This window comes from Aegilops tauschii, chromosome 4 (genome assembly GCF_002575655.3).
Source record: "Aegilops tauschii subsp. strangulata cultivar AL8/78 chromosome 4, Aet v6.0, whole genome shotgun sequence".
NCBI lineage: Eukaryota > Viridiplantae > Streptophyta > Magnoliopsida > Poales > Poaceae > Aegilops > Aegilops tauschii.
In genome coordinates this window covers 325,652,927-325,797,105 of record NC_053038.3, presented here as the reverse complement: position 1 = coordinate 325,797,105, position 144,179 = coordinate 325,652,927, and the positions used below count along the sequence as shown (strand labels likewise).

At 46.6% G+C, this 144,179-nt stretch overlaps 1 long non-coding RNA gene across 1 annotated transcript; it reads right to left on the bottom strand.

Annotated features, from left to right (window-relative positions):
- Window positions 1-108,686: 108,686 nt before the first annotated feature.
- Window positions 108,687-109,161, bottom strand: LOC141021521 (uncharacterized). Its single transcript, XR_012182838.1, has 3 exons — window positions 109,070-109,161; window positions 108,924-108,988; window positions 108,687-108,851 (listed from the first exon to the last, which is right to left on the bottom strand). It is a non-coding gene; the product is annotated as an uncharacterized lncRNA (long non-coding RNA).
- Window positions 109,162-144,179: the final 35,018 nt, after the last annotated feature.

Here is a 144,179-nt window from a genome sequence, read left to right as displayed (position 1 = left end):
AAGAAGATACGATTCCATTATCACTAAACTCACATTGGTCAGGAAGGTGTCTCTTAGGGTCTTCAGATAACAAGTAAAATCATATAATTCACATAAATTCCAAGCATAGCATTCCATAGTATTAATTTGATGCCATAAAATTTTCCCTTTTTGAGATAAGCGGTGTCGCACATAACAAGCATGCTCATCTAATGATTTGCCCTGAACTAAGCTATTTGGGGTTTCAGCATGAGCACATAGGGATCAAAGATGATCCAAGTAAAAAGCTTCAGTAGTGTGATAGATTTTGGGTGGTTCTTCAACCATTGGTTTAGTAGGTACACCTATTTTTTTGGTATTTTGCATTTCCTACCCATAACTGAAGATAGAAAACAAGAGCACAAAATCAAAACTACTTAGTCATAAAGAAAACAAGCACACACGAGAATATTCACCCCACGCTATTGCTCCCCGGCAACGGCGCAAGAAAAAGGTCTTGATAACCCACAAGTATAGGGGATCGTTTGTAGCCTGCTTCTTCGATAAAGAAAAGTTTCAAACCCAACGAGGAGCTAAAGGTAGAACAAATATTCCCTCAAGTTCTATCAACCACCGATACAACTCTACGCACACTTGACGTTTGCTTTACCTAGAACAAGTATGAAACTAATTTGCAAGAATAAAACTACGAGTACTTTGTGATAATAAAACTACGAATAAATTTCAAGCTAATAAAAGTGGATAGCTTTTGTCAACAAGAAAGTCATTGGTCCCTAGGCAATCAATAACAAGTACCGGTAATCGTTCTTGCAATTTTACATGAGGAGAGGCATGAGCTAAGATACTTTCTCTACTTGGATCATATGCACTTATGATTGGAACTCTAGCAAGCATCCGCAACTACTAAAGATCATTAAGGTGAAACCCAACCATAGAATTAAGTATCAAGTCCTCTTTACTCCCATACGACATAACCCACTTATCCATGTTTAGGCTGCTGTCACCTCCACAACACCGACAATAAGCAAACCATGAACATATTGCAACACCCTATAGCGGGGGCCCTCACGTTTGTGCAAGATGGAGGGCACCGTGGGACAACACCAGAAATAAAATATACATTCATACCAACCAAGATCACAATTAACCCACAAGACAAAATGGATCTACTCAAACATCATAGGATAACCATAGATCATTGGGAAATAATATATGGAGTTGAGCACCATGTTTAAGTAGAGATTACGGCAGGGAGAAGAGGTGTTACACCGCTGCATAGAGGGGGAGAAAGTTGGTGTTGACGGTAGCAAGATTGTTGATGTAGATCGCCGTCATGATCCTTGCCTCAGCAGCACTCCGGCGCCACCGGGAGAGAGGGGGAGAGAGCCCCCCTCCTCCTTCTTCTTCTTCTTCCTTTGCCTCCCCCTAGATGGGAGGTGAGTTCCCCCTTTCGTCCATGGCCTCCATGGTGGCGGAGGGGTGGGAGCCCCTCCAAGATTGGATCTCCCTCTCTGTTCTCTTCTGTTTCGTGTTCCCTTTTTCTGACCGAAAACCTTTTATTATATCCCCGGAGATCCGTAACTCCGATTTCCCTGAGATTTTAACACGATTTTTTCCGGATATAAGCTTCCTTGCACCCAAAGTAGAGATCCAACCGACGTACGAGGTGAGCACAATCCACTTGGGTGCACCCTGGTGTCTTGTGGGCACTGTGGGCCCCCGTTTGCGTTGATTCCAAGTCGCAAAATCACATATATTCCAAAATAATTCTCCATAAAATTTTATTGCATCTGGACTTCGTTTGATATGGATATTCTGCGAAACAAAAAACATGCAAAAACAGGAACTGACACTGGGCACTGGATCAATATGTTAGTCCAAATAATTCATATAAAATGTTGCCAAAAGTGTATGAAAGTTGTATAATATTGGCATGAAACAATAAAAAATAATAGATACGATGGTGACGTATCAGTGTCGCAACCCCAAACTTTAAGAAACGACAACTTAGGTTTCTTGCCAAACCATAGTTCATACGGTGTCGTCTCAACGGATTTAGATGGTGCCCTTTACAACGTGAATGCGGCTGTCTCTAATGCATAACCCCAAAACAATAGTGGTAAATCAGTAAGAGACCTCATAGATCGAATCATATCTAATAAAGTACGGTTATGACGTTTGGACACACCATTATGCTGTGGTGTTCCACGTGGCGTGAGTTGTGAAAAAATTCCACATTATTTTAAATGATGGCCAAATCTCGTAACTCAAATATTCGCCTCCGCGATCAGATCATAGAAAATTTATTTTCTTGTTACGATGATTCTCCACTTCACTCTGAAATTCTTTGAACTTTTCAAATGTTTCAGACTTGTGTTACATCAAGTAGATATACCCATACCTACTCAAATCATCTGTGAAGGTGAGAAAATAACGATACCCGCTGCGTGCCTCAATACTCATTGGACCGCATACATCAGTATGTATTATTTCCAATAATTCATTAGCTCACTCCATTGTTCCGGAGAACGTAGTTTTAGTCATCTTGCCCATGAGGCATGGTTCGCAAGTATCAGATGATTCATAATCAAGTGATTCCAGAAGTCCATCCGCATGGAGTTTCTTCATGCGCTTTACACCAATATGACCTAAACGGCAGTGCCACATATATGTTGCACTATCATTATCAACTTTGCATCTTTTGGCATCAATATTATGAATATGTGTATCACTAAGATCGAGATTCAATAAACAGTTCACCTAGGGTGTATGACCACAGAAGGTTTTATTCATGTAAACAGAACAGCAATTATTCTCTAACTTAAATGAATAACCGTATTGCAATAAACATGATCTAATCATATTCATGCTCAACGCAAACACCAAATAACATTTATTTTAGGTTCAACACTAATCTCGGAGGTAGAGGGAGTGCGCGATGGTGATCGTATCAACCTTGGAATCACTTCCAACACACATCGTCACTTCGCCCTTAGCTAGTCTCTGTTCATTCTGTAACTCCTGTTTCAAGTTACTAATCTCAGCAACTGAACCTGTATCAAATACCCAAAGGCTACTACGAGCACTAGTAAGGTACACATCAGTAACATGTATATCAAATATAACTTTGATCACTTTTCCATCCATCTTATCTGCCAAGTATTTGGGGCAATTCCGCTTCAAGTGACCATTTCCTTTGAAGTAGAAGCACTCAGTTTCAGGCTTGGGTCTAGCTTTGGGCTTCTTCATGGGAGCGGCAACTTGCTTGCCATTCTTCTTGAAGTTCCCTTTCTTTCCCTTGCCTTTTTTTCTTGAAACTAGTGGTCTTATTAACCATCGACACTTGATGCTCTTTCTTGATTTCTACCTTTGCCGATTCCAGTATCGCGAAGAGCTCGGGAATCGTTTTCATCATCCTTTGCATATCATAGTTCATCACGAAGTTCTAGTAGCTTGGTGATAGTGACTAGAGAACCATGTCAATCACTATCTTATCTGGAAGATTAACTCCCACTTGATTGAAGCAATTGTAGTACCCATACATTCTGGGCACATGCTCACTGGCTGAGCTATTCTCCTCCATCTTGTAGGCAAAGTAGAGGTCTCATACCTCTCAACATGGGCATGAGTCTTAAATACCAATTTCAGCTCTTGGAACATCTCATATGCTCCATGGCGTTCAAAACTTTTTTGAAGTCCCGGTTCTAAGCCGTAAAGCATGGCGCACTAAAATATTAAGTAGTCATGATATCGAGCTTGCCAAACGTTCATAACGTTTGCATCTGCTACTACAATAGGCCCGTCACCTAGCGGTGCATCAAGGACATAATTCTTCTGTGTGGCAATGAGGATAATCCTCAACTCACGGACCCAGTCTGCATCATTGCTACTATCATCTTTCAACTTAGTTTTCTCTATGAACATATCAAAAATAGGGGAGCTAAATCAGGAGCTATTGATCTACAACATAGATATGCAAAACTATTAAGACTAAGTTCATGATAAATTTAAGTTCAATTAATCAAATTACTAAAGAACTCCCACTTAAATTAACATCCCTCAAGTTATCTAAGTGATACATGATCCAAATCAACTAACCCGTGTCCGATCATCATGTGAGATGGGGTAGTCATCAATGGTGAACATCTCTATGTTGATCATATCTACCATAGGCTCATGTTCGACCTTTCGGTCTCGAGTGTTCTGAGGCCATGTTTGTACATGCTAGGCTCGTCAAGTTTAACCCAAGTATTCTGCATGTGCAAAACTGTCTTACACCCGTTGTATGTGAACGTAGAGTCTATCACACCCGATCATCACGTGGTGTCTCAAAATGACGAACTGTAGCAATGGTGCATACTCAGGGAGAATGCTACCTCTTGAGCATGCGTTGGTTTTCCCTTGAAGAGGAAAGGGTGATGCAGCAAAGTAGTGTAAGTATTGCCCTCAGTTTTTGAGAACCAAGGTATTAATCCAGTAGGAGATAACACACAAGTCACCTAGTACCTGCACAAACAATCGAGAACCTTGCAACCAACGCGATAAAGGGGTTGTCAATCCCTTCACGGTCACTCACAAAAGTGAGATCTAATAAAGATAATAAGATAAATATTTTTGGTATTTTTGTTGTATAGATTGGAAAGTAAAGATTGCAAAATAGTAAAACAAGATGTGATGTAAATAAAAGAGATGCAATATAATAAGTAAGAGACCCCGGGGCCATAGGTTTCACTAGTGGCTTCTCTCAATATAGCATATATTACGGTGGGTGAACAAATTACTGCCGAGCAATTGATAGAAAAGCGCATAGTTATGATAATATCTAGGCATGATCATGAATATAGGCATCACATCCGTGGCAAGTAGACCGAAACGATTCTGCATCTACTACTATTACTCCACACATCGACCGCTATCCAGCATGCGTCTAGAGTGTTAAGTTCATAAGAACAGAGTAACACATTAAGCAAGATGACATGATGTAGAGGGATAAACTCAAGCAATATGATATAAACCTCATCTTTTTATCCTCGATGGACACAATACAATACGTGCCTTGCTGCCCCTACTGTCACTGGGAAAGGACACCACAAGATTGAACCCAAAGCTAAGCACTTCTCCCATTGCAAGAAAGAACAATGTAGTAGGCCAAACTAAACCGATAATTCGAAGAGACTTGCAAAGATATCAAATCATGCATATAAGAATTCAGAGAAGAACCAAATATTATTCATAGATAAACTTGATCATAAATCCACAATTCATCGGATCTTGGCAAACACACCGCAAAAGAGTATTACATCGAATAGATCTCCAAGAACATCGAGGAGAACTTTGTATTGAGAACCAAAGAGAGAGAAGAAGCCATCTAGCTAATAACTATGGACCCGAAGGTCTGTGGTAAACTACTCACACATCATCGGAGAGGCTATGGTGTTGATGTAGAAGCCCTCCATGATCGATTCCCCCTCCGGCAGATCGCCGGAAAAGGCCCCAAGATGGGATCTCACGGGTACAGAAGGTTGCGGTGGTGGAAAAGTGGTTTCGTGGCTCCCCCGATGTTTTTAGGGTATAAGAGTATATATAGGCGAAAGAAGTACGTCGATGGAGCTCCGTGGGGCCCATGAGGGTGGGGGCGCGCCTACCCCCTGGGTGTGCCCTCCTGCCTCGTGGCCACCTCGCGGAGTTCCAGACTTCAACTCCAAGTCTTCTGAATTGCGTTTGTTCCAAGAAAGATCATCGCGAAGGTTTCATTCCGTTTGGATTCCATTTGGTATTCCTTTTTTGCAAAACACTGAAATAGGCACACAAAAAACGAAACTGGCACTGGGCCTTCGGTTAATAGGTTAGTCCCAAAAATAATATAAAAGAGCATATTAAAGCCCATTAAACATCCGAAACAGATAATATAATAGCATGGAACAATCAAAAATTATAGATACGTTGGAGGCGTATCCAGCATCCCCAAGCTTAATTCTTGCTCGTCCTCGAGTAGGTAAATGATAAAAACATAATTTTAGATGTGGAATGCTACCTAACATAATTTTCAATGTAATTTTCTTTATTGTGGCATGAATGTTCAGATCCGAAAGATTCAAGACAAAAGTTTAATATTGACATAAAAATAATAATACTTCAAGCATACTGACCAAGGAATTATGTCTTCTCAAAATAACATAGCCAAAGAAAGCTCATCCCTAGAAAATCATATAGTTTGGCCATGCTCCATCTTTGTCACACAAAATTCTCCAATCATGCACAACCCTGATGACAAGCCAATCAATTGTTTCATACTTTAGTATTCTCAAACTTTTTCAACTTTCACGCAATACATGAGCGCGAGCCATGGACATAGCACTATAGGTGGAATAGAATGGTGGTTGTGGAGAAGACAAAAAAGAGGAAGATGGCTCACATCAACTAGGCGTATTGATGGGCTGTGGAGATGCCCATTAATAGATATCAATGTGAGTGAGTAGGGATTGCCATGCAACGAATGCACTAGAGCTATACATGTATGAAAGCTCAACAAAAGAAACTAAGTGGGTGTGCTTCCAACTTGCTTGCTCACGAAGACCTAGGGCATTTGAGGAAGCCCATTGTTGGAATATACAAGCCAAGTTCTATAACGAAAATTCCCACTAGTATATGAAAGTGACAAAACAAGAGATTCTCTATCATAAAGATCATGGTGCTACTTTGAAGAACAAGTGTGGAAAAAGATAATAACATTGCCCCTTCTCTCTTTTTCTCTTTTTTTTGGGCCTTCTCTTTTTTATTTGGGCTTTCTTTCTCTCTTTTTTGGGCCTTCTCTTTTTTATTTGGCCTTTATTTCTCCTTTTTTTGGGCCTTCTCTTTTTTATTTGGCCTTTCTTTCTCCTTTTTTGGGCCTTCACTTTTTTATTTGGACTTTCTCCCTTTTTTTATTTCCTCACACGGGACAATGCTCAAATAATGATGATCATCACACTTCTATTTATTTACAACTCAAGGATTACAACTCGATACTAGAACAAAATATGACTCTATATGAGTGCCTCCGGCGGTGTACCGGGATGGGCAATGAATCAAGAGTGACCTGTATGAAAAATTGTGAATAGTGGCCTCGCCACAAATATGATGTCAACTTCATGATCATGCAAGGCAATATGACAATGATGAAGCGTGTCATAATAAACGGAACGGTGGAAAGTTTCATGGCAATATATCTCGGAATGGCTATGGAAATGCCATAATAGGTAGGTATGGTGGCTCTTTTGAGGAAGGTATATGGTGGGTTTATGATACCGGCGAAAGTTGCGCGGTACTAGAGAGGCTAGCAATGGTGGAAGGATGAGAGTGCGTATAATCCATGGACTCAACATTAGTCATAAAGAACTCACATACTTATTGCAAAAATCTACAAGTCATCAAAACCAAGCACTACGCACATGATCCTAGGGGGATAGATTGGTAGGAAAAGACCATCGCTCGTCCCCGACCGCCACTCATAAGGAGGACAATCAAAGAAACACCTCATGCTTCAAATTTCTTACACAACAGTTACCATACGTGCATGCTACGGGACTTGCAAACCTCAACACAAGTATTTATCAAATTCACAATTACTCAACTAGCACGACTCTAATATCACCATCTTCATATCTCAAAACAATCATCAAGTATCAAACTTCTCATAGTATTCAATGCACTCTATATGAAAGTTTTTATTATACCCATCTTGAATGCCCATCATATTAGGACTAATTTTATAACCAAGAGCAAAATTATCTAGCTCAAAAGATATAAATGAAGCACATAGAGTATTCTAATAAATTCCGATTCATGTGTGTCTCTCCCAAAAGGTGTGTACAGCAAGGATGATTGCGGTAAACTAAAAAGCAAAGACTCAAATCATACAAGACGCTCCAAGAAAAACACATATCATGTGGTGAATAAAAATATAGCCTCAAGTAAAGTTACCGATAGACGAAGACGAAAGAGGGGATGCGTTCCGGGGCATCCCCAAGCTTAGGCTTTTGGTTGTCCTTGAATTTTACCTTGGGGTGCCTTGGGCATCCCCAAGCTTAGGCTCTTGCCACTACTTATTTCAAAATCCATCAAATCTTTACCCAAAAACTTGAAAACTTCAGAACACAAAACTTAACAGAAAATCTCATGAGCTCCGTTAGTATAAGAAAACAAACCACCACTTTAAGGTACTGTAATGAACTCATTATTTATTTATATTGGTGTTAAACCTACTGTATTCCAACTTCTCTATGGTTCATACCCCCCGATACTACCCATAGATTCATTAAAATAAGCAAACAACACACGAAAAACAGAATCTGTCAAAACAGAACAGTCTGTAGCAATCTGATTGATACGCATACTTCCGGAACTCCAAAAATTCTGAAATAAATTGGTGGACGTGAGAAATTTGTCTATTATCACCTGCAAAAAGAATCAACCTAAAAGCACTCTCCAGTAAAAAATGGCATCTAATCTCGTGAGCGCAAAAGTTTCTGTTTTTTACAGCAAGATTGCAAAGACTTCACCCATGTCTTCCCAAAGGTTCTACTTGGCACAAACACTAATTAAAACATAAAACCACATCTAAACTGAGGCTAGATGAATTATTTATTACTAAACAGGAACATAAAGCAAAAAACAAAAATAAAATTGGGTTGCCTCCCAACAAGCGCTATCGTTTAACGCCCCTATCTAGGCATAAAGATAGAATAGATCTAGGTATTACCATAATGATAAGGAAAATCGCGAAAACTCATCTCATACTCCCTACGTTCAGCAGCAAGCTTTCTTTGCGGCAGGCAAAAATAATAAAAAGGGCTAAATTTAATGGGACAAAAGTCCCCAAGATCAAGCTCGGGAGGTATTGGTTCCTCCTTTGGCCCCTCATATTGCACAACCAATTCATCATTATAAGCATTCTTTTGGCAAAAAGTCATGAGCCTTTGTTCAAGAGAAAATCCTAACCCATTGTTCTGGATAGCAAAAGTATCATTAAGTTCAGAAATCCTATCAACTAGAACATCGGTAGGAACCTTCTTTCTAAGGTTTTCATTATAAGCAACATTATCTAAAGATCGTAAACGCATTATGTCTTCTTGATTAAAAAGGATAGCTTCTATGGGAGGACGGCCAACATCCACCCTATAATGCGCACAAAATTTCATTGGCCTCTTTCATTATAAATCTAAACTCATGTGCTAAAAAGATAGTAGCTGCTCGCTTAACAGAAGAATGCTCAATATTGGAAAATTCTAGAAAAATCCTTTGTATGCAAGGATGCATATGAATAAATTGTCTTCCAAGTTCAACTACGAGCAAAGATATAGCATCCGCAAGACTACTAGTTCTATGAAGAATAGACCCACCCATAGTGGTCAGAGCACTGGCACAAGTAAAGAAATCTTGAATAACTCCTTTTCCAATAATATTACCACTACCAATCCGAAACTTTTTAGTGTGTAAAATAGTAGGTTCTTCATGAGGATTATCAAAAGCATCAAAGTTTGCCCCGTTGTACTATTATCCTTTTCAATGATAACCTCCCCAGTTTCAGACATGATGGCAACAAACCGCACTAAGAACGAACACACAAAAGGCAAGCAAAAAGAGGCGAACGGAAAAAAGGCAAAGAAAAGGCAAAGGTTTTTGAAAATCGTTTTAGAAGTGGGGGAGAGGAAAACGAGAGGCGAATGGTAAATAATGTAATGCGAGGGAGAAGAATTTGTGATGGGTACTTGGTATGTCTTGACTTGAACGTAGATCTCCTCGGCAACGGCGCCAGAAATCCTTCTTCCTACCTCTTGAGCATGCATTGGTTTTCCCTTGAAGAGGAAAGGGTGATGCAGCAAAGTAGCGTAAGTATTGCCCTCAGTTTTTGAGAACCAAGGTATCAATCCAGTAGGAGATAACATGCAAGTCACCTAGTACCTACACAAACAATCAAGAACCTTGCAACCAATGCGATAAAGGGGTTGTCAATCCCTTCACGGTCACTCGCAAAAGTGAGATCTAATAAAGATAATAAGATAAATATTTTTCGTATTTTTGTTGTATAGATTGGAAAGTAAAGATTGCAAAATAGTAAAACGAGATGTGATGTAAATAAAAGAGATGCAATATAATAAGAAAGAGACCCGGGGGCCATAGGTTTCACTAGTGGCTTCTCTCAAGATAGCATATATTACAGTGGGTGAACAAATTACTGCCGAGCAATTGATAGAAAAGTGCATAGTTATGAGAATATCTAGGCATGATCATGAATATAGGCATCACGTCCGTGTCAAGTAGACCGAAACGATTCTGCATCTACTACTATTACTCCACACATCGACCGCTATCCAACATGCATCTAGAGTATTCAGTTCATAAGAACAAAGTAACGCATTAAGCAAGATGACATGATGTAGAGGGATAAACTCAAGCAATATGATATAAACCCCATCTTTTTATCCTCGATGGCAACAAGACAATACATGCCTTGCTGCCCCTACTGTCACTGGGAAAGTACACCGCAAGATTGAACCCAAAGCTAAGCACTTCTCCCATTGCAAGAAAGATCAATCTAGTAGGCCAAACTAAACCGATAATTCGAAGAGACTTGCAAAGATATCAAATCATGCATATAAGAATTCAGAGAAGAACCAAATATTATTCATAGATAAACTTGATCATAAATCCACAATTCATCGGATCTCAGCAAACACACCGCAAAAGAGTATTACATCGAATAGATCTCCAAGAACATCGAGGAGAACTTTGTATTGAGAACCAAAGAGAGAGAAGAAGCCATCTAGCTAATAACTATGGACCCGAAGGTCTGTGGTAAACTACTCACACATCATCGGAGAGGCTATGGTGTTGATGTAGAAGCCCTCCGTGATCGATTCCCCCTCCGGCAGATCGCCGAAAAAGGCCCCAAGATGGGATCTCACGGGTACAGAAGGTTGCTGCGGTGGAAAAGTGGTTTTGTGGCTCCCCCTAATGTTTTTAGGGTATAAGAGTATACATAGGCGAAAGAAGTACGTCGTTGGAGCTCCGTGGGGCCCACGAGGGTGGGGGCGCGCCTACCCCCCTGGGCGCGCCCTCCTGCCTTGTGGCCGCCTCGCGGAGTTCCAGACTTCAACTCCAAGTCTTCTGGATTGCATTTGTTCCAAGAAAGATCATCGCGAAGGTTTCATTTCGTTTGGTATTCCTTTTCTGCAAAACACTGAAATATGCAAAAAAAAACAGAAATTAGCACTGGGCCTTCAGTTAATAGGTTAGTCCCAAAAATAATATAAAAGAGCATATTAAAGCCCATTAAACATCCAAAACAGTTAATATAATAGCATGGAACAATAAAAAATTAAAGATACGTTGGAAACGTATCATAGAATAACTACCAGAGGGGGCCCACCAGGTGGGCACAACCCACCTGGGCGTGCCAGGGAGCCCAGGCGCACCCTGGTGGGTTGTGCCCTCCTCGGCCCACCTCCGGTGCCCCTCTTCTGGTATATAAGTCAGTTTGACCTAGAAAAAATAGGGGGGTTCTTTCGGAAAGAAGCGCCGCCGTCTCAAGGCGGAACTTGGGCACGAGCACTTTTGCCCTTCGGCGGAGCGATTCCCCCGGGGGAACTTCCCTCCCAGAGGGGGAAATCATCGTCAACAGCATCAGAAACAACTCTCCCATCTTGGGGAGGGCAATCTCCATCAACATCTTCAACAACACCATCTCCTCTCAAACCCTAGTTCATCTCTTGTGTTCAATCTTTGTACCGGAACCTTAGATTGGTGCTTGTGGGTGACTAGTAGTGTTGATTACATCTTTTAGTTGATTACTATATGGTGTATTTGGTGGAAGATTATATGTTCAGATCCATTATGCTTTTTAATACCCCTCTGATCTTGAGCATGATTATCATTTGTGAGTAGTTACTTTTGTTCTTGAGGTCATGGGAGAAATCTTGTTGCAAGTAATCATGTGAACTTGATATGTGTTCAATATTTTGATGGTATGTATGTTGTGACTCCCTTAGTGGTGTCATGTGAACGTCGACTACATGACACTTCACCATATTTGGGCCTAAGGGAATGCATTGTGGAGTAGTTATTAGATGATGGTGAAAGGATCGATATAGTTGACTACGGGGGGGTGAATAGGTAACTAATAATTTTTAGCTTTTCTTTACCAATTTAAAGTTTGCATCAAAGTAGGTTGTCTAGATATGCAACTAGGTGAGCAACCTATATGATGCAACAACAACAAGCACACAAGCAAGCAAGGGATAAAACACAAATAAGCTTGCACAAGTAAAGGTATGAGATAACCAAGAGTGGAGCCGGTGAAGACGAGGATGTGTTACCGAAGTTCGTTCCTTTTGAGGGGAAGTACGTCTCCGTTGGAGCGGTGTGGAGGCACAATGCTCCCCAAGAAGCCACTAGGGCCACCGTATTCTCCTCACGCCCTCACACAATGCGAGATGCCATGATTCCACTATTGGTGCCCTTGGAGGCGGCGACCGGACCTTTACAAACAAGGTTGGGGCTATCTCCACAACTTAATTGGAGGCTCCCAACGACACCACGAAGCTTCACCACAATGGAATATGGCTCCGCGGTGACCTCAACCGTCTAGGGTGCTCAAACACCCAAGAGTAACAAGATCCGCAAGGGATTAGAGGGGGAATCAAATTTCTCTTGGTGGAAGTGTAGATCGGGGCCTTCTCAACCAATCCCTAGAAAATCAACAAGTTTGATTGGCTAGGGAGAGAGATCGGGCGAAAATGGAGGCGGTAGAACCGCTGGCGTGGTACTACCGCTCCCCCTTGCGGTACTACCGCAAGGCAGGGATAGTCCAGATTTGGGAAGGCATGGACATATAAAAATACATCCGTGGCAACTTCCGCTGAGTTGGGATCTATGCAAAAATCCGACACGGTAGTACCGCAAGCCTGAAGCGGTACTACCGTGTAGGGCACGGATGTAAAAAATTACATCCGCCCCTACTTCCGCTTATGTTGCCGCGCCTGCCCAGAGCTCGCGGTACTACCACACCTGAGGCGCGGTACTACCATGTAGGGCGCGGATGTAAAAAATTACATCCGCCCCTACAACCGTTCGAGCCGCTGGGCCTGCCCTGGGGCCACGGTACTACCGCCCACAATGAGCGGTACTACCATGGGCACTTGCGGTACTACTGCAAGGGCCTACGGTACTACCGCAAGGGCCTGCGGTACTACCGCGCCGAAGAGCAGTACTACCGCATGCGCCAGTTCAGCAACACTAGGAGTCCTTCATTTCACAGAGACACGGAAAAATGGAGGATGCTCCAAAGAGCCAAAGGAAAGGTAGGGCAAAAGGAGTAGATGTGTACGTGATGATTCCACCAAAACCTTTCCAAAGCGGACCCCCTCTTAATAGTACGGCTTTCCTACGACTCAAATTCACCAAAAAGAAACGTAGAGAAACGCTGTCTTCAACAGTCTTCGAGGGGCACCAAATCGTCTTGTGCCTAGTCATGATATGTCTGAAATACTCAATGCACACGATTAGTCTGCAAAAGCATTGTCATCAATCACCAAAACAACTAAGGGATAAAAATGCCCTTACAATCTCCCCCTTTTTGGTGGATTGATGACAATACGGGATTTGCACAAAGGGAGATAACATAGAACCTGAGCAAACCCCACATCTCTGAAATATAGACGGGCTCCCCCTAGATGTGTGCTATCTAGAGAAGTGCTTTGGACTGCACGGCACACATACTAGGATCAACACTCCCCCTATATTTTATAGATAAGGCATATCTTGCAACAACAAGGCTAACACTAAGCAAGATAATAACTAAGAGCATAAAGTAAAGATCACAAGATAGCATAGGCTCAACAAGGTACGCTAGAGTGCATATGTCTTACACCATATGATAGAAAGATCTCACAAGCACAAACCAAACCAAAGCAAACGAAGTTCAACGAAACAAAAGCAAAGCGACAAGACGAAACACGACACACAACTCGCAAATCCTACACTCTCTCCCCGTTTGGCATCGAGACACCAAAAAGGCAGAGAGGACACCTACGACGCAAGTGGTGGCTCAAGCTAAAGTGATCACTCATCATGCTCCTCGTTGGTCTCAGCAGCGGGGATGGGCTCCTCCTCAGAATCAGTCCACTTTTAGCTCTGTTTTGCCATCCATGCAGCCTCTGGAGTGATGTGCTTCTCGGATCCGCTGGAAAGGTCCTCTCCGAAAGTCCTCAAGATCCTCTTGTCATGGCGGCGACTCTCCTTGGAGGCAACATGAGTCCGGTACTACCCCTTTGCTTGCATGCAAAGCAAGGCCTTCATCTTGGCCTTCAGCTTCTTAGCCCATGAGGGCTCAGTAGAGGGAGGAGCATACCCAGCAGTGCTGTCCTCATCTGCGTCCTCCTCCTCAATCTCCTCCTCATCAACATCAATCCTAGCAGCCTCAGCCTCAGCACGAGTAGTAGTGTTAGCCCACTGAGGCTTGATGCGGATCTTGATGGGGTCGTGACGTATCCAATCAGGGACAACGAAGTCCTCATCGGGATAGAGCTTCTCCCAAGTCTTCGTGATCAAGAGAAACAGATAAGGTCCATAGATGGGTACCTTACGGTTGAACACCGCAAACTAGAGCTCGCACCACATGATGTGTGAGACATCAAGCGGTTGAGTCTGAGCGTGACGCGCCTCCTCACAAATGAGCATCATATCCACAAGATAGGCATGAGCTTGTCCTTGTCACCAATGTGGGGAAAGAGGGAGTTGCGGAAGATCCGGTGCATGATGTCAAGGAATGGGTTCAGCACCCACGTCTTCTTGTCATTGGGAAGCTTCTTCTCAACATAATACTGCTGGAGCTTGTTCTTGCTAGCGGACTCGGAGTTGGCATGAGGCTGAACACCAACATGCGTGTGGAGCCCCTCATCAGGCACCTGTAGCAAAGCCATGAAATCCTTCCACTTAGCAGTCAGCTGTTGTCCATTGGTCATCCAGGTCATGGACCGTTCCTCATCAGGATGGAAGTGGATCGAGGCAAAGAACTGGGCCACAATCTTAGGATCAAAGTCCAGATGAAAAGAGATCACGTCCTTAATGCCAAACTGCTCTATTAGGTCCAAAGCCTCACTAAAATAGTCACGGTGCTTATCCTGCCTCATGTGATTCATGTCAATCCAGTGCACGTCCACGTAGATGTTCTGCTTGGCCTTGATCACATCCAGATAGATCAGATTCTGCTGCTTGGTCCAGAACATATCATTCCCTCTGAAGTTGGCACGGGGATTCACATAGGGGTTGATCTTCCTTCGAGTGACAAACTCAGCAAGAGGTATCTCATCCATGCCCATGGTGGGCTCCTTGTGCTTGGTGGCAGTGGTCTTGGTTCTGCGTTGGGGGGCATTGGAGCCCTCTGGAGCTTCATCCTGGTTGCGCAGGCACTTGGAGCCTGTTTCACGGCTGGGATTGGAACGGCATACTGGGGCACCGGAGCCACCACCTATGACACAAAACACAAAGACACGCAAGACAAACGAGAAGGATTAATGCAAAGACCACAACAAAACAGGTGAAACAAGTAGAGCTCGCACTTGGTAATTGCCACTTGGGAGATTTGACAACAACGGTAGTACCGCATGGATGCGCGGTACTAAAATTTTAGTGCTGCTCCTAGCCACGGTAGTACCGCGCCAGGATGGCACGGTAGTACCGTGTCTCGAAGCGGAAGTAGAATTTTAGTGCCGGGCCTCGCGCGGTAGTACCGCTCCTGAGGAGCGGTAGTACCATACGAGCAGTAGTACCGCACCGGAGATGCGGTAGTACCGCACGGTGTCAGATCTGAACCTCAAATGGATCTGAGCACAACCGTGACAACGAAGCGGTACTACGGTTGATCAAATCTACCATGGGGCAACATAGCAAGTACCATCTCTACGCATTACTACTCTCCTACATCCTACTCTTGCAAAGATTTGGCCTAAAATCTCAAGAACAACATGCATCTCCCCAAAAACCTAGAAATGAAAGAACGAACCAAAGATAGAGGGATTTGGGGAGAAACCTTGTTCCATGGCAAGAGCAAGTGGTGGGGAACGATCCCACCGAACAGAATCCGAGGAGAGTGGCCGGAGACGGAGATCCGGCGAGGTTCTCCGGCGCCGTTCTTGGGCAGGAGAGAGAGAAACGGGGTGGGAAAAAGAGTTGAATTGGTATGGGGGAGTTGGAACTCCCCCTGCCCGCTCTTAACCCCCACGTGCTCGCGACTGCGCGGTAGTACCGCGTGTCATCGCGGTAGTACCGCCCGGGCGGAAGTACCGCACCGTGGGCGGTAGTACCGCTCCCCCAGGCGGCAGTAAAAAATTACTGCCATGCTGGGTGCGGTAGTTCTGTGCGCAGCTCCTGCGGTAGTACCGTGGCAAGCCGCGGTAGTACCGTAGACCCAAGAAAATGCAAGTTTCAAAAAATAGAGAAGAAAAGGGGCCTTTGCAACGCAACCTTCAAGCGAACGAACACAACAAAGAGCAAACCCACGAGACAACAAGGACTAAACACGCAATGCAACCTCTCCAAAGAGAGGGCGGTGGCCGGAGCCACCTATGTTTGAGTCAATTGGTATGGCACCGCGAAGAATTATCCTTGGGCCCATGACCAAAACTCGTCTTTGAAGCACAAGTGCCATCAACAATGGCTAATGTGAAAGAGTTGATTAATTTATGCATAATGGGGGGAGGAAGAGTTCATTGAGAGAACAACACTCCCCCTATGTCCATGCCTACACCTAAACAAGATAACAAGTTGAGTATGGTGGGGAGTGCAAGGGCTCAAGCAACATTGCTCGAATCAATGATATTTAGCTCATGCCTTAACTCGCGAAATCTTGCTTCATCCAAGGGCTTCGTGAAAATATCTACAAGGTTATCATGAGTGTTGACATAGTTGAGCTCGATCTCCCCTCGCCTAATGTGATCCCGGATGAAGTGATACCGAATCTCAATATGCTTCGTCTTGAAGTGTTGAACCGGTTTGAGAGAAATCTTGACGGCACTTTCATTATCACACCAAAGAGGCACTTTGTCACAAATGACACCATAATCCTTTAAATTTTGGCTCATCCATAGAAGTTGTGCACAACAACTACCGACGGCCACATACTCCGCTTCAGTGGACGAGAGAGACACACAACTTTGCTTCTTGGAAGACCAACTCACCAAAGAGCAACCAAGAAATTGGCACCCTCCAGAAGTGGACTTCCTATCCACTTTGTCTCCCGCCTAATCGGAGTCCGAATAGCCCACAAGGTTGAAGTTAGAGCCTCTTGGGTACCATAAGCCAAAGTTTGGGGTATGAGCCAAATATCGAAAGATTCGCTTGACTGCCACAAAGTGACTTTCCTTAGGTGCGGCTTGAAACCGTGCACAAATTCCCACACTCAACATGATATCCTGTCTAGATGCACACAGGTAAAGCAAGGAGGCAATCATGGAGTGATATACCTTTTGATCCACCGCTTTACCATTGGGATCTATGTCAAGTTGGCATTTGATGGACATTGGAGTGGAAGCCGGCTTGACATCACTTAGCTTGAATCTCTTGAGCATGTCTTGAGTGTATTAGGCTTGGTTGATGAAGGTTCCTTCTCTTTGTTGCTTGACTTCGAACCCGAGAAAGAACTTCAACTCTCCCATCATGGACATCTTGAACTTGGAGGTCATGAGTGCAACAAATTCCTCATTGAAAGCTTTGTTAGGGGAACCAAAGATAATATCATCAACATAGAGTTGGCACACAAACAACTCCCCTTTGACCTTCTTAGTAAAAAGAGTGGGGTCTTTTTTCCCAATTTCAAAACCGCGATCTTGCAACAACTCGGTAAGGTGGTCATACCACGCACGTGGGGCTTGCTTAAGGCCATAGAGTGCCTTATTGAGTTGGTACACATGATCGGGAAAATAGGGATCCTCGAACCGGGGGGGGGGGGTTGCTTGACATATACCAACTCATTAGTAGGACCATTAAGAAAAGCACTCTTCACATCCATTTGTTGCAATTTAAAGTTATGATGAGAAGCATAAGCAATCAACATGCGAATGGATTCAAGGCGAGCAACGGGAGCAAAGGTTTCACCGTAGTCGATACCCTCAACTTGGGAGTAGCCTTGTGCTACCAAACGAGCTTTGTTGCGAATGATAATTCCATGAGCATCTTGCTTGTTCTTGAATATCGACTTGGTTCCAATGACATTATGGTTCCCCATTGGCCTTGGCACCAATCCCCACACCTTGTTGTGCTCAAGGTTGTTGAGTTCTTCATGCATGGCGTTAAGCCAATCCGGATCCTCGAGCGCCTCATAGACCTTTTGGGGTTCAACACAAGAGACAAACGCCTGATGTTCACAATAGTTTGCTAATTGTCTACGAGTTCTTACCCCCTTTCTTAAGCTTCCAAGCACATTTGTCATGAGATGATCTTTGGTGGATAGCTTGGATGCAATCTTAGCAGCACGACGCTCCAATTCCTCCTCAGGAGTGAGTTGAGGAGCGGAAACTTGATCATCTTGAGCGTCGTCTTGAGCTTGTTCTTGATCTTGAACTAGCTCGGAGGAGAGAACTTGATCTTGAGCATCACTTGGTAATTCATCACCATCTTGAGGTTGATCTTGCCCTTGATCTTGTTCATTTGGTTGAGGGCCTTCACTTTGTTCTTCGGATGCGTGTGGGTCTTGAGTTGGTGATGGTTCCACTTGAGTGGAACATTGTCCTTCTCCTTCGGCCACAAGGAGTTCCTCAATTGGTAGGATAAAGCCAACAACCATTCTTCTTATGGCTCGAGGAGGAATTTCATCACCTACATCACAAGTACATCTTTGCTCCACTTGGGAGCCGTTATTCTCATCAAACTCCACGTTACACGTCTCCTCAATAAGTCCCGTGGACTTATTGAGGACACGGTAAGCATGAGAGTTTGCAGCATAACCAACAAATATGCCCTCATAAGCTCTAGCCTCAAATTTAGACAACCAAACACCTTTCTTGAGAACGAAACACTTACACCCGAACACCCAGAAGTACTTGAGGTTGGGCTTGTTACCGGTGAGAATCTCATATGGAGTCTTGTTCAAGCCTTTGCGGAGATAGAGCCGATTGGATGCATGACACGCGGTGTTGATGGCTTCGGCCCAAAAGTTGTATGGAGACTTGAACTCTGCCATCATGGTCCTTGCCGCATCCACCAACATCCGGTTCTTCCTCTCTGCTACACCATTTTGTTGGGGGGTGTATGGTGCGGAATATTGATGCTTGATCCCCTCATCACTAATAAACTCATCCAAGGTGTAGTTCTTGAACTCGGAGCCATTGTCACTTCTTATTGTCAAGGTCTTTGCATTGTGTTGACGTTGGGCTTCATTTGCAAAGTCAATGACGGTTTGTCGGGTCTCACTCTTCCTCTTGAAGAAATATACCCAAGTGTATCTTGAATAATCATCCACAATCACCAAGCAATACTTTCTACCCCCAAGACTATCAAAGGATGGAGGCCCAAAGAGATCCAAGTGAAGGAGCTCCAAAGGCCTCTTCGAGTAAATGATAGTAGTGGGAGGGTGAGCCTTTTCATGTAGCTTTCCTTCGATGCAAGCACTGCAAGCACGGTCTTTAGCAAAATTAACATTTGTTAGTCCACGGACATGGTCCCCCTTGAGAAGACTTTGCAAAGATCTCATATTGACATGGGCTAAACGGTGATGCCAAAGCCATCCCACGTCAACTTTAGCCATTAGGCATGTCGCGGTCTTAGTGGGTCGCTCTGAAAAGTTAATCACATAGAGACCGTTCTCGGTATGCCCAACAAAGGCTACTTTAAGAGTCTTGCTCCACAAGAGGGCCACGGTATCAACATCAAAGAAAGTGGCAAAGCCCATGAGTGCAAGTTGAGGAACGGAAAGTAAATTGTATGCAAGGGACTCAACAAGCATGACCTTCTCGATCGTGAGATCATGAGAAATGACAACCTTGCCAAGTCCCAATACCTTAGAGGATGAGGCATCACCCCACTCAACATTGGTGGGCATAGATAGAATCTTGTGTACGTCCACCACCAAGTCCTTGCTTCCGGTCATATCATTAGTGGCTCCACTATCGAGCAACCATGATCCCCCACCGGAAGCAAACACCTACAAGAGATCAATGCTTGGTTTTAGGTACCCATTTTGTAATGGGTCATTTTATGTTAGTGACAAGGGTCTTAGGAACCCAAATAGACCATTCAATGTACTCATAAGGAGAACCAACAAATTTGGCATTAACATGTCCATCACTAGCACGACATAACATATAAGAAGGGTTAAAGTCGCCGGCTTTGTTGGAAGGGGTAGCATTGCCCTTCTTGGCATTACTACCCTTCACATTGTTCTTCTTCTTCTCCTTAGAAGCACCCTCTCCCTCCTTCACAAAGGTTTGCTTGAGAGGAGGAGGTCGTTTGGCCTTGTCATCCTTCTTCTTGTTCTTGGACTTGGGCGCGTACCCAATCCCTTCCTTGGCCACAACTTCCTTTTGATTGCTCAAAAGGTTGTTGAGGTTCTTCTCACCATGTGAGGAAAAGTGGCTTTATCCTTGGTTAGCTTTACTTGGAGTTGATCATGAGACTCTTTGAGGCTAGCATGAGCACCCTTCAAGACCTTGTGGGCCTTGTCAAGTAATTCAAACTCCTCTTTGAGTCTAGCAAGATCAACCCCAAGCTTGGCCTTCTCAGAGTTTAGCACACGAGAAACAACAAGAGCATGATCAAGATCTTTCTATAATTTAGCGTGGTCATCGTTGTATGACTCCTCAAGAGCCAAACGAAGACCTCGCTCTTCCTCAAGAGCATTGGGAAGATCTGAAATCTCATCGGCATAGTCATGACTATGCCCCTCCATCTTCGAGATGGTATCTTCATGAGCCTTGATCATGTCATTGGCTTCACCAAGTTGTTCCAAGAAAGCAACGAAGTGCTTCTTGGACTTACCCTTGAGTTTACTCATAAAAGACTCAAATTCATTATCCTCCACAATAGACCCCTCATGCTCATCAATGCAATCCGTCAAAGAAGGATTATTAATGATGGTAGTTTTGATGTTGGGGGTTACCTTGTTGGTGGCTTTAGCCATGAGGCACTTGGCGGTGATGTTCTCATTGGGTGAGTCGAAGAGAGACACCCGTGGAGTTGTCGCAATGGCAATGGAGGCCATGGCAACCGACTCACCGTCTTCATCATCATCCTCATCCTCAGTGTACTCTTCTTGTGCCACCAACCCCTTGGGCGGAGTCTTCTTGATGAAGTTGCTCTTTTTGGGGAAGGACTTGGCCTTGTCTTTTCGGATGAGCTTGCCACCATTGTCTTCCCTGTTCTCATAAGGGCATTCCGCTACAAAGTGGCTCACATTGCCACAATTATAGTAAGTCCTCACTCGTTGCTTGACCTTCGTGCCACTTGAGTTGTTGTTGTTCAAGTTGGGCCTTGTGTTCTTCTTGCTCCAAAATTGCCTTGAAGCAAGAGCCATGTGTTCACGATAGGCATACATTGTATCTTCGGGATTGCTCTCCTCTTCTTCCTCTTCGTACTCTTCTTCCACACTAACCTTGGCATTCAAGGCAAGGTGGGGCTTCTTTGCTCTTTGAGAATGTAACACCGCATTGTCGGCGGTCTTGTCCAAGATGCTCATAGCCACAAACTCATCCAACACTTCACTTGAGGATAAGGTGTGGAAGTCCGGCCTTTGACGAATGACGGAGGACATGGCCTTGTGGTAAGGCATCATGACCTTGAGGAATATGCGCTTGATCCAATTGTCATCCGTATCCTTACTCCCATGATCTTGGAGTGAGACCGCGAGAGTAGTTAACCTTTGATAAAGCTCACGAGGTTCTTCATCTTCTTTAATTGAAAACACATCGGCTTCATCTTGCACCACTTCATAGTTGGAGTGTTGAATTCTTGCGCTTCCCCTGTAGAGGGACACAACATGGCGTCATGCATCCTTGGCCACGGTGAAGGGCCGGAGGTGAGCAAGATCTTTGGGTGGAATTGCATCTTGGATGATGAAGAGAGCATTCTCATTGAATTGATTATCCGCGGCTTCTCTAGGAGTGAAGTTGCTTCGGTCATGTGGATAAAAACCTTCTTCAATGATTCTCCAAAGATTAGTATTAACATGGTTTAAATGATGCTTAAAGCGATAAACCCAAGAATCAAAGTCCTCATTTTCACAATCTTAGGGGGAGGACCGGCATGATTCAAATGGGTGGAAGGAATTGGTCAACCATAAGTAAGTGGAGGTTCCACATGGGCAAAGATGCCGTTGCCATTTTTACCACTAGAAGAAGGAGCCTTTTCACTAGTAGCTTCCCCCTTGTCGGAGTTAGCATCCGTCACCTTGTTAGTGGGATCACCCACTTTGATCGGTCCGGTGGATAGTTTAAGCCCTTCTAAGAATTTATTAAACATGCTTTCAACCTCGGTCGTCATGAAGGTTTTCAATGTGTCCAAAGCCACATTGAATTCCTCACGAGAGACCGCGGTTCCCCCATCGACCGTAGACGAGAACGGATTCACACCGGAGTGCTCCTCCCCACCGTCTACGGTGTCAACCATACTCTTCGGACGGTAAAGTCCTTAATAAAGAGAGGAGGCTCTTATACCAATTGAAAGGATCGATATAGTTGACTAGAGGGGGGGGGGTGAATAGGCAACTAACAATTTTTAGCTTTACCAATTTAAACTTCGCATCAAAGTAGGTTGTCTAGATATGCAACTAGGTGAGCAACCTATATGATGCAACAACAACAAGCACACAAGCAAGCAAGGGATAAAACACAAATAAGCTTGCACAAGTAAAGGTACGAGATAACCAAGAGTGGATCCGGTGAAGACGAGGATGTGTTACCGAAGTTCCTTCCTTTTGAGGGGAAGTACGTCTCCGTTGGAGCGGTGTGGAGGCACAATGCTCCCCAAGAAGCCACTAGGGCCACCGTATTCTCCTCACGCCCTCACATAATGCGAGATGCCGTGATTCCACTATTGGTGCCCTTGGAGGCGGCGACGGACCTTTACAAACAAGGTTGGGGCTATCTCCACAACTTAATTGTAGGCTCCCAACGACACCACGAAGCTTCACCACAATGGAATATGGCTCCGCGGTGACCTCAACCATCTAGGGTGCTCAAACACCCAAGAGTAACAAGATCCGCAAGGATTAGAGGGGGAATCAAATTTCTCTTGGTGGAAGTGTAGATCGGGGCCTTCTCAACCAATCCCTAAAGAATCAACAAGTTTGACTAGCTAGGGAGAGAGATCGGGCGAAAATGGGGCTTGGAGCAACAATGGAGCTTAGGGATGGAAGAGATAGTCAACTCGGAGAAGAAGACACCCCTTATATAGTGGAAGAACAAATCCAACCGTTATCCACCAACTCAGCCTGCGAAGGACAGTACTACCGCCCCGGGGACGCGGTACTACCGCTAGGGCACACGGTACTACCGCAAGGCACCGCGGTACTACCGCCCATGCAGCAGAAACCAAAGCAGCCCTGATGCAATGAAGCAGAGGGCGGTAGAACCGCTGGCGCGGTACTGCCGCTCCCCCTTGCGGTACTACCACAAGGCAGGGATAGTCCAGATTTGGGAAGGCACGACATATAAAAATACATCTATGGCAACTTCCGCTGAGTTGGGATCTATGCAAAAATCCGACACGGTAGCACCGCAAGCCTTGAGCAGTACTACCGTGTAGGGCGCGGATGTAAAAAATTACATCCGCCCCTACTTCCACTTATGTTGCCGCGCCTGCCCAGAGCTCGCGGTACTACCACACCTGAGGCGTGGTACTACCGTGTAGGGCGCGGATGTAAAAAATTACATCCGCCCCTACAACCGTTCGAGCTGCTGGGCCTGCCCTGGGGCCACGGTACTACCGCCCACAATGAGCGGTACTGCCGTGGGCACTTGCGGTACTACCGCAAGGGCCTGTGGTACTACCGCGCCGAAGAGCAGTACTACCGCATGCCACAGTTCAGCAACACTAGGAGTCCTTCATTTCGCAGAGACACGGAAAAACGGAGGATGCTCCAAAGAGCCAAAGGAAAGGTGGTGCAAAAGGAGTAGACGTGTACGTGATGATTCCACCCAAGCCTTTCCAAAGCGGACCCCCTCTTAATAGTACGGCTTTCCTATGACTCAAATCCACCGAAAAGAAACGTAGAGAAACGCCGTCTTCAATAGTCTTCGAGGGGCACCAAATCGTCTTGTGCCTAGTAATGATATGTCTGAAATACTCAATGCACACGATTAGTCCGCAATGGCATTGTCATCAATCACCAAAAAAACTAAGGATAAATATGCCCTTACAGATGGGTTGCGAGAGTGACAGAAGCTTAAACCCTAGTTTATGTGCTACTTCATAAGGGACTCATTAGGATCCAAAAGTTTAATGATGTGGTTAGATTTTATCTTAATACTTTTCTCATAGTTGCGGATGCTTATGAGGGGCTTAATCATATGTAGGAGGTTTGTTCAAGTAATAACAACACCTAAGCACCGGTCCACCCACATATCAAATTATCAAAGTAGCGAACACGAATCAAACCAACATGATGAAAGTGACTAGATGAAATTCCCGTGTACCCTCAAGAATGCTTTGCTTATCATAAGAGACCGTTTTGGCCTGTCCTTTGCCTCAAAAGGATTGGGCTACCTTGCTACACTTTTGTTACCATTACTGCTATTTGCTCGTTACAAATTATCTTTCTATAAGACTACTCGTTACTTATAATTTCAGTGCTTGCAGAGAATACCTTGCTGAAAACTACTTGTCATTTGCTTCTGCTCCTCGTTGGGTTCGACACTCTTACTTATCGATAGTACTACGATTGATCCCCTATACTTCTGGGTCATCAAGGCTCTTTTCTGGCGCTGTTGCCGGGTAGTGAGGCGCTCTTGGTAAGTGGAAATAGGTAAGGACAAATTATTACTACATGCTGAAATTTATCGTCACTTGTTACTATGTAGAACAATCCTTTGAGGGTTTTGTTCGGGGTATCTTCACCTCGACCGGTACCACAATTAGTTACCCCTCAACCTACTGCACCTACTGAAAATATTGGTTATTCCCTTCGTGGTCGGGTTTTGTTTTTCGTTTTGCTTTTTGTTTTGTCATGCATCTCATATCATGTCATCATGTGCATCTCATTTGCATACGTGTTCGTCTCATGCATCCGAGCATTTTCCCCGTTGTCCGTTTTGCAATCCGACACTCCCACCTCCTCCGGCGCACCCCTCTTGTTTTCCTTTTCGTGAGCGGGTGTTGAACATTCTCGGAATGGACCGAGGCTTGCCAAGTGGCCTTGGTATACCACCGGTAGACCACCTGTCAAGTTTCGTGCCATTTTGAGGTCGTTTGACGCTCCAATGGTTAACCGGGTAACCGCAAAGTCCTTTTGTGTGTTGCAGAAAAAAACCCCTTCAAACAGCCCAAAACCCATCTAAGTCACTTCCATGCTCTAGGTCGTTCGATCACGATCGTGTGGGCGAAAACCGTGCTCCCTTTGGAGTCTCCTAGCTCCCTCTACCTATAAAAACACCTTCCCCTCCGAAATTCCGGATCCCCAAAACCCTAGCCCGCTCCTCCGCGCCGCCGGACGTGTCCGCCCGGCGCCGGACAAAACCCGCCGCCGCGCCCGGCCACTCCCAGCCTGCCACGTGGCCCCGCGCCGTTCCCCGTGCCGCCGGCCCGTCGGGCCCGTACGCCGCCCGCGCGGCCCGTGCCTCGCCCGCAGCGCCCGCGCGCCCGCCGCTCCTCCCACGGCTCCCGCCGCCGCCACGCGCCTCGTCGCCGGACGCCGCCGCCTCGCCCGCTGACCTCGCCGCCCCCGCGTGCCCCGACCCCGGCGCCCCGGCGAGCTCCCCCCCGCCTCCGGCCGCTCCTCCTCGCCGCCTCCTCTCCATCTTCCCCCGCCGCGCCATCCCTCTTCTCCGGCGAGCTCGAGCTCGAGCCGCGCCAGATCTGATCCAACCCCGAAGGTTGACTTCTTCCCCCGAAAAATCCTCCCAAGTCTTCAGATTTTTACAATATGTGCTCCTATTCATTGCATCATAACTCTCTGCATATAGCTCCGTTTCATCCGTGTAATATATAGAAATGTTCATCTCGAGATGCTCTTCATTTTGTTCCATTGTGCCATGTTCATTTGAGTCCATCTTGATGCCCAAATCTCTGGTGCAAGAGTGCTATATGCTGTTAACTGCTGTTACTTATCAGAACTTGAGGATTTGTTATTTTTGTTGGATTTGATGTGTGCATCTTATGGGCATGAGCTCTACATGTGTTTTGATGTATGCCATGCTATATTTATAGAGATGTATGCCATGTATTTTTGTGATCTCTGTTGTGACTAGCACAAGCATGCAAACTAGGCTTTGTGATGTTTCTGATTTCAGGGACTTAGTAATTTTACTAAGTCTGTGCCTGCTGTTATTTTGTTGCCATGTATCCATGTGACTACAGTGAGATCCATGCTCCTTTTGGAGATGTTCAGTAAAGATGTTTTGTAGATATAGTTGTGCTATATCCATCCATGTCATTGTTTGCAATTATGGATTTCCCTAGCATGACTCAATCTTGCTCTATTTTGCTATAAAATATTCCTGGCAGATTCTTAACATGATATTCAATTTTCCCAAGGTTGTTGTAGTCGATACTTTCATGATATGTATTTGCTCTTGCCATGGATAGCTTCCTAAATATTCCATCTTGCTGTAGGTATGCTTTTTTTATCATGCATTGCTTTGTGGTGAGTGCATCAAGCTCACCAAGATGCCTTCATAATACTGTTTCTGCCATGCTCTGTTTTCTGCAAAGTCTGAAACCTGTTAACGAAACTTGCTATGTTTACATGACTGCCATCATATCTTCTGGCCCTTTTTGGCTTATGGTCATTAAGGGACTTTTTTTCTATGCAGTTAGTAGATTCATTCCATGCCTTGTGTTGCTATGTTAAGTTCCTGTAGCATGTGTTTTTCTTGCTCTGAACATTGCTACCTGATGCTGATTCTGCCATGTCCAGTAATTTCACCAAGACTGTGAACCTGTTATCTTTTGCACTTTTCCATGCTTGTTTGAACCTTCTGTGGTGTGATCTAGCCGTAGCTCAGTGTTCATCTTTTGTCAAGCATCTTCTGTAGATTACTGCCATATGATTTGTTGCTATGTTGGAGTGCTGTAGCATAGTTACTTGGTGTATTTTAAGTGCTATCATGCTGTTAATCACAGATTTGTGTCATTCTTGTTTTCCTTGCCATTTGCAAACCGTGCATCCGTTTCCGGTGATCTTTATATCGATTTCGACCGAACTCATCTCATCTTTCCAGTGGCATACTTGGTTTGCCAAGTTACTGCCTTGTTCATCATTTTTCTTCCGGAGCACGCATATGCATCGCATATCATATCCCGCATATCGTACATGTTTTGCATCATGTTGCTTGTGCATTTCCCGTGATTGATTGTGGGTCCGTTGCTTGTGTTCTTGTTTTGGGTAGAGCCGGGAGATGAGTTCGTGAATGAGGAACTTGTTGAGTATGCTTACGAGGATCAAGCTTTCGACAACTCTGAGAACCTTGCACGCAAGATGACCATACCCTCGAAATCACTTCTATCTTTGCTTTGCTAGTTGTTCGTTCTATTGCCATGCTGCGCTACCTACCACTTGCTATATCATGCCTCCCATATTTCCACGTCAAGCCTCTAACCATCCTTTCCTAGCAAACCGTTGTTTGGCTAAGTTACCGCTTTTGCTCAGCCCTTCTTATAGCGTTGCTAGTTGCAGGTGAAGTTGAAGTTGGTTCCATGTCGGAACATGGATATTTTTGGAATATCACAATATCTCTTATTTAATTAATGCATCTATATATTTGGCAAAGGGTGGAAGGCTCGGCCTTATGCCTGGTGTTTTGTTCCACTCTTGCCACCCTAGTTTCCGTCATACCATACCGGTATTATGTTCCTTGAGTTTGCGTTCCTTACGCGGTTGGGTGATTTATGGGACCCCCTTGACAGTTCGCCTTGAATAAAACTCCTCCAGCAAGGCCCAACCTTGGTTTTACCATTTGCCACCTAAGCCTTTTTCCCTTAGGTTTTCGCGAGCCCGAGGGTCATCTTTATTTAAACCCCCGGACCAGTGCTCCTTCGAGTGCTGGCCCAAACTGGGCGATGTCCGGCGCCCCCTGGGCAACCAGGGTCTATGCCAACCCGACGTCTTGCCCATCCGGTGTGCCCTGAGAACGAGATATGTGCAGCTCCTATCGGGATTTGTCGGCACATTTGGGTGGCTTTGCTGGTCTTGTTTTACCATTGTCGAAATGTCTTGTAAACCGGGATTCCGAGACTGATCGGGTCTTCCTGGGAGAAGGTTTATCCTTCGTTGACCGTGAGAGCTTATAATGGGCTAAGTTGGGACACCCCTGCAGGGTACTATCTTTCGAAAGCCGTGCCCGCGGTTATGAGGCAGATGGGAATTTGTTAATGTCCGGTTGTAGAGAACTTGTCACTTGACTAAATTAAAATACATCAACTGTGTGTGTAGCCGTGATGGTCTCTTCTCGGCGGAGTCCGGGAAGTGAACACGGTTTGAGTTATGCTTGAACGTAAGTAGTTTCAGGATCACTTCTTGGTCATTACTAGTTGACGACCGTTCCGCTGCTTCTCTTCTCGCTCTCAGTTGCGTATGTTAGCCACCATATATGCTTAGTGCCTGCTGCAGCTCCACCTCATTACACCATCTTTTCCTATAAGCTTAAATAGTCTTGATCTCGCGGGTGTGAGATTGCTGAGTCCTCATGACTCACAGATTCTACCGAAATAGTTGCAGGTGCCGACGATGCCAGTCCAGTTGACACAACCGAGCTCAAGTGGGAGTTCGATGAGGAACGTGGTCGTTACTATGTTTCTTTTCCTGATGATCAGTAGTGGAGCCCAGTTGGGACGATCGGGGATCTAGCATTTGGGGTTGTCTTATTTTCATTTGGATTTTGACCGTAGTCGGTCTGTGTGTGGTTTTTGGATGATGTATGAATTATATTTATGTATTGTGTGAAGTGGCGATTGTAAGCCAACTCTCGTTATCCCATTCTTGTTCATTACATGGGATTGTGTGAAGATGACCCTTCTTGCGACAAAACCACAATGCGGTTATGCCTCTAAGTCGTGCCTCGACACGTGGGAGATATAGCCGCATCGTGGGCGTTATACAACTGCTAGCTAATCCTTATGTAGGAGATGGAACCGAACATCCTGATATGCACTTGATATATGTCGATGAAATTTGTGGATTATTTAAGCTTGCAGGTTTACCCGGAGATGAAGCTAAGAAGAAGGTTTTTCCTTTATCTTTGAAAGGAAAAGCATTGGCATTGTATAGGCTATGCGATGATATTGAATCTTGGAATTGGAATCGATTGAAACTGGAATTTCACCAAAAAAATTGTCCTATGCATCTAGTTCATCGTGATCGGAATTACATATATAATTTTTGGCCTCGTGAAGGAGAAAGTATCGCTCTAGCTTGGGGGAGGCTTAAGCAATGTTATATGCATGCCCCAATCATGAGCTCTCAAGAGAAATTATTGTTCAGAATTTTTATGCTCGGCTTTCTCGTGATGATCAATCCATGCTTGATACTTCTTGTACAGGTTCCCTTATGAAGAAGACTATTGAATTCAAGTGGGATCTTTTAGAAAGAATTAAAAGCAACTCTGAAGATTGGGAACTCGAGGAAGGTAAAGAGTCAGGTATTAAGCTTAAATATGATTGTGTTAAATCTTTTATGAATACCGATGCTTTTCAAAAGTTTAGCACCAAATATGGACTTGACTTTGAGATATTAGCCTCCTTTTGAAAATCATTTGCTACTAATGTTGATCTCCCTAAGGAGAAGTGGTTTAAATATCACCCACTTATTAAATAAGAAATTAAAGAACCGTTAATAGCTAAAGATGAAACTATTATTTATGATGTTGATCTAGTTGTTCCTACTGCTTATATTGAGAAACCACCTTTCCCTATTAGGATAAAGGAACATGCTAAATTTTCGACTTTGGTCAATAAAAGCTATACTAGAGCACCTAAACCTGCTGAACAAATCAAGATAGAACCTAGTGTTGCTATGGTTAAAGATCTCTTGGTAGAAAATATTGATGGGCATGTTATTTACTTCTGTGATGAAGCTACTAGAATTTCCAAACCCGATGAAAAAGATAAACATAGACCTGTTGTTGGCATGCCTGTTGTCTCAGTCAAAATTGGAGATCACTGTTACTATGGTTTATGTGATTTAGGTGCTAGCGTGAGTGCTATTCCTTTTACCTTATATCAAGAAATTATGAATGACATAGCACCCGTTGAAATAGAGGACATAGATGTTACTATTAAACTTGCTAATAGAGACACCATCACACCACTTGGGATTGTTAGAGATGTTGAAGTCTTGTGTGGGAAAATAAAATATCCTACTTATTTTCTTGTACTTGGTTCCCCACAAGATGACTTTTCTCCCATTATCTTTGGTAGACCTTTCTTGAACACTATTAATGCTAAAATAGATTGTGAGAAACAAACCATCGGTGTATGTTCTGGTGATGAGTCTCATGAGTTTAATTTTTCTAAGTTTAGTAGAAAGCATCATAAGAAAGAATTGCCTTTATTTAGGATGAAATAATTGGTCTTGCTTCTATTGTCGTGCCTCAAACTGATCCAGTAGAACAATATTTGCTAGACCATGAAAATGATATGCATATGCATGAGAGAAATGAAATAGATAATTTTCTTTGACCAACGACCTCTACATAAACACAATTTGCCTATTGAAACTAGGAGGTCCTCCTCCACCTAAAGGTGATCCTATGTTTGAATTAAAACAATTGCTAGACACTTTGAAATACGCTTATCTTCATGAGAAAAAGATATATCATGTTATTATTAGTGCTAACCTTTCAGAACATGAAGAAGAAAGATTACTGAAGGTTCTGAAGAAGCACTGAGCTGCTATTGGATATACTCTTGATGATCTTAAGGGCATTAGTCCCACTCTTTGTCAGCACAAAATTAATACGGAACCTGATGCTAAACCCGTTGTTGATCACCAACGACCTTTAAATCCCAAAATGAAAGAAGTGGTAAGAACTAAAATACTGAAGCTTCTGGAAGTAGGTATAATCTGTCCTATAGGTGATAGTAGATGGGTAAGTCATGTTCATTGTGTCCCTAAGAAGGGAGGTATTACTGTTGTCCCCAATGATAAAATGAACTTATTCCACAAAGAATTATCACTGGTTATAGAATGGTAATTGATTTTCAAAATTAAATAAAGCAACTAGAAAAGATCATTACCCTCTACCTTTTATTGATCAAATGCTAGAAAGACTGTCTAAGCACACACACTTTTGTTTCCTCGATGCATATTCTGGTTTTTCTCAAATACCTGTTTCACAACCTGATCAAGGGAAAACCACCTTTACTTGTCCTTTTGGAACTTATGCTTATAGATGTATGCCTTTTGGTTTATGTAATTCACCTGCTACTTTTCAAAGGTGTATGACTCCTATATTCTCTGACTTTTGTGAGAAGATTGTTGAGGTTTTCATGGATGATTTTTCCGTTTACGGAACTTCTTTTGATGATTGCTTAAGCAACCTTGATCGAGTTTTGCAGAGATGCGAGCAAACTAATCTTATCTTGAATTGGGAGAAGTGCCACTTTATGGTTAATGAAGGCATTGTATTGGGACATAAATTTATGAATGAGGTATTGAGGTGGATAAAGCTAAAGTTGACGCAATTGAGAAAATGCCATGTCCTAAAGATATCAAAGGTATTCGTAGTTTCCTCGGTCATGCTGGTTGCTATAGGTGGTTGATTAAAGACTTCTCTAAAATTTGTAGGCCTCTTACAAATCTTTTACAAAAGGATGTTCCATTTATTTTTGATGATGATTGTGTAGAAGCCTTTGAAACACTTAAGAAAGATTTAATTTCTGCACCTATTGTTCAACCACCTGATTGGAACTTGCCTTTTGAAATTATGTGTGATGCTAGTGATTATGTTGTTGGTGTTGTTCTAGGACAAAAAGTTGATAAGAAATTAAATGCTATCCATTATGCTAGTAAACCTCTAGACAGTGCCCAACGCAATTATGCTACTACTGAAAAATAATTTTTAGCTGTGGTGTTTGCTTGTGATAAATTTATATCTTTGATTCTAAAGTGATAGTTCACACCGATCATGCTGCTATAAAATATTTTACGGAAAAGAAAGATGCTAAACCTAGACTCATTAGGTGGGTTCTTTTGCTACAAGAATTTGGCTTACATATCACTGATAGAAAGGGAGCTGAGAACCCCGTGGCTGGTAACTTGTCTAGGTTAGAAAATATTCTTAACGACCCACAACCTATTAATGATAGTTTTCCTGATGAACAATTAGCTGCAATAAATGTTTCTCATAACACTCCTTGGTATGCTGACTATGCTAGTTACATTGTTGCTAAATATATACCACCTAGCTTCACATACTAACAAAAGAAAAAAAATTCTTCTATGATTTAAGACATTACTTTTGGGATGACCCACTTCTTTATAAAGAAGGAGTAGATGGTATTATTAGACGTTGTGTACCTGAGCATGAACAGGGAAAAATCCTACGGAAATGTCACTCCGAAGCTTATGGAGGGCATCATGCGGGAGACAGAACTGCTCACAAGGTATTGCAATCTGGTTTTTATTGGCCTACTCTCTTCAAGGATGCCCGTAAGTTTGTTTTATCTTGTGATGAATGCCAATGAATTGGTAATATTGGTAAGCGTCAAGAAATGCCTATGAATTATTCACTTGTTGTTGAAGCATTTGATGTTTGGGGTTTTGATTACATGGGACCTTTTCCTTCCTCTAATGGGTATACACATATTTTGGTTGTTGTTGATTATGTTACTAACTGGGTAGAAGCTATTCCAGCTAGTAGTGCTGATCACAACACCGCTATTAAAATGCTTAAGGAAGTTATTTTCCCAAGGTTTGGAGTCCCTAGATATTTGATGACTGATGGTGGTTCACACTTTATTCATGGTGCTTTCTGTAAAATGCTTGCTAAGTATGATGTTAACCATAGAATTGCATCCCCCTATCATCCTTAGTCTAGTGGTCAAGTTGAACTTAGCAATAGAGAAATAAAGTTAATATTACAAAAAACTGTCAATAGGTCCCAAAGGAATTGGTCTAAGAAATTAGAGGATGCACTTTGGGCTTATAGAACAGCATACACTACAAAAAAAACATTCGTGACATTTTGGGCCGAACGAATTTTTTTCTGTCATGCTTATGACACTTCTATGACGATAATTGTGACAAAACCCGGTATCATCATAGATGTGGTGGGCTCCTACTTCTATGACAAAAAATCATGACAGAAAATGGGCTTTTCATCCTGGGCGGGCCGGAGACGCAGCTGCATGACATTCTTTGGGCCGTTCATGCTTGAAAAACTGTGGTAGAAGCGAGGGCGAAGAAAATATTGGGGAGTTCCCAGTTACGGTGGGTGGTCGGGGCTGAGCGATGCACGGAGGGATTGCACATTTCTCTCATACACATACGAGTGTGGGTGCGAGGCGTTGGGCTCTGACTGAACCCGAGCGAGGCGTTCACCTACTCAACCCGAGTGATTGCACTGGCTACGCGTAACTGAACCCGAGCAATCGATCGATCACTGGCTGTTAATTGAACCCGATCGAGCGATTCCTTCACTACTGCTGCTAACTGAAGCCGATCGAACCTGCTGCCTCTTGTTGAATAGTGAGCGTTGTTGGGGGTTGGATGAACAGGACCCCGTGGTAGTAGCTAGAGGTCATTGCCGCTGGATGAACATGACCCCGATCGAGCCGGTTGGGGGTAGATGAACAGGACCCCGTGGAGGGCTGGATGAACAGCAGCCGGCGGAGGACTGTTTGAACAGTAGCCAGTGGAGGGCTGGATGAATAGTAGCCTGTGGAGGGGTGGTTGAACAGGACCCCGTGGAGAGGGTTGGTTGAACAGTAGCTGATGGAGGAGCGGTGGAGGCTGGATGAACAGGAGCCCCCACTTGAGGCAGGAAGGAGATGCCGTGGATGAACAATCGCCGGTGCAGGTTGGAGGAGGTCGACGGTGGATGAACAGTAGCCCATGGAGGCTGGAGCGAGGCAGTAGACGGTGGATGAATAGTAGCCCGTGGAGTCCCGTTTTGCGGTACGCCACACCCCTCCCGATGAATAGGACCCCTGTTTCGACCGTAGGAGGTCGAAGGGAAGTCCGTTTCCTCTGTTTTGCGGTATGCCACACCCCTCCCGATCAACAGGACCCCGTTTCGACCGTAGGAGGTCGAAGAGAAGTCGGTTTCCTCCATTTTGCGGTACGTCAGACCCCTCCCGGTGAACATGATCCCGTTTCGGCCGTAGGTGGTCGAACACAAGGCCGTTTCCTCCGTTCTGCGGTAGGCAGGTCTCGTTTCAGCTGTTCCGTCCAAGCCGGTTGGCTCCCGATGAACAGGACGCATTCCGTTGCCTCCTGATGAACGCGACATAGTTTCTCCGTTCCGACCCAGCCGTTTGGCTGCCAATGAACAGAACGCCCTCGCTGTCTCCGCCGCCTCTCCATCTACACGAGCCCTGGCCGTACGTATGCGCGAGTAGGCATTCGAGATCCCGCCTGTATGTACGTACGTGGCCGTATTTACTTTCTTGCACCCTGGCTGTATGTACATGTACACGATATTGATGGGACTGCGTGACATGCAACGTCCGTGCCTCTACTATGGCACGTGCCCTTCCTTACTCGGCCATGGTTCATCGCTGCAGCCTGCAAACAGACCGATCGACCAGTATGTACGTACACGTCTGCGACCAGAATAACAATGCTACGTACGCTTCGACCAGGTGGGACCCGACTGTCAGGGAGGATAAGGAGGCACTTCCTTGCGTGCGAAGATATATCTGGTGGGTCCCAGCTATCAAGGGGAGAATCATATTTTTTCCCCGTAATATGGACGCACTTCCTTGCGTGCGAAGATATACCTGGTGGTGTTGGGAAACATAGCATGCAATTTCAAAAAAATTCCTACGATCACGCAAGATCTATCTAGGAGATGCATAGCAACGAGAGGGGGAGAGTGTGTCAACGTACCCTCGTAGACCGAAAGCGGAAGCGTCAGTTTAACGCAGTTGATGTAGTCGAACATCTTTGCGATCCAACCGATCGAGTACCGAACGTACGGCACCTCCGAGTTCAGCACACGTTCAGCTTGTTGACATCCCTCGAACTCTTGATCCAGCAAAGTGTCGAGGGAGAGTTTCGTCAGCACGACGGCATGATGACAGTGATGGTGAAGTGATCCGCGCAGGGCTTCGCCTAAGCACTACGACAATATGACTGGAGGAGTAAACGGTGGAGGGGGGCACCGCACACGGCAAAGAAAACAATTGATGTGCTTAGAGGTGCCCCTGCCCCCGTATATAAAGGAGGGAGAGGGGAGGAGGCTGGCCTAGGGGGCGCGCCAAGTGGGGGGAAACCCACTTGGACTCCTAGTCCTATTCGCCCCCTTCCTTCTATCGGAGGGGGAAATGGGGAAGGAGAGGGAGAGGGAGAAGGAAAGGGGGGCCGCGCCCCCTCCCCTTGCCCAATTCGGACTCCCCATGGGGGGGGCGCCACCCCCTTGTGGGCTGCCTTGCCTCTCCCCTGTAGCCCATGTGGCCCATTACTTCCCCGGGGGGTTCCGGTAACCTCCCGGTACTCCGATAAATACCCGAAACACTCCGGTACAATTCCGGTGTCCGAATACTATCGTCCAATATATCAATCTTTACCTCTCGACCATTTCGAGACTCCTCGTCATGTTTGTGATCTCATCCGGGAGTCCGAACAATCTTCGGTCACCAAAACACATAACTTATAATACAAATCGTCATGGAATGTTAAGCGTGCGGACCCTACGGGTTCGAGAACTATGTAGACATGACCGAGACACATCTTCGATCAATAACCAATAGTAGAACCTAGATGATCGTATTGGTTCCTACATATTCTATGAAGATCTTTATCGGTTAAACCGCAATGACAACATACGTTATTCCCTTTGTCATCGGTATGTTACTTGCCCGAGATTCGATCATCGGTATCTTCATACCTAGTTCAATCTCGTTACCGGCAAGTCTCTTTACTCGTTTCGTAATGCATCATCCCGCAACTAACTCATTAGTCACATTGCTTGCAAGGCTTATCATGATGTGCATTACCGAGAGGGCCCAAAGATACCTCTCCGATACTCGGAGTGACAAATCCTAATCTCGATCTATGCCAACCCAACAAACACCTTCGGAGACACCTGTAGAGCATCTTTATAATCACCCAGTTACGTTGTGACGTTTGATAGCACACAAGGTGTTCCTCCGGTATTCGGGAGTTGCATAATCTCATAGTCAAAGGAATATGTATAAGTCATGAAGAAAGCAATAATAGCAATAAAACTTAACGATCATTATGCTAAGCTAACGGATGGGTCTTGTCCATCACACCATTCTCCTAATGATGTGATCCCGTTCATCAAATGACAAAACATGTGTATGGTTAGGAAACTTAACCATCTTTGATTAACAAGGTAGTCTAGTAGAGGCATACTAGGGACACAATGTTTTGTCTATGTATTCACAAATGTATCAAGTTTCCAGTTAATACAATTCTAGCATGAATAATAAACATTTATCATGATATAAGGAAATATAAATAACAACTTTATTATTGCCTCTAGGGCATATTTCCTTCAGTCTCCTACTTGCACTAGAGTTAATAATCTAGATTACATTGTAATGATTCTAACACGCATGCAGTCTTGGTATTGATCATGTTTTGCTCGTGGAAGAGGCTTAGTCAACGGGTCTGCAACATTCAGGTCCATATGTATTTTGCAAATCTCTATGTCTCCCTCCTTGACTTGATCACGGATGGAGTTGAAGCGTCTCTTGATGTGTTTGGTTCTATTGTGAAATCTGGATTCCTTCGCCAAGGCAATTGCTCCAGTATTGTCACAAAAGATTTCATTGGACCCGATGCACTAGGTATTACACCTAGATCAGATGTGAACTCCTTCATCCAGACTCCTTCATTCGCTGCTTCCAAAGCAGCTATGTACTCCGCTTCACACATAGATCCCGCCATGATGCTTTGCTTGGAACTGCACCAACTGACAGCTCCACCTTTCAATAGAAATACGTATCCGGTCTGCCACTTAGAGTTATCCGGATCAATGTCAAAGCTAGCATCGACATAAGCATTTATGACAAGCTCTTTGTCACCTCCATAAATGAGAAACATATCCTTAGTAATTGTCAGGTACTTCAGGATGTTCTTGACCGCTGTCAAGTGATCCACTCCTGGATTACTTTGGTACCTCCCTACTAAACTTATAGCAAGGCACACATCAGATCTGGTACACATCATTGCATACATGATAGAACCTATGGCTGAGGCATAGGGAATAACTTTCATTTTCTCTCTATCTTCTGCAGTGGTTGGGCATTGAGTTTGATTCAATTTCACACCTTGTAACACAGGCAAGAACCCTTTCTTTGACTGGTCCATTTTAAACTTCTTCAAAACTTTATCAAGGTATGTGCTTTGTGAAAGTCCAATTAAGCGTCTTGATCTATCTCTATAGATCTTGATGCCCAATATATAAGCAGCTTCACCAAGGTCTTTCATTGAAAAATTCTTATTCAAGTATCCTTTTATGCTATCCAGAAATTCTATATCATTTCCAATCAACAATATGTCATCCACATATAATATTAGAAATGCTAGAGAGCTCCCACTCACTTTATTGTAAATACAGGCTTCTCCAAAAGTCTGTATAAAACCATATGCTTTGATCACACTATTAAAGCGTATATTCCAACTACGAGATGCTTGCACCAGTCCATAAATGGATCGCTGGAGCTTACACACATTGTTAGCACCTTTAGGATCGACAAAACCTTCTGGTTGCATCATATACAACTCTTCTTTAAGAAATCCATTAAGGAATGCAGTTTTGACGTCCATTTTCCAGATTTCATAATCAGAAAATGCAACAATTGCTAACATGATTCGGACAGACTCAAGCATCGCTACGGTGAGAAGGTCTCATCGTAGTCAACTCCTTGAACTTGTCGAAAACCTTTCGCAACAAGTTGAGCTTTGTAGACGGTAACATTACCATCAACGTCAGCCTTCTTCTTGAAAATCCATTTATTCTCTATGGCTTGCCGATCATCGGGAAAGTCAACCAAAGTCCATACTTTGTTCTTATACATGGATCCCATCTCAGATTTCATGGCCTCAAGCCATTTCACGGAACCTGGGCTCATCATTGCTTCCTCATTGTTTGTAGGTTCGTCATGGTCTAGTAACATGCCTTCCAGAACAGGATTACCGTACCACTCTGGTGCGGAACGTACTCTGGTTGACCTATGAGGTTTGGTAGTAACTTGATCTGAAGTTTCATGATCATTATCATTAGCTTCCTCATTAAGTCATCAAGTTCTACTTTCCTCCCACTCACTTCTTTCGAGAGAAACTCCTTCTCCAGAAAGGATCCATTCTTAGCAACAAATATCTTGCCTTCGGATCTGTGATAAAAGGTGTACCCAATAGTTTCTTTTGGTTATCCTATGAAGACGCATTTCTCCGATTTGGGTTCGAGCTTATCAGGCTGAAGCTTTTTCACATAAGCATCGCAACCCCAAACTTTAAGAAACGACAACTTAGGTTTCTTGCCAAACCATAGTTCATACGGTGTGTCTCAACGGATTTAGATGGTTCCGTATTTAATGTGAATGCAGCTGTCTCTAATGCATAACCACAAAACGATAGTGGTAAACTGGTAAGAGACACCATAGATCGCACCATATCTAATAAAGTATGGCTACGACGTTCGGACACACCATTACGCTGTGGTGTTCCAGGTGGCGTGAGTTGCGAAACTATTCCACATTGTTTTAAATGAAGCCAAACTCGTAACTCAAATATTCACCTCCGTGATCAGATCATAGAAACTTTATTTTCTTGTTACGATGATTTTCCAGTTCACTCTGAAATTCTTTAAACTTTTCAAATGTTTTAGATTTGTGTTTCATTAAGTAGATATACCCATATCTGCTCAAATCATCTGTGAAGGTCAGAAAATAACGATACCCGCCGCGAGCCTCAACACTCATCGGACCACATACATCGGTATGTATTATTTCCAATAAGTCAGTAGTTCGCTCCATTGTTCCGGAGAACGGAGTCTTAGTCATCTTGCCCGTGAGGCATGGTTCGCAAGCATCAAATGATTCATAATCATGTGATTCCAAAAGTCCATCTGCATGGAGTTTCTTCATGCGCTTTAAACCAATATGACCTAAACGGCAGTGCCACAAATATGTTGAACTATCATTATCAACTTTGCATCTTTTGGCATCAATATTACGAATATGTGTATCACCACGATCGAGATTCAATAAAAATAGACCACTCTTCAAGGGTGCATGACCATAAAAGATATTACTCATATAAATAGAACAACCATTATTCTCTGATTTAAATGAATAACCATCTCGCATCAAACAAGATCCAGATATAATGTTCATGCTCAACGCTAACACCAAATAACAATTATTCAGGTCTAAAACTAATCTCGAAGGCAGATGTAGAGGTAGCATGCCAACGGCGATCACATCGACCTTGGAACCATTACCGACGCGCATCGTCACCTCGTCCTAAGCCAATCTTCGTTTAATCCGTAACCCCTGTTTCGAGTTGCAAATGTGAGCAACAGAACCAGTATCAAATACACATGCACTACTACGAGCATTAGTAAGGTACACATCAATAACATGTATATCGAATATACCTTTGTTCACTTTGCCATCCTTCTTATCCGTCAAATACTTGGGGCAGTTCCGCTTCCAGTGTCCAGTCCCTTTGCAGTAGAAGGACTCAGTTTCAGGCTTAGGTCCAGACATGGGCTTCTTCCTGGGAGTGGCAACTTGCTTGCCATTCTTCTTGAAGTTCCCCTTCTTTCCTTTGCCCTTTTTCTTGAAACTAGCGGTCTTGTTAACCATCAACACTTGATGCTCCTTCTTGATTTCTACCTCCGCAACTTTGAGCATTGCAAAGAGCTCGGCGATAGTCTTGTCCATCCCTTGCATATTATAGTTCATCACGAAATTCTTGTAGCTTGGTGGCAGTGATTGGAGAACTCTGTCAATGACACAATCAACTGGAAGATTAACTCCCAGCTGAGTCAAGTGATTGTAATACCCAGACATTTTGACTATGTGTTCACTGACAGAACTGTTTTCCTCCATCTTGCAGCTATAGAACTTGTTGGAGATTTCATATATCTCAACTCGGGCATTTGCTTGAAATATTAACTTCAATTCCTGGAACATCTCAAATGGTCCATGACGTTCAAAACGTCTTTGAAGTCCCGATTCTAAGCCGTAAAGCATGGCACACTGAACTATCGAGTAGTCATCATATCGAGCTTGCCAGACGTTCATAACACCAGCATCTGCTCTTGCAGCAGGCCTTTCACCTAGCGGTGCATCAAGGTCATAATTCTTCTGTGCAGCAATGAGGATAATCCTCAAGTTATGGACCCAGTCCGTGTAGTTGCTTCCATCATCTTTCAACTTAGCTTTCTCTTGGAACGCATTAAAATTCAATGGAACGGTAGCACGGGCCATTGATCTACAACATAGATATGCAAAAACTATCAGGACTAAGTTCATGATAAATTAAGTTCAATTTAATCATATTACTTAAGAACTCCCATTTAGATAGACATCCCATGAGTCATCTAAATGACCACATGATCCATATCAACTAAACCATGTCCGATCATCATGTGAGATGGAGTAGTTTTCAATGGTGAACATCTCTATGTTGATCAAATTTACTATATGATTCACGTCCGACCTTTCGGTCTTAGTGTTCCGAGGCCATGTCTGTACATGCTAGGCTCGTCAAATTTAACCTGAGTATTCCGCACGTGCAAAACTGTCTTGCACCCGTTGTATGTGAACGTAGAGCTTATCACACCCGATCATCACGTGGTGTCTCGGCACGATGAATTGTCGCAACGGTGCATACTCAGAGAGAACACTTATACCTTAAGTTTTAGTGAGGGATCATCTTATAATGCTACCGTTGTACTAACAAAATAAGATGTATAAAAGATAACATCACATGCAATCAAAATATGTGACATGATATGGCCATCATCATCTTGTGCCTTTGATATCCATTTCCAAAGCACCGTCATGATCTCCATCGTCACCGGCTTGACACCTTGATCTCCATCGTAGCGTCGTTGTCGTCTCGCCAACTATTGCTTCTACAACTACCGCTAATGCATAGTGATAAAATAAAGCAATTACATGGCGATTGCATTTCATACAATAAAGCGACAACCATAAGGCTCCTTCCAGTTGCCGATAACTTCTACAAAACATGATCATCCCATACAATAACGTATATCACATCATGTCTTGACCATATCACATCACAACATGCCCTGCAAAAACAAGTTAGACGTCCTGTACTTTGTTGTTGCAAGTTTTACGTGGCTGCTACGGGCCTCTGGTAAGAACCGTTCTTACCTACGCATCAAAACCACAACGATGTTTTGTCAAGTTTGTTGTTTTAACCTTCAACAAGGACCGACCATAGTCAAATTTGATTCAACTAAAGTTGGAGAAACAAAGACCCGCCATCCACCTTTATGCAAAGCAAGTTGCATGTCTGTCGGTGGAACCGGTCTCATGAACGTGGTCATGTAAGGTTGGTCCGGGCCGCTTCTTCCAACAATACCACTGAATTAAAATAAGACATTGGTGGTAAGCAGTATGACTATCATCGCCTGTCGGTGTCAAAACCGGCGGATCTCGGGTAGGGGGTCCCGAACTGTGCGTCTAAGGTCGATGGTAACAGGAGACAGGGGACACAATGTTTACCCGGGTTCGGGCCCTCTCTATGGAGGTAATACCCTACTTCCTGCTTGATTGATCTTGATGAATATGAGTATTACAAGAGTTGATCTACCACGAGATCGTAATGGCTAAACCCCAGAAGTCTAGCCTGTATGACTATGATAATGAGTCTCTGCCCCGGACTAAGTCCTCCGGTTTATATAGACACCGGGTGGATCTAGGGTTACACAAGGTCGGTTACAAGGAAGGGAATCTACGTATTTGGTCGCCAAGCTTGCCATCCACGCCAAGGAGAATCCCATCTGGACACGGGTGCAGTCTTCGGTCTTCGTGTCTTCATAGCCCATCAGTCCGGCCCATGGCTGACAGGCCGGACGCCCGGGGACCCCTTAGTCCAGGACTCCCTATGTAGCCCCTGGACCTGGCTTCAATGACAAGGTGTTCGGCGCGCAGATTGTCTTCGGCATTGCAAGGCGAGTTCCTCCTTCCGAACTCCAAGATAGTCTTCGGATGTATTGAACGTGTCCGGACCTGTAACACACGCACCACACACAACCGCAGAGGGAATATAATATCCCACGAGTCCCATCTGCGGACAACTTTTTGCAAGATGAAATCACATCTGTTCGGTCACTATATCGAACTGTTTTTGTCCGCTGTTCCGTGTTTCGAGATGCTGTTTCCATTGGCACGTCTTGTCAAAGCAGAGATCGTGTCCCCTTATTGCGGGATTTTCATCAATGCGGGCGTGGGTAACCCAACCGTGCCGTTTACACAGCCCTTGGGAACAGGCGAGTTTTAGGGTGAGTGGGGAGGCGTTCTATATTCACTGCCTTTATAAGGGGATAAGTGTTGGATGTGGGGTTCTGGCAAACCCTTAAGGTTCGAACACTGGGTGCGTGCGAAGTCTTTCCCTCCTACCAATCTACGCCCTAGCTCGCTAAGATCTCGCGGACGAACTCGACGAACTTGCAACACAAAAAGACACGAGGTTTATACTGGTTCGGGCCACCGTTGTGGTGTAATACCCTACTCCAGTGTGGTGGTGGTGGATTGCCTCTAGGGCTGATGATGAACAGTACAAGGGAAGAACAGCCTCCTGAGGTTGAGGTGTTCTTGTGGCTAGGGTAGGCTCTCGATCGGGTTGGATCAAGCTAAGATGAGATGCCCCTACTATGGTGGCTAGCTCTACTTATATAGACCCTGGTCCTCTTCCCAAATATTGAGTGGGAAGGGAGCCAACAACGGCGGGCAAATTTGAAGGGGGACAACTAGTACAAGCTATCCTGATAAAAGTGGTCTTCGCCTGCGAAAAGCTCTAGTGGTGACGCCGTCTTGGGCTCCACGATGACCTGGTCGTGCCGTACTCCTGGTCTTGGTCTCGTTGCACCAATATAGCAACCTTTGCCTGATGCCTCGGTACTCTTCGCCTGCGCTGCCCTCCCTAGCGCCAAAGAGGAAATAAGGACGCTGCGCGCGCCGGCGCCCACCTGGTGTCGTTCGTCATGGCTCACGTCACGAGAGCCTCGTGAGGTTTGCCCCGGCTTGATATCTCCGCTCCTCGTGAGCCTGCCTGGCTAGGCCACTCCCGAGGAGGTCTTGCGTCGTCCTCCTCGCGAGGCTTGGACCCTCGCGAGGGTCTTGGATGCCTTGTTGATGAAGATGGGCCGTACGGCTTGCTGGCTTAGCCACGCTGTGGGCCGCAGGCAGGCAAGTCTGGGGACCCCCGTTCCCAGAACGCCGACAGTAGCCCCCGGGCCCAAGGTGCGCTCGGGCTTGGCTTCGCGGTGAAGCCAAGGGTCAAGTTCGGAGCACCGCGGGCCCCAAAACCCTGCGGCCTTGATTAACGCGTGGCGGTCGATTGGACGTGGCGTCTCCGCTTTCCCATGCTGCCTCGACAACTGCTTGATCTGACAAAAGGCTGGCGTGGGCAGTTCTTGCCTTCATTGCTTCCTCATTGCCTCGCTCCAGATCCCCTTTCTCGCTCCTCGCCACCGCTACCTCCAGATCTACTCCAACTTTTCTCTGCATCTGCATCCCATGGCGCCGCGCAAGGTCAAGACTTCCTCGGCACCGGCTTGGTATGAGCCCGCTCTTGAAGCGCCCACCGTCACGGAGAAGAGCCTCACCTCCGTGCGCCTACTGACGGCGGGGGAGAGCAATGAGTGGGGGAAGACGGAGCTCCGGCTCGCCTCCGACGAGCCGGAGCCTGAGGGGAGCACCTTCTTCCCCTTCTTCTCGAGCAGCTTCGCCGTTGGGTTGGTCCCTCCTTTCTCCGATTTATTTTATGAAGTCCTCGGCCACTACGGTTTGCAGGCATTGCATCTCCATCCCAACTCTGTCCTCCTCCTGTCCATCTTCGCCTACTACTGTGAGGTGTACCTGGGCGTTATGCCATCCGTGGTGCTCCTGCGCCATTTCTTCTTCCTTCGTGTCAGTGAGACGCACATCTCCGGATGCGCTAATTTTGTTGCATGCGGCAAGGCCAACTCGATCTCGAGCACCGGGAAGAGGGCCGACAACATTCGATCCAAATGGGTCATGATGGACGCCAAGCACGCCGACACTCGCCTGGCGTTGCCAACGGCGGCGCCCCCTTCCAACGGGGGGTGGCCCAAGGCGGAGCTTGCCGATGAGCGGGCATCGCCAGTGTTGGGGCAGATGATGACCGATTTGAAACCGGGCAATGCGAGGGCGGCCAAGGTAACGGGGCGATGCTCCTGAGGGAGTTCTTGATGCTGCGGGTTGCCCCACTCCTGGCGCGCACGCGCCCCCTGTGGGAGCTTGAAGAAGAGGGAAACAAGACCCGCATGAGGCCGGGGGACCTGCCTGGCGATGAATTGGACGACGTCCCGCGCCTCATAGTCGGGGACAACCAGGAGTACCCGCCTAGCGCCTTCGTTCCCTTGTTTCAATGCAGGGACCGGGAGGAATTCGTCGCCTCCAGGCCGACTTTTGACGCGCGCGGGCTGGTGCTGCCGGCGCTTCTAGGGGCTCCTGCGGCACAAAAACCGATGGAGGTGTCTTCTGGTGAGTCCCGCGGAGAGGGGAGAGGGGAGGTGGACTCGGAGAAGACTCTGGAAGAGGTGGGGGAGACTTCCCCTCTGAGCAAGGCCGAGATTCTCCGCGCCCTTCCTGACGATGCCGAGGCCGACGCCTACCAAGGGGAGAGGGAGCAGCCCCTCGTCCCGACAAGGGGTAGGTCGTCGCTGGTGGCCCGCGGTGCCGCCTCCGCCCTGGCACCTCCTGGGGCTGGCTCCGGCTCTGCCTCTGCTCCGCTGGCGCCGCCGGAGCCCGAACGCCTGTTCCTCAGGTCCCGAAGCTGTCAGGCTTCAAGCTTCCCAAGCGGACAGTGGAATACATCGTAGTGGATCGGTAAGTGTCTTGAGCTTCGCCTTGTCCTTGTTTGTGCTCGCCATTTCCTGATGCTTGCCGTTGGTTGATCAGGCCGACGTCTTCGGCAAAGAAGAGGAAAGAGGATACGGCGGCCGTGCCTCCTTCCGCGGAGAAAGGAGGCAGCAGCGCCCGCATGTCCCCAGCCCAATCGTCCTCGCGAGGCCAAGACGAGCATCGCCGCGTGGAATCAGCCCCCATGGCCCCGCTGGCTCCGGAGGTGCCGGCACTTGGCGCGGCTGATGAGGTCCCAGCTGCTCTGGAACCCGTGATGTCCCAGGTCCTGGTGACGAAGTCGCCTCCTCCCACTGCTGCGCCTCCACTCCCAGGTTCTTCTGCTCCTGCTGCTGTTCTGGAACGCGCTCTTTCGGAGATGACCCAGCTGTAGGCGGATCTCCTGAGCGCGGACCCATGCCTTGTGGCCGGGCGCCTGGAGCTGGCCTCAGGCTGGCTCCACTCCGACTTGGCTGTTCGCGCGGCGCTGGGCCGGGCCGCTGCGGCTTCTGAGAAGGAGAAGCAGAGTGCCGCCAATGCTGCAGCCGATCGCGAGGCGGCACTGAAAGACACTAAGGCCGCCCGTGATTGCTGCCAGGTGCTGGAGGACGAGCTGCAGAGTCTTCGCGACAAGCATGCCGAAGAAGCACGCTGCCGCCAAGCAAGGGAGGAGGAGATGAAGGCCCGGTAGGACACCGTCAAAAACCGTGATGCTGAGCTGGCGGAGTTGGGGAGGAGGCAGGCCGCCGAGCGCAACCGGTTGGAAGAGCTGGAGCGGAGGGCAACGGCGAGGGAGGCTGATCTTGATGCCAAGGCGCGAGTCCTGGCCGAAGACCACGTGGCCTTCGCCGATCTCGAGAAGAGATCTCGCCAGGCGCCGAAGACGCTGTACGAGCACGGCCTGGAGAAGTCGCTTGCCACTGACGAGGACGGCCCCGCCCAGCTGCTTCCTCTCTTGGTGGAGGCGCTGGAGGAAGTCGTTGATGGCGTTGGTCCCATGGCGGAGGCGGAAGCTCGCGTCCTATATTCAGCTGCGTTGACCCGCGTCTTCAGCCACCTGCACCTTCGCGACCCCAGCGCGTGCCTTGACGAGCTGCTGGAGCCTGTTGCTGAAGATCAATGCGAGGCCACCACCGCAGCCATGCAAGGTCAGGTGGAGGCCTTACTGAAGAAGTTTCGCGGCTTTGTCTCCACTCCTCTGTCCGGCGACGCCGCCGATCCTGCGGCGGGTGGTGAAGGCGAGAACATCGTTGCCCACGGGGAAGCGCCTTCCGCAGGCGATGGCGACGTCCGGGGGTGACCTGCGGCTGTTTCTCCCGTTTCGTTCCTGCAACATGTATCAGCCCTCGTGGAGGCGTTTAGGCTTTTCATTTGGTACTGTGAGGACAATATGCTTGTAATATTTGCTTCGAGATTTTGCGATTTCCTTCCTATTTGCTTTGCGTTCTGCGTCGGCAGAGCCCGGCCCCGCGCATACCTCAACCACCATTGGGCCGACCGGAGACCAGGACGAACCAAGGAGTGAGGGGCTATGTGACCAATTAGGCTCATGAGTCGCGATGCTCAGGAGTCCCCCTCTACGCGCAAACAGCCTATAGGGAGAGTTCGCGAGGATAGATTAATGTTCTACGTCGGCAAAGCCCGGCCCCGCGCATACCTCAACTGCCATTGGGCCAACCAGAGACCAGTACGGACAAAGGAGTGAGGGGCTATGTGACCAGTTAGGCTCCTGAGTCGCGATGCTCAGGAGTCCCCCTTGACGTGCAAACAATTTCCATACCTGCCCTCGCCTCGGCCTCGGGAGGGGTGCACGACGCCCAAGTCTGGGAGACCTGGTTGGGTAGCGTGCGCTGGGGCGCAACCCGAGCGGGTGCGACCCAAGCGCAGCCCCTGTGCCAGCCCCCTCGCGTGGCTCTCCCGAGGGGAGGCATTGCGGTGAGGCTGGACGCTGAGCTCTGGGCTCCCTAAGGTTGGTACGACCGTGGGGCCACCCTCAGTTGTTTATCACCAGCGCGGAGCATAGTGCTTCCGCTTGTGCACGGGCATAGCCGCTCCTCGGCAGTGTCGTCAGCCAGCACGGAGCATGGTGCTTCCACTTGTGCGTGGGATGGGGGCCCCCCTCCGGGAGGAGCCCCCGGGGCATGTACAGCCCCGCCCTAACACGTGGCTTGCACGGCAGGGCTGCGAGGTGTATCTGGGCACTCGTGAGCCAGCGCGGGACTCACGAGGCCCTACCTCAAGGCGGGTTGCGCCTGGTCTTGGGCCTTGGTGACTGTGTGTTCCTGCAAGGCAGTTAGATGCAAGCACTCTACATCCTCAGGTCCCGGCCCTCGAGCGAGCTCAGTCGCCGCTGGTATGACAGGTCGCGATGCCGTGGTCAAGGCCAGGGGGTGAGGGCTGGAGAGCCAGTAAGAGCTCCTGAGTCGCGATGCTTAGGAGCCCCCTTTTAACGTGCAAGCGAATTGCATAGGATGAACAGACTCGTGATGGGAAGCGATCGAGCAGGCGATAGCAGTTGGCTGGTTAAGCATGAAAAGCAGATCAACATGGATAAATGCAGGAAGATACATGCCACCGGGTCCGGCCCGAGCGGCTTGGGGATGATGCAGCCCGAGGGGCGCCCCCAACAAGGTAAGCTAAAGACATAAACAAAAGGGATACATGCCACAGGGACGGACTCACGCGGCCTAGGAATAATGCAGCCCGAGGGGCACTCCCAGCTAAATGAGCTTGGAAAATGTCACCTGGTTCTGTAGATGAAGTAGAGTAGGTGCAGCTGAAGGCGTGCGTTGAAGAAATGACTCCTCATGAGCCGCCGGAGCCCTGAGCCTCGGCAGGTTCTGGGGGCTCGGGAGGTTCCCTGAAGACCGTCTCCATCTCCTCCAGGACGGCGTGGTACCTGGCCTCCTGAGCTGCCAGGACACGCCGCATGTTGCGCTGATAGGCCGACGCCACGGTCGGCAAGCCGAAGGGCATGCGAACGTAGCTGTGTGGCAGGCCCTCGCAGCGGCCCACAGGCGAAGGCCAGAAGCGCTCCTGAGACGCAGCCCTGTTGAGCCCTGGGACGTCGATGCAGACATGCAGAGGGAGTCCTGGATTAGGGGGTCCTCGGACAGCCGGACTATATCCTTTGGCCGGACTATTGGACTATGAAGATACAAGATTGAAGACTTCGTCACGTGTGCAGATGGGACTTTCCTTGGCGTGGAAGGCAAGCTTGGCAATACGGGTATGTAGATCTCCTCCCTTGTAACCGACTCTGTGTAACCCTAGCCCCCTCCGGTGTCTATATAAACCGGAGGGTTTAGTCTGTAGGACAACAACAATCATACCATAGGCTAGCTTCTAGGGTTTAGCCTCTACGATCTCATGGTAGATCAACTCTTGTAATACTCATATCATCAAGATCAATCAAGCAGGAAGTAGGGTATTACCTCCATCGAGAGGGCCCAAACCTGGGTAAACATTGTGTCCCCCGCCTCCTGTTACCATCCGCCTTAGACGCACAGTTCGGGACCCCCTACCCGAGATCCGCCGGTTTTGACACCGACATTGGTGCTCTCATTGAGAGTTCCACTGTGCCATCATCATAAGGCTGGATGGCTCGTCTCGTTGTCAAGGACAACATCACCTCTGGGGGAGCCCTGGCTGTAGGCTAAACTCTCTAACTAGGCGGTTTCGTCATGACCGCCCGTTCGGCCACGGCGCCGACGATGACTTCTCGGGTCATCAAAAACAACCTCCACGTTGGCTCGGGATTCACCGAGCAGATGGATCCAATGGAGCTCCCCTCCTTGAACGAGCTCTTGGATCGCATCGCCGCCTTGGGAGTCACTACGGCTATGAACGGATCGGGCTTAAAACTGACCAGAGGGAGATTAACTCTCCGCCGGTCACCCATCAGATAGCGGTGGTGGAGGAACAACGCAACGATTCCTTCTCTATCTCGAGGACGAACTATGTCCAGATTCCCGAGCTCTCCGAGCCGGATACCCGTCTATGGGAGGACATGGCCCAAGCTCTGAACCTAGAATCAGACAGCGGGCCAGACCTATTGGGTAACATCCCGGAGCCCGAACTTCTAAGATCAGAAACTCCTCCGCCCCTGGGTCTCAGATCGGGTCAAGGTTCGGACTTAAATCCACCCACCCACCCAGATATAAGCGATCTTTACCACATTAGACAAGAGCCCCAGGAGACAGTACATCACTATTGGGCTAGATTCCTCCTTGTAATGAACAAGGTCAAGGACTGTCGCGAGGAAGACGCAATTTCATTCTTTTGCAATAATTGCACAGACAAGGGAATCCTCAACGCCATAAGTCACCGTGACATAGCACACTTCGCTGACTTGGCGGCCATAGTACGGAAGTACTGTGCGATGGAAAGAGCCTGGAAAACCCAAACAAAATTCTGGGATCCTCCGGCCCTCACTAAACCCCCCGTCCAAACTAAAAGGGTGTACTCTCGTAAGTCACCCGATCCAATTACAAAGAAACAAAAACCCACTACAGGGCGCGGAACCATATTGGAGGGATGGCTTAATGGGCCATGCAAAATTCATAGTACAGCGGATACCATGCCAACACACAGCCTTAGAGCATGTTGGGTACTCCGGCAGGTGGCCAAGAGCGGTGAGGATCTCCTCATCAACAATACCGCAGAGCACCATCCCGCAGAAAACAACAATACAGTATTGACAGTCTTTGAGACCATTGCCTCGAATAATAGGCGTACGCGAGCACTCCGCAGCCTTGCCGAAGTCTACCACGTGGCAGCAATAAATCCATGGAGTGATACGACTATCACCTTCAATGCCAGTGACGAACCTAAATTCCGAATAGCCCGAGCACCAGCCGCCTTGGTCCTTAGTCCAATTGTGGACGACTTCCGGCTTACTAAAGTGCTCATGGACGGCGGCAGCGGATTAAACCTCATCTATGAAGGAACTCTTAGCAAAATGGAAATAGACAGGAGCCGCATTGAGCAAAGCAGAACGACCTTCAGAGGAATCATCCCTAGTCAGGAGGCACGTTGTGCAGGAAAAATCATGCTAGACGTGGTATTCGGCACGCCGAAGAATTATAGGTCCGAAGAAATCACATTCCAAGTGGCCCCATTTAGTAGCGGATACCACGCCCTTTTAGGGCGGGAGGCATTCACGATCTTCCCAGCTATACCCCATTACGGGTACATGAAGCTCAAAATGCCTGGGCCCAATGGAATCATCACTCTAGATAGTGATCCGGACATAGCACTCCGCGCCGAAAATAAAACCGCCGCACTAGCCCTCGAGGCGTTATCCGAAGCCCTCGCGGCCGAAGAACTGACGGCGCTGCGCTCCACAGTGGACGGGGACGACGTGATACTCGACAAGAGACCCAAATCCACCTCTTTTAAACCAGCGGATGAAATAGTCAAATTCCAAGTCCACCCAACGGACCCTACAAAAACAGCATCCATCGGGGCACAGTTAAACCCCACAGTAGACGCCGCACTACGAGAGTTCTTGCTCGAGAATTGGGACATCTTCGCCTGGCATCCTTCAGACATGCCAGGAATCCCACGCAGACTGGCCGAGCATAGCCTTAACATTCTAAAGGGGTTCAAGCCGGTCAAGCAGACTCTTCGGCGTTTCTCTGAACCTAAATGACAAGCCATGGGAGAGGAGCTAGCCAAGTTACTTGAGGCTAGATTCATCAGAGAAATAAAACATCCGGACTGGCTAGCAAACCTGGTGATGGTACCAAAGAAGGACAAATCATGGCGCCTATGTGTCAATTTCAAGGACCTTAACAAGGCTTGCCCCAAAGATCCCTTCCCCCTCCCCCGCATCGACCAAATCATCGACGCTACCGCAGGACACGATTCATTGTGTTTCCTCGACGCATACTCCGGATACCATCAAATTAAGATGGCGGAGTCCGACCAAGCCGCAACGACATTTATCACCCCATATGGCCCCTTCTGTTTCAACACCATGCCTTTCGGGCTCAAAAACGCCGGTGCAACCTATCAACGCATGATTCAGACATGCTTGGAAACACAGATCGACAAAACAGTGGAGGCATACATAGACGATGTGGTCATTAAAACCAGACACATCGAATCCTTAATAGACGACTTGAGGCTCATGTTCGACAATCTCCGAACATACGACATCAAGCTCAATTCGGAAAAATGCATCTTCGGCGTGCCCGCCGGAAAGCTCTTAGGCTTCATCGTCTCTAATAGAGGAATTGAAGCAAACCCGGCTAAAATCTGAGCTCTATCACAGTTGGCTATCCCAACAGACCTTAAGCAAATCCAGAAACTAATTGGATGCGTGACTGCCTTAAGCCGCTTTATCTCCCGATTAGGAGAAAAGGCACTACCCCTTTATCCCCTTCTTCGGCGCACCGAACACTTCGAGTGGATGGATGCGGCCACGGTCGGATTGGAAGAAATAAAAGCCATCCTGGCCACCAAACCAATCTTGGCCGCGCCAAATGTCGGCGAACCAATGCTGTTATATATAGCGGCAACTCACCAAGTTGTAAGCGCAGTGCTCGTCGTCGAACGAGAGACGGACGGACATAGGTTCCCACTTTAAAAGCCGGTATACTATGCATCCACTGTCCTCACTCCATGCAAATCACGGTACCCACATTATCAAAAGATAGCATACGCGGTCTTCATGGCATCCCGGAAACTACGACACTACTTTCAAGAGTGTTCAATCACGGTGGCCTCTGAAGTACCACTCTACGACATAATAAACAACCACAATGCTACGGGGCCGGATTGCTAAATGGGCTATTGAGCTCCTCCCGTTCGACATAATATACAAACCATGGCGAGCCATTAAGTCACAAGTACTGGCTGATTTTGTCACCGAATGGACAGAAGCCGAACTCCCTAAAGAGTATGGCGCGTACTCCAATTGGATCATGCACTTTGACGGCTCTAAAATGCTGGCAGGTCTGGGGGCTGGTGTCATCCTGATATCCCCCACCGGAGATACAGTCCAATACGTACTCCAAATACTATACACAGACTCCAACAATGCAGCAGAATACGAGGCCCTGTTACACGGTCTCCGGATGGCAGTCTCCATGGGCATTCAACGCCTAGAGGTGTGTGGGGATCCGAACCTCGCAATATCTCAAATAAATGGAGACTTCGACGCCAAGGATCCAAAAATGGCGGCTTATCGCAACGCCGTCCTCAAAATGTCAGCTCGGTTCGAGGGGCTTGAATTCCACCATGTGGTCCGGGAAAACAATCAGGTGGCAGATATCCTTGCCCGCGTTGGCGCTAAGCGCGACCCTGTCCCACCTAATATCTTCTTGGAAAGGCTGTCTAAGCCTTCTGTGGTATGGGAAGGAGAGACCGGAAATAATAGTCCGGACCCGGCCACAACGCCAGATTCCTAGCACCCTGACGTAATCGGAGGCTCTGCCACCGAAATAACACCTTCCACCCACGTGATTATGGCTGTCATGGCCCCGTGGACAGAACCCTTCTTGGCCCACCTAACTAGGTAGGAACTACCTGAGGACCCAAACGAGGCACATTGCATTGTGCGGCGGTCTAAAGCCTACAAGGTCCACGAGGGAGAGCTTTATAAGAAAAGCGCTACCGGAGTCCTTCAAAGGTGCATCTCCGAAGAGGAAGGATGGCAACTTTTGGCAGAAATTCATGCTGGACTTGGCGGCCACCATGCCGCAGCCCAGGCCCTTGTAAGCAAGGCCTTCCGTACAGGTTTTTACTGGCCGACGGCCCGAGCAGACGCACAGGATCTCGTTCAACGATGCATCGGTTGCCAGCTTTTGTAAATCAAAGCCATATGCCGCCTACCGCTCTCCAAACAATCCCCATCAATTGGCCCTTTGCGGTCTAGGGGCTTGATATGGTCGGACCCCTCAAAGGGGGAAGCCATAAGAAAAAATAGTTATTGGTCATGGTGGATAAATTCACCAAATGGATAGAAGCCAAATCAGTTAAAACGGACGAGTCCGGACCAGTGATAGACTTCATATCCAGGGTTGTACACCGTTACGGTGTCCCCCACAGCATCATCACCGATAATGGCTCGAACTTTACAGCCGACGAGGTAAAAATTTGGTGCGGCGACATGGGCATTAAGCTCGATTATGCTTCTGTCTATCACCCGCAAACTAACGGTCAAGTCGAGCGAGCAAATCGTCTTATCATGAGCGGCATTAAACCCAGATTAGTGCGATCCTTGAAGGAATCAAATACGCACTGGGTAGAGGAGCTCGACTCCGTACTATGGGGGCTGCGGACCACGGCGAATCGCACTACCGGATACACACCATTTTTTATGGTGTACGGCGTAGAGGCGGTACTACCCTGCGACATCATTCATGACTCGACTCGAGTGCGCATGTACGAAGAGAAAGAAGCCGAGCTTGATCGGCATGACAGTTTGGACGCCCTGGAGGAGGAGCGTGACGTGGCAAAAGCCCGTTCCGCATTTTATCAGCAACATGCTCGAAGGTATCAAAGCAGAGAAGTACGGGCCAAAACTTATAACGTCGGCGAACTCGTTCTACGCCTACCGGAGAAGAAAAAGAACAAGCTCAAGCCCAAATGGGAAGGTCCCTTCATTATTGACCAAGTTCTGACCGGTGGACCGTACCGTCTGCGGGATGCATCGGACAATTGACTCGAGCCAAACCCATGGAACGCAGCCAGACTCCGAAGGTTCTACGCCTAGTGCCGGACTCTATGTTCGTCTCCTTACCTCCGTCAATTTTTTATATATCCGTTATCTGTCTTTTCTTTCTTTCTTTCTTCCCTTTTCCTTCAAGGCCTTAAAAGGCTAAAATGTGTCTTGACTACACAATCTTGACGCGCTAGCTGCGCTCATTATACCTGGGGCTGTCTTATACAGAAGCTTAATATAACTATTTTCCGGGCTCTACGCCCCACACATGTGTTATTCTTCCACATGTACCTTTTTTCGCCATTATATGCATCGATATGACTTAAGTTTTGGCCAAGCTGGTTTGCCCGGCTCTTGTGTTTATGCCCTACGTTCCCGTTAATTCGGCTAGGGCATAAGGGGAGCACCTCTGCGATTGTTACTACCGGGTCAGCCGGATGTGTACCTCAGACTGGGTGAAGCCGAAAGCTAGCGTTCTTAAGGGATTATTCGGTCGGTGAACAAAAGATCACCTTTATTTATTGTAATACATGCCCCCAGATGTTTATATCCTGCGTCTCTTTTCGCATCTCGGACATGCACATTAGGGCATGCGTACCCAGGGAAAGGAACCCTTAACGAAACTATTCTCCCTGGAAGATGTTTCTTACTATCCATGTAATATAACATAGCTAGTTGGGTACTTGTCTGTTCAAGCACTTATGACCCCTATGCCTGGTTTCCACGCGTACCCCGGTTTTTACATAACTGAGCGGGTATTCGGATACACTCCGGACTGTCGGGTCCAGAGGTCGAAGCGAAAAGGTCCGCCATGACAAATGATTTACAATCCGGCTAGGGACAACACATGTCACTTGAAGTACACAGTCACTTAGACTGACTAAATTCTTCTTCTATACCATCCAACAGGCTGTCTAGCCTACAATCCTGTTGGGAATACTTTGCGGCTAACTCTACCTGATCATACACTAAACTGACGGGGATCTCTTTCCCATTAGACCCCACAGGTCCGACCTCGGCCATGTGGTTCAGGTCAGCCTTGGTATATGACGTCTACACCATGGCTCATGCTTCCTTTGCACCTTGTCGACAGGCTGATATCTTCCATAATCGTAAGAGCCGCCGCGCTCCCTTGAGCTTCTCTACAAGCTCCCCCATGCCTCCTAGCAGGGAGGCGGATGGCCACAAGGCTTGGGCAATGCCCTGCATCACCTGCCGAACTTGCTCGTGCAGTTGAGAGAGCTCTGGCAGAAGATCACCCACAGACCCGGGCATCTCCTCCGTGGGACGACCCGTCAGCATACCTGCAGATATAACTCTGTCAGCCGGTTTCTTCGCCGAACTCTTTAAAAGTTCGCTCAAGCACTTACTAAAAATGCTGCGTCGAAGCCTCTTATTCTCCTTTACGGAGTCAGCAAGCTGGGCTCAAACATCTTTCAGTTCCACGCCCAGCCGGATATTGGCGTCTTGGAGATCGTTTTGCTCCCGCCTAACCCGTGTAAGCACGCGCTCGCCAGCCTTTAGCTATCGTTGAACATGCGGCTGATCCCCTATCACAACCTCCGGATTCACTCCGGAGTCATCTGCAGAATCTATTGTCAGATTTGCATGCATGCCGTATACTACCTGGTACACGTCATTCTTTGCAATAGAAATAAGTGTTACTAGATGTTGCCTTCTCGGACTCCTTTACTGCGGCAATTGCGGCCTGAAGCTGGGCTTTGCACTCCTCCAGCTCTTGAGACAACCGGGTATTCTTCTCTGTAAGAACCTATGCAAACAATGATCCTTAAATCAGTTGTGCCAACTGTTTCAAGTCTCAGGGGCTACTGATATACATAATTATTAGATTTTCTTACCCGTATATCCTTTACATACTGGTCCGTGGCTTTGGCAAGACCATTTTGAGCAGCTCGGATGTACGCGTCTCCTGAGTTAAAGGCGTCGAACGCCTCTTGGGACAAACAAGCGTCGCGGAGTACGGCCCGGCGGCGCCTGTGATTCATGGCACTCTCCACTTCGGAATTCGTAGCGGACAGCCTATCCGCATCCTCTGTAGGAGGAACATCTGGTGTTGGCCCCATGTTAGCGTCCGCCTCTAGGTCCGGCTCTGGAGCCCGGCTGGTGGAGGCGTGGCCGGCAACCTCTCCGGATATAGTCCGGCGAGCGTTTTTCCTACTAGGAAACATGGACGTTATTATATTTCAAAAGACGACAACCACAGAGCGGGGTTCTGTTTCATACCTCTGCGACGGCGTCTCAGTCCTGACCGCCTTCCTTTTAAGCCTACCCAGCTTCGGTGCCCCTTGTTGGTGAGTCACTGCGGGTTCGGCATGGCGTCCCGAGGGCCTTCCCTGTAAGACACCATATGTGTGCGGTAGGTGAAGTGCAGAAAAAGGGATCCTTCTCGGAAGTTGGGACTCCGGTTTTACTTACATGCGATGCAGGGAGTAGTCCAGGATCGGCTATGATGGCCACCATGGCATCATCGCAGCTCAATTGATAGAACGTCCTGTCAATAAGCTCCACAAATGTGTCTGGATCCTCTTCAAGTTTGGGGTCGAGGGCCCGGTCAGGGTCCTCTAGTTGTGGAGGCGGGCTGTGGACCTCCCTCACAGCTTTTTGCAGTTCCTGCTATGAAATAGCAAGGTAAATATTTATGACAAAGAATGCGGGAAGGTCTGGAGTAAAAAGTAGCAGCTCACCCAGCTTGGGGGGTTGTACATGGAGAATCCATCCCGTGGCTTGATACGGATGAACTCCTCTTCCTCTCCTTTGTATAAATCGGACAGTATTTTCGCTAGAGCAGCGACGGAGTCTAGACCTTTACGACCGCAACGGGTGGCATCGTCTTTTCCATTGAAGTGCCACATGGGTTGTCCTCGATAATGAAGTGGCTGCACCCCCCGCATTATACATATTGACATAACCTCGACTATTGTCAATCCTAATTTGGCCAGCGTTTGTATCCGGCGCATCAGGTAAAGGACCTCTCTGTTATCTTCCTCCTGGGGGCTCCGAGGGCGCCAGCCGCGGCGTTTCTTCAAAGGAGCGTTATTAAACTCGGGAAGGCCCATCCGAACAGGGTCCGGAAGGGGGACATCCTCCATATAAAACCACTCCGAAGGCCAGTCTTCGGATGTCTTCTTCGGAGTACCGGACAGATATCCGATCCCGGCGATGCGCTATATCTCGGCTCCGCCCACTTGATATATCGACCCCTCTTGTGTACGGGGTACGAGGCAGAATAGCCTCTTCCATAGCTCGAAATGAGCTTCATAGCCTAAAAACAGCTTGCAAAGGGCGACATAGCCTGCGATGTGTAATATGGAGGCAGGAGTAAAATTATGCAACTGGAGGCCGTAGAACTCCAGGAGCCTGCGGAGGAAATCCAAGTCCCCTTAACAAGTATGGGACAAGGCATACCCGCTCCCCCATGGATGGGTTGGGAAAGCTCTCCGCTTGTTCCCCGCCATTGTAAGTGGCTAGTCCAGCTCGGACGGGGACCATATATGCAGGTGCAAGAAACCCCTGGGTTTGTAACTCTACTAACTGTCTGTGGGAGACGTAACACTTCTTCTAGTTGCCTGGCATAGGGCTACGGGAGCGAGAGGAGGAGCTGCGACGACCGGCCATGATAGGATGGATTTTTCCGGGCGCGCTCCGATGGATACTCGCTGAGGGAGGATGGTGTGATCTGGATATGAGGATCCCCGGTCCCTTAAATAGACGATTTACTCACATGGTTAGGGTGGCAAGTGCAAAAATGCCCCGACTTCTCGCATTCGCTCGACACGTGGAGGATAGCCATTATTAGGCGCAGAAGCCGAGGAGTGCAACATTCATGGGAAGGCGGACACTACTCGACAGGTACACAGGACTTGGAGAAGAACCCGCCTTGCAATGCCGAAGACAATCCGCGCGCCGGGCTCATCGTCATTGAAGCCTGGTTCGGGGGCTACTGAGGGAGTCCTGGATTAGGTGGTCCTCGGACAGCAGGACTATATCCTTTGGCCGGACCATTGGACTATGAAAATACAAGATTGAAGACTTCGTCCCGTGTCCGGATGGGACTTTCCTTGGCGTGGAAGGCAAGCTTGGCAATACAGATATTTAGATCTCCTCCCTTGTAACCGACTCTATGTAACCCTATCCCCCTCCGGTGTCTATATAAACCGGAGGGTTTAGTCCGTAGGACAACAACAATCATACCATAGGCTAGCTTCTAGGGTTTAGCCTCTACGATCTCGTGGTAGATCAACTCTTGTAATACTCATATCATGAAGATCAATCAAGCAGGAAGTAGGGTATTACCTCCATCGAGAGGGCCCGAACCTGGGTAAACATCGTGTCCCCCGCCTCCTGTTACCATCCGCCTTAGACGCACAGTTCGGGACCCCCTACCCGAGATCCGCCGGTTTTGACACCGACACACGCAGCCCAGCATCCTCGCCAGGATGGGGGGCTGCGCCTCGTGAGTGGCGGTCGCCACGCATGGCTCTTGCGTTTTGCAGTTCCTGGGTGGTCTTGGTGATGAACTCCTGGTTGGTGGGCACTCCTTGCCCCGTGCTCTCCTGAGGAACATTTGTCGCGAAGCATGCTTCCAGGTAGTGCCCAAGCACTTCCCTCGTGAGGTCGACAAGGTCTGAGGCCCTCTAGAAGAGAGCCCCCGAGCCCTGCCTGAGGAGGGCGCCGGGCGCGCCTTCCTATGCGACGGAGGGAGGCGCCCCTGGGATGGGTGCTGATCCTGATGAGGCTCCTGCCGCGACGCCATCCTCCTGAGGTCCTACGCGGCGCAGCTTCTTCTTCTTGGGGATGGCCTCCGGAGGGCCCTCACTTCTGCTGTCGGGGTCGTCGATTGCTGCAGCTTGGAAGGCGCGGTCGAGGGAGCACACCGCATCCCTCTCTTCACATGGGACCGTGCTGATTCCTCCGCTTCCTTGCATCTTGAGGACGTTGTAGCCGTGATGGGTGACTGCCATGAACTTGGCCAGGGCCGGATACCCGAGGTGTACGGCAGGCGGATGTGCGCGACGTCGAAGTCGATGAGCTCGCTGCGGTAGTTCTTGCGCTCCCCGAAGGTGACAGGCAGGCGGACCTGCCTATTGGTGTGGTGGACCCGTCGGTCACTCCTGAGAAAGGCTTGGTGGGCTGGAGCTGTTCATATGGCCCTTGGAGGTTGTCGAATGTGTCGACGGACAGGACGTTGAGCCCTGCGCCGCCGTCGATGAGGGTCTTGGTAACCTGCACATTGCTGATGACTGGGGAACACAACAACGGGAGGGAACCAGCGGTGGCCGCGCATTTGAGCTGATCTGCCGAGCTGAAAGTGATGGCGCATTGGGACCACTTGAGCGGGCGCGTGGCCTCGAGCTTGGGAAGCACCACGTTCACCTTGCGAGCGAACTGTTTGAAGATGCGCTGAGAGGCTGGGGCCTGGGCGCCGCCCAAGATGCAAGCGATCGCACGCGGCTCCTGGAAGCCCCCAGCCCCCTCATCCTGGTGGTGGTCGTCGTTCCTTCTTGGTGGCGGCAGTGGGGGAAGACCGGTGTTGCCCTGAGGGCGATCCTCACGAGGCGAGTCTCTCCAGGCGCCCTCGCGTGGTTGGTCCTGCCAGCGGTCCTTGCGAGGCCTGTCACGCCATTCCTGGCGCGGGCCACGGTCGTCCCAGCGTCCGCCCCCACGTCCTCCTCCGCGGCCGTAGCCCCGGTCGCTGCGCTCGGGGCGTCGACCGAAGCGTCCTTCTCGTATGGCTCTGAGCTCTTGACAGTCGCTGGCCAGGTTGTGGAAGGTGCAGAACGGTCAGCTGTTCTTGGAAGACTTAGGCTGATCCCTGCCCCACTTGATGTCGGGCTCCGCTGCGAGCACAACCGCCTCCTTGCGCTTCACGTCCTTGGCCTTGGCTTTCTTCTCCTCTGCGCCCACGGCTGGCAGCTCAAGGAGAGAGAGGCGCCCCTCCTCAACTCTTGCGCACTTGGTCGCCAGGTTGAACAACTCCTGAGAGGTGCAGAGCTCCTCGTGGATGGCGAGCTCTTCCTTCATCTTGACGTCACGGACGCCGTCTGAGAATGCGGAGATGATGGCTTCGTCCGTGACCTTGGGATCTTGAGGCGGGTGTTGTTGAACGCTGGATGTACTTCTGGAGGGTCTCTCCTGGTTGTTGCTTGATGCGGCGTAGATCACCCGCGGCCGGCGGGCGGTTGCGAGTGCCCTGGAAGTTGGCGACAAAGCGGTCGCGCATTTCGTCCCAAGAGGAGATCGAGCCGTGCTGCAGGTTTAGGAGCCAGGAGCGGGCTCCATCCTTGAGAGCCATGGGAAACCAGTTCGCCATGACTTTTTCGTCGCCGTTGGCCGCTTTGATGCTCAGCTCATAGAGCTGCAGGAACTCCGCGGGGTCGGCGGTGCTGTCGTAGCGAGGAGGCAGATCCGGCTTGAACTTTCCTGGCCAGGCGACGCTACGCAGCTCGGGGGTGAAGGCGCGGTAGCCGGCCGTGGTTGCCGGGGCCCGCTTCAGAGGTAGAGATTGGTCTTGACGAGGTCCGCGCTGCGCCGCTGCGGGCGGTGCGCGGTCTTGACGAGGTGGCGCGGGAAGCGCAGGGGCAGCTTCTCTCTTCGCGCATGGGCACCGGGCGTGGTGGATCACGCCGTGCGCCTTGGTGCCAAGGCACCGTCTTGAGGCAGAGGTGGTGGAGGCACGCCATGAGCCTCGTCGCCCATGGCCGGTTGAGGGGGAGGTAGAGAGAGGGACGGCACCGGAGAGCCCCCTGCGGCGTGGACGAGCTCGGCGACACGGTCGAGCCACTCCTCATAGAAGTCGTCGACTGGGCGGTAGCGCAGGAGTTCGTTCGCCGCGAGGAGCGCGGCCCACACCTCCATGGGAGCGCGGCACGCGTGAGACGAAGAACCGACAGGGTCAGTGATGGAGTGGCAGGGCGGCCGTCCTGCCGCACCGAAGGGTGCAGCGAGGATGCCTGCTGCTCGTTCCCTGCCGGGCCGGTGGCAGCATTGGCGGCAGGAGACGGAGAACAACGAGGTGGCCCACCGACGGGAGCCGTCTGAGCGACGCGGGCGGTGAGGGCAGCCCGACGCTCAGCTCGAGCACAGCGAGCGTCCGCCATGGAAACGACGGAGCGACGAACTGATGGAAGGGAAGCTACGGCGCACCCCTACCTGGCGCGCCAAACTGTCGGATGTGGGGTTCTGGCAAACCCTTAAGGTTCGAACACTGGGGTGTGCGAGAAGTCTTTCCCTCCTACCGATCTACGCCCTAGCTCGCTAAGATCTCGCGGACGAACTCGACGAACTCTCAACACAGAAAGACACGAGGTTTATACTGGTTCGGGCCACCGTTGTGGTGTAATACCCTACTCCAGTGTGGTGGTGGTGGATTGCCTCTAGGGCTGATGATGAACAGTACAAGGGAAGAACAGCCTCCTCAGGTTGAGGTGTTCTTGTGGCTAGGGTAGGCTCTCGATCGGGTTGGATCAAGCTAAGATGAGATGCCCCTACTATGGTGGCTAGCTCTACTTATATAGGTCCTGGTCCTCTTCCCAAATATCGAGCGGAAAGGGCGCCAACAACGGCGGGCAAATTTGAAGGGGGACAACTAGTACAAGCTATCCTGACAAAAGTGGTCTTCGCCTGCAAAAAGCTCTGGTGGTGACGCCGTCTTGGGCTCCACGATGACCTCGTCGTGCCGTCCTCCTGGTCTTGGTCTCGTTACACCAATATAGCAACCTTTGCCTGATGCCTCGGTACTCTTCGCCTGCACTGGCCTCCCTAGCACCAAAGAGGAAATAAGGACGTTGCGCGCGCTGGCACCCGCCTAGTGTCGTTCGTCATGGCTAACGTCACGAGAGCCTCGTGAGGTTTGCCCCGCCTTGATATCTCCGCTCCTCGTGAGCCTGCCTGGCTAGGCCACTCCCGAGGAGGTCTTGTGTCGTCCGCCTCGCGAGGCTTGGACCCTCGCGAGGGTCTTGGATGCCTTGTTGATGAAGATGGGCCGTACGGCCTGCTGGCTTAGCCACAGTGTGGGCCGTAGGCAGGCAAGTCTGGGGACCCCCGTTCCCAGAACACCGACAATAAGGATTCCCCCTTCTTCTCCCACGCCTTCTCTCTTCCTCTGCCCTTCCACTCTTGAGCTCCAGCGCCCAAGTTCTAGCTTTCCCCGCCCGAGAAAGCACTCCAATTATGTCCGGATCCGGAGCCGGAGGCAAGTGGATGGCCTCCTCCGTCAAGAAGAAGCACATCAAGGAGCTTCGGGAGGCCGGATTCCTGGCCAAGGGGATCATTCACCGACTCCCGACTATGGGAGAGATCGTCCCTACCCCAGAGCCCCATTAGAGGGTTGTGTTTCTCACACATTTCGTCCGCGGGCTGGGATTCCCTCTCCACCCGTTTGTCCGCGGATTGATGTTTTACTATGGGCTGGACTTCCATGATCTATCCCCCAACTCCATCCTCAACATCTCGGCATTTATTGTCGTGTGCGAGGCCTTTCTCCGCATCCCACCTCACTTTGGCTTATGGCTGAAGACCTTCAATGTGAAGCCAAAGGTGGTGAGCGGCCAACAAGCAGAGTGCGGAGGCGCCATGGTGGGCAAGATGCCCAATGTCACCTGGCCCGAAGGCTCCTTTGTGGAGAAGGTGAAGGGGTGGCAGTTGGGGTGGTTCTACATCACCGAGCCGCGCGACACCAGCTGGGCGGCAGCCCCCGAATTTCGATCCGGAGTTCCAATGCGGCTCACCTCGTGGCAAGAGAAGGGCCTAACCTGGGGTTCCTCGAATGAGCTGTCTGGGCTCCAGATGTGCGTCCAGAACATGATAACCAAGAGAATCAAGCTTGTCAACATGATTCAGGTTATGCTCTTTCGCCGGATCCTTCCGTGCCAACGCCGGACTTGCTATTTGTGGGAGTTCGATCCGGCCAAGCACCAGACGCTACTAGAGCTCTTCGGCACGACGCATGAAGACATCTGGAAAGTGCTCTTCAAGGCCGGTGAGACACCACCGCCCACGACCGAGGATCGCGGGCTCAGCTTAAAACGCCAGGCTAATTTGGTAAGTTCTTTCATGTTTTCAAGGTATACCCTTTACTGGCATATTTTGAGGAAGGGGTCTAAGCCTTCCCATCAATTTTTTCAGGCCTGGATCGATATAGCGGGGCGGATTAACTGTCCGGCTCCGCTACCCGAAGACCAAGAAACCCCACTTCTGACGAAGATGTTGTTTCCGGCACCTTATGATGTGCCGGAGAAGAAGGCCAAGAAAATGGCCAAGGGGGCCAGGAGTGGCCTTCGCCGAAAAGGTGCTTCGGACGTGATCTCCGAAGACGAGACTCACTCTTCGGCCGCCGAAAATGATGACGAGGAGGAGGAAGAAAGTGACTCGCCCCTGACGGGGGAAGGAAGAAAAGGGGGGCCTCCACAAATCTGGAGGCGAAGGCGCCCAAGAGGGGGAAGGGCTCCCTCGCGGATAACTCCGCATGGGATGTCGATAGCAGTCCGGAGCGACCCCCCGGACCAAGCCTCGGGCCGCCTCGTAAGTACCAAAAACCTTATGCACGTCCAGATGTCTGGCCTTTCCGCTTTGTAATATTAATATGTTTAAATTATGCCATTACAGTCCGGCCCGCGATAGCTCCCCGCGATCCTCAACAGGAGGTTCGCTAGATTCAAAGGAGATGGCCACCGTGTCATCGCCGCCCGCTCACTCTCCCTCGGCCAAGGGTGATGACGATGTGGTGTCCCAAAGGACCTTCCCAGGTCAGGGAGAGGTTCCGGAGGCCGTCGGGGTGGCGCCAAAGGATGACTCCTCGGCCGCCGGACACATGGGGAAAAGCCCCCATGGGTGGTGATGGGGCCCAGGTTCAATTCGGCCCCCTGCCGGATACCATTCCGGAGACCTACACGGCTCCGGAGTCAAGCGAGCAGCCTTCCCCGAAAGGAGGAGGTGTGCCTGTTCCGCCGATGACCTCTGTCCAATTAGAGGCACTAGATAATCTGCTGGAAGCACTGTGAGGCGCTTCCATTGTGGATGAACATCGTATCCTTATGGGTACGGTGATCAGGAAGGTTCAGTCCGCCAGAAGCGGTCTGACCGAAGCCTGCGGTAGCCTTCTAACAGGCTTTGAGGTAAGTAATGTAATTGTAGAGAGAATATCAAAGTGTAGACAGTAGCCCCTGATGCTCTGTTTGGTGTTCGAAAAGAAAAAGCCGAACAGAGGATCAAAATAATTTTCACAGGAGTCTAACACAAGATGTCTATGTGTATAAGCAGGCGTCACTGCTGGCTGCTGCCGCTCATACTGCGGAGGTCTCCGGACTGAAGCAGAACCTGGAGCGGGCCGAGGAAGAGCTCGGCCTCGAGAAGAAGCAGCTGGAGGACAACCAATGTATGCAGTAACCTGCGTGTATATTTAGGAAGGATGAATGGTTCATGCTGACTAAAGTGTCATGAACTTTATTAGGGGCCACGACCGAGGTGGCGGCCCTCAAGAAGGCGTTAGCCGAGGCCGAGAACAAAGCGGCCAAGGAACGCGCCGCGCGTGAGAGGCACGAGGCCCGGATCAGCGAGGTCCACCAAGAGCTCCATGACGCCGTCAAGAAGTACGAGTCCTTGGAGCGTGATTCTAAGACGCAAGGGTCCAAACTTGCGAAGGCCCGCCAGAGCGCACGAGATGCCCGAGCCGAAGCCCAGAGCGCCCTTCAGGAAATCCAGGCGGCCAAGAAGATCGCGGCGGGTAAGGCTTTCATTATGCAAAGCAAATCTTCGAAGGAAACGTTCCTTTTACTTACCCGAATTTGGAGCTCTCCAGGGGCGTTTAGGGATTTGCCGCGCAGCGTATCGGATGCTGCTGAGTTCTATCGAGCCAAAGAAGGGAGTTCTACGGAGAAGCTGTTCTGGTCTCAATACCTTGGACCAGAACATCCGGTGCCCTTCAGCGACCAGCTGAAACAGTTGGTCGAGCTGCACAAGGAGGCCGAGCTAGCCATGAAGGACCTAATAGTCCGGCTATGGCCTGCCGAGCCCATGCCCAGCAGCTACTTTGGACTTGTGAAGCGGCTTGTGAGCGCCTGCCCACGGCTTGAAGTCGTGAAGCGGCCAGTCTGCATTGAAGGTGCACGGATGGCCTTTGCCCGCACCAAGATGCACTGGGCGAAGATGGATGCCAAGAAGCTGATGACCGAGGGGCCGCCTGAGGGCAAGGAGCACCGCCGACCCGAGCTATATTTTGATAGTGTCCTGTAGGGATGCCGCCTTCTGGCGGAGCAATGTGCGAAGGATGTTATATTCCCATGAAAACATTCATGTTATCTTGTCTTGTAATATGAAACAAGGTCGTTATGTAATATAGTGCTTGCGACTTTTAAAATTTTACCTCATGTGCGGCCGTTTATGAAATCTGAGGGTTAGCCAGTCGTCGGCTTCTGCCCCCACGTAGATAGTACGGGGGTGTTCAGGATAAATCTAAACACTCTTTACTCCATATTTTGGTCCTTAAAGGAGGTGTTTAGCGCAACGAACAAGGCAATCGGACTATACGGCTTTTATTACCCTCACTTAGCCATAGGAGTTTGACAATGAGAATTTTGGCGAAGCCCCTAGTATTCAGAAGGCCGAACTAGGGGCGCTATACACACCAGATTGGATAAAAACTGATTCCTCGCATAAAGCGGAAACAATCTCTAAGGATTTGAAACCTCTCGAACAGCTGACCAGCTCTCGCTGCATCGTGACAGTCAGTTTTTGGCTTTCTCTACTGAGGTGCTCGTCCGGAAGAACCGGGACACAATCGCAGTAGTTCTCCCTTTACTACCCTAGCCGATATAGCGGAACATAAGGTAGTTAGCACAGGAACCGGGCAACCCAACTATTGACCAAAGACATGATTCGGAGCCGATGCATATAATGCTATAAGTTCGGGGTGCCGAACTGTACTGTAAAAAGTGTTTGGACTTTATTGCCGTATTGCAGGGCGTGATGAAGCCCCTGGCGAAGTAATACGTACCAGAGTGTACGGCTGCGATGAGTAATAAATACAAAGGCAAGGAAAAAATCAAGTAATAAGCTGACGCTGCCAATTATTTTCCATTGTAAGTTGATTAATACGTTGAGGCGTACTTGTGCAAGTAATGCGATAAGCAAGTAAGGCTATTTATCATGCCATGACCAAGAGCGAGCTGCGTGCGGGTATGTAAAATAGGTATAGCAATCATTAGCAGAGACCACCTGGGGATTCCCCTGTACGTCAAAGCTCCTTGCCTCCTTGTTGTATCCCTCCCGTGATCGGTCCGATGATCAGGTTAGAAAAAAAGCCTCGAGAAGAGAAAAACCCAAAATGAAAAAGAAAAAGTGAAGGTGTGCGGATCCAGGGTCGGTTGAGCCGCACTATGGATCACGAGCTAGCTATGCCTCCATCGATGCCCATGGAATTTTGAGTGCGTAGTTATGTACACGCGGTACGAATGCCGCCATTTGATCGGGACTGGGACGGAGGCCAAACTGCTAGTTAAGCTTTTGACGAGCCGGGCTGTCATGCTGCAGAATAGCCCGGGCTCTTTTAATGGTGTCCGGGGGCTCGGCCGCTGAATTAAGGTTCTGCTGGAAAAGGCCGCGCTGTACTTCTGCTGCTAAGGCCGTGGTATGCTCCTCGGTACGGAGGGAGCGTTCCGTATTTCCATTGACTGTTATGACGCCACGTGGTCTGGGCATCTTGAGCTTGAGATAAGCATAGTGAGGTAACGCATTGAATCGAGCAAATGCGGTTCGTCCAAGAAGTGCGTGATAGCCGCTGCGAAAGGGGGCGATGTCGAAGATTAACTCCTCTCTTCGGAAGTTGTCTAGAGATCCGAAGACGACCTCTATTGTGATTGAGCCCGTACAGCAGGCCTCTACACCTGGCATGACTCCTTTAAAGGTAGTCCTTGTGGTTTTGTTCCGTGATGGGTTGATGCCCATTTTGCGCACTGTATCCTGATAGAGCAGATTGAGGCTGCTGCCACCGTCCATGAGGACTCGCGTTAGGTGGAATCCATCAATGATTGGGTCTAGGACTAGTGCGGCTGATCCGCCATGCCGGATATTGGTCGGATGATCCCAACGATCAAAAGTGATCGGGCATGATGGCCATGGATTGAATTTTGGGGCGACTGGCTCTATTGCATAGACGTCCCTGAGTGCGCGCTTGCGCTCCCTCTTGGGGATGTGTGTAGCATATATCATGTTCACTGTTTTGACCTAGGGGGCAACTTCTTCTGTCCCCCTGTGTTTGGCTGCAGGGGCCCTCGTCATCGTCCTCGCCCTGCGATCCCTTTTCCTTGTTCTCGGCATTTAACTTGCCGGCTTGCTTAAAAATCCAGCAGTCTCTGTTGGTATGGTTGGCTGGTTTGTCTGGGGTGCCATGGATTTGGCATGGACAGTCGAGTATGCGGTCCATGCTGGATGGTCCCTGACTGTTTCTTTTATACGCCTTTTTCCGCTGACGGGCTTGGAGCCGCTGAATCCGGCGTTGACAGCAGTGTTATCGGTGTTGTCGCCATTGTTTCGGCGTTTGTGTCTGCTGCGTCGGAGCTTGCCGTTGCTGTTTTTGGCCTCGGAGGGGCCTGCGTCGCTGGCTGTATTTTTACTACGAGCCAGCCAGCTATCCTCACCCGCACAAAAGCGGGTCATGGGTGCCGTGAGGGCCGCCATTCGTCGCGGATGCTATGTTTAAAGGCCGCTAGGGCTTCGGCATCCGGATAGTTGACGATCTGGTTCTTTTTGGTTAGGAACCTAGTCGACGATCTAGGTTGTTGGACTATGTGGCTTAAGTCATCGGCGTCTAGTGGCCGGACATATGTACCTTGGAAGTTGTCGAGGAAAGCTTCATCCAAGTCCTCCCAGCCGCCGATAGAGTTTTTAGGCAGGCTGTTTAACCAGTGCCGAGCTGGCCCTTTGAGTTTTAGCGGGAGGTATTTGATGGCGTGAAGATCATCCCCGCGGGCCATGTGGATGTGGAGAATGAAATCCTCTATCCATACCACGGGATCGGTTGTTCCATCGTATGACTCGATGTTTACGGGTTTGAATCCTTCTGGGAATTCATGATCCATTACTTCGTCAGTGAAGCAAAGAGGATGTGCGGCGCCTCTATATCGGGCCGCATCGTGACGTAGCTCTGATGGGGTCCGTCTGCGGTTTTTGGCCCAGGCATGGCTAGGTTTGTCACGTCCGAATAGATAGCCATCATCACGTGTCGAAGAACGTCCCCGCGATCCGTAAATCGATCGGGTGTATCCTGCTCTGCTATCCAGGGTTTGCCGGAGGTCGTATGTATGACCCCGAACTGTTTTGTCTCTATTTTTTCGTGGCGGTGGGGCGGGATGCTGTTCGGCTTGAGTTGCCGCTCTATCTCGACCACGAGGTGGTCAGCCCGCCGCACTGTCCCGACCGCGTAGTGTTCGGTCGGCCGCATTACGCGATGGAGGTATGGGCTCCGGTGCCTCTTCATCGAACTGAGGTAGCAACCTTTGCTTTGGGTAACTCTTGGCGGGGCGTCTGAGACCGTATTCTTCGGCTGCTAGGACATCAGTCCATCTGTCGACGAGCAGATCTTGGTCAGCTAGAACCTGCTGCTGCTCCTTTTTCACGCTCCTTGCGGTGGCTATTAGCTGGCGCTTGAAGTGCTCCTGCTCGAGAGGTTCCTCAAGCACGATAAAATCTTCGTTGCTGAGGCTTTCCTCATCCTCAGAGAACGGACGATAACTACCGTCCTCCGAGTCGTTGGGCCTGGCCTGTTCGTCGGGGCTAGTTTGCCGTTTTCTTGATCCTCCTGCTCGAATGTGACCTCAGCAGGGTCTTCATTGTTTTCGGCATCGTCCGGAGTATTATTTTCTCCGATGCCAGTATTGCTGTCTTTGGAACGACGTGCTTGGAGCGGTGCCGAGGACGCCGACGTTTTTGCTGTGTCTCAGGAGGTTTATTCTCAACTGGATTTTCTTTGTCATCGTCATTTTTTGTTTTGGGTGTGTCCACCATGTACACATCGTACGAAGAAGTGGCCGTTCAGCGTCCAGTGAATGGCGGACTTTGATTTTGCTCCTCATCAGCATCGTCGTCCATACCGTCGATGTCTTCGGAGTCGTAATCAAGCGTGTCGGTTAAATCCTCAATTGTGGCTATGAAGTGGGTGGCGGGTGGCAAGCAAGATTCTCCATCATCAGCCCCTAGTTCGAACCGAACATAGTTCGGCTGTGAGTCCCCCGCCAAGGACAGACTCTTTAATAAGTTTAGCACATCGCCCAAGGGCGAGTGCTTGAAGATGTCTGTGGCGCTGAACTCGAAGATCGATAATTGATCAAGTTCGGCATCCGCGGGCTCACATGGTTCAGAACTTACACCTAGAGACGAGTCCGGAGTTCCGGTGACACAAATATTGTGTGAGGTTAAGTCCATGTGCGGCTCCAACGCCGGGGAATCTGTGGCCTCCGTGGTGGGGTTGAGCCTCCAATCCTTGGATGGCGCTGTATGCTCCAGATCTAAGGCCAGAGCTGTTACAGGAGCTATCTCCTGGATGCGGTCTGATGACAGATTTAGGTCATGTTCATCAAGGTGACCAGGAGCGGTTGTCACGGTCTCAAATCCGGCGAAGATCAGATCTCCACGGATGTCCGCGACGTAGTTCAAGCTCCCAATTCTGACCTGATGGCCAGGGGCGTGGCTATCGATCTGCTCCAGGTGGACAAACGAGTTGGCCCGCAGCACGAAGCCGCCGAACACGAAGATCTGTCCGGGGAGGAAGGTTTCTCCTTGGACAGTGTCATTTTTTACGATTGAAGAGGCCATCGAACCTTTTGAGGACGGCACAGTTGGACTCTCAATGAAAGCACCAATGTCGGTGTCAAAACCGGCGGATCTCGGATAGAGTGTCCCGAACTGTGCGTCTAAGGTCGATGGTAACAGGAGACATGGGACACAATGTTTACCCAGGTTCGGGCCCTCTCTATGGAGGTAATACCCTACTTCCTGCTTGATTGATCTTGATGAATATGAGTATTACAAGAGTTGATCTACCACAAGATCGTAATGGCTAAACCCTAGAAGTCTAGCCTGTATGACTATGATAACGAGTCTGCGCCTCCAGACTAAGTCCTCTGTTTTATATAGACACCGGGTGGATCTAGGGTTACACAAGGTCGGTTACAAGGAAGGGAATCTACGTATTTGGTCGCCAAGCTTGCCTTCCACACCAAGGAGAATCGCATCCAGACACGGGTGCAGTCTTCGGTCTTCGTGTCTTCATAGCCCATCAGTCCGGCCCATGGCTAACAGGCCGGACGCCCGGGGACCCCTTAGTCCAGGACTCCCTCATCATCCTGCCGGAGGGGGATTCGAGCACGGAGGGCTTCTACATCAACACCATTGCCTCTCCGATGAAGCGTGAGTAGTTTACCACAGACCTATGGGTCCATAGCTAGTAGCTAGATGACTTCTTCTCTCTCTTTGATTCTGAATACCATGTTCTCCTTGATGTTCTTGGAGATCTATTCGGTGTCATACTCTTTTTGCGGGGTGTTTGCCGACATCCGATGAATTGTGGATTTATGATCAGCTTATCTATGAATATTATTTGACTCCCCTCTGAATTCTTATATGCATGATTTGATATCTTTGCAAGTTTCTTCGAACTATCGATTTGGTTTGGCCAACTAGATTTGTTTTTGTTGCAATGGGAGAAGTGCTTAGCTTTGGGTTCAATCTTGCGGTGCTCGATCCCAGTGACAAAAAGGGAATCGAAACGTATTGTATTGTTGCCATCGAGGATAACAAGATGGGGTTTTCATCATATTGCTTGAGTTTATCCCGCTACATCATGTCATCTTACTTAATGCGTTACTCTATTCTATGAACTTAATACTCTAGATGCAGGCAGGAGTCGGTCGATGTGTGGAGTAATAGTAGTAGATGTAGGGAGGAGTCGGTCTACTTGATACGGACATGATGCCTATATTCATGATCATTGCCTTAGATATCGTCATAACTTTGTGCTTTTCTAACAACTACTCGGCAGTAATTTGTTCACCCACCATAATAATTCATATCTTGGGAGAAGCCTCTAAGTCAAACCTATGGCCCCCGGGTCTACTTTCCATCATATAAGTTTCCGATCTACAATTTTAGTTTCCTATTTACTTCCTTTGCAATCTTTTACTTTCCGTTCCATAAACCAAAAATACCACAAATATTATTTTACTGTTTATCCATCTGTATCAGATCTTGCTTTGCAAATAACCGTGAAGGGATTGACAACCCCTTTATCGCGTTGGGTGCAAGTTGGTGTTTGTTTGTGCAGGTATTCAGTGACTTGCGCGTTGTCTCCTACTGGATTGATACCTTGGTTCTCAAAATTGAGGGAAATACTTACTCTACTTTGCTGAATCACCCTTTCCTCTTCAAGGGAAAAATCAACGCAAGCTCAAGAAGTAGTAGGAAATATTTCTGGCACCGTTGCCGGGGAGATCTATGCCAAGCCAAGACATACCAAGTACCCATCATAAACTCTCATCTCTCGCATTAAATTATTTGCCATTCGCCTCTTGCTTTCCTCTCCCCAACTTCTAAAACGATTTTCAAAAGATTTGCCTTTTCTTCGCCCCTCTTCCGTTTGTCTTCCTCGCTTGCTTTTTGTGTGCTCGTGTGTTGGATTGCTTGCTTTGTCACGATGACTCAAGAGAATACCAAACTGTGTGACTTTTCCAATACCAACAACAATGATGTTATTAGTACTCTGATTGCTCCCGCTACTAACATGGAATCTTGTGAAATTAATACCGCTTTGCTGAATCTTGTTATGAAAGATCAATTTTCCGGCCTTCCCAATGAAGATGCTGCATCCCATCTAAACAATTTTGTTGATTTGTGTGATATGTAAAAGAAAAAAGATGTGTATAATGATATTGTGAAATTGGAACTATTTCCATTCTCGCTTCGATATCGTGCTAAAACTTGGTTTTCATCTTTGCCTAAAAATAGTATTGATTCAAGGAATAAGTGTAAAGAAGCTTTTATTTCCAAGTATTTCCTCCCGCTAAGATCATCTCCCTTAGGAACGATATTATGAATTTTAAGAAACTTTATCATGAGCATGTTGCACAATCTTGGGAGAGGATGAAATTGATGATACGAAATTGCCCTACGCATTGTTTGAATTTGTGGATGATTATACAAAAAAATTATGCCGGATTGAATTTTTCTTCTAGAAATCTTTTAGATTCAGCCGCGGGATGTACTTTTATGGAAATTACTTTAGGAGAAGCTACTAAACTCCTAGATAATATTATGGTTAATTATTCTCAATGCCATAACGAAGGATCTTCCACTAGTAAAAAAGTGCATGCAATTGAAGAGGTTAATGTTTTGAGTGGAAAGATAGATGAGCTTATGAAATTATTTGCTAGTAAGAGTGCTCCTATTAATCCTAATGATATGCCTTTGTATACTTTGATTGAGAATAATAATGAATCTATGGATGTGGATTTTGTTGGTAGGAACAATTTTGGTAATAACATGTATAGAGGTAATTTTAATCCTAGGCCATTCCCTAGTAATTCCTCTAATAATTATGCTAATTCCTACAAAAATTCTTATGGAAATTATAATAAGATTCCCTCTGAATTTGAGAGTAGTGTTAAAGAATTTATGAGTTCGCAAAAGAATTTCAATGCTTTGATTGAAGAAAAATTGCTTAAGATTGATGATTTGGCTAGGAACGTGGATATAACTTCTCTTGATGTTGATTCTTTGAAACTTATATCTATTCCACCCAAGCATGATATCAACGAGTCTATAAAAGCCATGAGAATTTCCATTGATGAGTGCAAAGAAGGAGCCGCTAAGATGCGTGCTAAATAAGATTGGTTTATAAAAGCGTGTTCTTCTAGTTTCCGTGAAAATAATGATGAAAATCTTAAAGTGATTGATGTGAATCCTATTGAATCTTTGTTTTCCAATATAAATCTGGATAAATATGGGACTACAGATGATTCAACTTTAGTTAGAAGGCGTCCCAATGATTCGGAGTTTTTAGATCTTGATGCAAAAATTGATAAAAGTGGGATTGGAGAGGTCAAAACTTTAGGTAGCAATGAACCCACTCTTTTGGATTTCAAGGAATTTAAATGGTAATTGTTCTTTAATAGATTGCGTTTTCTTGTTGCAATCGATCTTGAATTCTCCTCATGCTTATAATCAAAACAAAGCTTTTACTAAACATATCATTGATGCCAGGATGCAATCCTTTGAAGAAAAGCTTGAATTGGAAGTTTCTATCCCTAGAAAACTTTATGATGAGTGGGGACCTACTATTAAGATTAAGATTAAATATTATGAGTGCCATGCTTTGTGTGATTTGGGTGCTAGTGTTTCCACGATTCCTAAAACTTTATGTGATGTGTTAGGTTTCTGTGAATTTGATGATTATTCTTTAAATTTGCATCTTGCGGATCCCACTATTAAGAAACCTATGGGAAGGATTAATGATGTTCTTATTGTTGCAAATAGGAAGTACGTGCCCGTAGATTTCATTGTTCTTGATATAGATTGCGACCCTGCATGTCCTATTATTCTTGGTAGACCTTTCCTTAGAACGATTGGTGCAATTATTGATATGAAAGAAGGAAACATTAGATTTCAATTTTTGTTAAGGAAAGGCATGGAACACTTTCCAAGAAATAAAATTAAATTGCCATATGAATCTATTATGAGAGCCACTTATGGATTGCATGCCAAAGATGATAATACTTAGATCTATTCATGTTTTATGCCAAGCTAAGGGCGTTAAACAATAGCGCTTGTTGGGAGGCAACCCAATTTTATTTTTGTTTTTGCTTTTTAGGTTCTGTTTTGCAATAAATATTTCATCTAGCCAAGTAAGACCTTTGGGATAGCTTACGGTGATAGTTGATTTGATCTTGCTGAAAAACAGAAACTTTTGCGCTCAGTCCCAGAATTGTTAAAAATCACAGGAGCATGATAAAATATTGATTCTTTCTGTAGAAGATTAATAAACAAATATCTTAGGTTGTCCTAATTTTTCAGTATTGTTGGAGTTACAGAAGTATTCGAAATATCCAGATTGCTACAGACTGTTCTGCTTGTAACAGATTCTGTTTTCTTTGTATTGTTTGCTTATTTTGATGAATCTATGGCTCGTATCGGGGGGTATGAACCATGTAAATGTTGGAATACAGTAGATATTACACCAATATAAATAAATAATGAGTTCACAACAGTACCAGAAGTGGTGATTTATTTTCTTATACTAATGGAGCTTATGAGATTTTCTGTTGAGTTTTGTGTTGTGAAGTTTTCAAGTTTTGGGTAAGGATTTGATGGACTATGGAATAAGGAGTGGCAAGGGCCTAAGCTTGGGGATGCCCAAGGCACCCCAAGGTAATATTCAAGGACAACCAAGTGCCTAAGCTTTGGGATGCCCCGGAAGGCATCCCCTCTTTCGTCTTCGTCTATCGGTAACTTTACTTGAGGCTATATATTTATGCACCACATGATATGTGTTTTGCTTGGAGCGTCTTGTATGATTTGAGTCTTTGCTTTTTATTTTGCCACAATCATCCTTGCTGCACACACATTTTGAGAGAGACACGTGATACGTCTCCAACGTATCTATAACTTTTTGATTGTTCCATGCTATTATATTATCTGTTTTGGATGTTTAATGGGCTTTACCAAGCACTTCTATATTATTTTTGGGACTAACCTATTAACTAAAGGCCCAGTGCAAATTGCTGTTTTTTTTGCCTATTTCAGTCTTTCGCAGAAAAGGAATATCAAACGGAGTCCAAACGGAATGAAACCTTCGAGAGATTTATTTTTGGAACAAACGTGATCCGAAGGACTTGGAGTGAATGTCAAGAAAGAAGCGAGGAGGCCAAGAGGCAGGGAGGCATGCCTGCCCCCCTGGGAGCGCCCCCCACCCTCATGGGCCCCTCGCAGCTCCACCGACCTACTTCTTCCTCCTATATATACCCATGTACCCCGAAAACATCCGAGAGCACCACGAAGCCCTATTTCCACCGCCACAACCTTCTATACCCGTGAGATCCCATCTTGGGGCCTTTTCCGGCGCTTCGCCGGATGGGGAATCGATCACGGAGGGCTTCTACATCAACACCATAGCCTCTCCGATGATGTGTGAGTAGTTTACCACAGACCTTCGGGTCCATAGTTATTAGCTAGATGGCTTCTTCTCTCTCTTTGGATCTCAATACAAAGTTCTCCTCGATTCTCTTGGAGATCTATTCGATGTAATTCTTTTTGCGGTGTGTTTGTCGAGATCCGATCAATTGTGGGTTTATGATCAAGATTATCTATGAACAATATTTGAATCTCCTTTGAATTCTTTTATGTATGATTGGTTATCTTTGCAAGTCTCTTCGAATTACCAGTTTGGTTTGGCCTACTAGATTGATCTTTCTTGCAATGGGGGAAGTGCTTAGCTTTGGGTTCAATCTTGCGGTGTCCTTTCCCAGTGACAGCAGGGGCAGCAAGGCATGTATTGTATTGTTGCCATCGAGGATGAAAAGATAGGGTTTATATCATATTGCTTGAGTTTATCCCTCTACATCATGTCATCTTGCCTAATGTGTTACTCTGTTCTTATGAACTTAATACTCTAGATGCATGCTGGATAGCGGTCGATGTGTGGAGTAATAGTAGTAGATGCAGAATCGTTTCGGCTACTTGTCGCGGACGTGATGCCTATATACATGATCATGCCTAGATATTCTCATAACTATGCACTTTTCTATCAATTGCTCGACAGTAATTTGTTCACCCACCGTAATACTTATGCTATCTTGAGAGAAGCCACTAGTGAAACCTATGGCCCCCGGGTCTATTTTCCATTATATAAGTTTCCAATCTGTTTTTACTTTGCAATCTTTACTTTCAATCTATATCATAAAAATACCAAAAATATTTATCTTATTATCTCTATCAGATCTCACTTTTGCAAGTGGCCGTGAAGGGATTGACAACCCCTCTATCGCGTTGGTTGCAAGGTTCTTATTTGTTTGTGTAGGTACGAGGCAACTTGTGTGTAGTCTCCTACTGGATTGATACCTTGGTTCTCAAAAACTGAGGGAAACACTTACGCTACTTTGCTGCATCACCCTTTCCTCTTCAAGGGAAAAACCATCGCAAGCTCAAGAGGTAGCAACACGCATGAATCATGATTTATTAGAATACTCTATGTGCCTCACTTATATCTTTTGAGCTGGGCAATTTTGCTCTAGTGCTTCACTTATATCTTTTTAGAGCACGGCGGTGGTATTATGTTATAGAAATTGATGAACTCTCATACTTCACTTATATTATTTTGAGAGTCTCTAAACAGCATGGTAATTTGCTTTGGTTATAAATTTAGTCCTAATATGATAGGCATCCAAGAGGGATATAATAAAAACTTTCATATAAAGTGCATTGAATACTATGAGAAGTTTGATTCCTTATGATTGTTTTGAGATATGAAGATGGTGATATTAGATTCATGCTAGTAAGTAGTTGTGAATTTGAGAAATACTTGTGTTAAGGTTTGTGAGTCCTGTAGCATGCACGTATGGTGAACCGTTATGTAACGAAGTTGGAGCATGAGATATTTTTTGATTGTCTTCCTTATGAGTGGCGGTCGAGGACGAGCGATGATCTTTTCCTACCAATCTATCCCCCTAGGAGCATGCGTGTAGTACTTTGTTTTGATGAATAATAGATTTTTGCAATAAGTATGTGAGTTCTCTATTACTAATGTTGAGTCCATGGATTATACACACTCTCACGTTTCCACCATTGCTAGCCTCTCTTGTACCGCACAACTTTCGCCGGTGCCATAAAGCCACCATACCTAATATTATGGCATTTCCCTAGCCATTCTGAGATATATTTCCATGCAACTTTCCACCGTTCCGTTATTATGACACGCATCATCATTGTCATATTGCTTTGCATGATCATGTAGTTGAAATCATATTTGTGGCAAAGCCACCGTTCATCATTTTTATACATGTCGCTCTTGATTCATTGCACATCCCGGTACACCGCCGGAGGCATTCATATAGGGTCATATCTTGTTCTAGTATAGAGTTGTAAGTAAATAGAAGTTTGATGATCTTCCTTATTAGAGCATTGACCCATGTGAGGAAATAAATGAAAGAAAGAAAAAAGAAAAGAAAAAAAGGAGAGAAAGGAGAAGAAAAAGAAAAAAAAAGGAGAAGAAAAAGAAAAAAAAGGGAGAAAGAAAAGAAAAAATGAGAGAAAAAGAGAGAAGGGGCAATGTTACTATCATTTTCCATACATGTGCTTCAAAGTAGCACCATGATCTTCATGATAGAGAGTCTCCTATGTTGTCACTTTCATATAGTAGTGGGAATTTTCATTATAGAACTTGGCTGGTATATTCCAACGATGGGCTTCCACAAATTGCCCTAGGTCTTCATGAGCATGCAAGTTGGATGCACACCCACTTAATTTTCTTTTTGAGCTTTCATAAACTTATAGCTCTAGTGCATCCGTTGCATGGCAATCCCTACTCACTCACATTGATATCTATTGATGGGCATCTCCATTGCCCGTTTATACGCCTAGTTGATGTGAGACTATCTCCGTCTTTTTGTCTTCTCCACAACCACCTTCTATTCCACCAATAGTGCTATGTCCATCGCTCACGCTCATGTATTGCGTGAAAGTTGAAAAGGTTTGAGAACATGAAAAGTATGAAACAATTGCTTGGCTTGTCATCGGGGTTGTGCATGATTTGAATATTTTGTGTGATGAAGATGGAGCATAGCCAGACTATATGATTTTGTAGGTATAAGCTTTCTTTGGCCATGTTATTTTGAGAAGAATTTATTATCTTGTTAGTATGCTTGAAGTATTATTGTTTTTATGTCAATATTAAGCTTTTGTTTTGAATCTTACGGATCTGAACATTCATGCCATAATAGAGAAAATTACATGGATAAATATGTTAGGTAGCATTCCACATCAAAAATTCGGTTTTTATCATTTACCTACTCGAGGATGAGCAGGAATTAAGCTTGGGGATGCTTGATACGTCTCCAACGTATCTATAATTTTTTATTGTTCCATGCTATTATATTATCTATTTTGGATGTTTTATATGCATTAATATGTTATTTATATTATTTTTGGGACTAACCTATTAACCTAGAGCAAGTGCCAGCTCCTGTTTTTTCCTTGTTTTAGAGTTTCGCAGAAAAGGAATATCAAACGGAGTCCAAACTGAATGAAACTTTCGCGACGATTTTTCTTGGACCAGAAGACATCCAGAGGACTTGGACTACACGTCAGGGAAGCCACAAGGTTGGACGGCGCGCCCAGGGGGTAGGGCGCGCCCCCACCCTTGTGAGCCCCTCGTGACTCCACCAACCAATTTCTTCCGCCTATATATTCTCAAATACTCCAAAACCCTTGAGGACAGCCACGAAAACACTTTTCCACTGCCGCAGCCTTCTGTACCCATGAGGTCTCATCTAGGGGCTTTTCCGGCGTCCTGCCAAAGGGGTATTCGATCACTGAGGGCTTCTACATCAACACCATTGCCTCTCCGATGAAGCGTGAGTAGTTTACCACAGACCTACCGGTCCATAGCTAGTAGCTAGATGGCTTCTTCTCTCTCTCATTGATTCTCAATACCATGTTCTCCTCGATGTTCTTGGAGATCTATTCGATGTAACACTCTTTTTGCGGTGTGTTGGCCGAGAGCCTATGAATTGTGGATTTATGATCAGCTTACCTATGAATATTATTTGAATCTCCTTTGAATTCTTATATGCATGATTTGATATCTTTGCAAGTTTCTTCGAACTATCGATTTGGTTTGGCCAACTAGATTGGTTTTTCTTGCAATGGGAGAAGTGCTTAGCTTTGGGTTCAATCTTGCGGTGCTCGATCCCAGTGACAGAAGGGGAACCGACACGTATTGTATTGTTGCCATCGAGGATAACAAGATGGGGTTTTCATCATATTGCTTGAGTTTATCCCGCTACATCATGCCATCTTACTTAATGCGTTACTCTGTTCTATGAACTTAATACTCTAGATGCACGCAGGAGTCGGTCGATGTGTGGAGTAATAGTAGTAGATGTAGGGAGGAGTCGGTCTACTTGATACAGACGTGATGCCTATATTCATGATGATTTCCTTAGATATTGTCATAACTTTGCACTTTTCTATCGATTGCTCGGAAGTAATTTGTTCACCCACCGTAATAATTCATATCTTGAGAGAAGCCTCTAGTGAAACCTATGGCCCCCGGGTGTACTTTCCATCATATAAGTTTCCGATCTATAATTTTAGTTTCCTATTTTCTTCCTTTTCAATATTTTACTTTCCATTCCATAAACCAAAAATACAAAAAATATTACTTCACCGTTTATCCATCTCTATCAGATCTCACTTTGCAAATAACCGTGAAGGATGACAACCCCTTTATCCCGTTGCGTGCAAGTTGGTGTTTGTTTGTGTAGGTATTCGGTGACTTGCGCGTTGTCACCTACTGGATTGATACCTTGGTTCTCAAAACTGAGGGAAATACTTACTCTACTTTGCTGCATCACCCTTTCCTCTTCAAGGCAAAAACCAACGCAAGCTCAAGAAGTAGCAGCCTTCGCCACAGAATTACAATGGGTGTGGGTGAGTAGAGGGATGGCCTGGCCAGTGGTGGGAGTAGTAGGGGGCGGTGAGGCCTCCGCGGTAGGAAAGCCAGCCACGGGAGGCAGGAGCAGGCGGCACGGCCGGTGCTGGTTTGGGCGGCTGGAGCAAGAAGACCAGAGGTTGAAGAAGCAGTACTGCCGTTGGATGGACATCGTATGGTCACTGGAGCTAGAATCGTTCATATTGACTAAGTTGACAAAGCCCTCCGTCCGCGTCAGTAGGCCCACAAGTCGGCCTCCAACTATGGTGGGTCCCAGATAGCAGGGGGAGTATTCATTTTTTTGTGCGTAATAAGGAGGCACTTCCTTCCATGCGAAGATATAGCTGGTGGGTCTGAGTTGTCAGTAGGAGGAACGTTTTTTTGCAAAATAAAGAGGCCCTTCCGGTCGGTCCCAGCTGTCAGATGGAGGAATCATTATTTTGCGCGTAATATGGAGTCATTTCCTTGCGTGCGGTCGTGGACCCAGCTATCAGCCTCTCCACATACAGTCCTCTTCCGATGGTTGTCGTTTGTTGACCACGTTGACCACGCCGCGCCGAGAGCACCAGGGCGGTGGACGACGGCGAGGCCTAGGAAGGGAACGACACGAAGCCAGGGAAGACTTGGCAGTTGTTTCCCACGCGGAGGGGAGTACGAGGATTTACTGGTTCGTCTGCCGTCGCTGGAGAATAACAGCAGGTGTGGGTGAGTAGAGGGATGGCCAGGCCAGCAATGGGAGTAGGGTGGGGCGGTGAGGCCTGCGCGGCAGCACAGCCGGCCACGGGAGGAGGGCGTAGGCAGTCCCGCCGGCGCTTGTTTGAGCGGCTAGAGCAGGAAGAGCAGAGATTGAAGAAGCACGACGGCTGTTGGATGGACATCCAACAGTCATTGCTCTCGTGTGCTGACTAAGGTGACATAGCGTTGCGTGTGCGTCAACCTTCTTTTTTAGGAAAGCATACACGTCAACCTATAGTAGGTGCACAAGTCAGCCTCAAATCTGTAGAAAACAACATACAGCCCATCTGCCATTATTTCTAATAATTTACAGCCCATTTGCTAATTCTTAAGGGTTTTTTGGAGCCCATATTGTTTTTGTTAGCATTACAGCCCATATTGTGGCCACGGTTAAAAAATTATACGAAATTTTGCATATTTCGGTGCGGTCTGAACTGTTTTTAATCCCGAAATTTTGAGTCAAATTCAAAATAATTCTAAAAATAAATTTATATCAATATAAAATCCAAAAATTGTCCACGCATAAAAATCAATGGAATTTAAAATCTCGAAATGAAAAAAAAAGAAATTTGAAACTAATTGCCGGTTTGATGTGTTTTAAAAATGTGCAGCCCATTTCTCATTACTGATAGCCCATTTTCTGGGCAAGCCGAATGAAGCTCTCCTCGTCTTGAAAGATTTGCAGCCCAGCTGGGCTGACAAAGCAAGTAGGCATCGGTTGGCATTCTGCAAAAGCACAAAAAACTGGGCTATCCATTTTTAGAAAGAAAAAACTGCTGGGCTGGTCTTGTGGTAAACATAAAAGAAAAGGCTGGCTAGACAGGCCAGAGTGCTCCACACAGCCCATTGACACCCTACTTCCATCTCAAAAACAAAAATAACTGGGCGAGCTGCTGGGTCCCTGGTGTCAGCCGCTCATTGTGCAATTCTCTCGTTTATTGACTACGTTGACAATGGCATGGGACCCACATGTCGGAAATCCATTAGGAGGAACCTTTTTTTGGCTTGAAATAAGGAGGCACTTGCTTCCGTACTGCCATGACCTTGGTGGGTCCATGTGGTCATCCTCTCCACGTACAATCATCTCCTGGTTGTGTACGAGTCAACCTAGTAGGCCCACAAGTCAGCCTCTAAACCCGTGGCGGACAAATACAACCCATTTAAAAAATAACAGCCCATTCCATGCGTTCAAACGGAAAGTTCAACATTCAGAGCAAAGTAACAGGTCTGATCTAGATATAGAGTACTGAACTTCCACGTTGACAACCATCATAGCCAAGTTAACTATCTACTCCCACTAATACTCTAGTAGTGTACAAGTACTAACTTACTCTTAGCTAACTAGACGATGTCGGCTGCCATCTGCGGTACACGCTAAACGCTGGCACCGACGTCCTCCGCCTCGCCTCAGACTTGCGAGAGGTGCGATAGGGCGTGTTGCTCGTGCGCGTTGGCCCTTTCCATGTCGGGGTGGTCCACCGAAGCTTCGGCTTCTAAGCGGGAAACCCACTTGACGAGCTGGTAGTTAAATTCGGCGTTGTGAACATGCGCGTGCCCGACAGCCTCCGAGGCTATTTGCCAGGCGCCGGCCTCCACGTAGTCGACCCAGTTGCGGGTGCTCTGCTCGCGACCTAGTGCGTCAGTGCGCTGCTGCTCCATGCCCCGCTGGCGGCGCAAAACGGTGATACGCTGCTCCTCCGCCAGGCGGTCGCGCTCCAACAAGTCCTCATACTCCGCATTGCCATCTAAAGACCAATAGAATGCCTCCTCCCTCCGTCTGCCTTCCGGTGAAAAACCGAACACTAGTTCCGGTGGTGACCGCCTCCGGCATCGCCTATTGCAGACGGGCGGGGCCATGATGGACGTGGCGAGAGCGAGGATAAGTGGCGAGCAACGTAGGGCCGGTGGGGGCTTATGAGGATAGGGCAAGTTGGGTGATGCTAGCACCGGAGAATGCCAGGAACCAGTAATTATAGGCGGAAGGTAGGTGAACCAGCGTGTCGCGGGAAACACAACGGTGATCGCGATCATCGGAATTCAATGCATAAGCAGGCATGGCTTAGCGCGCCAACTTGCCGTGGAAAACTAGAAAAAACTAAAATTATGACTGTGCCATCCCATCCCGTCCCGTCAGTGGTGTGTCCCGTCCGTGCTGGGTCGCACGTCGGCATGGCGGTCAAACCAGTGCGCTCGATTCATCCATATGAGGTACATGCATGATCCGCTAGTTATTCACGTAGGATCAAGTCGGTCGAATAGTCTATGTGTAGGATCGCAATAGCGGATGAACGTTTGCTGGGAGATAAGGCATTTGCGAATGTTTTTGCTGGAGTTTCTTTAGATTCGCATGGCATTTTCTTCAGAACAGCATGTGAGTTTCTTCAGAGGTAGGCATTTTTATTCAAAAAACTGCCACTTCGGATCTTGCGTCGCAACTAAAACTGGCAAGAGCGCATTAGTAGGCTAGCTAGTTGCTACTTCTTGAGCTTGTGTTGGTTTTTCCCTTGACGAGGAAAGGGTGATGCAGCAAAGTAGAGTAAGTATTTCCCTCAGCTTTTGAGAACCAAGGTATCAATCCAGTAGGAGACAACGCTCAAGTCACCGAATACCTGCACAAACAAACACCAACTTGCACCCAACGCAACAAAGGGGTTGTCAATCCCTTCACGGTTATTTGCAAAGTGCGATCTGACAGAGATGATAAACGGTAAAGTAATATTTTTGGTATATGGAACGGAAAGTAAAAGATTGCAAAGTAAAGTAAATAGGAAACTGAAATTGTAGATAGGAAACTTATATGATGGAAAATAGACCCGGGGGCCATAGGTTTCACTAGAGGCTTATCTCAAGATAGGAATTATTATGATGGGTGAACAAATTACTGCTGAGCAATTGATAGAAAAGCGCAAATTTATGACGATATCTAAGGCAATGATCATGAATATAGGCATCACGTCCGTGTCAAGTAGACCGAAACGATTATGCATCTACTACTATTACTCCACACATTGACCGCTTTCCAGCATGCATCTAAAGCATTAAGTTCGTAAAGAACGGAGTAACGCATTAAGCAAGATGAGATGATGTAGAGGAATTAACTCAAGCAATATGATGAAAACCCCATCTTTTTCTCCTCAATGGCAACAATACAATACGTGCCTTGTTGCCCCTACTGTCACTGGGAAAGGACATCACAAGATTGAACCCAAAGCTAAGCACTTCTCCCATTGCAAGAAAAACCAATCCAGTTGGCCAAACCAAATCGATAGTTCGAAGAGACTTGCAAAGATATCAAATCATGCATATAAGAATTCAAAGAAGATTCAAATAATATTCATAGATAAGTTAATCATAAATCCACAATTCATCGGATCTCGGCAAACACACCGCAAAAGAGTATTACATCAAATAGATCTCCAAGAACATCGAGGAGAACTTTGTATTGATAATCAAAGAGAGAGAAGAAGCCATCTAGCTACTAGCTATGGACCCGTAGGTCTGTGGTAAACTACTCACGCTTCATCGGAGAGGCAATGGTGTTGATGTACAAGCCCTCCATGATCGAACCCCCCTCCGGCAGAACACCGGAAAAGGCCCCAAGATGGGATATCACGGGTACAGAAGGTTGCAGCGGTGGAAAAGTAGTTTCATTGCTCCTCTAGATGTTTTTGGGGTATAAGAGTATATATAGGAGGAAGATCTAGGTCAGGAGGTCAACGAGGGGCCCACAAGGTTGGGGGGCATGCTCTACTCCCCTGGGCGCGCCCTTCACCCTTGTGGCCGCCTCGAGGCTCCTCTGACTTGCACTCCAAGTCTCCTGGGTGTCTTCTGGTCCAAGAAAATCATCGCGAAAGTTTATTCCGTTTGGACTCCGTTTGGTATTCCTTTTCTGCGAAACTCTAAAATAAGGAAAAAACAGAAACTGGCACTGGGCTCTAGGTTAATAGGTTAGTCCCAAAAATCATATAAAATAGCATATCAATGCATATAAAATATCCAAAACAGATAATATAATAGCATGGAACAATAAAAAATTATAGATATGTTGGGGACGTATCAAGCATCCCCAAGCTTAATTCCTGCTCGTCCTCGAGTAGGTAAACGATAAAAACAGAATTTTTGATGTGGAATGCTACCTAACATATTTATCCATGTAATTCTATTTATTGTGGCATGAATGTTCAGATCCGTAAGATTCAAAACAAAAGTTTAATATTGACATAAAAACAATACTTCAAGCATACTAACAAAATAATTATGTCTTCTCAAAATAACATGGCCAAAGAAAGATTATCTCTACAAAACCATATAGTCTGGCTATGCTCCATCATCATCACACAAAATATTTAAATCATGCACAACCCCGATGACAAGCCAAGCAATTGTTTCATACTTTTGATGTTCTCAAACCTTTTGAACTTTCATGCAATACATGAGCATGAGCCATGGTCATAACACTATAGGTGGAATAGACGGTGGTTGTGGAGAAGACAAAAAGGAGGAGATGGTCTCACATCAACTAGGCATATCAACGGGCTATGGAGATGCCCATTAATAGAGATCAACGTGAGTGAGTAGGTATTGCCATGCAACGGATGCGGTAGAGCTATAAGTTTATGAAAGCTCAAAAAGAAAACTAAGTGGATGTGCATCCAACTTGCTTGCTCAGGAAGACCTAGGGCAATTTGAGGAAGCCCATCATTGGAATATACAAGCCAAGATCTATAATGAAAAATTCCCACTAGTATATGAAAGTGATATCATAGGAGACTCTCTATCATGATGATCATGGTGCTACTTTGAAGCACAAGTGTGGCAAAAAGGATAGTAACATTGTCCCTTCTCTCTTTTCTCTCATTTTTTTATTGGGCCTTCTTTCATTTTTTGGCCTCTTTTTTCGTCCGGAGTCTCATCCCGACTTGTGGGGGAATCATAGTCTCCATCATCCTTTCCTCACATGGGACAATGCTCTAATAATGAAGATCATCACACTTTTATTTACTTACAACTCGATGCTAGAACAAGGTATGACTCTATGTGAATGCCTCCGGTGGTGTACCGGGATGTGAAATGAATCAAGAATGACATGTATAAAAAATATGATGACCGGTGGCTTTGCCACAAATACGATGTTGTTAGTGCATCTAGTGCCCCTTAGTGATTTTGGTGTATTGAAGACTTATAGGTTAAGGGACTAATGAGTTTGTGAGTGTACACAGGTCCATAAGTCTATGAGGAGTTTGATATTTACTATGAAAGTCGACCCCTAAAAATGAATGTCTTTAGCTGAGGACTTCAGTTTTCTTGAAGGCTTTGAAAGTGAAGAAATTGGTGTGACCGTGAAGACTTGACATTCATGCGAGGATTATGAAGTGTGAAGACTTTTGTTTTCGTAGTTTCATTTTCTCTTTCTTGAGTCATAGGAAACACCGTACTATTAAAGGGGGTCGAGGTAAAACTAAGGAAAAGTTTCCAAGTGCTGCTCATCTCAAAATCCTACACCTACCCACTCCTTTCGAGTGAATCCATTGGAAATCTCATACAGTTCAGTCATTTTCTTCAGTGACGGAGACGAAGATCTTCTGGTCTCTGAGGAATTTGTTCTGACTGAGGAGTTAGGAATTCGCCAGTGCGGATTGCCTACAAGTGAGGAACATGATAGCCCTGAGGAATTTGATAGCTCAAATATCTGACCGTTGCTGTGCTATGCGCCAGCTGTCCCGATATACCCACCTAACGGTCATATCATTGAAGGGCATTTATGTCTTATCATGTCGGGCTACTTCCTAGGCTATAAATAGCTGCCCCCTACAACCACTAGCTGGTTGGCTGCTCCGAGAGAAACTGACACTTGTCATTGAGAGCATCCCATCCTCCGAGGACTTTGAGCGAAAATCATCAAGTGAGGAAAACCCAAACCCAAAGTGATTGAGCATCACTGAAGAGATTGTTCCTGTGTGGAACTGACGCTTGTTACCTTTGAGGACTGTGCATCCTCCAGACGGTTAGGCGTCACGGTCTAGAGCATCCAAGAGGAAATTGTGGATCGCCGAGTGACCGAGTATGTGAAGGTTTGGAAGTCACCTAAAGACTTACCACGAGTGATTGGGCGAGGTCTGTGTGATCTTAGCTCAAGGAGAATATGGTGAGGATTGTGTGTCCGGGACTGTGTGTCCTTAGGTTTAAATACCTAGCCGCTCCAACCAGACGTACAACTATCACAGCAGTTGGAACTGGTCTACCACATCATTGTCTTCACCAAGCCACTGGATCTATTTCCTCAACCCTTTCATTTCCTCATTCATATGCTGTTGTACTTGATCCTTACTGTTTGAAGACTTTAACTGAAGACTTTCTCAATTTCCTCAATCCAAATTCTTCAGTCACTTTGTCTTCAGCCTGCTTATCCCGTGTTCACGCTACTTGTACTCTGTGCTTGTTTTCATTTCATCATGATGAATGTGCTACTGCTCTGTTATGCTTGCATCTGAGTATTTATTCCGCTGCTAGTCGTTCGTAACTTAGGAAATTCCTCACCTTGAATTTCCTCAATGACGAATTTGTAAAAATCACCTATTCACCCCCTCTAGTCGATATAACGCACTTTCAATTAGTATCAGAGCCAGGTACTCCCTTGTTCTATGTGATTTTGGTTTAACTTCATGGAGTTTTAGTTATGTCGACTGCAGGCATGATCAAGGTCTCGGCTGGGTGTCCTACCTTCGATGGGACGGACTACCCCTACTGGAAGAATAAGACGCGCATGCATCTTGAGGCAATTGACAACGATCTCTGGTACCTTGTGGAAAATGGCGTTCCCTCCGTCACTCCTAAAATTAATGCTGCTGATGTGAAGAGATTCAAGCAACTCGACTCTCAAGCGAAGAATGTCATTTGTGTCCATCTGAGCAAAGGGAGGTATGGCAGAGTGAGTGCTTTGGAGACAGCTAAGCTTATCTGGGATAGGCTATCAAAGGTCAACGAAGGAGTCTCAACTCAATGTGAATCTCGAGTTGACGTTCTGTAACATCCCAAATTTTCAATTTGGAATGTTATACATAGGTCATTCATGCATATCATATTGTATTGCATTTCGTTCTGCGATCCTCGGAATTCTAAGCAACTCAAGGACCTATGGAGAGAGTTGGGGATTTCACGTTTTTCATATTTGAATTTTATCAAATATCAAAACAAGGATCACTTTGATTCTTATTATTTTTCTCTCCGAAAATATTTCATATTAAAATATATGAGAGGAGATAATATGACTTCTCCAAAATAAGTGAAATATTGGAGGAATTTTTTTAAAATAAAATAAGAATTTTATTTGGATTTTCTTGTGATTTTATTAGAATTAGGAAAAATATGCATTTTTCATAATTGCATTAGAGGCCCAAATAAATGTTCACTTTGTCCGCAATATTATTAGAGGACCGTGAAAATTTATTTCAGGATTTTTCGAGTCTGTTTAGTATTTCTTTTAATTGTTTTTCTGCGTCAAGATTTTTTTTTAAAAAAGGTAACCGACTTACCGGGCCGTACCCGAGCTGGAAACCTCCGGCCGGGGGCTTTATAAGCCGCACCGCCCGAGGCCCCAGCTCACCGAAGCCCGCAGCCGCGCCCCAAACCCTAACCCTAAGTCGCCGCCGCCGCGTCAGCCGCCGCCGCCGCGCCGCCTCCCGCCGCCGCCCGTCGCCCGCCGTCGCCGGATCTCACCGAGCCGCCGCCATTGACCATTTGACCGGTCGGTTTTTTCTTAGAAAACCTTAAGAACGGTTTTTTATTTAGATCGGATTTTGTTTCGGTTTTTCTCGATTCGGTTAAATAGCGGACGTTCGTTCGTACGTTCGTTTTAACGAACGTTGTTCGTCCGTTAGCCGCAGTCAGCGAACGTTCGTTCGCTAGTCTGTTCGTCAGTTTTTTCTTTTTCCAGGGTTTTCCGCGATTATTTTCGATCGTTCTAGTATAACTTTTAGCTCGTTTATCCAAATCAGGTGAAACAAGCATCTAGATCTTCGTCTCGAAGCCCTCTTTCTGTTTAACAAACTTGAACAAGATTTTGGTTATGTAAAATTTGACTTTACTCCAGATTAGAAAACGGATCCTGTTTCTTTCGTGGTTTGAGTTTCGTTGCTCCGTTTGCTTTGATTCCTTTTGCAAACCGGAGTTCTTCAGTTGAACTTTCTGGTTAGATCTTCTTATTTGAGTGTTACCCGTGCATCTTTGCTTGAGTGCTTATGTATGCTATTGTTTGTTGCGATAGAATTCCCGGAGTGCAAAGCGTGCTACTACAAGTCACTAGGTTTTGCGGATCGTCACCAAGGCAAGTAACACATTGATCATACTCTTTTCATACCCAGTTTTTATGCATCAGTATCAATCCTCAAACATTGCATGATTAGGATGTGATTAACTTGTGGGTATTGGGAAGTATATGATGAGATAGAACCTATTGCCATGTTATTATCAAACCCTTGGGAGTTACTTCTACGTTATGCTTATATTGCTATGCTATGCTCGTAGACGTGGATTGGGTTTGAGTGTATCCATGACAGATGTGAGATTGTTAATTAATGGTTCAACTTAAGGTGGCAACTTTAATACGCATCTGGGTGGATTGTTGGTTTGGGCACCTGGAGAATCCAGTGTTGTCCTAGGATATCCCGGAGTACCCGTGTGATCATCCTACGGTCCGCCACCCAGGCTCAAAGGGATCATAAGATTGTTCATGCTAGAAACTTCCGTGTTCAGCCACAAGCTATTATGGGCTCTAGCATAGTTGAGTATGTTGCATGACCTCTTTCAGTGGTGGGCTAGCAGATGTAGAGGGAAAGTAGGTGTAACTGTCCACCCAGAGTAAAGAGCTAGTGCTTCTGAAAGACTGTGTCTCGGTGATCAGTTTCTCAAACACCATGTAGTGCGAGAAATCCAACGGAGGAGATCGAGTCTTGTGGGGAAAAGTGCGCAAACCTCTGCAGAGTGTACAAACTAATCATGGTTAGCCGTGTCCCCGGTTATGGACATCTTGAGTATCTGGTTCTTGGATTATCATATGGATCTCATCACTCTAATTTAATTTGTTGGGTTGATAATTACTTTTAATTGGGATTGAGTTGGAGGAACCTTCTCAATATTGTTCAACTACCATGATAGTTAAATAATATATATATATATATATTTCCATTGTTGTAGGGAAAAATTGGCTTTTCGCAAAAACATATTAACCATAGAGCCTCCACGAGCCATACATGCATGTAGTGATAGCATTTATTCTGTTCATTGCTCTATTGTGTTACTATGCCAGCATATTCCATGTGCTAACCCGTTTTCGTGCTACAACGTATCATGTTGCAGACTTCAGACGAAGAGTAAGGTTCGCTAGGTCGTTGTCATGCACTCAGCTATGCCGTTGGAGTTGATGGACTCACTTTATCTTCCAAGCCTTCCGTTGTTATCTTATTTAGATGGCCTTAAGCCATATTTATTGTAATAAGTTCTCTTTTGAGACACTCGATGTAATAAGTGTGTGATTGCTACTCTGTTATAAATCCTTCGAGTACTGTGTGTTAGCATTACCGATCCAGGGATGACACTTAAGCACAGAGACTTGACCGTCTGAGGTCAGGTCGCTACACGTTTTTCGCAATCTCTTCAACCACTTCAAAAGACTCAACAATGAAAATGTTCAACAAACCTTCGATCGCCTCACTAACATCTCAAATGAGCTTCAAGCACTTGGTGCCACTGACATCACCGACCATGAGGTGGTGAAGAAATTGCTGAGATCGCTTGATTCCTCATTTGACACTCTTGCACTGATGATTCAAGAGCGTGGAGACTACAAGTCACTTGATCCTGCTGATATCCTCGAGAGGCTAAATACTCATGAGTTCCAGCTTGCTGAGAAGAGAGATCTCTACGGACCAAGCTATGGTCGGTCTCGCGCACTGATGGCCAAGGCAGTCTCTGAATCTGAAGGTGAAGATTCTGGTAGCAGCCTTGGTGATCCTGAAGAATTGAGCCAGGAGCTAGTAATGCTCGTGAGGAAATTCTAGAAGTTCTCAAGACGTGGTCGCTTTGGTAAATCCTCAAGAGGTTATGACATGATATCAGATTCTTCATCCCGTGATGGTCGCTTTGGTAAATCCTCAAGAGGTTATGACATGATATCAGATTCTTCATCCCGTGACTACTAGAAGAGAACTCGCCACCAATGCAAGAAACCTGGTCACTACATTACTGATTGTCCTCAGTGGAAGAAGGAATCAAAGAAGAAGAAATACAAAGATGACAGTTGTGATGACTCAAAGAACAAGAAGAAATCTTCAAAGTCCTCATAATCAAAATCTTCAAAGTCTTCATCTCACAAGAAGAGCAGCTCCAGAAAGGCTCGGCCATTCATTGACAAGGAAATGGACTCTGAAGCTGAATCTGAGGAAATTGAGGAAGAGGAGTCATCTGAGGAGTCAGACTCTGGTGTGGCGAGCCTAGCCCTCGCTACTGCTTTCGTTAGCAAGTCCATCTTCATTTCTGAGGAAAGTGACTTCCCCAACACTTTTGACGACGGCGATGATGACTACGCTCTCACCTATTGCTTCATGGAAAAGGTTCCAAGGTACTCAAATATCCCTCCTCTGAATCAACTGAGGATGAATCTGATGAAAATCTTAAGCCTAGCTATTCTGAACTTGCTAAAATTGCTGTGAAACAACAAAAGGCTTTTGAAAAGGTTCAAAATATGCTAGACAAAAGCGATGACCTGTTGGGTGAAGAAATGGATTGAACTCAAACTCCGACTGATAATCTTCAAAGACTTTAGTCTAAGTTTGATAACCTTCAGAGTCATCATAACACTCTCTTAGCCGATCATGAGAAGCTTTCTTATGAATTTCTTCAAAGAAAGCAAGATCCTTGAGAAGCTAAGGGCGAGTTATGAAGATCTTCAGAAGGAGCATGATTCATTGCTTGCTCAACAGATCAATTCCACCCAGGATGAATTCATTCCACCATGTATGAAATGCATTGAACGTGAATCTGCTAATTCTTCACCTGAAAGTTCAAATGCTTCTATTGCTGCAAATTCTTCAACTGTCTCTGTGTTCACAAATTCCTCATCTGAGGATACCACATGTATCATTGACAATGCAGGGTTGATGGAATTGTATGTGACACGCATGTACAAAAGCCTCAATGGGCATCAGGCTCTTTGTGATGTGCTTAAAAAGCAGATTCTCAACAGGAACCCTAGGAAAGAGGGTATTGCCTTTGAGAGGAAACTCAATGCTCATGGGACCTACTGGAAACCTGAGCAGTATCCCAAAACCTCATGGGTTGCTGCTAAGGGACCTCTCGTAGATCCATCCACTTTATTTGGCTTTACTTGTGAATCTTCGTATTCTTCTGATGAGTCATTTGACTCCAACTATAAACTGTTCAAAAATCAGAATGGTGGAGTATTTGCTCGATATGTTGGCACTAACTGCAGGAATGGTCCCCCTATGAAGAAAATCTGGGTTCCCAAAAAGTGCCTCGAAAGTCTTCAGGTGAATGTCATCATGACACCACCTATGAAGAATAGGAATCCCAGATCAAATTCTTCATATGGACCAAAGTCTTCATATGGATCCAAGTCCTCATATGGACCAATTTCCTCACATGGATCAAATCCCTCTTATGGATCAAAATCCTCATATGAACATCATCGTGCTAACACTTATGTTTCGTAGGGAAGATCTAAGGGCTATGAATATGTGCATTATTCTTCAAATCATTATGTTCATAAGTCCTCGAAGAATTTCTCTACTTATTCATATGCTTACTCTAACCCTTCTTTTGGGAAACAAAGTGCACTGGCTTCTATGCCACCTTTCTCTTATGGAGCTCGCAGAATGATGAACTCTTTGCCACCCCTCCAGATGTGGGTGGTGAAGAAAAAGAACTAATCTCTTATGCAGGGTCAGGTCTCCAGACGAACTTAAAACGTCTGAAGAATTTGCTGGAGACCTGAATATGCTTGAAAGGACGTAAGCTAATCATGAAGAAATGAACCTTCATTTCTCATGTCCTCATACTGCTATATCTGTTGTACTGTTTGATGAAATTCAGTCTGATGAATTTGATGTCATATTCTTCACTGATGAAGTATATGAGTTCGTAAGTTCCACTAATTCATCTGCAGGATGATCAACTCAAAGCTACTGGGTGGGTCCTTGACAGTGGATGTACAAATCACATGACCGGTGACAGGAACTTATTGATGGACACTGCTTTATCTCCATCTCATCTGAAGCATATCACCTACGCTAACAAAGGAGAAAGCAAGGTATTGGGTCTATGTAGGGTTGCGATCTCAAAGGATAAACACATGGACAAAGTCATGCTTGTCGAGTCCCTAGGATACAACCTCATGTCTGTCTCAATGCTTTGTGATCTTGATATGGTTGTTGTCTTTGGCAAGTATCATTGTGTTGTGATCATGGAAGCTGACCATTCCAAAGTCTTCGAAGGCTTTAGGAGAGGAGACTTGTATATTGTTGATTTCTCTATAGGACCACAACCTGCCACATGTCTACTTGCAAAAGCTTCAGAAGGCTGGCTATGGCATCGAGGAATAGGTCATGTTGGCATGAGGAACTTGCACACACTCGCGAAGAAGAAGCACTTCATTGCCATCGAGGGTGTCAAATTCCTCAAGGACCATATATGTGGAGCTTGTGAAGCTGGAAAGATGACCATGTCCAAGCATCCCTCGAAGACTATCATGACTACCACTCGTCCATTTGAATTGCTTCACATGGATCCCTTTGGCCCTACTCACTATGCCACATTCACTAATGTTGCATCTTTATATGGCTTTGTTATTGTTGATGACTATTCTCGTTACACATGGGTGCATATCATCACTTACAAAACTGAAGTGCAGGAAGTCTTCAAACGATTTTCCTCGAGGGCTTCAACCAACTTCGGTGTGAAGATCAAGCACATCCGAAGTGACAATGGCACCGAGTCAAGAATACTGGTCTTGATGACTATCTTGATGAACTTGGTATTACTCACGAGTTATTTGATCATTATACTCCTCAGCAGAATGGCGTCGTGGAGCACAAGAACAGGACTCTTGTTGAGATGGCTCACACTATGCTTGATGAATACAAGACGCCTCCTCGCTTCTGGCCTGAGGCAATTGATACTGCATGCCACATCATCAACAGGGTATATCTTCACAAATTCTTCAAAAAGACCTCATATGAAATCCTCACTGACAAGACACCCAATATGAGTTATTTGAAAGTCTTCGGTGCTAAATGTTGGATTAGAGATCCTCATCACAATTCTAAATTTGCACCGAAAGCACATGAAGGTTTTATGCTTGGTTACGGAAAGGACTCGCACACCTATAGAGTCTTCAACACCATTCACCACAAGGTTGTTGAAACTGTAGATGTGCGGTTTGATGAAACTAACGGCTCGCAAAGAGAGCACCTACCTCCTGTGCTAGATGAAATGTCACCTGAGGAATCCATCAAGTTCAAGGCTACTGAGGATGTCATTCCTACCGAAGAATCTACTGAAGAAGTCATTCCAGAAAGTGAAGAACCTCATGCTGGTGCACCTGAAGAAAATGGCTCTGAAGAAAATGCTGAGCCCAATCAACATCGTCAACCTGCTCATCCACGTGTTGCAAATGAAGTGCAGATCAAGAAAATCATTGATGACATCAATGCACCAGGTCCTCTGACACGCTCAAGGGATTCTCATTTGTCTAACTTTTGTGGGCACTTTTATTTTGTCTCTATCACAGATCCCACCAAAGTGGATGAGGAATTTCTGGAGCCTGAGTGGATTCAAGCGATGAAAGAGGAATTACATCAGTTCAAGCTCAACAATGTCTGGGAACTTGGCAAGCGACCAGACCCACGCAAGCACAATATCATCGGTACCAAATGGATCTACCACAACAAGCATGATGAAAATGGCCTTGTGGTGAGGAATAAGGCTCGTCTTGTATGTCAAGGCTACACACAGGTTGAAGGAATTGATTTCGATGAAACTTTTGCACCTGTTGCTAGGCTTGAGGCTATTCGCATATTGCTTGCTTATGCTAACCATCATAATATCATCTTATATCAAATGGATGTGAAAAGTGCATTCCTCAATGGTAAGCTTGAGGAAGAAGTATATGTTGCTCAACCCCCAGGTTTTGAAGATCCTAAATATCCTGACAAAGTCTTCAGAATCAATATGGCCCTCTATGGCCTCAGGCAGGCCCCTTGGGCGTGGTATGATACTTTAAAGGAATTCCTCATGAAGAAAGGCTTCAAACCCGGTTCACTTGACCCAACTCTTTTCACCAAAACCTATGATGATGAATTATTCATGTGCCAAATATATGTTGATGATATTATCTTTGGTTGTACTAACCAACATTACAGTGACGAATTTGCCTATATGATGAGTGAGGAATATCAAATGTCTATGATGGGAGAGTTGAAATTCTTCTTAGGTCTTCAAATTCGTCAACAGCACAACGACATCTTCATATCTCAAGAGAAATACCTCAAGGATGTGTTGAGGAAATTCGGCATGCAAGATTGCAAAGGCGTCAAAATCCCTATGCCCACAAATGGCCATCTATGCACTAATGAAAATGGTATAGACTTCGATCAAAATGTATACCGCTCCATGATTGGCTCTTTATTGTATCTATGTGCATCTAGGCCGGATATTATGCTTAGTGTTTGCATGTGTGCCCGTTTTCAAGCTACACCAAAGGAATCACACCATAAGGCTGTGAAGCATATTCTTCGATATCTAGCTCACACTCCAACACTTGGATTATGGTATCTCAAGGGCTCGGCTTTTGATCTCATTGGATATTCTGACTCTGACTATGTTGGTGATCGTGTGGATCGCAAGTCAACATCAAGCACATGCCATTTCCTCGGACGATCTTTGGTATGTGATACGTCTCCAGCGTATCTACTTTTCCTAACACTTTTCCTCTTGTTTTGGACTCTAATTTGCATGACTTGAATGACACTAACTCCGGATTGACGCTGTTTTCAGCAGAACTACCATGGTGTTGTTTTTGTGCAGAAATAAAAGTTCTCGGAATGGAACGAAACTTTGCGAGGATTTTTTATATGAATAAAGAGAATTTCTGGAGCCAATACCCACCAGAGGGGGGCACCTGGGTGGGCACAACCCACCAGGGCACCCCCTCCTGGTGCGCCCAGGTGGGTTGTCCCCACCTGGTGGTCCCGCAGACCCTGAAACCGACGCTATAAAATCCTATTTTTCCAGAAAAAAAATCAGGGAGAAAGAATTATCACGATCCACGAGAGGGAGCCGCTGTCACCTCCCGTTCTTTATCGGGAGGCCAGATCTAGAGTCCGTTTGGGGCTCCAGAGAGGGGGATCTTAGTTCTTCGTCATCACCAACCCTTCTCCATCGCCAATTCCATGATGCTCCCCACCGGGAGTGAGTAATTCCTTCGTAGGCTCGCTGGTCGGTGAGGAGTTGGATGAGATTCATCATGTAATCGAGTTGGTTTTGTTAGGGCTTGATCCCTAGTATCCACTATGTTCTAAGATTGATGTTGCTATGACTTTGCCATGATTAATGCTTGTTACTTTGGGCCCGGGTGCCATGAACTCAGATCTGAACCGTTTATGTTTTCATCATTATATCCATGTTCTAGATCCGATCTTGCAAGTTATCGTCACCTACTATCTGTTATGATCCGGCAACCCCGTAGTGACAATAGTCGGGACCACTCCCGGTGATGACTGTAGTTTGAGGAGTTCATGTATTCACTATGTGTTAATGCTTTGTTCTGGTTCTCTATTAAAAGGAGGCCTTAATATCCCTTAGTTTCCAATATGGACCCCGCTGCCACGGGAGGGTAGGACAAAAGATGTGATGCAAGTTCTTTCCATAAGCACGTATGACTATTTACGGAATACATGCCTACATTATATTGATGACCTCGAGCTAGTGCCGTATCGCCCTAGGTTATAAATGTCTCTTGATGAATATCATCCAACAAGTCACCAATCCAATGCCTACAAATTTATCTTATATTGTTCTTGCTAAGTTACTACTACTATCGTTACTGTTTCACTTGTTACAAAACTACTGCTATCACTGTTACCATTACCGTTACTGCTGCTACTATTATCAAAACTATCATACTACTTTGCTACCGATCACATTGATGCACGTAATTAATTGCCAGGTGTGGTTGAATTGACAACTCAGCTGCTAATACCTTCAAATATTCTTTGGCTCCCCTTGTGTCGAATCTATAAATTTGGGTTGAATACTCTACCCTCGAAAACTGTTGCGATCCCCTATACTTGTGGGTTATCAAGACCTTTTTTCTGGCGCCGTTGCCGGGGAGCATAGCTATATTTGTTGAGTCACTTGGGATTATTATCAATTTATCACTATGAAGAATCTGAAGGATGCTAAGACTAAGATTTTTCCCTCAAAGACGAGGGGAGGTAAGGAACTGCCATCCAGTTCTGCTTTAGATTCACCTTCTGTTATAAGTAAACTTGCAACACCACCACATGCTATCAATTCTGATATGTCGCAAGTTATTGATGATGCTACTTCTGCTATGGATAATGCTTATGATGATGCTAGTACCATGCTTGATAATAATGATGTGCCACTTGTTGACTTTCTTGATGAACAAATTGCTAGAGTAATACAACATGATGTTGTTGAATCTGATGATGAGCTTGAAACTGAAACTCCTGAGACGCCTGCTAGAACTAGCCTTCCTAGATATGCTAAGGTACCGAAAGGTTATGTTATGAATGAGGAGACACCTAGAGATATACTTGCTTGTAAGGATAAAGATGATCTAGAGAAATTATTATGCAAGTATAAAGAAAAATCTCTGAATGCTAGAATGTAATATGATCGTGAGTTTGCTACTTCACCGATCTTTATTGATGATAAGGATTATGAATTCTCTATCGCCCCAGAGTTAATTACTTTGGTTGAATCTGATCCTTTCCATGGTTATTAAACTGAAACTGTTGTGGCACATCTTACTAAGTTGAATGACATAGCCACCCTTTTTACTCATGATGAGAAAACTCGCTATTACTTTATTCTCAAATTATTTCCGTTCTCATTAAAGGGTGATGCTAAAGCTTGGTACAATACTCTTTCTCCTGGTTGTGTGCGTAGTCCCCGGGATATGATTTATTACTTCTCTGAAAAATATTTCCCTACTCATAAGAAACAAGCTACTTTACAGGAAATATTTAACTTTGTGCAAAGTAAAGAAGAGAGTCTCCCACAAGCTTGGGGGAGGCTTTTGCCAGTTACTTAATGCTTTGCATGATCACGCTCTTAAGAAAAATGAAATACTTGATATCTTCTATAATGGACTAACCGATGCTTCTACGGACTTCCTAGATAGTTGTGCTGGTTGTGTTTTCAGGGAACGAACTGTTGGACAAGCTGAAGAATTATTGAATAATATATTGAAAAATTATGATGATTGGACTATTCCTGAACCACCACCTAAACCCACTCCAAAGAAGAGGGGTATATTATATCTCAGTCCTGAAGATATGCAAGAGGCAAAGAAATCTATGAAGGAAAAATTATCAAAGCTGAGGATGTTAAAATTTTACCTTTTATTGAAGAAATACATGGGCTTAATACACCACCACTGCCTAAGGTGGTAGAGGTAAATTCTCTAATGAAGTTCAATGATAATAATAATCCTCACAATATGCACCTTAGCCAATGCCTTTATGAGTTTGAAAAATATATTAGAAAACAAGATCACTTCAATGCAAATGTTATGAAACAATTGAAATATAATTCTGATATGATTGCTCGCTTGAGTGACTTGTTATTTAGAATCTCAAATGATGTTAGAGGTTTTGGAAAACATGCTTCTATAGTTCAAACTCAATTAGAACAAGTTGCTAAATCTCAAAGAAATTACTTGATGAAATAAATAATAATAAACATGACTTTTCTGTTAGAGTAGCAACTAGAGGAGCTAAAATGACTCAGGAACCACTTTATCCTGAGGGACACCCAAAAAGAATAGAACAATATTCACAAAGAGTTAACACTGATGCACCTAGTCCTTCTAAAAAGAAAAAGAAGAAGAAAAATGATAGGACTTTGCATGCTTCTAGTGAACCTGAAATAGAAAAACCTCCTAATAATGATAATGAAACTTCTATCTCCGATTTTGAAACTCAGTCTGGTAATGAACATTCACCTAGTGATAATGGAAAAGATAATGATGATGTTCACGAGGATGCTCAAACAAATAATAAAGAACCAGAAAATGATGTTGAGATAGAACCACCAGTTGATCTTGATAACCCACAACCTAAGAATAAAAGATATGATAAAAGAGACTTCATTGCTAGAAAACATGGTAAAGAAAGAGAACCGTGGGTTCAAAAACCTATGCCCTTTCCACCCAAGTCAACTAAAAAGAAAGATGATGAAGAATTTGAACGCTTTGCTGAAATGTTGAGGCCAGTCTTTTTGTGTACTTGCTTGACTGATATCTTGAAAATGCCTCCTTATGCAAAGTATATGAAAGACATCGTCACTAATAAGAGAAAAATAGCGGAAGCTGAAATCTCCACTATGCTTGCTAATTATACTTTTAAAGATGGAGTACCCTAAAAACTTGGAGATCCCGGGGTACTAACTATACTGTTGAGGATATAGACCTTAGAGTCACCCACCAGGAGGGGCCGGGTTACTCGTACGGTCGGGACCAGAAGCCCGGAGCCAAGTTTCAAGACGATGGGCCGGAGATGGGCTGAGACCCGGATATGGCTAAAGGCCTGTAGTTACAATCTTTATTATTGTAGAACTTGTAGTGTAAGGCAAGTATAGTTGAGAGTCCGAGCCGGACACTCTTATGAGCCGGCCGGGACTCTAAGGGCTGCTGGGCGTCAGCCTCCCTATATAAAGGGACGACCCGGCAGCGGTTTAAGGACGACAAAAATCTCATCGAGAGCCGGGCATAGCTGTTTAGCTCCCTGGTGATCGTAACCCTAATCAATACCACCTCAAACTGGACGTAGGCTTTTACCTTCACCGTAAGGGGCTGAACCAGTATAAACCCTCGCGTCCCTTGTCCCGCATAACCCCTTCAAGCTTCCTAGCTGCGATGGCTCCACGACTAAGTCCTAGCTCGAGGACATCTGTCGTGACAATTCCATGACAGTTGGCGCCCACCGTGGGGCCAGCGCACGGTGGATTTGAGTTCTTGAAGGGCAGCTTCGAAGGGCTCAAGGGATACGCTGTGGGCCGGATGACCAAGAGTCGTCGCGGCAAGCTCTACATCGACGATGCAGACTGGGGCCCCAACGCCGGCTCAGTTGAGTACGGGTACCGGGTCCCCTTCGGCGGAATTCATGTCTTCATCGTCAAGATTGGTGAGCCGGGCCCTGAGCCGGATCTCTGCGCCGATCTCATCGAAACGGCTCGGCGCGCACGACCCGCCTGGGCCCGGCCTGCCCTAAAGCGCGCGTTTGTGGCATGCATCCATGGAGGACCCTCTGATCCATCTGGGTCTGGTGATGAGGCGGCCGCCGGCTCTGACGGCGAGTCGGCCACCGATGAGTCAAACTCGTTGTACCAACTTCAAGATGGCAGGCTCATGGGTTGTTCCGATGGCGATAGTATTCCGGACCTTTTTGAGCTGCCAAGTCAGGTTGGAGTCTTTATGGCTGGGGCACGGCCTGTTCAGAACCCCGCTGCTGGGTCGGGAAACCCGGTGCCTTCGCCGGCTCAGGTGCTGATGGATCTCACGGACAAGATGACGGCCCTGTTAACCGCCACGGACTCAACTGATTCAGGCGCAGTCCTTCCAACTCACGATGGATCAGAACGCGGCCAATGAGGTCATGAGAAGGAGGCATCAAAAGGCCCAGTCTCGACTCCCACCGGTTTACGATCCACGCAACCTCTTCAACACGCCAGGTGCAGGGTCTAGTAACCCGCCAGGGGGCATCGCGCCCGGGTCTGGACCCCTTACTCAGCCGCAAGTGATGGGGCCTCCCCAGGTGCCCCTGCCCCGCCTCAGTATGTGCCAATACCCCCGGGACATTATAATAACCCGCTGGAGAACATGGTAGCTGCGGCAGCACGGCTGGCGGCTCTCCCCGTTGACGGCGACTCTCCGACGGCCATCGAGACCCGCCGGGTCAGGGAACTCCTGCAGACGGCACTGGCACAGCAAGAGGCGTACTCCTACAGCCGGGATAGGATCCACTCGACCCCTCGTCCGGGTTAGAGCCCGAGTTACAGCCGACACGTGGTCTCAGCAACCGGCTCAAGCAATGTCCGACGCCATGACCCGCCCCCTGGCCATGGCCCGGCTCATAATGGAGCCCTTTACGCAGCAGACCAGGACCAAGCGCGCCAAGAGGCGGAGCAAGTGCCTCAATTAACGGCTTACCAGACCCCCCCCCGGCTTATCCGACGACTTCCGTTGATGTAGGTATCCCTACCAGGACCGGGGGTGTCCCTTGCTTGGTGCCAGCTATCCGTAATGAACGTCTACCTAAGGACTTCAAGGGCCCTAGGAAGGTGCCTAACTATACAGCTGACTTACAACCCGCGGCCTGGATTGAGAGTTATGAGATGGCTATGGAACTGCTGGAGGTCAGTGAGGCGGCCATGGCCAAGTACTTCACCATGATGTTAGATGGAACTGCCCGCACGTGGTTGAAAGGGCTACCACCGAATTCCATTGGGTCTTGGGCTGAGCTGAAAGCCCGGTTCATCCAAAACTTCAAAGATACCTGTAGGCAGTCTATGTCAATTGTGGATTTGACTAACTGTAAGCAGCAGGAGGGTGAATCCACGACCCATTGGGTTCGCCGGGTCAAGGAGATCATACATTCATCAGATAAGATGGATGCCGGCTCTGTAGTCTTAATGCTGGAACAGAACTGTCGCTTTGTGCCCCTTAAGATGAAACTCGGGCGGCTTAAATGCGACTGCACCGATATGGGTACACTAATGGCGGCTCTTGTCAAGTACGCCGATTCCGATGGTACCAAGGATCCCCCTTCAGATGATGAAAGGACAGGGAAGGGAAAGAAGAACGGCAATGGCAAGGGTCCTCAGTTTAACCCGGGGAACCAAGGAGGAGGCAAGCGTAAGGCCGATGGCAGCCTAGAGTTTGTAGCCAACGCCAACTCCCAAGGTAATAACCAGCGACGCAAGGGGAGGCCCCCTCCCCAAGGCGGCGGGTCAGGTCCAACGCTGGAGCAGCTGTTGAATGAACCTTGTCCAAGGCATGGCTCTAGAGAGAAGCCAACGACTCATCTGTGGAAGGATTGCGCGATCATGAAGGCCTTTAAGAGTTACAATGGCCCGGGCGGCGGCTCAGGTGCTGGCGGCTTTCATGGCCCGGGTGGCGGCTCAAATTCCGGTCCTCAGAATGGTCAAGGGGGCTTTCATCAACAGGCTGGCCAGGGTCATCAACAGCAGCAGGGGGGTTATCAGACCAATCCAAAGCAGCTAAGCGGTGGACAGTATCATGTGTTTACCACTAGTCTGTGCAAGCGAGATCAGAAACTTCACAAGAGGGCGGTGAATGCTGTTGAGCCGGCAGTCCCACGCTACTTACGATGGTCTGAGCAGCCCATAGTGTGGAGTAGGGAGGATCACCCTCCTCGGGTGGATAACCCGGGCCACTTGGCCTTAGTGGTGGCTCCTCAAGTGGGAGGATACAAGTTCACAAAGGTGCTCATGGATGGAGGCAGCAGCATCAACATCCTCTATTATGAGACTTTCCGTCGTATGGGGTTGGTTGATAAGAATCTCAGCCAGTCCAACACTATCTTTCATGGTGTGGTACCTGGTAAGTCGGCTTATCCAGTCGGCAAGATCGAATTGGAAGTGGCTTTTGGTGATGAGAACAACTACAGGGTGGAAAAGTTGACCTTTGAGGTGGTCAAGATACGAAGTCCATACCATGCTATATTTGGACGGCCGGCTTACGCCAAGTTCATGGCACGGCCGTGTTATGTGTACTTACAGCTCAAAATGCCGGGTCACAACGGGACTATTACGGTTCACGGCAGCCGAAAAGTGGCTCTAGAGTGTGAGGAAGGCGACGCGGCTTATGCAGAGTCTGTTTGTGCTACAGAGGAGTTGAAGTTTTACAAAGACAATGTCGACCCAACAGATATGACCTCTCTGAAAAAGCCGACTACGGAGACTGAGCCGGCGATGAAATTTAAGTCGGCTGATGAAACTAAGCTTGTTGATTTTGTTCCAGGAGATTCATCTCAGCAGTTTAGCATCAGTGCCAATCTGGATCCAAAATAGGAAAGCGCGCTCATCGAGTTCATCCGTGAGAATAGGGACATCTTCGCATGGAAACCTTCTGACATGCCAGGTGTACCTAGAGAACTCGCTGAGCATACTCTCAATGTTGATCTGAAATTTAAGCCGGTCAGACAGTTTCTCCGGCGGTTTAATGAAGAGAGGCGGAAAGCTATTGGTGAAGAAGTGGCCAGGCTCTTGGCAGCCGGGTTCATCGTTGAAGTCTTTCACCCAGAGTGGTTGGCTAACCCGGTGCTCGTGCTCAAGAAGAACGGCACCTGGCGGATGTGTGTGGACTACACGGACTTGAATAAGGCGTGTCCGGCTGATCCTTTTTCCCTCCCCCGTATTGATCAAATCATTGATGCTACGGCAGGTTGTGCACGCTTAAGTTTCTTGGATGCTTATTCCGGGTATCATCAGATTAAGATGGCAGTTAAGGACCAGGAGAAGACGGCGTTCATCACTCCTTTTGGAGCCTTCTTCTATGTGTCTATGCCCTTTGGACTCAAGTGTGCACAGGCAACTTACCAGCGTTGTGTACAGATTTGTCTTCATAAACAGATCGGGCGCAATGTTCATGCTTACATGGATGATATTGTGGTTAAATCCATCAAAGAGGAAACCCTGATAGATGATTTAAGGGAAACCTTTGATAATCTCCGGGTCTATAAGATGATGCTTAACCCGGCCAAGTGTGTTTTTGGTGTTCCTGTAGGCAAACTACTAGGCTTCTTGGTCTCTGACAGAGGCATTGAGGCTAACCCGGAGAAGATCAAGGCCATCACCTCCCTAGCTAAGCCGGCGTGTATAAATGACGTACAGCGCTTGGCGGGTCGCATCGCTGCTTTAAGCCGGTTTATAAGCCGTTTGGGTGAGAAGGCTATGCCCTTATATCAGTTGATGAAGAAAACTGATAACTTTGTCTGGAATGATGCGGCTAATACCGCTTTTGAGGAGTTGAAGAAGCAGCTGGCAGAGCCCCCGGTCCTTGCTGCTCCGGTTGATAAGGAGCCCTTGCTACTGTATGTGGCGGCAAACGCACGAGAAGTCAACGTGGCTATTGTGGTGGAGCGCAAGGAAGCGGGTAAGGAGCATCCGGTTCAGCGGCCAATTTATTATGTCAGCGAAGTGCTCATCGAGTCCAAACAGCGGTACCCGCATTGGCAGAAGCTTGTGTATGGTGTGTTCATGGAGAGCCGGAAACTTAAGCATTATTTTCAGGGTCATCCCATCACTGTGGTCAGTTCTGCCCCTCTTGGGGATATTATTCAAAACAGAGAGGCCACAGGGAGAATTGCTAAGTGGGCTATAGAACTTGGACCTCATGGCCTCAAATATGTGCCACGCACTGCTGTTAAATCTCAGGCCTTGGTGGATTTCATCAATGATTGGACAGAGTCACAAGTGCCTGAGCAAAAGCCGGACAACACTTATTGGACTATTCACTTTGATGGGTCCAGGCAGCTGGAGGGCTCGGGGGCTGGCGTTGTATTGGCTTCCCCTAAGGGTGACAAGTTCCATTATGTGCTACAGTTGATGTTTCCTTGCACTAACAATGTGGCTGAATACGAGGCTTTGCTCCACGGTCTTCGGGTGGCTAAGGAGATGAGCTTAAGCCGGGTAAGGTGCTTTGGTGACTCAGACTTGGTGGCTCAACAAGTATCAGGCACGTGGGATTCTAAGGATCCTCTCATGGCGGCTTATCGCCGCGAGGTTGATGCCATTGCTGGGCACTTTCAGGGCTACCAAGTGGAGCACATTGATCGTAGGAAGAACGAGGCAGCTGATGCTCTAAGCCGGCTAGGCTCTCAGCGAAAGCCGGTGCCACCTAACACTTTCCTGGACGTCCTGTATAACCCTTCGGTTAAGTTGCCTACAGAGGAAGACTTGGCTATCCCGGATCCGGAGGCACGACTGGTGGCGGCTCTTCATGTCATACCAGACTGGACAATGCCATATCTGGCTTATATAACCCGGGGAGAGTTGCCTGAGGATGAAACTTTGGCCAGGCAAGTAACCCGGTGGGCTAAGTCAATGATCGTTATCGATGGCGAGTTGCATCATTGCAGTGTTTCCGGGGCATTTCAACGTTGTATCTCCCCTGAGGAAGGTCAAGAGATCTTGCGTGAGATCCATGAAGGAGATTGTGGCCATCATGCCGGCTCAAAATCCCTTGTGGCCAAGGCTTTCCGTCATGGTTTTTATTGGCTAACGGCTCATGCTGATGCAGAGGACTTGGTCAGTAAATGTGATGGTTGCCAAAGGTTCTCACGACGGGCTCACGTGCCGGCTCAGGAGTTGAGGATGATCCCAATCACTTGGCCCTTTGCGGTTTGGGGGCTTGACATGGTTGGGCCTTTTAAAAGATCCAAAGATAAGAAGACCCACCTCTTGGTGGCAGTTGACAAATTCACAAAGTGGGTGGAAGCTGAGCCAGCTAGCAAGTGTGATGCAGCCACGGCGGTTCAATTTATGAAAAAGGTGATTTTCTGCTTTGGTTTTCTGCACAGCATTATAACTGACAATGGCACCAATCTCTCCAAAGGCGCCATGGAAGAGTTTTGTCAACGAGAGCATATCCGACTTGATGTTTCTTCAATGGCTCATCCTCAATCCAATGGTCAAGCTGAGAGAGCTAACCAGGAAATTCTGAAGGGTATCAAGCCCCGGCTTTTGGTCCCTTTGCAACGGACGCCGGGTTGTTGGGTGGAGGAGTTGCCCTCCGTCTTATGGAGCATCAACACTACTCCTAACAGGTCTACAGGCTTCACGCCTTTCTTCATGGTTTATGGAGCAGAAGCAGTCCTCCCCAGCGACATCCGTCACGATTCACCTCGCGTGGCGGCTTATGTTGAGACGGATAATGAACAGGCGCGCCAAGATGCTCTGGACTTGTTGGACGAACAGCGTGATGTGGCAGCAGCCGTTCAGCGATTTACCAACAAGACCTGCGCCGTTATCATAGCCGCCGGGTCAAATCCCGGGTCTTCCAGGAAGGCGACCTTGTGCTCCGGCTCATCCAGGATCAAACAGATGTACACAAGTTATCCCCGCCTTGGGAAGGGCCCTTTGTGGTCAGCAAGAACTTGCACAACGGGTCATATTACCTCATTGATATTCGGGAGTACAAAGATTCACGTAAATCTGAGGAAGAGACCCGTCGGCCGTGGAACATAGCTCAGCTTCGGCCTTACTACACTTGAGCTACCAGCTCTCATGGTGTACATATTTATCTCAGCCATGTATCTATTATGATAAGCAATAAAGCAGGACCTCTGTCCTTTTCTCTCCTCCAAATATGTGTGTGTTGTTTTTATTACAAGATTACATGCTGACTTAAAGGAGGATCCGGCTTATGATCGTATTCGAATCTAGCCGTAAGCAGTAAAGTCACTTGGGGGCTTCCTGTTCAAACATGGGTCGTATTCGAACCAAAGAGAACATAGCTGTCGATGCCCATTTGATTGGCCAAGTGCCGAGCTCATTGGGAGGTTGCCTTTGGTCATATTTGAATCATAGTTTAACCCCTCTGAGAACCGACGTGGATCGTATTCGAATCAGCGTCGTTAAACAATTTTAAGAATCACTTGGGGGCTTCCTGTTCAAACATGGGTCGTATTCGAACCAAAGAGAACATAGCTGTCGGTACCCTCTTGATTGGCATCGCCGCACCCACTGGGGGCTATATGATCGTATCCGAATCTTGGCTTAACCCCTTTGGGCCGGGTCTCTGGTCGTATTCGAACCGGAAGCCCCTAAGTTCTGCTTTTTCAAAAGTTTACTATGAGGGGTGCATGGCCGGGTCTCACTTGCCGGCTTAACTTTGGTTTGCAGTGTTAGTTGCACGTCATGGGTGTCATCAAGGCAAGTAAATCGGAGTTAAGGTGTCAACCTTGCTACCCGGGTTATTTAAGCCGGAAGATGCTTACAGGCTGTTAAGTGTGTTATTTTGGCTATGTTCAGAGTATAATTAAGGACCAGTCTTTTTTAATTCATATTCCGGGTTATTTATCTCAAACACCTGATTCTCAGGGCGGTAAGCCGCCTCGAGACTTGTGATTTGCCTTTTATATGCAGATACTTAAAGGCACCTTTTGAGGTTGAGAAAAACAAAGGGATGATTATGACCCGGAGAAACATCAAAGAAGAAAATTCAAAGGGCTTTCGCATTCAAAACGTGCACGATGGTACGGCAGAGATAAACTGTTGCACCTACTCTATTACAATAATTCTCCAAGTCTAAAAGATGGAACAATGTTTGATAAGCCGCCAGCTAAATTATGATGCCCGCTGAGTTGAAGTCCCCGGCTCATTCCTGTCTTCTCCTCCGGCTGATCCCAAGACCTCGAAGGTTGATGATTTCCAGTCGATGCCGCTGAGAGCTTCGAACTGGGCTTCTTTGTCAATTAACCCGGCCGGGTCAATCTCCGGGGCGAAGGTGTGCTGACGAGCCGGAGGGATCAGATTGAGGGCTTCATAGCGAGGGGTTGGAATCCTCTGATTCTCTGCATCATAACCCGGCTGGTACTTGGTCAAGTCGGTGTCGTTCCCGATGAGGGTGGCCACCGGGCGTACAGCCTTCACACATGCCGCGAAGTCCTTCTGGTCGAAGGCTGAGCCGTCTTCCTTCAGACTTGGGTAACCCAGGGCGATGTCTGCCGGGTCTAGCTCCGGCAGGAATGCCTTGGCCCGGCTCAGCGCGGCGATTGCTCCGGCTCTCGCGGAGGCCCGTCGCAGCTCTTGGATCCGCTGAGGCAGAACGGCGAGCCGGCGCAGGACTTCGGCCAGATGAGTTGGCACCTCGTTGGATAGGGCCACCACAGCTAAGGCACGCTGTGACCCGGTGTAGAGCTGTTCCACCAGGGTGTACACGGCCTTTAACTTGGTGACCACGCTCTGGTTGAGGTTGGCACTCCTGGGACCTGTTTAACAGAATCAGATAAGCCGGTGACAAGGATGAATCATGACATATATGAACTTGATGAAAGCCGGTGAGGCGACTTACCGAAGATAGCGGCCACCATTTGGGAAACCTGGCGCTTTAGGCCGGAGAGCTCGACGGTCTTCTCAGCAAGAGCCTTCTCCGCCTGTTCCGCCCGGGTCACCAGTGCGGCCTTCTCTTCGACCCAGGCTTTTCTCTCAGCATCAAACTCGGTCTTCAATTTTTCTTGAGTGGCGATGCTGGATACAAACTTGGCGTTTGCCTTCCGGGTCTCCATCTCCTGCATCTTCATCCGGCTCTTGAGATCCGCAAGGTCCGCCTCTAGTTTCTTGCCAACAGCCTGCATATATTTCCGGGTTATTAACAGTCATTATATAAGTCCCAAGCGTTTTCCAAGAAAAGACACTTGGCACTTGGGGGCTAATGCATATTGAACGTATCTATCTACATACTGCCGGCTCAGTTGACTAAGCCGGAACCTAAGTCTACAACATATTCAAGCATAAGTCGTCGACTTGGGGGCTAGCATGGCAAAGGTAACTATGCAGTAAGTAAGAAGACAGCAGAAGGATACCTCAGATTTTTGTTGGATCTGGGTGACCATGGCGACCTCAGCGTCCCGGCTCTTGTGTACTTGGCTGATGTAGCCAGAGACGAGCTCTCCAATGCTCAAGTCGGTGTAGCCGGAGAGGTCCAGGTTCACCCGGTGGGGCTGCAGCAACTCCCCCTTCGCGGAGCATTTGGCCAGCGCAGTCGGTCTCCCCGGCTCAACGAACTCCGTCCGGGTGATTACCACGTCCGGGTCGTCTGCTGGTGGGGTTGAGCCGGAGGCCTCCGGGTTAACCGCAGTGTCGGTCGTGGCCTTGGTAGTCGGGGCTGAGGCCTCAGGTGCCGTGTCCATTGGAGTGGTGGCTTCGGGGGCGGAGGCAGCTGGCGGCTCTTTAGCCGTCACCTCCGGTTCAGGTATGTCCGGCACTCCGGCTGACCTGGTCTTCTTCGCTCTTTTGGTGAGCTTTGCCTGGGCACTGAAAAGACAGAAGTGTTAGGCACACAAAGAGTAAGTACAGACAAAGATAATGTAAGATGATTGTTGTTACCCGGGCGCAGTCTTGAAGGCCGGCAGATTTGACTGCATGGAGTCACCCGAAGAGGGGGAGGTCTCCTGATAATTGGAGTCAGAAGAGTTGAGTGGCTGACGGATAACACCCGCCAACGGATGAAAAGGGTACAAGTGAGAAAAAACCTCAGTGCGACGCTTCCTTGTTGCGTCGGGTAACCCGGCGGAGAGATCGGTGTCCTTGTTGGTCCGGGTGTGACGCCGGCTTTCGTGAACCTGTCGCTTCAAAAGAAATTGAGGGTCTTGATGAGCTAAAGGATGTGAAAAGCTTACTTTCCGAGTTACCCTTCGGACTTTCAGCTGTGGCAAGGGCTCCGAGTCGGAGGAAAGTGACATTACCTCTTCTACCACCGGGTTACTGGCGCCGGTGTCATCCTGTCAATGAGCAAGTATTGATAAGGCGGACAGCAACAAACAACAAATATAGCAAGAATTTAAAGGTTTAAGGGTTACCTCTGACTCGGAGCTGTCGCTTAATTGCATTAGCTCCGAAGCGGTGGGTCGGCTTCCCTTTTTGCGAGGGGCGGCTTTCTTGGCGGCTTTCTTTGCCTTCCTAGCCTTCTTGGCCGCCTCATGGTCATATTTGACCCGCCAGAATTTATCATCAGCTTGAAGAATACAGTAATGAATTCTTAAAACAGTTCAGGTCAAGGTTACATGCAGAAGAAGTTGAAAGGTTAAAGTCAGCGGCTCACCGCTGGGGCTGGATTGGTCTTGCAGAAGGGGGCTAACCCAGTCCTTCCACAGTCTGCCAGACTCTTGTTTAGAAGAGCCTTGGTCTCTTCCTCTGCAACGTCTTCTGGAAGATCATTGCGACTGTGCCTCTGCGGGTCATCCTTTCGCCCGGTGTACTCACACATTAAGCCGGGGCGGCGGCTCAATGGGATCACCCGCCATGAGATCTAGACCCGGACCAGGTCAATTCCGTTCAGACCGTTGCCTAGCAGGGCCTTGATCTTATTGATAGTTGGAAGTAGAGGCTGGCGTTCCGCTGCGGTCAGTTTGTCCGACAGCGGATGAGTCGGCTCTAGACGTGTTGGGCGAAAGCCGGGCAGCGGGTTCTCGTCAGCCGGGGACGTATCTTGGCAGTAGAACCAAGTCATATTCCAGTCCTTGGGGTGGCTCGGCGGCTCTGCGTAAGGGAAAAGACAGTCCCTACGCCGCTGGATGGAGATGCCACCTAACTCCAGACTTGGCCCATTGGCACACTCATTTTGGCGGTTTAAGTAAAACAGCTCTCTGAAAAGCAGCAGACTAGGCTCTTCTCCAAGGTACACTTCGCAAAAGACTTGGAAGTTGCAGATGTTGGATACGGAGTTGGGTCCTATATCCTGAGGCCGTAGGTCAAAGAAGTTGAGCACGTCCCTCAGAAACTTTGAGCCGGGCGGTGCGAAGCCCCGGCTCATATGGTCTGCAAAGATCACTACCTCCCCGTCCCGTGGCTGTGGTCTCTCTTCCGACGGGTCAGGGGCACGGTAGGACATGATTTCCTTCTTAGGCAAATATCCGGACTTAACGAAATTGGCCAGGGTCTCGTCGGTGACGTTGGACCTCATCCAGTTGCAAGTGATGGGAGCCTTGGGAGGCATGGTGAAAGTTGGTGGTCTATGATAAAGAGAAAAAGTGTCCGGGTTAATATAAGCCGGAGATCTATCGTTCAAGCTAAGATGGCGGCTTATGAAGGGGACTAATGATATATACTCAGGTACAGTGGATTATTTAAGCCACAGGGGCATTCAAGATAAGATTGATTGTTTACGGCTTTATCACAGTTAAGCCGGAGGATTCTACAGAGCATGGTTCTCTTTAAACCGGAAAGTTCTACGGCGCGTGTTTTCTTTAAGCCGGAAATGTAAGCCGCCAAGATTCTATGGTTGCAGTTTTTACTAAGTGTGGTAAAACAGGTTTCGCATACTACCGTAACTTTTTTGGATCAAAGTGGTCGGAGCAAAGAAAATTTTCTAGACCTAAAATGCGGACGCAGGGGAGTTCTTGAGCTCGAAGGAGATCTTATGCAGTGGAAAGAAGTGTGTTTTGCAGGTGAAATGAGTAACAAACAACTACTGCGGCAAGTCTATACATATCTAAAGATCAAACAAGGGTGGCAACTACGAGAACTACTGAAGCCTGCGGACAATGGCGAAGAACGCGGATGAACTGTTTGAACTCTACCGCAGATCTGCTCTAACAAGGCAGAAGAGACTCACCGGAGTTAGAGAAGAGCGGAAGTAGCCGCCGTTTATCTGGTCCGAGTCAGGGTGATGCAGCGGCCGGGTTGATGAAGATCAGGGGCGCGACGCCGGCGGCAGTGGCAGAGCTCGGGCAGAGGAGCGACGGCGCGAGGAGGAAGAAGAGAGCGTGAGAAGAGCCCGTTGGGCCGGCCTATTTATAAGGCGAGGTCATAAGTGGGCGCAAGATTCAAGGAGACCACGGCGTGGTTATCTCCCCCCCCCCCCCCCCACGACGCCTCGATTTTCGGAATGACAGTAAAGCAAAGATCCGTTGCGGATCTGGCGGAGTAAAAAACGGACTTAATGGAGGATGATGTCATGGCGGATTATCCGGAGTCCAGAGGATGACGTCACTCCGGGTTATGGCCTTCACATGTATGGTAAGCCGGAGATTTTTTCTGTCAGAAGAGTTGAAGATTGGCATGAGTCGGCTCAAATCAATCTGGGGCCTAATGTTGAGGATATAGACCTTAGAGTCACCCGCCAGGAGGGGCCGGGTTACTCGTACGGTCGGGACCAGATGCCCGGAGCCAAGTTTCAAGACGATGGGCCGGAGATGGGCTGAGACCCGGATATGGCTAAAGGCCTGTAGTTACAATCTTTATTATTGTAGAACTTGTAGCGTAAGGCAAGTATAGTTGAGAGTCCGAGCCGGACACTCTTATGAGCCGGCCGGGACTCTAAGGGCTGCTGGGCGTCAGCCTCCCTATATAAAGGGACGACCCGGCAGCGGTTTAAGGACGACAACAATCTCATTGAGAGCCGGGCATAGTTGTTTAGCTCCCTGGTGATCGTAACCCTAATCAATACCACCTCAAACTGGACGTAGGCTTTTACCTTCACCGTAAGGGGCCGAACCAGTATAAACCCTCGCGTCCCTTGTCCCGCATAACCCCTTCAAGCTTCCTAGCTGCGATGGCTCCACGACTAAGTCCTAGCTCGAGGACATCTGCCGTGAAAATTCCACGACATATACCTTGCTCTATCAAAAAGAATTATGTGAAAACTGCTGTGTGTGATTTAGGAGCTGGTGTTAGTGTTATGCCTTTCTATTTATATAAAAGACTTGATTTGAATAAACTCACACCTATTGAAATATATTTGCAAATGGCTAACAAATCAACTGCCATACCTATTGGTATTTGTGAGGATGTGCCCGTTGTTGTTGCTAATGTTACTATTTTGACTAACTTTGTTATACTTGAGATGACCGAGGACGACAACATGTCGATTATCCTTGGTAGACCCTTCCTGAATACTGGTAGGGCTGTTATTGGTTGCAATAAAAGCAAGTTCACTTTTCATATTAATGGTAATGAGCACACAGTGCACTTTCTGAAGAAACAATTCCAAGTGAATGGTATCAATGTTATTGAAAAATTTCTGACAATCACTATTGGAAGTTTTCAAATACCTCTACCTACCGTCAAAAAGAAATATGAAATGCTTATTGTTGGGGACATTCATATCCCCATTGAGGTAACTTAGTGAATTACGGAAGTTCTTCGATTTCATGCTAATCGGAAGTGGTTGTTAATAAGACTTGATCAATCTTATTAATGAATCATTTTTAAGCGGTATGAAGTTGATGAATTTAGTAAGCACTACCTTCTGTCCCTACTTTTTGTTTTCTGTTTTTTAGTGGTTAAATAAAATAAAATGCCATGTTTTGTCTGTTTTCTGAATTTTTCGTGCAATAAAAATGACCCAAAAATAAAATTTCTCAGAATGCTCTGAAAATTTAATATGATTTTTTCTGAATATTTAAGAATTTCTGGTGCAAATAATATCAGAGGGAGGTGCACCAGGTGGGCACAACCCACCTGGGCGCGCCAGGACCCCCAGGCACGCCCTGGTGGGTTGTGGTCCCCACATGGGCCCCCTCACTTATCTCTTCACACCACATCATCACTTACCTCCAGAAAAAAATTCTCCATTGCTCTCTCTCCCGTGTTCTTGCTCTCAAACCTGCGGATTTCAATCTCTTTGCTTGAAGCTCCGTTTCCGAAACTGTTTCAGGGGATAGTTGCTTGGTATGTGACTCCACCGTTTGTCCAATTAGTTTTTGTTTTAGTGGTTTATATTTTGAATAATTACCTACTCTTGGTGCTGCTGTAGATGAGCATGCATGTTGAATTCTTAGAGTTCTAAGTAGTTTGAATGCTTGCTATGGCTTCTATGCATCCCTATGAATAGTTGCTATCAATTTTGTGAAGTTTTGTTGAGAAAAATTAGTGGACTAAAAATTTCAGAATTTCTGTGTAACACCCCGCATGTAACTTGCCATATTTGTAACTCCGACTCTTGCCATTTTCGGCTATGTGATATGTTTTTCCCTCCGTTGTCGGGTTTTGTTTTTCGTTTTGTATTTTGTCATGTCATGCATTTTCATATCATGTCATCATGTGCATTGCATTTGCATACGTGTTCGCCTCATGCATCCGAGCATTTTCCCCGTTGTCCGTTTTCCAATCCGGCGCTCCTATCTCCTCCAGTGCACCCCCTCTAGTTTTCTTTCGTGTGCGTGTGTCAAACTTTCTCGGAATGGACCGAGGCTTGTCAAGTGGTCTTAATATACCACCCGGAGACTACCAGTCAAGTTTCGTTCCATTCGGAGGTCGTTTGGTACTCCAACGGTTAACCGGGCATCCGCAAAGTCCATTTGAGTGTCCAGCAAAAACCCTCTCTAAAATCAGCCCAAAACCCACCAAACTCTCTTCCATGCTCTAGGTCGTTCGATCACGATCGTGTGCGCGAAAACCGCACCTCATTTGGAGCCTCCTAGCTCCCTCTACCTATTTATATGTGGGCATCCCGAAAAACGAAATCACAGACGAACCCTAACCCTCTCCCTCCACGCCGCGCCGGACGCGTCCGCTCCGGCCGGACAACGTCCGCCCCTCCTCAGGCCGCGCCCCTGGCCTCTTCTCCTCCTCCCTCCGGCCGCCGCTCCCTCTCCCTCCTTCCTGGCCGGCGAGCGAGCCCGAGCTCGAGGAGCCGGCCCGATCCGATCTGGATTCGGTACTGTTCCCGTTGACTTTCCTCGCCCCCCTTTTTCTCTAAGTCTTAATTTATCTCAGCATCTTGCTCTGTTCGCGATGCGATAACTCCGTGCATCTAGCTCCGATTCGCGCGTGTAATATGTCAAATCGTTCGCCTCGTGATGCCCTTCAATTTATTCAATTGCACCATGTTCATTAGAGGTCATCTTGATGCCCAAATCTCTGTTGGAAGAGGGATAGTTGCCGTTATTCTCTGGTTCTTATCAGAACTTGGAGATTTGTCATTTTTGTATCATTAAATCTGTGCATCTTTTGGGCATGAGCTCTACATGTGTTTTGAAGTATGCCATGCCATCTTTCCAGTGGTATGGTCCATGTATTTTTGTGATCTCTGTGGTGACTAGCACAAGCATGCAAAGTAGGCTCCGTAATATTTCTGATTTCAGGGACTTGGTGAATCCTCCAAGTCCTTGTCTGCTGTAATTTTGTTGCCATGTAAACTTGATGCTACAGAGAGATCCATGCATATTTTGGAGATGTTCATTAAGAATATTTTGTAGCTATAGTTGTAATTGAACCACTCTCGCAATTGTTTGCAATTATGGAGTGCCATAGCATGACTCAATCTTGCTCTACTTTTTCTATAAAATATTTCTGGCAGATTCTTAACATGATTTGCAATCTTGCCAAGCTTATTGTAGTTGATCCATACATGCTATGTAATTGTTCTTGCCATGGTTAGCTTCATAAACATGCCATCTTGCTGTAGGTGTACTTGGTTTGTAGTGCGTTGCTCTGTAGTGAGTGCATCAAGCTCACAAAGAGGCCTACATATCAATATTTCTGCCATGCTCTGTTTTCTGCCAAGTCTGAAACCTGATAACGAAACTTGCTATGTTTACATGCTTGCCATCATATCTTCTGGTCCTTTTTGGCTTATGGTCAGTAAGAGACTTTTTTCATGTGCATCTAGTAGAACACTACAATTTCTTGTTTTGCTATGTTAAGTTCCTGTAGAATGTTTATTTAGTGCTCTGAACATTGCTACCTGATGCTGTTTACTGCCATGTCCAGTTTTTCACCAAGTCTGTGAACCTGTAATCTTTTGCACTTTTGCCATGCTTGTTTGAGCTTGATATGTTGAGAACTAGCCGTAGCTCAGTGTTCATCTTTTGTCAAGCATCTCCTGTAGATTACTTCCATGTGCTTTGTTGCTATGTTAGGGTGCTGTAGCATTGTTGCTTGTTGCATTTTAAGTGTTATCTTGCTGTTTATCGCAGATTAGCGTCATTCTTGTTTTGCTTGCCATTTGCAAACCGTGCATCCGATTCCGGTGATCTTTATATCAATTTCGACCGAAATCATCTCATCTTTCCAGTAGCATGCTTGGTTTGCCAAGTTACTGCCATATTCATCATTTCCCTTCCGGAGCACGCATATGCATCGCATATCATATCTCGCATATCCTACATGTTTTGCATCATGTTGCTTGCGCATTTCTCGTTGTTGATTGTGGTTCCGTTTGTTTGTGTTCTTGTCTTGGGTAGAGCCGGGAGACGAGTTCGTGAACAAGGAACCTGTCGAGTACGCTTACGAGGATCAAGCTTTCGACAACTCTGAGAACCTTGCAGGCAAGATGACCACCCCTCGAAATCACTTCTATCTTTGCTATGCTAGTTGTTCGCTCGATTGCCATGCTCGCTACCTATCACTTGCTATATCATGTCTCCCATTTTAGCCATGTCAGCCTCTAACCATCCTCTCCTAGCAAACCATTGTTTGGCTAAGTTACCGCTTTTGCTCAGCCCCTCTTATAGCGTTGCTAGTTGCAGGTGAAGTTGAAGTTTGTTCCATGTCGGAACATGGATATGTTGGGATATCACAATATCTCTTATTTAATTAATGCATCTATATATATTTGGTAAAGGGTGGAAGGCTCGGCCTTATGCCTGGTGTTTTGTTCCACTCTTGCCGCCCTAGTTACTGTTATACCGGGATTATGTTCCTTGAGTTTGCGTTCCTTGCACGGTCGGGTGATTTATGGGACCCCCTTGACAGTTCGCCTTGAATAAAACTCCTCCAGCAAGGCCCAACTTTGGTTTTACCATTTGCCACCTAAGCCTTTTCCCCCGGGTTTTCCCGAGCCCGAGGGTCATCTTTATTTTAAACCCCCGGGCCAGTGCTCCTCTGAGTATTGGTCCAAACTGTCAGTCGCCGGTGGTCACCAGGGGCAACTCTGGGCTGGCCTATCGGAAGCTTGGACAATCCGGTGTGCCCTGAGAACGAGCTATGTGCAGCTCCTATCGGGATTTGTCGGCACATTCGGGCGGCTTTGCTGGTCTTGTTTTACCATTGTCGAAATGTCTTGTAAACCGGGATTCCGAGACTGATCGGGTTTTTCCGGGAGAAGGGTTATCCTTCGTTGACCGTGAGAGCTTATGATGGGCTAAGTTGGGACACCCCTGCAGGGTATTATCTTTCGAAAGCCGTGCCCGCGGTTATGAGGCAGATGGGAATTTGTTAATATCCGGTTGTAGATAACTTGTCACATGACCCAATTAAAACACATCAACTGCGTGTGTAGCCATGATGGTCTCTTCTCGGCGGAGTCCGGGAAGTGAACACGGTCTGTGTTATGTATGACGTAAGTAGGTGTTCAGGACCTCTTCTTGGTCATTGCTAGATGACGACCGTTCCGTTGCTTCTCTTCTCGCTCTCATTTGCGCAAGTTAGCCACCATATATGCTTTTGCCGCTGCAGCTCCACCTCACTACTCCTCTTTCCTACAAGCTTAAATAGTCTTGATCTCGCGGGTGTGAGATTGCTGAGTCCCCGTGACTCACAGATTCTACCAAAACAGTTGCAGGTGCCGACGATGCCAGTGCAGATGATGGCGTCGATCTCAAGTGGGAGTTCGACGAGGAACGTGGTCGTTACTATGTGTCTTTTCCTGATGATCAGTAGTGGAGCCCAGTTGTACTATCGGGGATCTAGCATTTGGGGTTGTCTTATTTTCATCTGGATTTTGACCGTAGTCGGTCTATATGATTGTATTTCGGATGATGTATGATATTTATTTATGTATTGTGTGAAGTGGCGATTGTAAGCGAACTCTTTATCCCATTCTTGTTCATTACATGGGATTGTGTGAAGATGACCCTTCTTGCGACAAAACCACTATGCGGTTATGCCTCTAAGTCGTGCCTCGACACATGTGAGATATAGCCGCATCGTGGGCGTTACATTCTGTTCATAGGAAAAAGATAAATATCTTTAGGAAGTTTGCTTCTAAGAAGAACTCCAGGGGTGTTATTGGGGAGTCGTCTGACAGTGATCTCCATCCTCGGAGGTTGGCGGAGGTGCGGCGGTACGAATGGCCGCATACCCAATTCATGGAAGAGGCTGGAATCCTTAAGGAGTTCACACAATATGTTGCTAATGCCGGCCTCACCGACTTCACCGTAGATGAGTGTGAACAACATCAAATCCTCCCAAACATCTTTGTTCAAAGTTTTACTTTCTTTCCTAGGAATAATCCCCCTGAAGTGTAGTTTGATTTATATGCTGAAACCCATCAGATACCACTTACTAAATGTTGTAACATATGCATGATCCCTTCTGACGGGAGCATAGCTGAGCCTAGGCCGGCAGAGTTTGAGGCCTTTTATCGCACCTTGACAGTGGGAGATGAGAGAGGGGTGTCAGCTATCATTGTCGCTGGCTTGCATTTTCCTGATGTTCATTACTTTGCTCTTTTCATTGCAAAATGCTTGCTTGCTAGAGAGAAGGTGGGTGCACTCAGTTCACCAGACCTTGTTGTTTTACGTCGTGCACTAGAGGGAGAAAACACCTATAGCTTGGGAGCTATTGTGGCTCATCGCCTCCACATTAATAAGTCCAAGGGTAAAATACATTGTGGGATTTTTGCTACTCCTTTGGCGGCTCACTTTAATGTTGAGATACGCCCTCATGACTACCCCCTGACCAAGGTTTACGTAGACCATACAGCCATGGATCACCACCATTTCACTGATAACAGTTCTCCTGGCATCCCCATTCCTTATAACCTGGTTTTAGCATTGAAACTCGTTATATTATTCCATTGCCTGCTCCTACTTTGTTTGATCTTGTTGCCAGGGGCGGATATAGGATTATGCCTGCAGACATCATCGCCTACCTGCACAACCAGGCTGCAGCAGTGGACGAGCATCAGCAGTGGGATGAGTGGAACCGCCACTAGCGTCCTTAGCATGGAAGATATTGATAACTGATGGTCGTGATGTAAATGAGAAGGGTGCATGTCTCAAAATATCATTTACCTCTGTTTTAAAAACTTGAGCTCGGGCACCTCTGCAAATCACTGCTTCCCTCTGCGAAGGGACTTTCTATTTACTTTTATGTTGTGTCATCACCTTCTAAAACAAGCGCCAGAACCTAAGAGCACTGTTGTCATGACTTATGCATTGTGTGTAGCTAATGTTGGGTGCATCATGACTGGATCTTTTCTACCATGAATTACAATGTTTGGTCGATGCTTGAACTTTGGAGGTGCTCTGCATTTATGTTTTGTGGTCTCGGAAAGGGCTAGCGAGATACCACTATTGTCATATTATATCATGGTTGTTTTGACAACATGTTGCTGTCTGAGATATCTTATTATTGCTCGCTAGCTGATTATGTCATTGATATGAGTCAATATAATCTTTAAGAGTTATTGTTGGCATGGTTAGTTATAATGTTGGCTGAAAACCTAGGTGATGTTAAGCTTATTTATGCAAACAAGAGCAAAAGAGTTCGTAAAAGTTTTTCTTTTTCACTTTCAGTTTATCAACTGAATTGCTTGAGGACAAGCAAAGGTTTAAGCTTGGCGGAGTTGATACGTCTCCAACGAATCTACTTTTCCTAACGCTTTTCCTCTTATTCTGGACTCTAATTTGCATGATTTGAATGAAACTAACCCCGGACTGACGTTGTTCTCAGCAGAACTACCATGGTGTTGTTTTTGTGTATAAATAGAAGTTCTCGGAATGGAACGAAACTTTGCGAGGATTTTTTATATCAATAAAGAGAATTTTTTGAGCCAAGACCCACCAGAGGGGGGCAACTGGGTGGGCACAACCCACCAGGGCGCGGCCCCCCTCCTGGGGCGCCCAGGTGGGTTGTCCTCACCTGGTGGTCCCGCAGACCCTGAAACCGACGCTATAAAGTCCTATTTTTTAGAAAAAAATCAGGGAGAAAGAATTATCACGATCCACGAGATGGAGCCGCTGTCACCTCTTGTTCTTCATCGGGAGGCCAGATCTGGAGTCCGTTTGGGGATCCGGAGAGGGGGATCTTCGTTCTTCATCATCACCAACCCTTCTCCATCGCCAATTCCATGATGCTCCCCACCAGGAGTGAGTAATTCCTTCGTAGGCTCGCTGGTCGGTGAGGAGTTGGATGAGATTCATCATGTAATCGAGTTAGTTTTGTTAGGGCTTGATCCCTAGTATCCACTATGTTCTAAGATTGATGTTGCTATGACTTTGCCATGCTTAATGCTTGTCACTTTGGGCCCGAGTGCCATGAACTTAGATCTGAACCATTTATGTTATCATAATTATATCCATGTTCTAGATCCGATCTTGCAAGTTATAGTCACCTACTACGTGTTATGATCCATCAACCCCAAAGTGACAATAGTTGGGACCACTCCCGGTGATGACCGTAGTTTGAGGAGTTCATGTATTGACTATGTGTTAATGCTTTGTTCCAGTTCTCTATTAAAAGGAGGCCTTAATATCCCTTAGTTTCCAATATGGACCCCGCTGCCATGGGAGGGTAGGACAAAAGATGTCATGCAAGTTCTTTCCATAAGCACGTATGATTATTTACGGAATACATGCCTACATTATATTGATGAACTAGAGCTAGTGCCGTATCGCCCTATGTTATAACTGTCTCATGATGAATATCATCCAACAAGTCACCGATCCAATGCCTACGAATTTATCTTATATTGTTCTTGCTAAGTTACTACTGCTATCGTTACTGTTGCACTTGTTACAAAACTACTGCTATCACTGTTACGGTTACCGTTACTGCTGCTACTATTATCAAAACTATCATACTACTTTGCTACTGATCACTCTGCTGCAGATAATTAATCTCCAGGTGTGGTTGAATTGACAACTCAGCTGCTAATACCTTCAAATATTCTTTGGCGCCCCTTGTGTCGAATCTATAAATTTGGGTTGAATACTCTACCCTCGAAAACTGTTGCGATCCCTTATACTTGTGGGTTATCACCTCCCATAGCCGGGCGAGCTCAAGCCCGGCCATATCCGCTCCAAACCCGGCCACCGGGTGCGCAAAACAGGTAGCCGTGGTTGGGTAGCTCGGGGGCGTCGAGGGAAAGGGGGCTGGGCGAGCGCGCGTCCGAGCTGCACGCGCTGGAGTTGGCCTGAGTGAAGATGCAAGATATCACGTGTTTCCCTAGCAGCGTGGCGAACCAACCGTGTGGGGGTGCAAAGTGGCTTCGCTCATGTGGGGGACAGAGGCCATCCCGCACGAGTGCTAGGTCTGACAGGACGGCCTTGTCGTTAGTGTGTGACCTCTATGGCAACCGTCTGTTCCCCACTAGCCTCTTCATGTATCGTGGCAACCGTCCACCGCCTCTTCGCCTTTCCCTCTCGATTTGGAACTGCTGTCGGGCGCTCTTCCTCCCTCCTCCATTTGCCTTCACCCTTCCTTCTGCCATTGTTCGATCCTCTTCTCCATGGAGGGAACAGGCCGGAAACGACCCCGTTATTCTTGCCCCGATATGAAATATCACGTGGTGGAGGAACTCATTGATCGATGCGATGTCATCACCTCGGCTAGCATAGCAGGTTTGTCCAAGACCATTCTCGACTCAACTAATAACATCATTACAAATAACCCAAGGGTCTAGGAGCGGTTTGATCTCCCCTATCTTCGTCGCCATGACCCTGCTCGCTGGCGCGCGGACGGCGGAAGCCTCGCCTTGTGCAAGTTGATGCCGCTTGATAATGATACATGTGATATTAAGATGCCATCGCTGAAGGATAAGGCCTTGGCAGGCGCAAATGGAGATTGGGTTGTTTATATTGGGCACAACTGCGAGTGGGAACTTGTGAATGTGTACACTCATCACCGGGTTCCACTTCCAAAAATCTCAGAGTGCCCAGAGATTGATCACACAGATGGTCTACGTATGTTCAAGTACGATCATGGTGACTGTCGTCTACAGAAGATAGCAATTTGTGGAGTTCCCAACCGCTCTTGGGATTACACAAACTATCAAGTTGTTGCTACCTTCGACAAGCTTGTTGCTGTTCTTATTTCCACACCTCCATGGATATTGCTCAAAAACCAGTTTCTGTATATGGATGTGTACTGTGATGCAATTCAATATGAGGGTGTTGTGTTTGCTGCCACCACTCGTGGCACTATTTTTGCATGGAATCCTGATGCTTTCGGCACGTTTTTCTTCCACCGTAATTACAATTGTTTCATCCACATGCATGCGGGTTAGCTAGTTTCCCTTTACTAATTAACCTTCGTGTGTTTCCAAGGTCCTGTGAACATTCCACCACCTATACTTGAAAAAGTTTATAACCAAGGGGGAGATGACGATGGTGATGATCACGAGCATGAGGACGAGCAGGACCTATATACTCAGTGGCGCCTGGTAGCTTATTTCGATGGATCACCTCTTCTTATTTCGTTGGATCACCTCTTCTTGTCTGTATACCGGTGAGGAATTTATCTTATATAGGATTATGCCTGCAGACATCATCGCCTACCTGCACAACCAGGCTGCAGCAGTGGAGGAGCATCAGCAGTGGGATGAGTGGAACCGCCACTAGCGTCCTTAGCATGGAAGATATTGATAACTGATGGTCGTGATGTAAATGAGAAGGGTGCATGTCTCAAAATATCATTTACCTCTGTTTTAAAAACTTGAGCTCGGGCACCTCTGCAAATCACTGCTTCCCTCTGCGAAGGGACTTTCTATTTACTTTTATGTTGTGTCATCACCTTCTAAAACAAGCGCCAGAACCTAAGAGCACTGTTGTCATGACTTATGCATTGTGTGTAGCTAATGTTGGGTGCATCATGACTGAATCTTTTCTACCATGAATTACAATGTTTGGTAGATGCTTGAACTTTGGAGGTGCTCTGCATTTATGTTTTGTGGTCTCGGAAAGGGCTAGCGAGATACCACTATTGTCATATTATATCATGGTTGTTTTGACAACATGTTGCTGTCTGAGATATCTTATTATTGCTCGCTAGCTGATTATGTCATTGATATGAGTCAATATAATCTTTAAGAGTTATTGTCGGCATGGTTAGTTATAATGTTGGCTGAAAACCTAGGTGATGTTAAGCTTATTTATGCAAACAAGAGCAAAAGAGTTCGTAAAAGTTTTTCTTTTTCACTTTCAGTTTATCAACTGAATTGCTTACTCCTCCGGTCTAAATGTGGAGAAGATTTGGTCGAGTTCTTCCTCCTTTTGCTGACACGTGGGACATCCAGCATCCAGGTCGTGTCATGCAAGAAAATGGAGTGCTAGTTGAAGCCACGTGATGTGCATCTTGGGTTAAACTGTAAATAGAATCTTACTGTTGAGTAACTCCAAAAGCGGCCACCGAAGATCTTTATTGGATTTGTTTTTCATCACCAGCACGTCGAGGTGAAAGATGTGCAGGTTCAGTGGGTCGTCTTGCGTTTTCACTGACATGTGGGACCGCATGTGAGAAACAGATGATGGGCTCTGCGCGTCTGCTGGCTGGCTGAGGAGAGAGAGAGAGAGACGACGGCTGAGCACAGACTCCAGGAAATTTCGTGACAATGTGAGTAGTACTAGTGGTGTACCATACTCCTGGAGAGATAGTGTGTTTGCTCTACGTAACCAACACCTAGATATAGTGGGGTGGCATGGGCCATAACTAGCATTCACGTCTAGCAGTGCGCCACACGCCACCCACACGAGTCCCATCTAACACCAATTTTTGGAGTCTGTGCTACAACCATCTCTTCTCCCTCCTGTTTTCTCAGCCATCGCGCGGTGGGCGGGGTGGGGGTTTGCCGATAGTCGGTTTGCTCAACTACGGTCCCACTTGTAAGTGAAAATGCAACACAGCATGCATTCCCCCTTGAGCAGTGTGCCGGACCAACCGTGTGGGGCTGCAACGCGAACACAATAGCTTTTCCTTTTGAACTTGTAACTTGTAAAATTTGGTTCTGCTCCATGGCGCGACCGATAGATAGAAATAATGATTTTGCCTAGAGTAATGAGAAGTCTGGTTCTGGCGCGGTTCATGCATGGAGTACGTACGAAAATTATGAAGTTGATGCGAAAGGTTAGATAATTACTAGTAGTACAATATACTACTACATGGATTTGACGGAAAGATAAAGATACATACGGATCCATCAGCGACATCCTCACGCCCTAGTGCGCCGGGTCACCAACCGACATGTGAGGGAGTACAATAGTAGTCTTTGATTGCAATTTTTTGTTGGTAGCTTACCAAGTTGAGCACTCGGTGAGTACAATAGTAGTCTGATTGATGAGACTTTAGATTTGAGCCATCTACCGGAAGGGAGAGTGTATAATATCATCAGGAACTACGTTCAAAAATGAATAAAACAATACTCCATGTATTTATTTATAGAGGGAGTAGTATATTTTTTGTGACATGCATTACTAGATATTGCTAGTCAAATACTAAATCTAGACAGAAGTGGTAGTACTACTAAATCCAAACGGTGGTGCTAGACTAGTAGTAGTACTACCAATGTAGTACTAGTGCTGTACTATCCGTTGGTCAAATTACTCCTCACACTGAAGTGACAAGACCCGCACCGGAGATGTCACCTTAGTGTAGGCGCCGTGTTCGGCATACCAAAGTCAGCCTCACCGTGTGCAGTCACTATCATGATGGCTGTAGAGCTAGCCTGCTTACAACTAGCCATGTTCGACATAATTTCCCGTGCGTTGCCATGAGTGTCTCTACTCTTTTCTTATACGAGTAAGATGCCCGTGCATTGCACAGAACACCAAGATCGGGGGTGGACGGCGCTGGCAGCGGCCATCGCGCCAGATTGTTCCATGGCCTTCTTGACATGGTGGGGAGGAGATAAGGCTGATTGTGAGAGACAAGGAGTTGTTTGTAAATAGGGAACAAGTGCGGGAATCTTTTTGCAAAACTACAGAAGTTTGCTTTGTATGCGTCAGATCTAGATCCGATGGCTATTGGTGAAATATGGCAGGCACACCATCATCACCAACTCAGGACCTCTTTGATTTGCAGGATTTATAAAACGCGGGAATAGGACACGGCAATATTACAAGTTTCAAACTGATATTACAAATGTTAGGAGTAATGCTGCACCTACGAAGAGGGAATTATTAGGAAGTTTACGTAAGAACTTTCGTTACTTTAGGTGGATGCAGCAATATCGTACAAACTAAAATCCACCGCCCTGATAAGTCACTAATGGGAAAATAAATTTTTTAGTCTTTGGCGACTTGATGTTTCAAAAACAAATTCAGCTTCTGTGTAGACTTTGACATTTAGGCTTAGACGCTTGCGGTGATCAGCACACCATTCATTGTTGCGCCAGAGAACGCCAAACCTCATTACATTGAGGACACTTGCCTCCAGAACAAATAACCTGGCCAATTTAATCTCAGATGTGTTGCCTCGGTAGTCGGTCAAATCAATTTCTGTAAGATGGAGATCAAGGCATTCGATGAGATTATTATAGTACAGCACATTTTTCACTTTCGGGTCTTTTTTTATCCGCAAAAGAAGAGAACATATTAGAGCAGCTGGCTGCATAAGATTGTCGTGTCATCAAGAGGTACCAATATCATTCGCTCACACGATAGGGTTGGCTCTAAGGCTAGTGATATTTTCTCTCTCTCTCTCTCTCTTTCTCTTTCTCTTTCCTCTCATTTACCTAGGAGCACGTGAAGAGCTTGGGCATTTGTTGCCTTCCACTATGTGGCCGACGCCATATTTCTCAAAAGTATGCCACATAATAAGCATTGATGTCAAATCAAAAGATTTTGGCACCGCTCTACCGATGTGAGAGAGTTGGCACCGCTGTGCACACAGACCCACATGTATAAAAAAATCAATCAAACCAACTACACCAGCCTCTCACTCTCCCAAACAAGTGTTTTTTTATTGCCTCGGTCCTCTCCCTCTCCCACGCAAGTGTTTTTTCATTGCTTGAGTTAACTTGGCACCAGAGCAAAGTAGGTGATCAAGATTGGGGCACCAGGTGAGCAATGGAGGGGCATCGATGCCAAATGCATCACAAGTGAATTTGGCACGTGTTTTGGCCTACATAGTGGAGGGCAGTTATAGCCCACTTTTGTACTACCTCGTATTTAGTGTAAAATTTCAACCATAGATTTACCTAAGAAAATGCCAATGCATGTCACCAAAAATTATACCATTTGAGATTATGTTCAAATACAAATCCAACTATATAATTTTTAGTGACATGCATTAACATTTTGTCAGTTAAATCTATGGTCAAATTTTGATACTACAAAATAGGAAGAGTAAACCAGGACAGAGGCCGTACTTGCTCTTAGGGTAACCATAGAGTTACTAGTCTAAGTTACTTGCCACTATGACTAGCCTAGGCTACTAGTAGTACAACAACAAAAACGATGCAGGTGATCACGTGAGAAAAAATATTAAAAACATTTCTTTCGGTGCAGTGCGTAGGTGCAGTTTTGAACACTACACTTGTCATCGTAATTTGGGAAGATTATGAAAAAATTGAGCTACATTGTGATTACTGTTTACTAATAGGAAAGAAGTTTCACCTTGATGAGTAGCTTCTCCATGCACGGAAAGCATGTAAGGAATCCAACAACTTGATCCAGATTGGGGCCGATAGATTTTATTTCCAAGATCTTCACTATGCGCACAAACTGGGTCAGGCTTGTGGGAATCATTTTCTGGATGACAGTCGTAAATACATCAAGAAGAAATTTTAAAATGTGAATTTCAAGAAGATGAAGAAGAAGATGAGTGTTGTACCTGAACGATTACGGATCCAACAAAGAGTTCGGAGAATTTGGCGGACGAGTACACCAACGCTGTCAATTTTGGCGCATCAATGACCCTGATTTTTGTTGGACCTTCTAGATCAGATACAAGCAATCTATCAAGGAGAGGCGCATTCTCAATGACCATAACATGGAACAACTAGAGTGATCTCTTCCCAATTGATATCTTGTTGCGGGGCCAGCAAGACACATAAATCCATCACAGATTCATCGAGGCGATGTGGAGGCTAATGAACCCGTGGATCTGTCGAAGACGAAGGTACTCGAGCGCAGTACAGCTGTGGAGCAGGTGCTCCATGGCCTTCTTCAACATGCCAACGTCAAAGAGATCGAGCTACTTGAGTTGAGGGAGAAGAAGGGCGGGTGCGGCATTAATCTGGGGAAAATAGAAGGAATTGAAGCTGGCGCGGCGCAGCGTTGGCGTGAGGCGGAGCGCGGACGGCGGCAGAGAGCGACATCGTCCAGCTTCAAACCTAAGCTCCTCGAGCTGATCTAGGGCGGGGAATAAGAACCACTCATCGAACTTGGCTTGGACCATGCAGTTGGTACTGAACATGCGGATGTCAAGGCGTCTGGCTGGCCCAGGGTGCGATGAAAAGATCTTGGAGACTGCGGCCATGCGTTTGCAATCCCCGTTGCAGAGGCAGCTGTCAATGGTGGTGTTGAGGGGGACGCGGCGCCAGAGGGGCCGCCACCCCCGGGAGAGCAAGGTGGTCCGTACGACAGATTTGGTGGGGAGGAGGCTGATGATGAAGAGCAGCATGTCGTCGGGGAGGCTGCTGATGAAGTCCAAGCTTGCCGGATGCGGTTTAGGCTCGAGCCGCCTCTGCTTGTTGGCTGCCTCGCCGTCCATCTCAGCCGGCGGCGACGCCAGTGTACACGTGTGCTGGTGTCTATTGTGTGATGGGTGTGCGCGAGTGCGTCCTTCTGTGCATGCCGCCGCGCAGTGGTGAATTGTGCGCGAGTGTGTCTTATGCAAACATGTCACACATGCATCTTCGATAGTGGAAGCGAGTTGAGGAGATAGTGTGTGGTTGTTTGCAACTGAGAGAGAAAGACCCCTAGCACGTGGCCAAGAGAGGCTTGACAAACAAGGGAGAGAGATCGAGAGAGACGTATGGGGAAAATGCAGACATGGGGAGGTGTAGCAACAAGACCTCAAACAGTCTGATCTCTGTGCATCAGTGTCATCCCTGGATCGGTAATGCTGACACGCACAGTACTTGAGGATTTATAACAGAGTAGCAATCACACACTTATTACATCGAATGTCTCAAAAGAGAACTTATTACAATAAATATGGCTTAAGGCCATCTAAAAACAATAACAGCGGAAGGCTTGGAGGATAAAGTGAGTCCATCAACTCCAACGGCATCACTGAGTGAAAGACAACGACCTATGGCTCCTTACTCGTCGTCTGAATAGTCTACAACATGAACGTTGCAGCCCGAAACGGGTCAGGACATGGAATATGCTGGCAATGTAACACATAGAGTAATGAACAGAATAAATGCTAGCACTACATGCATATATGGCTGGTGGAGGCTGTATGGTTAATATGTTTTGCGAAAAGCCAATTTTTTCCTACAACAAAGTAATATATTTTATTTAACTATCATGGTGGTTGTTAAACATTGAGAAGGTTCCTCCAACTCAATCCCAATTAAGCATCATCATTAAACCCAATCAAATTATAATAAGGGTGATGAGATCAACATGATAATCCAAGAACTAGATACTCAAGATGTCCATAACCGGGGACACGGCTAACCATGATTAGTTTATACACTCTGCAGAGGTTTGTGCACTTTTCCCAACAAGACTCGAATACATCCATGGTCGGAGATTCGAGACACAGTCTTTCTGAAGCATTAACTCTCTACTCTGGATAGACAGTACCACCTACAACCCACTACATCTGCTAGTCTACCTCTTCAAGAGCTTCACGCAACTTACTCAACTATGCCAGAGCCCATACTGGCTTGTGGCTGCACACAGAAGTTTCTAGCATGAATAATCTTATGATCCGTTTGAGCCTGGGTGGCGGGCCATAGGATGATCACACGGGTCCTCCGGGATATCCTAGGACAACACTGGATTCTCCAGGTGCCCACAAGCAATCCACCCAGATGTGTATTTGAGTTGCCACCTTAAGTTGAACCATTAATTAAAAAACTCACATCAGTCATGGATACACTCAAACCCAATCCACGTCAGCATAGCATAGTAATATAAGCAACGTAGAAGTAACTCCCAAAGGTTTGAAAATAAACAGGTGAATAGGTACTAGCTCATCTACTTCCCAAAACCCACATGTTAAATCAGATCCTAACCATGCAATTGTTTGAGGATTGATCTAATGCAATAAAACTGGGTAGTAAAGAGGTATGTCCAAAGTGTTACTTGCCTTGCTGATGATCCGCGAAACCTAGAGACTCGTAGTAGCACGCTTCACACTCCGGGTACTCTATCGCAAAGAAACAAGCATACAATAAGCACACGACTAGAAGCACGGGTAAAACTCACATAAGAGATCTAACCAGAAAGTTCATCTTAAGAACTCCGGTTTGCAAAAAGAATCAAACCAAACGAAGCAACGAAACTCAGATTGCGAAAGAAACAAGATCCGTTTACTAATCTGAACTTAAGACAAATTTTACAGTAGCAAAATCTTGTTCAAGTTGGTTAAACAGAAAGAGGGCTTTGAGACGAAGAACTAGGCGCTTGAATCGCCTGATTCCGACAAACGAGCAAAAAGTTATAATAGAACGAAGATTAGGACAGAAATCGCGATCGAAAATAATCATGGAAAAACCCTGGAAAAAGAAAAACTGACGAAGAGGCTAACGAACGAACGTTCGCTGTGTGCGGTTAATGGGTGAAAACCGTTCGTTAAAACGAACGTACGAACGAGCGTTCGCTAAATAACTAAACCGGGAAAAAAACCGATCTAAAAAAAACCAAGGGTTCTAAAAAAACAAACGGTTTTCTAACGAAAACCGGCGGCTACCTCGGGATGCGTGACGGTGGCGGCGGCGGGCAACTCCGGCGAGGCGGCGTCCGGCGGCGGCGGGCGGCTCGGCGGCGGCAGCAGAGCGCGGTGGCGGCGGGCGGCGGCGGCGGCGCTAGGGTTAGGGTTTGGCGCGGGCGGCGGCTCGAGCCTTCGGCTTATAAAGGTCGCCCGGGCGCAATGTCCAGGTCGGACACGGCCCGGTAAGTCGGTTGACTTTTTTTTAATAATAATTCCGCGCAGAAAAACGAAGAAAAGAAATATTAAACGGACTTCAAAAATCCTAAAATAAATTTTCCCTGTCCTCTAAAAATATAGCGGACAAGGTGAACATTTATTTGGGCCTCTAATGCAATTTTGAAAAACGCATATTTTCCCTAATTCAAATAAAATAGCGATAAAAACTCCGAATAAAATCTTATTTGATTTTAATATTAAATCTCCAATATTTCTTTATTTTGGGGAAGTCATTTATTCCCTCTCTTTTATTTTCATAAAAGAAATATTCAAAGAGAGTATAATTAAAATCAAATGATCCTCTTTTCAAAATTTGAGAAAACTCAAATATGAAAATAACGAAATCCCCAACTCTCTCCGTGGGTCCTTGAGTTGCGTAGAATTTCTAGGATCAAGCCAAAATGCAATAAAATATGATATGCAATGATGATCTAATGTATAACATTCCAAATTGAAAATTTGGGATGTTACAAACCTACCCCCCTTAAGATGAATCTCGCCCTCGAGATTCGGGTTGGCTAGAAAATAAGTGAGGGTGATCCTTCCGTAGGTCTTCCTCTCGTTCCCAGGTGGCTTCCTCCTCGGTATGGTGGCTCCACTGAACTTTGCAGAACTTGTTAACCTTACTGCATGTGACTCTGCTGGCAAACTCAAGAATCTTGACTGGTTTCTCCTCGTAGGTCAAGTCGGTATCCAACTGAATCGCTTCTAGTGGCACTGTATCTCTCAGGGGAATATCAGCCATCTCTGTGTGGCACTTCTTCAACTGAGAAACGTGGAACACATCGTGAACTCCGGACAATCCTTCGGGCAATTCCAACTTGTAAGCAACTTCTCCCATACGTTCCAAAACCTTGTATGGTCCCACAAAACGTGGTGCGAACTTTCTCTTAAATCCAAAACGCTTCACTCCTCAAAGTGGTGATACACGAAGATACACTCTGTCTCGGACTTCGTAAACTGTCTCCTTGCGTTTAGAATCCGCATAGCTCTTCTGCCTGGACTGGGCTACCTTGAGTCTATCGCGTATCAGCTTAACCTTCTCTTCGGACTCTTTAATCAAATCTGGTCCAAACAACTAACGGTCTCCAACTTAATCCCACAACAATGGTGTCCTGCACCTCCTTCCGTACAATGCTTCGGAAGGGGCCATCTTCAAACTGGCTTGATAGCTGTTGTTGTAAGAGAACTCTGCATAAGGCAAATTGTCGTCCCAACTAGATCCATAGTCTAGCGCACAAGCTCTCAACATGTCCTCCAGAATCTGATTGACTCTCTCAATCTGTCCATCCATCTGTGGGTGAAAGGTTGTACTGAACTCTAGCCTGGTTCCCAAAGTCTCATGCAACTGATTCCAAAACTTTGAGGTAAAATGGGATCCTCTATCTGATACAATGGTCCTCGGAACTCCATATAGACATACGATCCTGGTCATATATATCTTTGCCAACTTGGCACTGGTGTAAGTGGTCTTAACTGGGATGAAATGAGCTACCTTCGTCAAATGATCGACTACAAACCATATCGAGTCATAGCCTGAACGAGTCCTGGGCAACCCCGTGATAAAATCCATGCCTAGCTTATCCCACTTCCATTCGGGTATCGGCAATGGCTGTAACAATCCAGCTGGCTTCTGATGTTCAGCCTTCACTCTCTGACATACATCACAAACTGCTACATACTCCGCAATATCCTTCTTCATTCCGGTCCACCAGAAACTATCCTTAAAATCCAGATACATCTTGGTATTTCTTGGGTGAATCGAATACGGCGAATCATGGGCCTCTTGCAGAATCAACTTCCTGATCTCTGGATCATTTGGCACATATACGCGGTCCTCAAACCATAGGGTATCGTGCTCATCCTCACGAAATCCCTTAGCTTTTCCTTTGCTCATCCTCTCTTTTATCTCGGCAATCTCCTTGTCCGTCTTCTGAGCTTTCCTGATCTTATCCATCAAAGTAGACTGAGTCTCCAGTGCTGCTACATAACCTCTCGGAACTATTTCCAAACATAGTTCACGAAGATCCTCTGCTAACTCCTTGGGTAACTCTCCGATCATGAGTGTGTTGACATGACTCTTGTGGCTCAACGCATCGGCTACTACGTTAGCCTTCCGGGATGATAATGCAACTTCATATCATAATCCTTAATAAGCTCCAACCATCTCCTCTACCTGAGATTCAACTCCTTCTGCGTGAAGATATACTTCAAACTCTTGTGATCCGTGTACACCTCACAACGGTTTCCGATGAGAAAATTTCTCCATGTCTTCAACGCATGCACTACGGCTGCTAACTCCAAATCATGGGTAGCATAATTCAACTCATGGGTTTTAAGCTGTCTTGAGGCATATGAAACAACTCTTCCCTCCTGCATAAGCACTACTCCAAGTCCTCGACGAGAAGCATCGCAATACACCTGGTAATCCTTGCGTTGGTCTGGAAGAATCAACACTGGGGCTGTAACTAAGCGTTTCTTCAACTCCTGGAAACTGGCCTCACATTCCTCATTCCATTTGAACTTGGTGTCCTTCTTCAACAACTCCGTCATGGGCTTTGCAATCTTTGAGAAATTCTCAATGAACCTCCGGTAGTATCCTGCGAGTCCAAGAAAACTCCGGATCTCTCCAACTAACGTGGGTGCTTCCCAATTTGTCACAGTGACTACCTTGGTAGGGTCTACTGCTATTCCTTCTCCGGATATAACATGTTCGAGGAATCCAACTTCCTTCAACCAAAACTCACACTTGCTGAACTTGGCATATAACTGATGTTCTCTGAGCTTCCCAAGTACCAAACGCAAATGCTCCTTATGCTCCTCTTCATTTTTCGAGAAGACCAAAATATCATCAATGAACACCACGACGAACTTATCCAAAAACTCCATAAACACCTTGTTCATCATCTTCATAAAATAGGCAGGTGCGTTAGTCAGACCAAATGACATAACGGTATACTCATATAGCCCGTACCTTGTGGTAAAAGATGTCTTAGGTATATCCTGCTCTCGAATCTTCAGCTGGTGGTACCCTGATCGCAGATCGATCTAGGAAAACACCTTAGCTCCTTGCAGCTGGTCAAACAAATCATTGATCATCGGCAGTGGGTACTTGTTCTTGATCGTCACCTCATTCAATCCTCGATAATCAACAACCATCCTCAACGATCCATCCTTCTTCTCCACTAGAAGCACTGGTGATCCCCAAAGTGACGAGCTTGGGCGAATATAGCCTTTATCCAGTAACTCCTTAATCTGCTTCTTAATTTCCTCTAAATCCTTAGCGGGCATCCTGTACGGTCTCTTAGATATTGGCCCTGTGCCTGGCAAAAGCTCGACCAAAAACTCAATGTCTCTATCCGGTGGCATGCCTGGCAACTCTTCTGGAAATACATCCGGAAAATCCTTCACCACTGGTACTTCCTCCTGTACAACTCCTGATAAGGAATTCACTTGAGTCCTATTCGGCACATGCCAGGATACATACTTGATTCTTCTTCCTTATGGGGTGGTAAGCAAAATCGACTTACTGGCGCAGTTAATGTTCCCTCCATACTTCGATAACCAATCCATGCCTAATATCACATCCAGTCCTTGTGACTCCAATACTATTAGGTCCGAGGGAAACAGGTAGTTACCAATCCTTAATAGTAACCGATCACACCATAGGCTAGCCATATACTCTGCTCCTGGCGGGGTTACTAACATGGGTGACCTAAGGGCTTGGGTTGGCAGTTTAAACTTATCCACAAATCCCCTTGATATGTATGAATGCGATGCACCAGTATCAAAAGGAACGATTGCAGTAAATGACTTAACCAAAAACTTACCTATTACTGCATCGGGTTGCGCTTCAACCTCCTCCGTGCTAACGTGGTTCACTTGTCCCCTGTTGAAAGGGTTGGGCTTCTTCCCAGAGCTTCCATTGCCATTCCCATTCTTTGCTTCAGAACACTCCGTGGCATAATGTCCATTCTTCCCGCACTTGAAACAAGTAATGTGACTTAGATCCTTCTTGGCGGGCGTTGCTGGGTTGGTACGGTTCTGGCCGTTTCTTCCTCCATTACCATTCCCGTTCTTGGGGCCACTATGGTTGTGCGACATCCCTCCATTGTGATTGTGACCTCCATGGTTATGCTGAAGGGGTCCTCCTGAGTTCGGGGTAAAACGGGGTCTCTGCTGGGCTCCAGAATTGTACTTCCCTTGTCCATACTTCCTCCTGCGGTTGTCAATCTGCTGCTGCTTTCCTTCAATCATGAGAGCTCTATCTACCAACTCCTGGTAGTTATTGAAGGTTGCCACCATCAACTGCATGCTCAGCTCATCATTCAGTCCTTCCAGAAACTTCTCCTGCTTAGTTGCATCTGTAGCAACGTCATGTGGGGCATAACGTGCTAGCTTACTAAGTCATCCACATACTGGCCAACGGTGCGTCCTCCTTGGCGAAAGTTGTGAAACTCGTGCTTCTTCATGGCCATAGCTCCTGCTGAAACATGGGCAGTGTGAAAAGCTTGCTGAAATTGGTCCCATGTAACAGTGTCGATGGGGTAAGTGGCTGTGAAATTCTCCCACCATGATGCTGCGGGTCCATCAAGCTGATGTGCGGAAAAATGCACTCTCTCCGCATATGTGCATCCTGCAGTGGTCAACTCCCTTCCAATCTTGCGGACCCAATCATCTGCAACTATTGGCTCGGTGCTACTGGAGAACACTGGCGGATTCAGCCTTAGAAAACGGGCTAGGTGATCAACAGGTGGTGGTGGTGGTGGGTTGTTGTTGTTGTTGTTCCCCTGATTCTGATTCTGGACTAGTATCTGCATTAATGCATTCTGCTGCTGGATCAACTGAGTGAGCTCCAGCGGGAAAGCAAATCCATTGTCGCATCTCGGAGGCATCTGCTAGGTTTAGAAAAGATGAGAAAATAGAGTAGAATGAGGTCTAGGGGGGAAACACTACCCATATGCACATGAGACAAACACAATCATATCACTTCAATCAATTCAAACAAGGGCATACAATCGGTCTAACTATCGTTACAAAAGTGCTTGGACTATACTATATACATGGGGGAATTTCTACTACTTATATGGTGGTCGACTAGAAAAATTGATCGGTGGAAGACTCCATAATATCTGCTCCACCTTCATCAACAAAGTCATCATCGCTATCATCGGGGTCTGAGTCGGTGTTGTCGATGATGATGTAGTTCTCCGGGCAAGTGGAGTCGTCGTCTTCTCCTCCTGGCGCGGGGTCTCCCATGAATACTCCTAGCTTCCTTGTCAGATCGTCATTCTTCTCCACGAGTATTGTCATTTCCTCCTCGTATCCATCACGTGTAGACTTGAGTTCTTCCTCCAGCTCCGTGATCTTGGTCATTGCCTTCTTCGGAGCTATCATGCCTGCGCACATCTGGTTCTCCTAGCGACTAATGTGCTGGTTTAACTCCTGAATGAAAGCTGCAATGGATCTATCCTTCCTGGTGCTGACCGTCTCCCATTGCTCATCTCGGCGCCCACAAATCTGGTAAATAGTATCCTTGAGATCCTTGTGGTACACTTCTCCAATGCGTCCCATGGTGATGTGGGCTGCCATGCTCTTTCCTAGACTCCAGGTGGGTGCATCAAAGGAAAACTCTATGGGCTCAGTAACTGGCGTGAACGTCCTTCCTGGAACTTGAACTTGAATCATCCAGCGCTCCTCTTCTGGTAAAGTGGCGTTGTAAGTCCCGGTGAAGCTTGGTATTCCGATGTTCAGGTACCTAGGAACTTCCTTCAAGTGTCGTCCAAAAGGTGTATCTTCATCCGGTTGTGCAAACTTGTTCCTCGAGTCCGCCATCCTAAAGAGTAGAAAATGGAGAGGAGTCAGAAATGAGAAGAGAGTAGTGATCTAGGATTTTAGCTTAGTGGTCGTGTCCTACAGTCAGCGTGGGCTCTGATACCATCTTGTAGCGACCAGACCTCAAACAGTCTGATCTCTGTGCATCAGTGTCATCTCTGGATCGGTAATGCTGACACGCACAGTACTTGAGGATTTATAACAGAGTAGCAATCACAAACTTATTACATCGAATGTCTCAAAAGAGAACTTATTACAATAAATATGGCTTAAGGCCATCTAAAAACGATAACAGCGGAAGGCTTGGAAGATAAAGTGAGTCCATCAACTCCAACGGCATCACTGAGTGAAAGACAACGACCTAAGGCTCCTTACTCGTCGTCTGAAAAGTCTGCAACATGAACGTTGCAGCCCGAAACGGGTCAGCACATGGAATATGCTAGCAATGTAACACATAGAGTAATGAACAGAATAAATGCTATCACTACATGCATATATGGCTGGTGGAGGCTGTATGGTTAATATGTTTTGCGAAAATCCAATTTTTTCCTACAACAAAGGAATATATTTTATTTAACTATCATGGTGGTTGTTAAACATTGAGAAGGTTCCTCCAACTCAATCCCAATTAAGCATCATCATTAAACCCAATCAAATTATAATAAGGGTGATGAGATCAACATGATAATCCAAGAACTAGATACTCAAGATGTCCATAACCGGGGACACGGCTAACCATGATTAGTTTATACACTCTGCAGAGGTTTGCGCACTTTTCCCCACAAGACTCGAATACATCCATGGTCGGAGATTCGAGACACAGTCTTTCTGAAGCATTAACTCTCTACTCTGGATAGACAGTACCACCTACAACCCACTACATCTGCTAGTCTACCTCTTCAAGAGCTTCACGCAACTTACTCAACTATGCCAGAGCCCATACTGGCTTGTGGCTGCACACGGAAGTTTCTAGCATGAATAATCTTATGATCCCTTTGAGCCTGGGTGGCGGGCCGTAGGATGATCACACGGGTCCTCCGGGATATCCTAGGACAACACTGGATTCTCCAAGTGCCCACAAGCAATCCACCCAGATGTGTATTTAAGTTGCCACCTTAAGTTGAACCATTAATTAACAAATTCACATATGTCATGGATACACTCAAACCCAATCCACCTCTACGAGCATAGCATAGTAATATAAGCAACGTAGAAGTAACTCCCAAAGGTTTGAAAATAAACAGGTGAATAGGTACTAGCTCATCTACTTCCCAAAACCCACATGTTAAATCAGATCCTAACCATGCAATTGTTTGAGGATTGATCTAATGCAATAAAACTAGGTAGTAAAGAGGTATGATCAAAGTGTTACTTGCCTTCCTGATGATCCGCGAAACCTAGAGACTCGTAGTAGCACGCTTCACACTCCGGGTACTCTATCGCAAACAAACAAGCATACAATAAGCACACAACTAGAAGCACGGGTAAAATTCAAATAAGAGATCTAACCAGAAAGTTTATCTTAAGAACTCCGGTTTGCAAAAAGAATCAAACCAAACGAAGCAACGGAACTCAAACTGCGAAAGAAACAAGATCCGTTTACTAATCTGAACTTAAGACAAATTTTACAGTAGCAAAATCTTGTTCAAGTTGGTTAAACACAAAGAGGGCTTCGAGACGAAGAACTAGGCGCTTGAATCGCCCGATTCCGATAAACGAGCGAAAAGTTATACTAGAACGAAGATTAGGGCAGAAATCGCGATCGAAAATAATCACGGAAAAACCCTGGAAAAAGAAAAACTGACGAAGAGGCTAACGAACGAACGTTCGCTGTCTGCGATTAACGGGTGAAAACCATTCGTTAAAATGAACGTACGAATGAGCGTTCGCTAAATAAGTAAACCGGGAAAAAAATAAAACCGATCTAAAAAAATAACCGAGGGTTCTAAAAACAAACGGTTTTCTAACGAAAACCGGCGGCTACCTCGGGATGGAGTGTGTGTGCCTATGATGGAGTGAGGGATTATGGTACTTAGGGGGGTGCGTGTCACATAGAGAGAGAACAAGGGCGGAGAGTGTTAGATGGGTCTAGGTAGCGCGAGCAAGATATGTTAATGTGTGTACCAGGGAGATCTAAAGTTTGAGAGAGATAGAGGAGCCCCGACACGGCTGAGTGGTGCGTCACATAGCTGAGAGGGGGAAAGAGATATTCCATCCGCTCAATAATGCAGTGCATATACATTTTTTAGAAGTCGAACTTTGGAAACTTTGAGCAGGTTTACGCAAATATTATTTATATCTACAATACCAAAGATACATCATAAGAAACTACATATTGTGATGAATCTAATGATATATGTTTGCCATTCTGGATGTAAATGTTTTTATCCACGTACATGCTCAAACTTTGTGATGTTTGACTTTCAATAAATCTATATGCTATGGACCGAAGAGAGTGCGTGTGAAGGAGAATGAGTGAGTGTGCAAAAGAGTATGTGTGTGAAAGAGAAAGGTACAACAAACAATAAATTAGAGAGAGTGTGTGTGTTCGTTTCTTATGCAAACATATCACGCATGCATCGCCGAGATAGAAAAGCGAGGTGAGGAGATACACGAAGATACCTAGTGCGTGATTATTTGCAACGGAGAGAGACACCCCTATAGCACATGTCCAATAGAGGTCTGGCCAACAAGGGAAAAGGTCGATAGGGACGCATGGAGAAGATGGATGCATGGAGAGGGAGAGAGGGTGTGTTTGTAATAGAGAGATCCCCTCCAGATCGTGAGGGGACTATATGGGTGGGAGATCGAGGGACGAGGTGCGTATGCGATAGAAAGATGCCCAGAGAGAAATCGAGATAGACCATGCACATGTTTGTGATGGAGACTAAGAATTAGCTAGTCATATACATATAGTGGGGACTGCGTGTGCCTACAATTGAGTGAGAGACCATCATACTTGGCTAGGCGTGAGATTGTGTGTGTGTGTTTGTGTGCATGTGAGATGGAGAGAGAACGAGGGGGAGAGAGAGAGTTTTAGATGGGTCTACCGAGTGCGAGAGAGATATGTGATAACCCACAAGTATAGGGTATCGCAACAGTTTTCGAGGGTAGAGTATTCAACCCAAATTTATTGATTCGACACAAGGGAAGCCAAAGAATATTCTCAAGTATTAGCATCTGAGTTGTCAATTCAACCACACCTGAAAGACTTAATATCTGCAGCAAAGTATTTAGTAGCAAAGTTGTATGGAAGTAGCAGTAAAAGTGGCAAAAGTAACAGTAATAGTTTCCTAGCAATTGTAATAGTAACAACGGAAAAGTAACAAAGCAAAGATTAATATGTGAAAAACTCGTAGGCAATGGATCAATGATGGATAATTATGTTGGATGGCATTCATCATGCAACGGTTATAACATAGGGTGACACAGAACTAGCTCCAATTCATCAATATAATGTAGGCATGTATTCCGAATATAGTCATACGTGCTTATGGAAAAGAACTTGTATGACATCTTTTGTCCTACCCTCCCGTGGTAGCGGGGTCCTATTGGAAACTGGGATATTAAGGCCTCCTTTAAATGGAGTACTAGACCAAAGCATTAGCACTTAGTGAATACATGAACTCCTCAAACTACGGTCATCAGCGGGAGTGGTCCCGACTATTGTCACTCCGGGGTTGCCGGATCATAACACGTAGTAGGTGACTATAACTTGCAAGATAGGATCAAGAACACAAATATATTCATGAAAACAAAAAGGGTTCAGATCTGAAATCATGGCACTCGGGCCCTAGTGACAAGCATTAAGCATAGCAAAGTCATAGCAACATCAATCTCAGCACATAGTGGATACTAGGGATCAAACCCTAACAAAACTAACTTGATTGCATGGTAAATCTCTTCCAACCCATCACGGTCCAGCAAGCCTACGATGGGATTACTCACGCACGGCGGTGAGCATCATGAAATTGGTGATGGAGGATGGTTGATGATAATGATCGCGATGGATTCCCCTCTCCGGAGCCCCGAGCGGACTCCAGATCTGGCCACCCGAGGACGTATGCGGCGGCTTCGTATCGTAAAACGCGATGAATCCTTCTCTCTGATTTTTTTATCCCCGAACGTGAATATATGGAGTTGGAGTTGAGGTCGGTGGAGGTCCAGGGGGCCCACAAGGTCGGAGGGCGCATCCCAGGGGGGTGGGCGCGGCCCCAACCCTTGTGGCCAGGGTGTGGGCCCCTTATGTTGATTCTTTCGCCAATATTTTTTATATTTTCCAGAAATATTCTCCGTTGATTTTCATGTCATTCCGAGAACTTTTATTTCTGCACAAAAATAACACCATGGCAATTCTGCTACAAACAGCGTCAGTCTGGGTTAGTTCCATTCAAATCATACAAGTTAGTGTCCAAAACAAGGACAAAAGAGTTTGGGAAAGTAGATACGATGGAGACGTATCAATATGCATGTGTATGTGTGACCCAGGGAGATGGAGAGTTTGAGAGAGAGAGGGAGGAGCTCCGAGATGACAGAGTGGTGCGTGAGAGAGTTACGGGCAACGAGCTAGGGAATTTGTGTGCGTAGGATAAGTGCACCCAATATATTTAGCTTGGACTAGAGAATCATACATAGTGTGCGAGAGAGACCTATACATGGAGTGTGCATGCGAACTAGAAAGACCCCCCCCCCCACACACACACACAAAGAGAGAGATAGAGATAGAGGGAGAGGGACCAACAAGGTTTGTGTTTGGATGCGTGCGACAGAATTGAAGATTGTCAGCGAGAGAGAGAGCAGTAGTCCCGGAGAGGGGGAGGTCGCGTTTTATGCATCAAAGACTGATATAAACTTGCATTCAAATATTTAAATTGGAGAACATGTTGTCTGCAATCCACACATGAACGGAGATATGCATATTAAAAAGTTTATTACTTTGACTTTCAACATGTTCATGGAGTACTATAATATTGTACAACATGCTACTCAATTGAGGTGTTCAATTTTGGATTTAGTTCACTATTTTGACCTGGTGAACGAGCTATTTCATTGAATCGAGATATTTCATTTTGGGTTTGATTCCCGTTTTTTAGTGGGTCAACTATTTGTCATATAGTAAATCGTTAGCAACGAGCATGTAAAAACACATTAGTCCCAAGCATCATCTCTCCATCTAAAAAAGAAGTGGCAAGCTAATATTTCAAAATTTGATTCGAATCGACTTGGTAAGGTAGATGTGGATGCTCGTTCTCCCAAAATTTGAACGAACCGCTAAACACCCTCAGGTCGGTGGAATTCGCCCGAGCAAATAAATGGGAGACGCGAAATTACCGGCCTATGTCGGACACGCATCAATTGGCCCATTGTACATCGAAGGTAGGTTCGTAACTTCATCCAAGCGCGCCTTCTCCTCAGCCGAAATGACATGTGCCGAATAATTCATAAACCATGGGCTGCAAAACACCCTTTCCTCGCCCGAAATCGCTCGCACTGACTATTTCAAAACACGCCCTCCTCGCAATCGCTCGCGCCCACTATTTCAAAACACGCCCTCCTCGCCCGAAATCACTCGCGCCCACTATTTGGGAGAAGCAAAGTTACTATACTATCCCCGACCCTCAGTACACAGACCCAAGCCCAGAAGCCTAAAGGCAGGGGTAGAGGTGTAACTCCCCCCCCCCCACACACACACACACATTTCAGACAAATGCGTCTGTAAGACATGGTTCCCCCTCCCAATTCCTCATTCATACCTTGTGGCGCCAAATCACCTTCTCCCCGGAAGCTCCCTTCTCCCCAGCCACGAAACCTCAGCCCCTCCTCCATGGCGCCCCCACCGCACCAAATTCACCGCCGCCCTCCTCCCCAATGCCGGAGACGATGTCTGTTTGCCATCGTGCACTGGTTCGTGTGCCTCTTACTCCGTGCTGCCAGAGCTGCCTCGACGACGGCCACGTGAACCGTACTGGAGCCGATTCACGCCCGCTGTTGTGCACGGCGCCGGAGCGGCTCCAACTTCGGATGCGTCCAGGGCCTCGGCGCTGCTTCCCCATAGCCGACGACCGTCATGACATCTCTGCTTTCCTGTCGCCGGTAGCCATCGCAACCACGCCGGCCTCATCGGCTCGGCAGCTGGAGCTGCCTACTTCATCGGGCCGCAATATTGGTCGTACCCTCATCTCAAATCACTTTAGTTAGGCGTCAGTTGTCTGAATTCCTATTCTGGGCCAATCGATTCCCAATGGGAAGCAGCACCCCTCCAGGCGGAGGAGCTCCTAGGCTGTCGGTTGGCTGGTGTCTAACGTAAGGGTGCGGGGGCGTAAGTTCGCCACGTAAGCAGCGCTTAGATGGCTATCTTAGAGTTGCGTGGGTTGAAGGTACTGCCGCCGTCGGATCTAGATGACGGCGAATCTTTGTGGATTGGTCGGGGGCGGCGCAACCACGGCACTGTGGTGGGGCGGGGAGCGGGGTTTTGGTCGGAGCTCTCGCGGCCACGGACGCCGGAGGCAGGCTGCTCTGCCGGTGGTCACTGGCTCTTCGGGGAAGATTCTGAACAGTGTCAGCCAGGAGGCACAAGACGGCCATCAAGCCATCCGGCGTAGATCGGACAGTACCAAAATAAAATAATATCGTGTGACCCCAATTTAGTCTTCAGTCAACAGATGTGTGACCACTCTCGTATCTTACTGTTGATCTCTTAGGGTATTTCTTTAGATCAGAGATATGCGTCGTTCTTAACATTATGCGTTTTCTGCATCTCCAGCCACACCGTCTTCCTTCTCACCGCAGCTGCTCCAACAAGGGAAGCATACACCAGAAGGGAGTTATAGTCCCTACTCAATAGTTCCCTGCATCGAATGTGCGTGCCTGACATGGCCGGCCACAAAAACTGTAGGGCCATCGACAAGTCAGCACATGATGCTCACTCCTATGGATGGCGGCCAGATAGGTTGTACCCTTATCTTACTTGTGTGCAACATTTATGGCTTTGTTATTCATCTAAGCATGGAAAATAGATTACCACATTTCAATGTATATTCATGCTGATCTCTTACGGGTCTTGTTTAGGAGTTAACTTTGTTCCATAGTTCAGCTAAAAGAATTGTTCTTTAGGTAACGTTGTTCCATAGTTATCATCCATCAGCCAATGCTATCCCACAGGCTGGTGACTATAGTATTATACCGCTTCTAGTATTACTTATGTTGTTCTTTAATACTTATGTGTGCCATCTAGTTAATTTTGAGTACAAACGTTACATATTCTGTAGCTTTCATCTTTGTTCTCCCTTTAGTTTTTGAGACCTGTTGCTGCTAGTTAACCCCAGTCCTACTATTTATGTCGTCTCCTACAGGCACTCATTACATAAATCTAACTACTAGTTGTCTTCCATGCATGTCAGATATAATTGCACACACTGATATATCCACAAGCACCTCACGGAGCAATGTAACGGCCAAGAAACTTGATGTCAATGATACCCAATATGATGGAACATGTAAAGGGAGTTCTTCAGAAGACTTGTAGAAAGATGATGAATCCTATTCACCCCACAAGGTCCTTGCTCTAACTTGGCCCGTGATATGGGTACAACATGCATATAATGTCCTAGAGTGCATCTACTATGTTGCAATGCCATGTGCTTAGCCTGCTGATCATGCATGTAAATATGTCATGCCTTCCTGTTTTCAGTACTTATTCCATTCATGATAACATGTTTTCAAATTCAAGTACTGTCATTCTACTCTATCGCAATGCCATCTTCTTAGTTTGGACATCATGCTTCTGAATATCTTATGCATTGTTATTCATCAGTATGTACTTCATCTGTCTACCATACCATGTTTTTTACATTGAAGTGATGTTCTAGTGGTCTGTTGCAATGCCATCTTAGTTTCCCAATCACACACGCATATGTTGCCTTAGTGTTTTTTTGTATGTATTCTGCTAGCATACAGTTTTACATTCAACTAGTGTTTTTTACTCTGTTGTCCTGTCGTATCCCTAGCTCTTACATCATACTCCCTCCGTCCGGATTACATGTAGCAGAAATGGATAAAAATGGATGTATCTAGAACTGAAATACGCCTAGACCCATCCATTTATTACCAGATGGAGGGAATACAAGTCAATATGTCATGCCTTTCTATTCTTCAGTACCTATCCCATCTCTCTGCTATAGCATGTTTTATAATTGAAGCACCACTCTTCTATATAAGTCATGCAAGGGGAAGACAGCTATGTTAGAATCTGAAGGGTTACAAATAAGGTCTTTGCAAAAGATCCAAACGCTAGGATATAGTAAACCAACTCCAGTTTTCATAGATACTGCTCCAGCACAGAGAAACCCAACTCCTACTAATAATAAGCAGATTCCAGTGGCCAAAGAACTAGTCTGCTCCAGTCCAGCAAAAATATGTCAACTCCATTCTAAGAAGCATGTGTGTATCCTCGCATCATGAAATTTTATAGCATTCTGATCATATTTTGTACATGTTTCTTACCCATCTCTCTTTTAGAAAATAAGCTTAAAGGATAGAAGACTTTCTGCACTGCGATCATATTCAAGGAAAGTATCTTGTGGGAATTCTCTGTGCTCCAATACTGATGTAAGTACCTATTGTATATCACTATAATTTTACATCAGCATGTATTTTGTTAATCGGCGTGAATCCAACCTTTATCTGATCTAAATTTAGTTGTAGTAAATTGTATAATTAAAGGCGACAATGTTGATTTTTGTGAGGAAAACTGCCTGGTAGTTTTGCATACTGAGCTGCATGAGTGTGCTATCTCATATCATGCACATTACTAAATTG